Genomic DNA, 128,237 nt, shown 5'->3' with positions numbered 1-128,237 from the left:
AATGCCTCACATCTCTTGCAAAATGAAGCACTGCATTCAAAATATCACAAACACATCTCTAAAGCAAACATTTGTCTTACGCTGCAAACACCTTAGCCATAATATTATAGTTTTGGATATATCATTATACACACAGTTACTCAAAACCTAAAGCTCTTCTTTCATGAGCTCCTATGTAGGCCTACATTTATGTACAAGATTGAAAGTAGGCTAATTGGCAGAGAGATGTTGAAAAATTCATGGCAAACATGAAAGCAAAATTGAAACCAAACTATAATTTTTTTTACTGTAAGCATTTGAGGTTGTTAATTCAGTATTACTGTCTGAAAAACCAATAACTAGACCTTTGGCCAATTTATAGGCCTATTCTAAAGCCATGATTGGTTGGTGTTAGGTACTAAAGCAGTGAGTGTTTGCACCATAGACTGTAAAAAATGGTTTGCACATGTGAAGAGTTAGTGTGAGACACTGATGAATTAGTGTGGCATTTTGATAGGTTGTGTTTGAAAACGGAAATCAAGATAAAAAATTTTTGTGTAACATAGATTTTTGTGTGTTGTGGTTTGCAAAAAGTGCTTTATGAAGTTGAAAACTTAGCAGAAGGCATAACATGTTATATTTAAGTAATAAATTATGTAAATAGTCACAGTTAAAAGGTGCTACAAGGAACAGCATAAAATATTCACAGTAGCACAACCTTATTGGTGTTATAAAACCCAATTTATTTCCCCTAAAGTATTATTTTATAATCAAATTCTCTATGTATTTCATTCTCACACGATTTATTATTTTACAAGTAAACTAATTTTAATAGTCACTATGGCTATGGAAAGGTTTCCACTGCTGGATATGAGCAATTGCGCTTCTACTTACATGATGATGTTTAATCTTGAGCAAACATCTACAGTTGATCTATGTGTGAGATGGCTTTGTAGTGCTACAGAATGGGTCAACCTCTCTGTGTGTGTGTGTGTGGATATTATTCAGCCGTGTTTCCTTCTGTAGGCAGATTACAGGCACTTCTGGTCGTGGTGGAGAAACAGATGGCTGTGTTCCAATCTCTCAGGATCCCACACTTCTGTGCCAATTCAGAAGCAGGTGTTTCAGAAAGCAGGATATGGGCTATGTCAGAGGTCCTGGTGGCCACAGGAGAGCCCTGACCAGATGGATGGGATAAAGCTGAGGTGACTGTAGCCATCATACGAGACTGACAGTGCCATGTTTACAATCATTTCAAATGACTGATAGTGAAAAATTCATTAAACTATATAGAAGGCCTTTCAGGCGTTTGTCAAATTTAGCTTACGTTTATGCATTTGGCAGACACTTTTATCAAAGTAAATTACCTTGCGTTCAAGCCAAACATTTTATCAGTTCATGCATTTCCTTGGAATTGAGCCTGTGACCTTTTGCATTGCTAGCACCATGCTTTGAGCTACAGGAATGTTTATAGTGTTAACAAACCCTTTGACTCAAGGTTGACTTTATATTCTGAAGCACTGACAAAGCTTTGAATGTCTTGACAGTTTCTGTCATAATAGCCAAAGACATTTCGGTTTATTCATTTGTCAGATGCTTCACCCAAAGCAACATACAATTTAAGCCTTTTTTAAGGTTTATGCAATTAATATTAAAATTCCATCAAATTGAATTGAATAATCCTTTTTGAATAATTCTTTTTTTGATTGTACAAGCAATACAGTGACAGTATTTCAGTTGGGTACTAGAGTAAGTTAGCAGTGTTAAATACTTATGGAAGTAAAATAATGCCAAATGTTTTTGAAACAAAAAGCCTGTTGAATTGCACTACTTGAAAAAATATGCATTGCATTAACCATGCTTGTATTTTAATGCATTGTATTTTTAGGGCTTGCATTTTTATGGGCTGAAATTTAGCATGGTTGAATATTTAAGCTGTGAATATTTAAATTCAACACATTTTCATTAGAAAAAAATTCCAATCATCCATATTCAACTTTCATATTTCACTTCCAAAATATTCAAACTGGTTAAAAATACGACCTATAATATTCAACAGGCAGTTTCGGTCCATTTTGTTTCGCTTCGCAAATTCGCTTCCACAAATTTAGTCGTTTAAATTCGACAGTAAAATCAACATTGACATCCAGGAACTGCAGGAAAAGCAGTAGATTACCAAGCATAATCTCCATCTGCTGTTAGTTGACCTCACCAGCAGGGGGTGCAAGCACGTGTTGTTGACGAAGACTGAGCAACAGTTAGAGCAAGCCATTCATTCATAAAAATTCATTTACAACAATGTAAGTGTATTTGTGATTATTGTGACGTCTGTTTTATGTGAAATTCAGTGTCTTTTACGGTTACTTTTCCTGTGAAGCCTACATGCATCTTTCTCTACCGTTCAACGAGATTATAATGTTATTCCCTCGATGCGGATATACAGGTCCAATGTTACCAATGTTAATGTTGGTATTCACGTTTCTAACTTCAATAGCATTTCAAGAGAACGACTTACCATGTAGGTGTCAGGCATAATGCGCAATTTATTCAAATAAATTGAAGTTTGCTATTGAAGTTAGAAACGTGTAGGCCTATACCAATGTTGTATGCAACTTTAGAGACGAATGTGCGAATGTGCGAATGTTCAACGTCAAGCCAATAGACTTTATGCCCAGCTACACTACTTCCTGAACTTCAGCCAGCTCCTTTGTTTCCTGTCTTCCATTATTGGACAAACTGATTAATCCAGGTGTGCCTGACCTCAGTAACAATAATCAGACACACCTGGGTTAATCAGTTTGTTCAATAATGGCAGACAGGAAACAATGGAGCTGGCTGAAGTTCAGGAAGTAGTGCAGCTGGGCATAAAGCCAATTTTACATTTACATTTAGCAGACGCTTTTATCCGAAGCAACTTACAGTTAAACTAACAATAGGACAACAATATGCAAGTGCTATGACCCTTCCCAATATAATCTAATGCAGTACATGTATGTAGGCATACTTCCACAATAAGGTGCGAGTTTGGTCTTTTATATCACTGTATTAGTCCATTAAGCTACATCAAGCGTTTTGTCCCGACGGAAGGGAAATCCTTGAGTATGATGAGGTATTGAGGGGAACCGATTATAATCCCGATCATGGTAGAGAAAGCTAATAACATGTAAGGCTACACAGGGAAAGTAACAATGAAGTTAATCAATGAAACATAAACAGCTTTTGTGCCTTTATCATCTTTTCCGCATATATACTGACCTAGATAATCATCACAAAAACGTAATGCATGTTCAATTGCTGTAAATGAGTTTTATGAATGAATGGCTTGCTCTAACTGTTGCTCGGTCTTCGTCAAAAACGCGCTTGCACCCCTGCTGGTGAGGTAGACTAACAGCAGATGGAGATTATGCTCGGTAATCTATTGCTTTTCCTTCAGTTACTGGATGTCAATGTTGAATTTAATGTCGAATTTGAACCACTGAATTTGTGGAAGCGAATTTGCAAAGCGAAATAATATGGATGGAAAATTGCCTGTTGAATATTATAGGTTGTATTTTTAAACAGTTTGAATATTTTGGAAGTGAAATATGACAGGTGAATATGGATTATTTAATTTGTAATAATGAAAATGTGTTTGAAATGTTTTGAATTGAAATATTCACAGTTTAAATATTCAACCATGTTGAATTTCAGAACATCAACATGCAAGCCCTAAAAATACAAAACATTAAAATGCAAGCAGGGTTAATGTAATGCCCATTTTTTCCAAGTAGTGCAATTCAACAGGCTTTTTTGTTTCAAAAACATTTGGCATTGTTTTACTTCCATAGTAACTCATTACAAGCAACTTGTTACGTAATCCGATTACTTTTTCAAGTAACTAGTAAAGTAACGCATTACTTTTTTCATTAATCTAAGTTACTTTTTCAAATAAGTAACTCAAGTTTCTTTGTTTTTCCCAGTTATTGACTGACAGCTCTCTTTGTCCCCATGTTGAGACAAATCGAAGTGCAGAGATGTTGTGTGTAAACATGATGTCTGACAATTTGTGCTCGACTGGCTCTGAACTGGCAGGAGCGGGCTCAAAGTTCTAGACTAAATGTGAGCGTGCATTTACTTATCTCACTTGCACAAAAAAAAAAATCAATATTCATCAAAATGAATAAAATCAGTGAAATTCGGAATCAGAATACAATGCAACCTCCAATAACTAAATATGTTAAATAAAACATCATTTTTGATGCATTTAATCTCACTTTATTGACCAATGTACTTCATGTCCTTCGATGATTCAGTTAATCCATAAGCAAAAATGACTAGATCTTTTTGTTTTATTGGTAAAGTATGTGTTAAACTTTTTTCTCCTGCATCCTATTTTTGTATTCTTGTCACAATTCTGCAAGATATAGGACCCAGATGCAAATGAGAAGACAAGGGGTTTTTATTAACAAGACTGAAAACTTGAGACAGCAGGGAGAGTGAAGTGTGAACCACAGTTCAAACAGTAGGGCAGGGCAGACCACATAACGACAGGCAGGACGGATGTCCACTGAGACCGTCAGTAAGATGGCGATGACGTGAGTAAAACAGAGGTAACTCCAAAGGAAAGACCAGGCAGGAACACAAGGAACTCGTAGCTTGATGTAAATCTTAGATGTTGCACCAGTCTTGCCGCCAGGTAGAGGCTCACAGAACCAGAGACTTGAAACAGGAGTTGGATAGCTGCACCAGTCAGCCTGCCAGACAGTTAAGAGTCAGTGGCCAGGGAACTCAGTATACAGGGCATCGACACACAGAAGAACATACAAGACTTAAGACAAGATATAGCAACAATAAACCAAATTAAACTGATAAGATCAATGACTAGAGAAACAAAAAGTGGAGAAATAAATATAACTAAAGCAGACTAATGAAAAAAGTTTAAAAAACAAAACAAAATAACAACAACTAAGATCCCAGAAATAAAAAACTAGATTTGCAAAAGAAAACCAAGACATCCACTTGACAGGAAAATAAGAACTGAAGAAAATAACTAAAAATACAATTCTGAAACAAAAAGAGAACTCAAACTAGATTATAAAGCACAAGGGTAAAAGCTCTGGGACAGCTTCCTTGGCAGCAGGCTCTGGGACAGATGGAGTCTGGACTATCTGAATCAGGTCTTCCTTCACCACTAAGCTAGGTGCCTCTTGGCTCAGACCCTCCTGGGCCAATGGTTTAGGAACCTCATATCTTAGGTCGTCCTGGACCAATGACTTGGGAATCTCTGGACCTGGGCCCTCCTGAGCCAATGGGCAGGGGCCTCTAAAAGAAGGGTATTTGACTTGCCAACATGGGGCCTCCTCTTCCTCTGCTTCTGAGGGCATGACAATTTGTGCTCAACTGGCTCTGGACTGGCAGGAGTGGGTTCGACTGACTCTGTACTGGCAGGAGTGGGCTCGACTGGCTCAGGACTGACAGGAGCGGGCTCGACTTTTTCAGGACTGGCAGGAGTGGGCTCGACTGGCTCGGAGACTGATGCAGCCGTCTTGGTCGCTCTCTTCCTTCGTTTCTTTGGAGTCAGAAGAAAATCTGGAACTTGACTCGAAGGTGGGAGAGCAGGTTGGTCACTGCAAACAGATTCTGAAGATACTGGAGCAGACTTGACAGACTGAGGGATGACTGCAGAAAATTCAGCAGTCTCTGAGATGACTGCAGTGGTCTTGACTGACTTAGGAGAAACTGCAGGAATGGCTGACCAGGGGCCCGTCCACACGAAGACGCGTTTCGCTGTATACGTATAAATTTTTTATCGTATTGGCGTTTCGTCCACACAGATCCGGCGTTTAGGGAGAGTGAAACCGCTATTTTTTGAAACCGGGTCCCAAAGTGGATAAATCTGAAAACGACACCCTTGCGGTTTCGTGTGTACAGCCAATCCGTATATTTTGTGAAACGATGATATCATCACATCACGTGTCGGCGCATGCTCAAAGTCTTCTTCTCCGTGTATAGTGTATCTCTGTAGCACAATTACAGCGCCCCATACTGGTCTGACATATATACTACACCGTTTTCAGTCGGTTTCAGTGGTTTCGTGTGGACGCAGATATTTCTTGAGACAACGCCGTTTACGGAGGTTTTTTTTAGAACGAGGAAAAAAAATAATCGGATAGGGAACGCACCGGTTTCGTGTGGACGTGGCCTAGAACAGACTGACTGCATCTGACTTGACTGGAACAGTCATGGATGGCCCTGGGGTGACTAGACTTGACAGACTCGGGAGTGACTAGGATGGACGTGACAGACTCTGAGATAACTGTAAAGGACCTGGAATCTTCTGCAGTGTTTGCATTTACTATGACTCCAACTGACTCCGTGGACTCAGAGACAGTGGTCTGGGCTACCCTTCTCCTTTTCAGTCTAGGCTTTTATCCTGGAGTCAGAGAAAGATATTGAATTTGACTCGACGAAAGACTGAGAGCGGTATGGGGACTGCAAGCTGACTCTGGTGGTGTCAGTATCTGCCAGTCCTTGCAGTGATGCAGATAGTCAAGTCAAGTCAAGTCACTTTTATTTATATAGCGCTTTTTACAATGCAGATTGTTTCAAAGCAGCTTTACAGAGGTAACAGGAAAATAATGTTGTAATAATATTGTTAAATATAAAATTGAATGTCCCCAACTAAGCAAGCCAAAAGCCAATGGCGACAAAGACGAAGAAAGGCGAAAAAGTCAACAGTGGCAAGGAACCAAAACTCTATCAGGTGACAGAATGGAGAAAAAAAACCTTGGGAGAAACCAGGCTCAGTCGGGGGGCCAGTTCTCATCTGGCCAACGAACGAACAGTGTATGATTATGATTCAGACAGCATTACAGGTCAGAAGTTAGATTGGATCGGAACATTATATTATGCAGTTCATCTGGTTGAAGATCAGAGTCATCACGCGCGTATGGGGACGAGATTTTTGAGAATCAGTGCCGATGGCTGTCATGTTGATGAGGCCTTCACAGGGGAGAGTCTAGTTGACACAAGCTCTGCTGACACTTCAGGGATGCGTTGTGGTCATGTCTTGGCACGGGTCCTCCATCTGAGGCATAAAAAAAAAATATGTGGTTCGGGTTGGTTGTCAGTTTAGGTCATGGGTCGGTAGGGAATTTTTTTTTTCCTCCAGTGGCAGCAAGGGAAAGGAAGGAAATTATTATTATTATTTTTTATTTTAATTTACAGTAGCGATGGATAAGCTACTCTAATTTTTCATAACATAGCCTACCTGTACATGTGCATGTCCCAGCATGTTACACACACACACGCGCTGATTTTAAATGTGTGCGCGGGGGCAAACGGGGTTGCCTTATTGTGAAGTTTTACCGATTAGTTATACACCGATTCAGACGTCTCGTGAGTTCAGTGTTGGAAAGATCAGTTGTTTTAACCATTCATTAAAGCGAATTGGTTCAAATGAGTCATTAGTTCGCGTGTCATTATCGGACGTGTGCGCGTTGTGGGATTATCCCTGCAGTTAGGACATCCCACAAGATGTGTGTCATCACAGAAAATATTTCATGACTGGATAGTTTTTTTCGTTTATTTAAAGTGTGGAACGCTTTTCAGAGAAGATAAGGCATTGTATTTTAGCATAATTCCCACCCAGCGGTAATTCAGGAAAAAAAGAATCTCCGAATGCTCCACATGAAACTTTAGTCTTCCGACCTTGCCATCGTGCCGATTTATTTTGATTAATATGTGCGAGGGAGAGAGGGCAAGACAGTGCTTAGTTTTGAGACGGTGAAGCCTATACTTTCGCCTGGCTCCGCAGAGAGTGCGCGCGACCGGGGATCTCTCTCTATCTCTGCTCGTTCAGTTCATGCGCCCTGTCACAAACGCAGCAGTGCATCTACATGACAACAACGATGTGTGAACGCCCGTGGCTGCCTCGTTTGTTAGCATTGCTGGAGGACAACAGGCTATACAAATACGGTGCTGTACAAAAACATAAATTATAGTTCGCCTCAAAGTTTTTTATTTGTGTATTTATTTAATTTGTATTATTTCTTCCCCAAGCTCATAAAATAAATTTGGGTAGCACAGAAATTGACAGGGTCGGTCGGAAACCGGAACCAAACACATTTTTTTTTTAAATCATGCTTTTTGGTCTGTCTAGGTGCAGGTACACCATCTGATCTGGACACGGCTGGGATACAGCTGATTACAGTAACCCTTTGAAAAAACAGAAAAACTAAAATTAGCGTAGATGCCATTCTTTTTACGATGTTGCGAGTACATCAGGTGTTATAGGAAGTGTTCCCGGTTCCGGCTGACCTGATTTATGTAATTTATGGCCTAATAATTTAGTGGGTGAAGTTCTGAAAATCCACAATTCCTAGTTTTTCCCCAAAGGACCCTGTAAGATACTGGAGACAATAAAGACAGCGAATGTGGCTGAACGATAACTGCTTTTACTGAAGAACACGGAACTCAACCTGTGGCAGGTATCCACACAAAAAGGAACCGGCCCAGCCAACGTAACAGCACGCTCTAGCGGCAACACAATACATTACATCTCCCCTTCTTCAGCTTATTTGCGGAGATACATAGATAGCAGACTAAACAACTAAAGGTTTTTTAAGCAAATTTAAAGGCAACATAAACAATCCTCAAGGTACCTTTCAACTTATTAATGACATTATACAAAGGCACCACACTTGGCAAAATTCTTTAGCTATTCAGGAGCAACTTGAGATCATTACCAACTATTGAAAGCTATCAACAAACAGTTAGGCCTACTGGATTGTTTCACTACGGGACTCATCTGACTCCTGACAGGTAGCAACTACAAATTCAGTCTTTCAGGGGGTTTAACCACTCTGCCATGCTTAGTGGTGTAGGGCAGAGAGGGCTGTGGTTGACCCACATTCTGGGGTTCCTTGGCAGGTGATCCTAAAGTCCCAACTAGGGGAGGAATAAGTTCCTCTTCTTCTGGAAGGACATTAGGCAACTCCTCCCAAGGCTCATCTTGCATGAGGTGACGGGACTGATTAATTTTTACAGTGTTTTACGAAGGTGCTGACAGTTCCGGCGAAACTCCATGTCACTAGAGTTGACGATGTAAGAACTGGGTGTGCTGCTATGTTGCTGGATGACAACAGCTGGAGACCACTTGGAGTGGCCGGGATAGGGTTGCATTCTGACTTCCTCACCTGGCACCAGCGCACCTGTGCATCGTCCTGCCTTTGTTTTAGTAGTACTTCTGGGAAGCTTTGGACCTATTGAGCAGGTGTCTGACTTTCAAAGATTTGTAGGCCTTTGGGACAAGTAGTTGTTGAGCTGCTTTGTTTCTGGGTCTTATGCATATGAGCAGCTGCACTGGGGACAACTCTACTGTCTCTAGCGGGGTTGTTCTGTAGTCCAGCAATGCCAAATGTCTGTCTGGAGCTTTGTTCCAAAGTCTTTTCACTGTTTGTACTGCACGCTCTGCCTTTCCATTTGAGTGAGGTGTATGAGGTGATGATGTGAGATGTGATATGCCATAGCTCTCACAAAAGTCTCTGAACTCCCCTGACGTATACTAGGGCCCATTGTCTGTTCGTAGGACAGTAGGAATCCCATGACGACTGAACTGTGATTTCAGTATTTCAATCGCAGTACGTCTTCACTGATCTTTAAGCTCGTCCACCTCAATGTATTTTGAAAAGTAATTCACGTGAAGAATGAAGTGCTTGCCATCAAATTCAAAGATACCAGAGACCACTAGCTCAAATGGCAGTTCTGGGGTTTCAGTTTGCTTTAGAGGCAATCTTGGTAGTTTGTTTTGGAACTCGGCACATTTGCTGCAATTCTACACTACCTCCTCTATCTCTCCACTCATGCCTGGCCAGTAGAGCACTTCACGCGCTCTCTGCTTGCTTTTCACAATCCCTAAATGAGACTGGTGTATGAGTTTTAACATGTGCTGTCTCATAGTGGGTGGTATTACTATATATGCAGCCTTTTGTACACTACTCCATCACATATGGTCAGTTGACTTTTTGAGTACCAATATGGCTGAACAGTAGTTGGGGCATCTCTCCTGTGCTCCGGCCAACCTTGCTGGATGATGTGTTGTAAGGAGCTCAGTTCTTTTTTTTTGTGCTTTCCTGTAGCTCAGCGTACTCTTCACTTACAGCAACATAGCCTAGTTCAGTGTGTCAGGCAGCTCCATTTCCTTTCCTTCCCTGTACCTTACAGTCAAATCATACCATTGGATGCGCAGGCGCATCCTCTGAATGCGCACAGGGGTGATAAGCAGTGATTTCTGCTGATTTCTTCTGATTTCTGGACCTTGGCTGGGTCAGGCTTCAGGCCGTCTGCAGTCAGTAAATGACCAATATATGAGACTTGCCTCTGCCGAATGTGAAACTTATTGAAATTAAGCTTTAAGTTGTAGCTAGTTGCTCTCTCGAGCAACTTGTTAGCTAAACTTCATTTAGCCAAGGCTGCAAAACCGACTCCGTGTTACAAATATTTTAGACCTATCACTTTTGCCACTAAATATTGCTTTATTAATAATCTTCCTGATCAGTTTCATCATCTCAGCATCCAAGGTAGCTTAGAAGAACTCAAAATTGCAAAATAAACTTTTAACTCTCTCTTTTCCAGCACTTTAGACAAAGTTGCTCCTTTGCGCTTAAAGAAGATTAAAGAAAATAGTCCAATGACATGGTACAACGAGCACACTCAGACCCTTAAAAGAGCGGCCAGAAAAATGGAGCGAAACTGGAAGAAAGCAAAACTAGAGGCATTTTGCATTTTTGCATAGAGCACGATTGCGTACAGAGAGGCTTTAATAGCTGCTAGATCTGCTTATTTTTCAACCCTATTAGAAGAAATTAAACAAAACCCTAGGTATTTATTTGAAACAGTGGCTAAACTTACGAAAAGTAAAGCTTCAACCCCAGACGTTTCCAAGCAGCACAGCAGTAATGACTTTATGAACTTCTTCACTTACAAGATTGATAATATCAGGGAGAAATTATAACCATGCAACCATCTACTACGATATTGCATCAGGCAGTGCATTCTAGTCTCCCTGACGAAAAATTCCATTCATTCATTGCTATAGGAGAGGAAGAATTTTCTAAACTTGTTAAATCATCTAAATCGACAACATGTATGTTAGACCCTATACCGACTAAGCTACTGAAAGAGATGCTTCCAGAGGTCATAGATCCTAGATTCTCTTCTTAATATCATTAATTCATCTTTGTCATTAGGATACGTTCCAAAAACTTTTAAGAGGGCTATGATTAAACCGTTTGTTAAAAAAACGCAACTTGATCCTACAGAATTAGTCAATAAATGGATGTGCTCTTTAATACCAATCTTTCAATTGAAAGTCACGTGTTTAGTATCTGTAAAACCACATTTTCTTAAAAATATATCTAAATTACGTCATACGCTCTCAACGAAAAAATGCAGAAAAATTAGTTCATGCGTTCATGACATCAAGGCTAGATTATTGTAATGGGTGGTTGCCCTGCATGCTTAATAAACAAACTACAGCTGCTCCAAAACGCAGCAGCTAGAGTTCTTACCAGAACCAGGAAGTATGATCATATTAGCCCGGTTCTGTTAACACTACATTGGCTCCCTATTAAACATCATATAAATGTTAAAATATTGCTTATTACTTACAAAGCACTAAATGGTTTAGCTCCCCAGTACTTGAGTGAGCTCTTAACGCATTATAGTCCGTCACGTCTATTGCGATCTAAAAATTCCGGCCAGTTGATAATACCTAGAATATCAAAATCGACTGCTGGCGGTAGATCTTTTTCCTATTAGCACCAAAACTTTGGAATAATCTTCCTATTCCAAATAGGAAGGGTCGGACAACACCTTTAGCATTGGGCTATTTTGATTGTGTACCTCCCTGGTAGAGTCCCTGTGGTGCGTATTAGCTCAGGAAAGTCACAAAGGCCTTGAGGAACAATGACTTGTTCGAGAATGCCGTCCACAGGCGAGGCAGCCTCAGCTTCAGTAGCATTTTGTAAGGAGTTCAGCCTTGCTATCAAACCTATAGCTTCGCTGAGCACACTTTCCTGTGCAATATCCACAATTACAAACTCCGCATAGGTGGCACACTGTTTGTAGTGCACTGATTAATCTATAGCAGCGACTGGTTTGAGCTTATGATTAGATTATGGAGCACAACAGCTTGTTAGACCGTTTCAGTTCACCAGTGTGCAGGAGTTGCTGGTAGCTGTCAAGAGTCAAAGTGTTACCCCTAAAATCCACTGGATCCGTCTACGGCGCGGAACGTCAGCGCCACGTTTTGATGCATCCCTAGCTCGGCGTCAAAGTCCACTGGAAGCGTCTCAGATGTGTTTCAGCAGCGGAGCGTTGGTCTCCACAGGGTGTTTTATTTTGAAAATCGACCGGATCCTCTATGCCGTTCTGTGTCTGACTTCCTGCCCGGTATGATGTACTCTGTGCTGCTTGACGCGGCAAGCGGCGAAAATAGACCTGCTACCTATTCTCTGCGTAGCGGAGCGGAGAGACGCTTCTGGGACGCTTCTGAGACGCGCTGCGTCCGTAGCTGTTGGATTTAAGAGCATTGACTATAATGGCCGCGATTAGCTCCGGCATCCGCTGACATTCCGCGCCGTAGACGGATCCAGTGGATTTTAGGGGTTACACTTGGCACCAGTATCTATCTTGAACTGGACTCTCTGTGAAAGTATCATCAAATGCACAGACCATTTGTCCAGAGTTAATGCAGCTGCCGGAAGCACAATGTCAGTTAGGCTAATGTTCAGTATTTCATCATCAGTCTCCTCCAGCGCCTCTACATTCAGTGTGTGGACAGCACATTTACGGCACACTGCCATCCAGTGGTTGGGTCTGTGGCAGTAAGAGCACGTTGAGCCCTTGGCTTGGCACTTGCCCTCGTTCCATTTGTGATCGGGATGTTTACCGCAGCCAGCACAGAAAGCTGGGGGCTTTGACTGAGTGAACTTGCGATCTGGATCCTGCTTTGGCCAGAAGGCTTAGGTTGAACACTTTCTGCTACAGTGGACACCTGAGAGTATGTAACATCATCTCAGACTATATTCAATTGTTTCTGAGGACATCTCATATTGCTGAAGGATTTCAATGGCCTTGGCTAGCGTTAATTCCTCTCCTATGTCTAGTAGTCTTTCTTGCACTCGTTTTTCACGCACGCCCGCGATAATCGCGTCAATCAACATTTCGTCAGGGTCGTCATATGCGCAATCCATTAACGTAGCCGTAAATCTAACGAAATGGTCGAACCTCTCACTTACGTCTTGTTTCCTCTGCTTGAAACAATGGCGAGCTATCCTCTTGCTCTTCCTTGGTCTGATATATTTCTCCCATTTTTTTAATACTTTTTCGGGATCCTCTTTCTCTCCTTCAGCCCAGGTGAGCGTTTTGTAAATTTCTCTGCCTTGTCCGGCTATCCACATACCCAGCCAGCTGGCTTGCTGCTTTGCAGTTTCTTCAGATAGTGGTCCATCAAAAACGAACGTAATGTGGCTTTGAAACCGGTCAAATTCCTGATATAAATCCGCAGCCTCCAAGTCAATCTTTGGGTGCTCAAACTGCGGGGTAGCCATGCTACACCTCTGACACCATGTAAGATACTAGAGACAATAAAAACAGTGAGTGTGACTGCACGAATACTGCTTTTACTGAAGAACACGGAACTCGACCAGCTGGTATCCACACAAAAAGGAACATGCCCAGCCAACGTAACAGCGGCACGTTAATACATTACAGACCCCAAGGGATCATCCAGACAGAGGTTAAAAGTAACCTTGAGGGATGCATCATAGTACTCAAGGCCTTTAGCCATTGTCTAGAAGAACTGGGAAAAAGGCCGCACATCCCGGGCCTGCTGGCGAAGCGATAACAATCCTCGCTGTAGAGCCAGTCTTTCTTGGGCAGTTACTTGTGGAACTACACAGATGCTCATTGCTGGGTCCAGTGTTGGCTGGTACGTTTTGTCACAATTCTGCAAGAGATAGGACACAGATGCGAATGAGCAGACATGGGGTTTTCATTAACAAGTCAGTACATTCTTCTTTTCAAGAACATTTTCCCCTCACTGTATAGGGTTCTTGAGTTGCTAATATGGTTCTTTGGAGACTGACGACAGCCTTGATTTTAGATTCTCTATTAGTTCTTCTAAGAAAGGGTTTCAGACACCAGGAGGTGCTTGAGTTTCTGCAAAAAAATGTTTTACAAAATGCAGTTTTTAGGGCTGTCAAAGTTAGCATGTTAACTAAAGATATTCATTAAATATTTAACACATTGCTTTATATCATATAGTATGTATGATACAACATTTTATTGCTGTTATTTTATTTTATTGACAGCCTTTTTTAAAACAGTAAGACATAATTTTAATTGTTTCAATCAAAATATTTCTTATATAAGTTTTTATCTTTATAAATCTTTTTCCTTGTATTGTACATATTGTTCCAGGTCCCAGGCAGTCCAGAGCACTGAAAAACTTAGCAGCAGGGGAGAGTGGGGCACAAACTAATGCTTTTTGACTCTCAGTTTGTTTAAACCTATACTTACATTTTGTATCATTAATACAGTGTATACTTTTTTCTTAATTTAGCCCTAAATAATGGAAGTGAAATGTGACAACATGCCCCATAGTTAGGGCACATTGTAACATGATCATATGACAGATTAAAATGTTATCAAAATGTTATAAAAATTTCAGTTTGATATGAAATGTAATGATTTTAACTAACCTTAAGTTAGCAGTAAATGAGAGAGAGCCAAGAGTTAGTGGTTATGTAAACAGTCCTCTTTGTTGTCGTGCTGCAGTCGCCACGGTAACTCTCTCAACTGCCACCCAGAATTCAGAAAATACAGTTTGGTTAGGTGCAAACTCATTTTAATACATTCAAATAATTTAAATTAAAACTTATGTTTACTACTGTAAATAGAAATATATATGCAGATAAAAAATTATATATATACAAATAATTTAATATTTTTGTGACCCAAACTATATGTAGGGTGGTCACACTCACAATATGTTCAAGAAGGGTTTGTATTAAGTGCAGTGTAGTTTCTCCTAATCATAGTCACACTTTGGTTTGCTTTCTGGGAGCTTGAATGGCACTATGCTCTGTAAATCATTTTTATTGAAGAGAAAAAAACATGAAAAAAATCACTTTAATTTAAATGAAAATATGTTGGGAATAATGCTGTAAAATCTGTCAACATAATACAAGAACATATTTCAATAATTTGCTGTTAGAACTGTTGTAAACCTTTTTCTTCTTAAGTGTAGGAGACTTAGAAGCGAAAAACCAGGAGACGTTGGGATTGTATTTTTAAGCAGGATTGTTTAATTGCTGTAGTCTGCTTGGTCCAAAATCTTACCCAAGTCTAAAATCTTACCCAAGTCTAACTAAGGGAAAAGTTCCCTTGCAATTTATAAACATTTTAGGGGCAGGGCTTAACATTGTGATGAACAAAGCATTTAAATGATGTATACCGGTTTAGGAACCGGCCCTATACATGGAGTGTTACCAATTCCAATCCAATCAGCATAATTATTCAAACAGTGAGACTACCAAAGTTTCAGTAATCTGCTTACAATAGAGAGAAACAAGAATAGCAGGTTTGATAGCGAGCCGTAAAACAGGATTTGCTCTTTTGCTGGAAAACTGTTTCACAGCAAATATCATCACCATCATAACCTTAAATGCTAAATTCAGTATACGAAACTGTCTCAGTTTATATGCTATTGTATTGGAACCTCAATTAAACATTTAATACATTTGTAACACTACAGAACAATAACAATATACAAGCCCATTATTTAATTTTTGAGGGGTAAAAAAAACACATCACAGTATTTTTCTCACACAATAGGTCCTTTACTGAAAATGAATAGCTGCCTTTTATATTCCTTGGAATGGAATCCATATATTTGGGGGACCTTGGCATCAAAAAGTTTGAAACCCCCTGTTCTTTATAGCTCCAGCATTTAGATTGTTTAATAATAATAACTAAAAATAATAATTTAAGACATCAAACTGCCAAACCATTGAAAAAAAATCTAAATAGAATGTTTGTCAAGTCAAGTCACCTTCATTTATATAGCGCTTTTAACAATATAGTTTGTTTCAAAGCAGCTTCACAGTGATAATAGGAAATTAAAGTAACAGAGATTGTTTTGGCTTTACAGCAGCTCTAGAATAAAGTTATTGTTCAGCTAAATTAGTTTTGATTGATTAACTTCTGTCGCAACGATCATTAGTTATTAACTTAGGGGCCGCTATGATAATGAGTATCATAATGCGTTAAGAGCTTGCTCAAGTACTAGGGAGCTAAACCATTTAGTGCTTTGTAAGTAATCAGCAATATTTAAAAATGTATACAATGTTTAATAGGGAGCCAGTGTAGTGTTGACAGAACTGGGCTAATATGGTCATACTACATACCAGCTGTAGTTTGTTTATTAAGTGTGCAGGGCAACCACCCATAAGAGCATTACAATAATCAAGCCGTGATGTCATGAACGCATAAACTAACTGTTCCGCATTTGTCATTGAGAGCATATGACGTAATTTAGATATATTTCTAAGATGGAAAAATGCGGTTTTACGATACTAGACACGTGACTTTCAAATGAAAGATTGGTATCAAAGAGCACACCCAGATTCCTAACCGAGGGCGAAGACTTGACAGAGCAGCCATCAAGTGTTAGACAGTATTCTAGGTTATTACGTGAGGTAGTTTTTTGTCCAATAATTAGAATCTCTGTTTTTTCAGAAGTAGTAGGAAATTACTAGTCATCCAGTTTTTTATATCAGTGTAGCAATGTTCAGGGATAAAGGAGGTGGGAACTAGCGAACAATCAAAATATTTTATTAAAACAAAGCAAACAAACCAAAAATACGGCCAGCAGCCCCTCGCGGACGACTGCTGGCTACCGAAGATAAAACACAAATACAAAAACCAAACACAGCCCTGTTCCTCTCTCGATCATCAACGTCGTCGCTCCTCCTTTATGCTTTCGCTCCTCCGTGAGAGTTGCTCCTCTCAGTCGTTGCTCATTAGCAATCGCACCACCGGCCTTGCGCCGTTCTCTCACTGATATCTCCCAAGGCAGGCATATATAGGGTGAACAGCAAAGGTCCTAGTACTGAGCTTTGTGGTACGCCATACTGAACTTTAGATAGATAAGACATCTCTTCATTTACTGCTACAAACTCATAGCGGTCAGATAAGTATGATTTGAACCATGCTAATGCAATTCCACTAATGCCAACATCATTTTCGAGTCTATTTAAAAGAATGTTGTGGTCAATAGAATCAAATGCAGCACTAAGATCGAGTAACACTAATAGAGAGATACAACCAGGATCGGATTGATCAAAGCAAATCATTTGTGACTCTAATGAGAGCAGTCTCAGTACTATGGTACGGTCTAAATCCTGACTGGAAATCCTCCCAGATACCATTTCTTTCTAAAAAGGAACATAATTGTGAAGATACTGCCTTTTCTAGTATCTTTGACAGAAAAGGTAGATTCGAGATCTGCCTGTAATTAACTAATTCTGTAGGATCAAGCTGCATTTTTTTATCAAACGGTTTAATCATGGCAAGCTTAAAAGTTTTTGGTACGTATCCTAATGACAAGGATGAATTAATGATATTAAGAAGAGGATCTATCACCTCTGGAAGCATCTCTTTCAATAGTTTAGTCGGTATAGGGACTAACATACATGTCGATTTAGATGATTTAAAGAGTTTAGAAAATTCTTCCTATAGCAATGAATGAATCAATTTTTCCTCAGGGAGACTACAATGCACTACCTGACGCGATACTGTAGTAGATGGTAGTTATAATTGTCTCCCTGATATTATCAATCTTGAAAGTAAAGAAGTTCATAAAGTCATTACTGCTGTGCTGCTTGGGTCAATGTCTGGGGGTTGAAGCTTTATTTCTCATTAAGCCACTGTTTCAAATAAATACCTAGGGTTTTGTTTGTTTTCTTCTAATAGGGTTGAAAAATAAGCAGATCTAGCAGCTTTTAAGGCCTCTCTAAACGCAATTGTGTTCTCTTTCCCTGAAATGCGAGAAAAAACTCTAGTTTTGTTTTCTTCCAGTTTCGCTCCATTTTTCTGGCTGCTCTCTTTAGGCCCTGAGTGTGCTTGTTCTATCACAGCGTTGGAATATTTTCTTTAATCTTCTTTAAGCGCAGCGGAGCAACTGTGTCTAAAGTGCTGTAAAAGAGAGAGTAAAAAGTTTCTGTGGCAATATTGAGTTCTTCTAAGCTATCTGGGATGCTGAGAAGATGAAACTGATCAGGAAGATTATTAATAAAGCAATCTTTAGTGGCAGAAGTGATAGGTCTAACATATTTGTGACACAGAGTCGACTTTACAGCCTTGGCTAAATGAAATAAACACAAGACTAGATAATGATCTGAGATGTCGTCGCTCTGCTGCAGAATTTCAAAGGCATCAACATTGACTCCATGTGATAATATTAGATCTAGAGTATGATTACGACAATCAGTAGGTCCTGACACGTGTTGTCTAATTCCAATAGAGTTCAGAATGTCTTTAAATACCAATCCCAATGCATCTTTTTCATTATCTACATGTATTTTAAAATCACCAACAATTAGGACTTTATCTGCAGCCAATACTAACGTCTCAGGTTACGTATGTAACCCTGGTTCCCTGAGAGGGAACGAGACGCTGCGTTGAGACGCGGTGGGAACGCTCTGCGTGATGCCGTCGTGAAGCACGTGTATAATCAGTCCAATGGAAGAACGAGACGTCACCGGCGGTGACGTCATAGACCAGGAAGCTATAAAGCACACCAGAAATCAGACCGCGACAGCTTCTGAAAAGGCCTGAAGCAAGTCGATCAGGGCATGCAGGAAGTATGGCAGGAGAACGCAGCGTCTCGTTCCCTCTCAGGGAACCAGGGTTACATACGTAACCTGAGACGTTCCCTTTCAAGGGAACTCGAGCTGCGTTGAGACGCGGTGGGAACCCCATGTCCACTACGCCATAATGAGAAATGCCCGTTCTGTGTGGAGTCCTTGCGCACACTAAGAAACAAGCAGCCTAGCCCCGGGAGTGGAGAGGTCTAGGTCGTAGAATCTGACAAATGTATGCGGTGAGGACCAGCCTGCCGCATTACAAACGTCCTGCAGGGAAACCCCTGAAATTAAAGCCTTAGAGGCAGCCATACTCCTGGTAGAATGGGCGCGGACAGCCATAGGTGAGAGCTTTCCGGCCGCTTCATAAGCAAGTGAGATAGCCTCAACTACCCACTTGCTCATTACCTGTCTAGATGCAGGGCAACCTTTCTTGGTTGAACCGAAGCAGACAAATAACTGCTCTGATCTACGCCACAGGGCAGCTCTGTGAACGTAGGCATCCAAAGCCCTAACGGGACATAACAGATTGAGACCTTCCTGATCTGGGGTAACGAAAGGTGGAGGGCAAAAAGCCTGCAGCACAATAGGGCCCGCCACATTAGTGGGGACCTTAGGAATGTAGCCCGGCCTAGGGTGTAAAAATGCTTTCACCATACCAGGTGCAAATTCCAAACATGAAGGAGCCACCGACAGGGCTTGCAGATCTCCAATTCTCTTGATAGAAGAAATAGCGAGAAGAAATAGAGTTTTTAGTGTAAGGAACTTCTCTGAAACCTCTTCAATAGGCTCGAAGGGAGCCAGGGCCAGACCCTCAAGTACAATGGCCAAATCCCAAGCCGGTGCTCTAGAGTGCAATGCAGGCCTAAGCCTCAGTGTACCACGGAGAAAACGAGTAATAAGAGGATCTCTCCCAAGAGAAGAAGCCCCCAAAGGGGAGCGATAAGCAGATATAGCCGCTACGTACACCTTTAAGGTGGAGGGAGATAATCCAGCAGAGAAACGGTCTTGAAGGAAATCGAGAACTGTACCAACCGGGCAGTTAGCAGGATTTAAAAAACGTTCTCCACACCATGTAGAGAACAATTTCCATTTCAATGAATATAGTTTTCTCGTGGAAGGAGCTCTGGATTAAAGGATGGTCTCAACGACCTCAGTCGAGAGACCGGATTCTAAGAGCTGGGCCCCCTCAGAGGCCAAGCCCACAGTTTCCACAACTCCGGGCGAGGGTGAAATATCGTGAGATAACAAGTCCCCCCTGACAGGAATCTCCATGGGAGAGCCGTGCAGAAGGGACACTAGGTCCGAGAACCACACTCGGGTCGGCCAGTGCGGGGCTACTAATAATAGATGAGCCCCCTCCCGGCGAACCCTCTCCAGAACTCCCGGAAGCAATGATATCGGGGGGAATGCGTACAGGTGCAGCCTCGGCCACTCCTGTACCATAGCGTCCAGTCCGAGAGGAGCTGGATATGTGAGGGAGAACCAAAGCGGACAATGGGTTGTATCGTAAGATGCGAAAAGATCTATCTGAGCTTGACCATAGTTCTCCCATAGGAGCTCCACCACCTCGGGGTGAAGTCTCCACTCCCCGGGCCTCAGCCCCTGTCTTGACAGGATATCTGGTCCCACATTCAAATACCCTGGAATATAAACTGCCCTGAGTGACAGTAATTTTCCCTGGGCCCATAGGAGGATCTGATGAGCCAGTTTGCATAATAATAGGGACCTCAGACCCCCCTGATGGTTGATGTAAGAGACCACCGATGTGTTGTCTGTGCGGACGAGCACATGATGGCCTCTCAGGTCTGGCAGGAAGTATTTGAGAGCCTGAAATACCGCCATCATCTCTAGTCGGTTTATATGCCACGAAAGCTGATGGTCCTGCCAGACACCTGTCGCCGAGCGGCCACTCATGACCGCCCCCCAGCCTGTGAGGGAAGCATCCGTCGATAGCGTTACGCGTCGACAAGAAGCCCCCAATACTGGGCCTTGGGCGAGGAACCAAGGTTTCTTCCACATGACCAAGGCACGTAGGCATAGCCGCGTGACCTTGATCGTGCGAAACGGATTTCCCCTCGGAGAAAACCCCTTGGTCCTGAGCCACCACTGCAGGGGTCTCATGTGCAGAAGGCCAAAAGTAACTACGTTGGACGCAGCTGCCATGAGACCCACCAGTCTCTGGAACTGTTTCACAGTGAGTGACTGGCCTAGTTTTACCATATTTACGGCTGTGAGAATCGAAGAAATACGAGCTGGAGACAATCGTGCTTGCATAGTTGTCGAATCCCACATCACCCCTAAAAAAGTGGTCCTCTGGGCTGGGAGGAGCACACTCTTCTTGGTGTATAACCGCAACCCCAACCTTTTTAAGTGAGACAGAACGACATCTCGATGCCGAACTGCCAACTGCTCGGAACGAGCCAGGATCAACCAGTCGTCGATATAGTTTAATACGCGAATGCCCTGGAGTCTCAGAGGAGCCAGTGCTGCATCCACGCATTTCGTAAAGGTGCGGGGTGATAAACCTAGGCCGAATGGAAGGACCCGATATTGGTATGCTTCGTCCCCCAAAAGCAAACCTCAGGAACTTCCTGTGATGAGGATGAATGGATACATGAAAGTAAGCGTCCTTCAAGTCTATTGTGACAAACCAGTCCTCGGACTGAATCTGTGATACAATCTGTTTGAGTGTAAGCATCTTGAACTTGAGTTTCTGAACTCTGCTGTTTAACTGACGCAGATCTAGAATAGGACGCAACCCCCCATCCTTCTTGGGAACGATGAAGTAACGGCTGTAAAACCCTGACTCTCTGCTGGGAGGAGAAACCCTTTCTATAGCCCCTTTTTGCAGAAGCGTCAGTACTTCTAGTTCCATGACCCGAGCCTGCCTTGGGTCCACCACTGTGGGAAGGACCCCTTGAAATCTGGGCGGACGAGAACCGAACTGAATTCTGTAACCCTTTTCTATTATATGCAGGACCCACTGAGAAATATTTGGCAGTAGTTTCCACGCTGCCAGAAATTCTACTAAGGGGACCAGTCTCTCGAGACTGGCCTCGGGATTCGGTTGTACGGACATTTCGGTGCCCTGAAGCGGCGAACCGGCAGGGAACAACCGAACTGACCGTTCTACGATCCTCCTCGGAGAATCGTATGGGGACGCTGACACCTCGGTGCCCTGAAGCGGCGAACCGGCAGGGAACAACCGATGTGGCAGCGCTGCGACTCTCCTCAGAGAATCGCCCCCCAGAGGGTGCCGAGGATGAACGATTTCTCGAAATCGTCCCTCCTCGGAGGGGACCACCCTCAGAAGCCTGACGCCTTGGGCGTCAGGACTTCTTCTTAGCCCAAGCCTTCTTAGAGATGACAGTCCTCAGATCTTGCCTACCCCTAGCTGGCCTGGACTGCGACCGCCACCCAGATTCCCCAGATTGTGGAGGAGCCCGAGTGGCGACGCTCTGTTTTTGATGCACTCTGTGCTGTGAGGAGCTTGTACTCGGATGAGACTGCTCGGATTTAATAATCATTTTTCGCCCAGCAGTCTCAGGGATATTGAAACGTCGAGGAAGAAACCTCTGGAACGCAGCCGATTGTTTTTTCGTTTCTTGAAACCTATCGACGACACAGTTGATAGCGTCGCCGAACAAACTTGAAGGTGACAGTGGCGCGTCCAGAAGAACAGACCTATCTTTATCCTTTATATCAGACAGATTTAACCAAAGATGCCGCTCCGTGGCCACCAGGGCTGCCATAGAACGGCCCACTGATTTGGCCGTCTCCTTGGTGGCCCGGAGAGACAGGTCTGTTGCGCGACGCAATTCTCGAATTAGGTCAGCGCTGACTTCCTCACGTTCATCGATATCCTTCAGCAGATCAGCCTGGTATGCCTGCAGTATAGACATAGTGTGCAGACATGACGCAGCCTGACCTGCTGCCGAATAAGCTTTACCCACCAGCGAAGATGTAGATTTTAATGGCTTGGTGGGTAACGTCGGGGTTTTTAATGATGACGATGACTCAGGAGAGAGATAGCTCGCGAGCGTCTCTTCAGCCCGAGGCACCTTAACATAACCATAATCAGATGCACCCAAAACATTACTGTAACATGAAGTTTGTGGGTTAAAAACTCTGAATGACGCCGGTTTATTCCACGATCTCGAAACCTCATTGTGGAGATCGGGAAAAAACGGGAGTCCCCGACGTGGAGGCTGTGTTTTAGATGGTAAAAATCTTTCATCTAATAAACTTTTTCTAGTAACACTCAAAGAATCATCGGCTGGCCATTCAATATTTAATCTAGCTACAGCACGAGATAAAACCTCCATAAGCTCCTCATCATTATCGGAGGCATGAGCTGGCGAAAACTCAACATCCCCCATATCAACACTGACGACATCCAGATCCTCAGAACTGGATAGCCGCAACAATGGTGCCCCAACCTGGGAAGGAGAAGCCGCAGCGCGGGCTCCTTCCTGGGCAGAGGCACCGGATCCAGCAGGTAAGGGTTGAGAAAGGGCTGGGCCCGTCTCAAGCCCCGCTACTAGATCCATATGCGAACCCCAAGATGAAAGCCTTCGCTGTGCCTCGGCAGCAGCGGGACCCGCACCCCGGGGAGCGCGAACCGAACCGTCCTCCTCAAAGAACGCCCGGCGAGAGCGGAGCGTCCTCACGGACAGCTTCTCGCAATGCTCACAGTCAGCTCCCTCGAGAACTGACTGGGCATGCTCCACTCCCAAACAAGCAACACAAAGCTGATGTGTGTCCCCACCCGTGATGAAACGAGGGCAAGGGACAACACAACGCTTGAATTCTTGTTTCGCCATTATATATATATATATATAGATAGAAAATGTGCTTGTGACAGACAACAATAAATAGACAAGGACAGTATACAGAGAGCGCTTGCTGAAGGCAACAGAAGCTGTCGCGGTCTGATTTCTGGTGTGCTTTATAGCTTCCTGGTCTATGACGTCACCGCCGGTGACGTCTCGTTCTTCCATTGGACTGATTATACACGTGGTTCACGACGCAATCACGCAGAGCGTTCCCACCGCGTCTCAACGCAGCTCGAGTTCCCTTGAAAGGGAACTCTGATAGAAAATCAGAAAATTCTTTGTATTTAAAAAAGAAGAGTTAAATATAAGTAGGAGAACAGTCGAACACTCTTGATCCCTTTTTCTAGTTCCATCAACAGAAAGACGAAAATGTTTGTAAATCTGATGGGAATAAACTTCCAATATGCTCATTTATCTAGACCTTTGACTATTAGCATATGGTTGAGTCCATATTGCAGCTTATCCCAGCCAATATCCGCTCACTTAGACCTTTAATAATAGCAGAAAATCTGTAGATGCGTTCTGACTAGAAAAAAATCTGATTTTTCACCAATATGTGACTCAAAACGGTCACGGGTTCTCCTCACTAGTGTCTTAATGAAGTCATGTGGGCTGATTATCTTTTTTTTTTGCTGTATGCGTCTCTAATTGCTAATTTGTTCAGATGACATATTTAAATGTCAATCAGGCAGCACAGATCAGTGAAAGTCTAATTATGCAGATTTAGTTAACATGCTGTAATTATAGGAGTGAATGGACAAATTAAGAGGAAATTTAATTGGTTTCTCTTAATGGAACCATCTTGCATTATCTGCATGTCTTTAACCATATTTCAGCACCACAAAGCCACTGCGGTACAATCTTTTTAATCATTTAAATGAAAGTTGTCATCCAAAACAACCATTACATTAAAATAGCAAGAACACTTGCCTGTAGATGTGAAATCTGTAAGTGATTGTGATGGATATTAAAACTAAACAGGACTCAAAGTACACAATTGTATATTTACACCTATTAAATATTACAGTAGTGTTTACTGACTAGTGCAAGTACTTCTCTTTCAAATAATAAACAATACCTTATTGATTAAGAGCATTGTAGATACATTACTATTTTTAATGTTTTGAAAGAAGTCTCTTATGCTCATAAAGCCTGCATTTATTTGATCAAATATACAGAAAAAAAATGTAATATGGTGAAATATTGTTGCAATTTAAAATAAGGGTTTTCTATTTTAATATACTTTTAAAATAGAAATATTTTGTTACAATATAATACCGTTCAAAAGTTTGGGATCAGTATTTTTTTCTTAATTTTTTGGAAAGAAATTAATATTATTAAGTGATAGTAAATATTTATATTGTTAGAAAAGATTTCTATGTTGAATAAATGCTGTTCTTTTAAAAATTTTGTAATAATATTTCACAATATAAAAAAAAAATTCTGACCAAATACCTGCAGGTTTGATGAGCATAAAAAACTTCTTTCAAAAACATTAAAAACAGTAATGTTTCCAAACTTTTGAGTGGTTGAGCGTATATATATATATATATATATATATATATATATATATATATATATATATATATATACATATATATATATTAGCCCATTGAGTTAACCCAACAGTTAGCCAATTGAGTCAAACAATTATTCAGTATTGTCTAGGCAGTGTTTTTATGTTAGCAAAATGATATTAGCATATGTTATATATATATATATATAATATTCATAAAACCAGCCTGGCTCATGAATATTGACTAGGTGACATAACATTTGCAAGTCCTAATTGATTTGTTGATAAGTTAGATTAGCACTTATGATTGCATTTCTCTAAAAGAAAACTATACTTATTATTGCCTAAAATACGTGTGGTGTTAATACAGTACTTACAATATTGATGTATTTAAGGCATTGTATGTTTGTCATGTTTACCTGACTGGCACATGAGTTCATTCTTAAACTACTCCTAGTGCTGGTATGTGCAGATGAAGGTTACGGATCAGATCTCCTCTCTCTCAGCCGTGATGCTTACAGTAAGAGCTGAGCTCAAGTGACACACTCATCTATTCCAGGAAACTGTCTTATTAAAGTCAGAGTGTGGTTCAGGACATCAAAGATCTGATGTCATAACTATTCACATGTCTCAAAGAAATGGAAAACGGCTGGAATTAGTCACATTATGTGTCGTATTGCTAATGTAACGTTTGTTGTTTTACTGTTCCATGAGCAATTTAGTGTAATTTACTGTAAAAAATACAGTAGCAACATTTTAGGTTTAACAGACTTAACTTAAATGTACAATAAAATTCAGACCAAAAATTCATTAACTGATAATGTTAATTTACCGACTTATTGAAGTACTGATATCTGTTTTGTACCACTGTAATACACTGACAACTACCAATCACAGAGGTGATGAGAGTCACATGACGAATCTAAGCTCATCACAAGCAGCTTTTACACAAGAAAGTTAGTATTTGTATATAGAAGCTGTACAGTGTCATTCACACAAACACTAAACACAATCATTACAAAAACACACATGAAATTTAAAACAAGCAATAAACATTAATTTAACAACATTAAATGTAACATAAAACTCTAATGTATAGTACATAACTAATTAGAAAAAACTAAGAAAAACTATGAAGAAACAGTTATTTCAGCAAAAATACATCAAATGTGAAGTGTCACGCAGGGAATTGTGGGAATGTCAATTTACGTTTTTTTCACTGTAAATTGCACAAGCCTTCCAAAAACTGACATTTTACTGTTAAATTACATTAAATCTACAGTTAGAACTATCACAGTCAAAAAACTTCCACTGTAGCATTTTTACAGTCTGTTATCATTAAAATCATGATTTTTTTTATTTAATACATGTTGACCTAATTCTTCATTTCTAAATATATAAGCATTGTTATGTATTATGGTTAGTGTTCAGGGCCCCGTTCTTTTGTGTGTTAGGGTTAGACTGTTCTGTTCTCATCTTGTAGTTGTTGTCATGGTAATGTGAGCTCCAGAGAAGGTTTGTTTATAGTAGACAGGATTAGATCGTGGCTTTATTAGTATAGGTGATACTGGAAGTTTGTGTCAGATGCTGAATACATTTTATGAGAACAATTTGTTGCCAAGGAAAGTAATCATTTAAAATTATAATACATCTGTAGATGACACCATATCAAGCTGTATATTGACATTTCTACATACAAAGTTTGTGTAATGATCAATGTGATCAAATGAAATTTACCATGTTTTTTGGTGATATTTGCCATATTGGTCCAAGCACCGAAGGTGTTCGTACAGATTTTCTACTTCATTTTTTTTCTGTCCTAAAGGTGTATGGCTGTCAGAAACCATAAATCGCAGAGACCACATTCTCGGCAGGATGGATCACAATCGCACAACGTTACCGACATTAGGTGGCGCTATAATGAGGCAGTTTGCATGTTTGATCATACAAAATTATTGTTTCCGCTAAATCCTTGAGTCAAACCCTTCAAAACAAAGACATCATATAGAGACTAGATGCCCTATTGGCCCATAGACATCATATAGAAAGACGCCCTATCGACCGCTACTGCCTATTGGCGCGGACCAGCCGTGGGGCCACCATCTTAAACCGGTCACCCCTCCGCTCAGTGTAATCTGTTTGGCAGGTGCAATGAGCTGCCAGGGCATTTAAAGGTGCAATGTGTAAAAGTTTTGAGTATCTATTAACAGAAATGCAATATGACATCCATAACTATGTGTTCAGTGGTGTATAAAGAACTTACTTAATAAACCGTAATGTTTTTATTACCTTAGAATGAGGCATTTATATCATATAACATAGGCCCCTTCTATCCCCTTCTATGAAGGTCGACATATTGTGACGTCATGTTTCTACCGTAGCCGACAGCGAACAAACAGCGTTACAGAGCGCGTTTCGTCACTACCTTGAAAGAGAAGCCGCAGAAAGCTAGAAGCTAGCCATAAACACCGTGAGTAGTGACTTTTCCCTTGTCAGTGGTGTAAAATATGTAGTTGGATTGTTTCATGTAACTTAATTCTTCTCCCTCGCTGTGTTATGGCTTTGCTATGTGGGGATAAATGTGGTGGTTAAGTTCGTGAGACAGCTGATTAGCACTCTTGTCATTGACCGTAAAACAGTTACAGGAATCACCAACCCGTCGATCTTGGAAGCATTTTAAGTCGATTGAGTTTCCAAAATCAGAGAAAAAAAGCCTACTGTGTGAAGTAAAGGGTGTCTAGGGGATGCGTAGGCGCGCGCGCTGTTACAATCACGTTATTTTTGTCGCACGCACCTTTGGGCTCATGCGGACGCGTCCAGTATAAACAAGGCTTAACGCTTTAACCAGCTCAGCCACAGTAACAGCTCATATTAGCCAGCTAAACTTTTACTACCCTGTTAGAAAAAATATATAGTTGCATAGTTTCATGTGGTTCTTCTCCCTCGCTGTATTATGGGTTTTCTATGTGGGGAGAAATGTGCTGGTTAGGTTCGTGAGACAATCAAATAATTACTATTATTATATTACGTATTAAGACCCTTGATCCTCACTTGACTATGGCTTTGTAAACGTTATCCATGATGTGGTTTATAATGACTGTGGTACAGAAACTTTGTTTACTCTGGCTATTCTCTGCCGTCTCAGACAACGATGTTTGTCCCGTTTTAGCCACGGTAGCTTCTTCGAAAGGGAGGGCTGAGCGGTGGGCTGAGCCCTTAGTGTAAACTCGCAACCGAACCGCTAGATGTTGCTAAAAGTCACACACTGCACCTTTAATTAATCATATCTCACTGAATACCGAACTGATTTTTGTGTTGTAAGTGTTTGTTGCACATTTTGATGCCTTTTGTATGCCTAATGTAACTAAAAAGACTATTAATACAGTATAATATATAATTTAAAATACAATGAAGAAATACATCTTCATTCCTTCCCATTCGCACTGACATTTCCCTTGTCAGACTGTCAGATAACGTAAGCTAGTCAAACTGAGCCAAAGCTTCTGGCCTAGTTGCAAAGTAGTTGAAGAGTTTTTGACTGCATCAATAATAATGTATACGATGGGCTATATATTAAATGTTCTAGCCTAAAAATGTTAGACGAGCTTTCTTCCAACTTACCTTCTCCATCACGACCATAGATCACGACGTGTGTTCGCGCGATAATGTTGGTTGCCTAGTAACGAACGTACGGTGGCCGAGAATGTTCCATCAACTTCCGTGTGTTCGCGCATCTATGTTGCCTAGTAACGAACGCAATCTGGCCGACATACGTGCTGGCGGCAGGAAACTTCACTTTGTGTGCCTGCGCCTCATATACAACGTTATAAAAGCTTGCAGGACAACTTTGTTGGCATTGCCTTTTCAGCGTGAGAAATACACTGTGTGGCATGTGAGCGTTTGAAGTGGTTGAATTGCGTGTGTCTCACGGCCAATACGTGAGACTTGAGAACCCTGCACACAACAGCACACAAAATAGCCAAATATTTAAAATAAAAGCATTACAATGTAAAAATTATTATAAATAAATTAAGCAGATCCGTTTCCTCTCTGGAGGAGAGAACAATTTGACATTGTTCAGTCTTTCCGCTTGTAAATTCCGCCATGTAAATTGCAAATCTTTTTCTTTATCCACCACTCTAATTTGTGTAAAAAACAAAAATACTTTTTAAAAATCCTCCTAGGGTGTTTGTTAGGTATTCAAACTTCTCAAAACATCTATATGACATTTCTACTGAGATAAAGGCCGTGGAATTAATGCTATCCACTAGAGGGAGCCACATGATAAGAAATCTCTTTTTTTCAATCGGGTTTCATCCCTTTGAATGGAAATAAATGCATTGATCTAGTTTTTTTTTTTTTTAGTTTTTATTTCATGCATACATCTTTTAATTCAGCTCAACATATTTTACATTGGGTGTCTTTGCGACCTCCTGTGGAATTTTTTAAATATAATATATAACATGATATTTCATGACTCTAGCAACTGTTCCGCTGGGTCCTAAAATCAGTTTCTCTTTAGTGTGCATTCAGATACAGACATTGTATTTATAATGTAGACATTATAAAATATTTTTTTGGTAAAGTTTTAGCATTTTTTATTTTGAATTTTTAGCATTTGTAGTTTTTTTTATGTGTATTGAAACATTCCTCGCATTCCATTCATTCCTAAGGGGGTCAAATTGACATATTGATATATCAATTGATAATTGATATATTGAAATATATTTCATATTCATTAGGCGTGTTTAGACCTTTATTTTGAAATAGCAATAAACATGAAAAATCATGTAAGATTGGTAGAAACCTCAGTTTGTTTTCATGCCAAGAGTTCAAAAGATAACACCTATTCAATTTTATGAGGAAAAAAAGGTATGAAAATGTTGTAAATATAAAGAAAAATATTATGGATTCTCGATTTGTGATGCGACTGCGAGCTATAATGCACATATGTGCTCTTTTTATGCGTTTATTAGAGGTTGAATTCAAATCAAATACTGCCAAACCACTCATACTACTTCTGAATAGGATGTCTACTTCATAAATTGTATGAAATTTATGGAAATAGGCCTACATGGTTCAGATCACTCAAAACATATGAAAATGGAGGCGTTAGTAAGGAAGCTGGGCTGTTCATCTAGTGAAAAAGTTTGGTACTGCGCCCAAATAAAATCTTACTGAAAGCAATTTTTTTGAGATATTAACCTACAATTGTTCAGATTTTTGGGGTGACAGTTAATACACACCAATAAAACACACTTTTCAATTTACCAGAGATGATTAAATATATTGGGTGTCTTTGCGACCTCTTGTGGACTTTTTTTTAATATAATATACTATATATTATAAAATTTCTATAAAGACACTTCTTTACTGTTGTGGTATGAATAATAAAACAAGCTCTTATATGTTAAACTGCAAGCATAAGGATAGAAGGCAACACACATTACAGAAATAAATGATAAAAAATTAAAAGGGTTTGAGCTGCAAATCATGTCTTCACATTCATTTGAAATTGTCCTGTGACATTCTATGACATGTGAATGTTAAATATGAGTCCCCACATATTATGATCACATGGCACGCCTTACAGCTTTTTATACGGGGGTATTTTTTTAACTTCTCTTCTCACAGTAAGAGGGATTGATTTCCTTTAAAAGTCCGTTGCCCTTTTGACACCTGTGTTGCTGTAACCCGTTTCATCAAACCCTAAAAGATTCAAGATGGACTTTGCTATAAAAACCACATCATAAGGTATATTTTAATTGGATTGCTAATGATCCACATGGGCCATTGGTGCTTTGACCCCGATGATTGACTTTTATGACCATATTAAAACAGAGACCACATGAAATATTTGTCACAACCATTTGAAACGAAAGCAAAACAGTGATTAAAATGCTGGAAAATCTCAAAATATCCTCTGTTCAGAATGCTTTTTGACTTCCTTCATAAGCACACACATCAAGCAGAAGAGGGTTTCCAGTCAGTTGTAAGTAAATGCACTGAACTGCCCTTTCTGCATCACATTAACTTCCACATCACATTCCTCCTGTCTTGAAAGGCGATTGGCTCTCATCCCTTCTGTCTCGATGCATATGCCACAGCCGCAACTCCTGATTGGACGGCAGGGCAGAGCAGTGCGTGAGCACGGTGTAAAGCTCCAATGGCGTTGTGACTTGTGTTTAGAGGACCGAAGGGGGCGGAGGGCGCACCACTGGGAGGGTGGATGGGGGTTGGGACGAGGACAGGGTGGAGTAAAACTCAACTAGGATCAAAATGATCAGCTGTTAAATGCAAAACATATTAGTATGTATGCTCATTCTATAACTTTTGCTGTGAATGAGTAATAACATTAAAACATGGTCAGAGTTTTGCTTCATTATTGGAGCAGCTGAACCGAACTATTCATAGAAGTAAACAGTAGATTTATCTTTAGACGCCAGATTTCATGTAGCAAATTATGTTAGCAACAGAAATGTTTTATAACAAAGAGATACGTGAGATAATGCAGCACTATGTTACTGACTGCTAATAAAAGCAGAACAGAGGCCCATATTTGCATTTTAATAGCTGGAGGGATTTGTGTTCATATACGTGATGTGGGGGTTATACAGAGGTCTATGAGGGGGTTGTGTCTATACACCCCCCAAATCATGCATACAGATCACACTTAATCATAATACACACTCTCTTTGGTCTCCTTCATAATCAAATCAGATTATTTTAATTCAGCCGCAGTGTTTAATTTACATATCATTTATTGTTAGAATAACACATACTAATGCAGAATCTAATAAACTTTGCATTGTGGCTATGATTATTTTTGAGCATTTCATCATGGCAGTTCCTTACCAAAATGTCTGATTTTTTATTAAGTCTAGAAGTTTTCAACCTTTTTTGGTTTTGTAATTTTAAAATGAAAATAGTATTTAGCTAAGAAAAAGTTAGCACCAATCAATTCGATGCCTTTGTTTTCGTTTTCTCCATAGAATAAAATAACAGATGAAAAAAAACCACATTTTGCACAGTTTGAAACTAACTTTCACAGAAGAAATGCCATTAATTTGCCATCAAAACTCCATAATGAACTTTTTTCACTAAATGGTTCTTTAAAGGTTCTTTATATGTAGTAACAGTTTCATTTAGAATCGTATCTCCTGAAGAAACCTTTATATGCTGAAATGTTTTTTCGTGTTAAGAGTTTAGGGTTCTTTATTCTCGCCTTTTTGTTTTTCGAATCTATAACTGTCAAAGCCTCCTCATTAATGATTTTCTGGAGCTCAGCTTTAGAACTTCACAGACTGTCAACATACCCTCAACAGGTACATTATTTCTTTCTTAAAATGTGTAAAAAACAAACAAAAAAAAATAATTTTTTAAAAATAATTTCCTAACAATCATGTTTTTTTCTCTTTTTAGTATAACAGAACATGTGTGAGCAGCTCTGTTCAGTTAAGAATACTCATCTTCTCTTCGTCACAAAGTAAGTAACAGAGATATGGAATTTGACCCATATTGTTTGATTTTTATGATAATAGTTTTGGTGGTGCTATTGGTTTTTGTAGAGAACTGCGGGAGCGCGCATGACTCCATGACTGAGGGAGCGCGTGCACGCGACAGAGGAAGGGAGAGTTCTTCTTTCACTGCTCCATCCGGGAACTTTCCCGAATTAGCATTGACAACCGAATCGCAACTTTTTCCCCAGGCAAAGTGAAATCACGCCGCGCACTCGGACAAAATATAGTTCCACATTTTTCAACTCAAAGACTTAGAAATAAAGCCGTACGTTACGGATAGGTCGTTCAGGCGTTTGCCGTGTGGATTACGGAGTGAATTTACGTGACTGCTGGAACCTTTAGCTCGCTTTCTGAGCACTTTTGTTTATACTGGCGTAAAGTGGGTGATGAGTCTTACGGCCAGTAAAGAAGCGAGAACTTGCTGTGCAGCCCGAGTAGTTCTTGCGATTGTTATTGTTGCTTTTAAAATATTTGTATTACGCCACAAATAACGCGGATCGCGTCGAAAGTGGAGGAAAAGTGCTTCTGAAGTCGGAATATGGAGCTACAAGGCCTTCAAGAAGCACTCAAAGTAGAAGTCCAATGTCATCAGGTAAATAAAAATGGCATTTTGTTCAAGCTTTCCTTGGATTCTTACGAGAATAAAACGCTATAAGACGGACATCAGTCGTGTTCGAACGCTTTAATTCGGTTGGAATTAGTAGCCTTTTAGAGTCATACAACGGTAACATTCTTTCGCCTTTATGACGCCATAATCACTTTGAGCGCATATTGTTAAAACGTTCTTTGATGCACTTTCACGCGTGCGGCGTGTTTTTAGCGATTTGCACTAATAATGCGGCGGTTTTGTGTAGCGATCGGGACGAGACTTGAATATTTATGAGGTTCAAACGGACTCGCTGCTCGCCGCTTTGTTCCTCCCTCACATCCTAACTTGAAACACTTTCAACGAAACGCATCTTCGTTGTTTTACTTCGTTTAGAAACTAGTTGCACTGATGAAGCGGGACCCGCAGGTAATTCATATTATTTGAAGCGTTGAAGAGTGGGGCATTTAGCTACATTGGGGCGAGAAACTTTATCGGCATCACTAGTTCTTACGTACGTTCTCAACGCTTTGTCCTTTACGTGACTTTGCCAATAACACAAGGGGGGTTTGTGAAGTTCTCAAAACATTTAGGTTGTTTTGGGGGAAGAATCGTTTAGATTAAATGTGTTTAATATTATACTGGTGAGTTTAAGAAACAACTACATTAAAGGCAAAGCAGAATAACTGCTTTAAGTGGAAAAACAAGTTATAATTCATTTATTAGGGATTATATTTGGCCTCATGAATGCATTAAGCGACATTTTGGAAACATATCCCCCCTTTCATACAGGGAAAACACATTAAAATACTATAAATTAGCTGGGTTCAGTGAAATCATAATAAACAACTCCTTTATGTGCACATGAACATCGTCTTGATTCTTTAGTACATTGTAGCGTCCATTTTTAGTAGGTCGACATGTTTCTAGAGAGTTTGTGAAGGAAAGTTGCTCACTTCCTCGGCCATGTTGCATTAAAACATCGCTGTTCAGTGTGTACTTAACCTCAACGTACTTATTCGATACTTTATCGACAGTCTTCCCGGTGGGTTATATTTCGTGGTCACATGACGACGTGGTAGAATTTGATTCGATCTCTGCAGTTCACTTTCACTTTTTTTAATAATCGCGACTCAAAAAGCAAGGTCATCAATACGATAGCGTTCCGATAGCAATTATTCATGTGTTCAGGGGTAATTCGTCTGCTTGGCCTTGGTTTGTTGGTTTGTTAGACACAAGCTCTCAATCCTTCACTGAATTCGTCTGTCAGAATGACTGAATTCCGAGTCCGTTCGATTGTGACTTTCAGTTCGTAACGCAGTTTCAGCACCTCGGACAGCGGCGCGGTCCTGCATTTCAGCGTGTTTTAAATGTCAAATGTTGCCACTGTGTGAAATGTTTGTTGTGAGGCTTTTTTTGGTGTACCCCAGTTTGATAGTGGAAGCTTCCATTTTGTGCTGAAGGGGTGTTGGTTTCTTCCTAACATGGAGCAAAAGTCTGCAGAGTTTCTGGCTGGGGGGAGGGCTCATTCATGGCCATTCTGGAGAGGGGGAAGGGAGGAGAAAACACAAGTCAGCATCACACAAGACACTACACACAAGCCTCTGTAGGCCGTATAACACTCCTTAGGAGGTTCTCCTAATTAATAGTGTCTATCACAGTTAAAATGCTGAACAATACTAACTTATTCATGCTTAAGATTCAAATACTAGAGGAAAAGCATTAAAATACATGGAAATACACACATAATGGGCTACAAGTATGATATATTTGTTAGTGTGTAATTATATCAAAGGATATACTGTATTATAAGGCACTGATGTCTCTATAATGCAATAATCATACCCATATATTGCATTCAGAGATCTAATTCCAAGAGGTTTTAAAGTAAGGTGTCATAATTCACTGCTAAATGTAAACCTTTTAAAACATAAAACGTTGCTTTTCAACGCATTCTCATGTTTTGACTTTCACAACCCCAACAAAGGCTGTGACTTTGCAGTGCAATTTATAATTTATTTTACAGTTTTTTCCTGTTTACTATTAAAGTCTTTAAGAAGTGAATTCTAAATGTGTGGCATGCAGAAAATCCAGAATGCTGCAAACCTAACCACCACATTTATACGCGACTGCTGAGTGAATGCAGGTGTTTTGTCAGTATTAAAGCTTATTTATGCTAAATGTTGTATCCGTGAGTGTCTAGTCTAACTAGAAATATGTAACTGAACATGATATTGGACATTTTTTTTATCATCTGGGCCTGTACTACTGACCCATCCTCTTCATATTTCACCCGAACTTTCATTTGAAGGAGGCTTGTAAATGAATGGAGATGATGGGAGGAAGCAAACCCTCCAGCATTTATTAGCTGTGAACATCATAATTGTGTGAAGCCTTTGTAAGTACTTGTGTTCCCCACAGGGCAAACATCTTTCATCCATATATAAATATCTGTCTTAGCTTTGGAGTTTTTAACACATATTGTGCGAGAGGGTTTTGTATCGTTGTCTTCTTGCTAGTTGTTGCATCACTGATCCAGAAACACTCATAAACTTGCTGTAAGTCTTGAGCTTTGATTTGCTCAATTTTCGGTCTCTCTCAAGGCTCACAAATCCTTGCCAAACTGATCCCTGTGTGTGTCCCTCATGAATTTTTTCATCTTTTGCAATACAATAATGTTTTGATTCCTGCAAAAATCTCCCTGTTTTCCTTAATTTGCAGTCAAACATTTGCAATGTCTGTTTATTCAGATTCATAGAGATGTGACCCACATTTCCATGTCATAAATGAATAGTTCACCCCAAAATCTCATTTTATAGAGACAGAAGAAGTACGTTTACAGGTTGAATAAGTTTGATGCATTAGCACTTGTATCTCTTAGCTTGAAAGCAGTTCAGCGTTCTGTCCAGAGTGATTTATGTAGCTCTGTCCCGCAGACTGACAGCAGCTTTAATGTTCATATGTGAAAGCATTAGGGCTGGAACGACACTTCGGCGTGTTCGATTATGTAAATACGTCGAATTGCGCTGGATGCGTCTAACCGTTGTGCTGTTTATGGTCATCCAATGATGGTGGCTCTGAATCTTGGGCATGTTGAAAATCAGCCGTTATCACAGAAATATTGAGCCCGATCTTAAGGGCGGGATTTTTTTTTTAACAGAGACCAAATAAAATGGTGTAAAGCTGAAATGGCTCAGGCGTACCACAGCAGCACAACTTCTCAGGGCTTTCCTACCTCAAAACAACCAGACGGCAGTGTATGTATTTAGACTATTATAATGATTTTTTTTACACGGCACTAGAATACAGTTCTCAGTCCTGTATTTTTGCTTAAAGGGATAGTTCACCCAAAAATGAATATGAGCCCATGATTTACTCACCCTCAAGTCATTCTAGGTGTATATGACATTCTTCTTTCAGACGAATGCAATTATATAGTTATATTTAAAAATGTTCTGGCTCTTCCAAGCTTTATAATGGCAGTACATTGCTGTTTCTGTTTTGAAGTCCATAAAAGTGCATCTATCCATCATAAAAGTGTATCTATCCATTATAAAAGTGCATCTATCATCATAAAAGTGTATCTATCCATCATAAAAGTGTATCTATCCATCATAAAAGTGTATCTATCCATCATAAAAGTGTATCTATCCATTATAAAAGTGCATCTATCATCATAAAAGTGTATCTATCCATCATAAAAGTGCTCCAGGGGGTTAATAAAGGCCTTCTGAAGCGAAGTGATGCATTTGTGTAAGAAAAATATCCAAATTCAAAACTTTATAAAGTAAAATAACTAGCTTCCGGGCAGTTATACACCAAGGATGACTTGAGGGTGAGTAAATCATGGGCTAATATTCATTTTTGGGTGAACTAGCTATCCCTTTAATACGACTGTTCATACAGCATCTGGTTTTATACGGTGAGTGCGATGCCGTGAGACGCATGGCTCAAGCATACTCTCTGCAACCAGTTACAAAGCATTTAACGTGGTTGTATCTAATGGATGAACTTACGCCTTGATTGGACTAATTTATATAATAACTCACTGACAATCACTGTTAAACTTTATGAAAGTTTTATGAACACCTCCATGTTTAATACTGTCGCTATGGTTACTGCTATGGATGGTTAAAATTATTTATTGGTAAATGAACCAAATGATTAATCGACTATTCAGAAAATAAACAGTAGATTAACTAGGAAAAATAATCGTGGACTAATCTGAAAAATAATCAACAGATTAATCGATTGAAATAGAAAATCGTTAGTTTCAGCCCTAAAAAGAATCTAAGTGTAATTTTAAAAATCTATTATATGCATATTATGTAATTAAAGACATGAAAGTGTAAACACCAAAACCCATAAAAGAAAATGGTCACCATTTACTCACATTTTTGTCACTTCAAACCTTATCTGTCTTCCGTTGAACACAAAGTCGAATGGACACAAATATCATATTTTTCATATCCGTCTTGTGCTTTACAGTACCCATAGTTTCAAAGCCAAATATGGATTGAAATTGAATTATTGATGTTGTGTGGGTTTGATTTATTCTCGTCTGGAACAGGATGTTAAAACTCTGGCTTAGGGCTGGATTTGCCGAGGTACTTTACTCGAGGAAATCACAAACCATCAGTTGTGGAGATGTAGTGAGTTCTTCATTTGTTTTCCCCTTGAAGTCCCGGCCAGGACGTGAGTTCCTCGTTTTTTGTGTTGTGGTCGGGAAAGCCCTGCTAAATGATCCTGATGTTAATGAAGACACATGTACAGCTCCTCTTGGAGTGAGATTACTGACCTGCTTTGAAAGGAATACTTCATCCAAAATGACAATTACATAATATTTTTTCCATATAAAAAAGGACAAAAAATATCCATGACTTGTGCACTGTATTTCGGTTCAGGTTCTGAAGTCGTTTGCTAGCTAATAAACAACTCAAATAGAAGTTGTTTTTTACTCTGAATTTATTAAATAAAAAATATATCGCAGGTTTGAGGTCAAAATCAGTGCTTGACATCAACCTGGCATAGTCCAAATTAGGGCTGGGTTTTGACACAAATTACTGGCTGGATTTTTTTCTTTTCAAAGGCATTTTGTTTTCATAGTTAGACAGATATTGTGATGTATCATTATAGGATTGTCTAGCAATATATCGATTATCGCAGAATTGCTTTATTGTGATATTATCGATATCGTCAGTTGTGTATCGTATCTTGAGGTACCCTGTGATGCGGTATTTATTGTTTGAATTTCTGAATAAAATTGACGGGGGTTTGAAAGCGTTGTTTTGAGACAATGTTTCATATCAGAAGTAACAAAGCCTTAAGCTTATCGGGAGCCATGCTACCCAGTTTTGTTCATTCATCAGCTGAAAACAGCATAGACCAAAAGATAGATTCTTGGGATTTAAGAATTACTATTTTTTTATCAAAATAAAAATAGATTAAAATCGAGAAATCAATACTTTTTTACCCTGCCCTAGTCCATTGATGTATTTAGTCAATTTCAGAGCTTTGGTGGGTCATTATCCAACGAAAAGCTTTCAAATGGCTTTAGAACACTTGAAATAATAGCATGCAAGCTATGTTGGCTGACTGGTGCTTTAATGATGAGTTTTATGGTGTTTTACTATTCCACTATTTTATTATGGTCATAACTGACTATCATTTTATGGAAAAGAGGTTCATGAAGAATCTTCAATTGTTCTCCTTTTGTGTTTTTGCAGCATGTTTCTTGTACAGAACATTCAGATATGGGGATGAAAAAAGGCCTTTGGTTAAAACATGGTTTCGATTGCATCACCTCGGGATATGGAAAATGTTTTTTCTCAACATTATATAGAAGCAGAATATCAAAGTCACTAGAGGTTACAACATCATCTAAAGTACGCGCAATCCATTTTTATCGACAAGATTGATATTTTTGCAAAGTTCATCCAGATTTGATTAGGCAAACTGGTCGTATCCAATGGCAACACAGTCTGATACTAAGGACAACAGTAGTGCGAATCATTCATGTTCAGACATGATGTTTGAGCTCAGTGTGTGAGGTTATAAGACTTGTAGGAAAAAGAGCCCGTAGAAGCTTCATTTTAATGATTCTTGCAGTGTTTTTGATCTGTCCTTGTGTCTCATAGCAACACCGTCTGCGGTAAATCATTCATGCGGTTATTTTTGTTGATGTATTTCACTCTATTATTGCGAAACACGTCTAGAGCCATTCATACACAATCTCATAAGACATTAGATCATGTAAGTGATTTATGCCTTGCTTTATAATAGTTGTGAAGCATTAAAGCCTTTTAGACCAAAGTGATCAAGTTTGTCATCATCTCCATTGTCTTAAAGACCCCCTGTGTTGAAAATCAAGCTTTTAATGTTGTTTATGTCTATGTGGTATTTTTAATATGCTATAAGACATATAATATAAGACAAACCATGTGCAAATTCATAAGTCAACACCATTGTGTATTGAGTATTTTCTCCTTAAAACTGCAGAGAACCAAAGACAGTCTCAAAAACGCGGTTTGAAATCGCTGGTGTTTCTGACGTCACAAACTACCTTGTAACCAATCAGATCAACGTGTGAACGTCAATGAGTGGATCTCTGAGCTGGAGTGAGTGAGCGGAGGCGGGGCTCATTTGCATATATTTATAGAACTGCGTATACTAAATGAGGCACGGTTGTAGAGTTACATCCAAGCTATTTTAAGGCATGAAGAATATTTTTTCAAGGAAAAAAAAATTAAAAATGTAATTTTGGTGGTCAACGATGAGTTTTAATGGATAAACGATTAACTATAGAGGGACTTTAATATTCTTCTTGAGATAACAAGGCTTTTCAAAGACATCTGATCTGTTTGTCCAGTTGGAAATATCTCCAGATCCTATAAATTGAATTTAACTGTATTTTGTTTGATTCGCTATTTTTTAACCTTATTTTATGAGTTTTCTATTTAAATATCATTCCAAAAAAAGTATATGTTCTTATATACTATAACAACACACGCCATGCAGCCAATATTGTGTCTTGTTAATGTAAATGTCAGCATTTGTCATTCAAATGTTGTTCTAATCTTGTTCAACTTTCTTTTGTCTAAGGAACAAAAATGGAGATATTTAGTAAAACAACAAAGCTGCTCTTATCCACAACTATTTCCAATTTGTCCAAATTCATACCAATGATTTTTTGGGAGGAACGGACCCAAGTGGCATTTAATGAGAATGTTCTCTTCCGTTGTAGCTGTTGAATTTAAATAAGGAATGGGGGGGGGGGGGGGGGGGGGGGGCATTATCAGTGAATTAGGACTTATATTTATGTCTGTTCGTCACACAAAGCTATAATATAATATCAGAAGACATGGAATATAGTGCCCAAGTCATATGGACCATTTTTATGATGTTTCTTTAATCCTTTTTAGAGCGTGACAAATGTGCTCACTAAGAACTGTAGTAAATTTCTCTAGAGTGCATGAGGTCCATGCCGTCACTGATCTTGACATTTGCTTCAACGCTCTGGCTTTCTGTGCTGTGAGACTAATAAGGTAACGAGATTAGATCACGTTAGATGACCAATAGGATTACTTTGTTTGAACAAGTCAACGTGATGACTCTTGGCCCTGCTCCAAAACCTACTTACAGTGCCTTATAATATTTCGGCCAATTTTAAAGACGGCATTGTAATGAGCTTGTGAAAAAAGTATCTTGACGCAACAAGAGAAATTATGATTATAAATATTCTTAAAATTTAGTAACAAATAATATATCAATACGAATAGCTAAACTGAACTTATTTCATGGCATACATGTGTGTTTGTTATTTCAATGATAATGCTGTCTCAGAAGGCAACTGCCTATAGTATACAGTATTTAGTAGCTGTTTAGTATTTTGGAACAGAAACCAACTGTCTGTCAGATTTACCCCACAATTTTCTCAAAAGATGAAGTCTCAGCTTGCTGTACTGGTTTTGATGTTCCGGTCCATTTCCTGCGCAACTTAATATGATGGAATATGATGCCTGAATAGTTTTAAATGTGTTTGAGTCAGCGTTACTCTGGCCAGTGATTGGATAAAGCTCTTCATTTGATCAATAATTTATTGTTTCACAGATTCTGACCATCAGAAATATAGTAAGACATGTAATTTGCATGAACCCTGTTTATCTTTTACTTTTTTTATATATATATGATACATACTACAGTACGGTGGCCCAGTAGTGCACTACTCAACGAAATTTAAAAAGCTAACATAAGTTCACAACACAATGAAATCAACTCACAACAACTGTAGTAAGTCAGTTTTGTTGTGGCTTATTTCCGTTGTGAAGTGAACTTATGTTTTCTTTTTAAATTTCGTTGTGTTGTGCACTACTGGGCCACCATACTGCAGGCACCCTAGAAGTGTCTTGATCAATAATACAAAGGTAGTAGTTTATAAATTCACTAGTAATAAATAGTAAGTTATTTGAACTTACAACCTTACAGTTGACAACACAAATTTGCCAGTTATGGACCCAAAATATTATCTGTTTTAGGCTTGAAATAAACTTTAATAAATATTTAGGCCTAAATTTAAGATTTGTATATTTCAATTGCGTATTAAATTTCTGTCCATTTGGATGACACAATTTTAACCAAGTCATGGTAAATATATAAACCTGGTTGTTGTGTATTCAAAATGCATTCAGTTATTAGTACTATTACTGAAATCTTACCAGTTTTATTTATGTATGACTGACGAAAATGCATCACTTTAAGTTTATGTTAAAACAGTGTCATCCAAATGGATGCCAAGTTTATATGCAATTCAAATACAGAAATCTAGGTCTCAATGTTTTTGGAGTGTACCCAGCATACCATTTTGTAAGGCTAGAAGTAATTAGCATGCACTTGTGCTGTGATGTTGTTGTTTTTGTGCACTGTAGAGTCCAGGGGGCGTGTTCTTTCGGATGCCCCGCCCCCTTCTAATCTGTATGCTCTTCTAGGCCGTCAGTAGTTGATGCATTATTGAGGTACCCTTAAAATACATAAAGGCTGTTTAATGATTGATGATATGTGAGGTTGTGTCTTTACGCTTATGTATATATTTACTCTCTAGTGTTATTGGGGCGACAGAGCAGGGCTTTAATCGGTCACCAACGGTTGATACTGTTTTCCATGTGTGTGGGTGTTTATTACGACCCACATCCTTTTAAATATAAAACAACTGCATTTCCTGAAGCCTGACTCAGCTTTGGAAACATGTCATGAAAAACAGATTTTTCTTGATTATGATCAGATAAAACTGAACACATACAGTTACATTTAGCACTCAAAATGTAATTTCCAGTCCAAAAAATAGCCTTTATGAAATGAAAAGCACATATGACTGAATTTGTAGTATTTTACTAAGAATTTTTGATTGTGATGCACCAAAAATTTTTTTTTTTACTGTAACACTTAAACCGAAATTAAAGTTTTAATTTTGACAAAAACAGAAACCGAAAATAAAGTTGATAGAATAATCAATTAGGGCTGTGAAATGATTAATCACGATTTATCGCATCCAAAATAAAAGTTTGTGTTTACATAATATATGTGTGCGTTCTGTAATGACTTTGTGTATACAGTATAAATACACACACACATGCATACATGTATTTAAGAAATATTTGCATGTATATACTGTATATATTTATAATTTATATATATATATATATATATATATATATATATTTCTTAAATATATACATGAATGTGTGTGTATTTATATATACAAAATAATAATACACAGTACACACATATATTATGTAAACACAAACTTTTATTTTGGATGCGATTAATCATTTCACAGCCCTATAATCAATTAATTAATAAAATGTATATAATAATAAACTCAGAAAATATAGTCGTATATAAGCATTTAAATTGCACATAAGGCAGTTTTTATGTCATTATTTAATTGATATATTTATGTTTCTACTCCAATTTGTTGAAATATAAACATTTAAATGTGGGCTGTAATACAAACTTGTTTTCATAACAGATTTATTCAAGCATATTAAATAATGAAGACAACAATGAATGTATAGATGCTCCTCTCTAGTTTTTTTGTAGCTGACTAATGAGTTTTCCTGAGGTAAATAGAACATTACTTGACGCCACGTTAAAGAGCATCAAAATGACATTTATTATTAAAATAAAAATATAAAATTTGACAGAATTTAAAAGCTGAGACCTTTTTTTTATAACAAAAGTAACAAAGCATAAAACTCACTGCGGTAAGTAGTCACACTACAAATAATGTTTAGTGAAGTTTTGTTCATCCATCGAAAGAACACACCATAGACTAAAAGATCTTGGCTCATCAAATTGAAGGTTGAGGAAAAACAAGAATTCTCCCATTTCACCTAATATTGGGATAGTAGTATGAGTGTGTTCCCACCAAACCATAGTGAGCATCATAAACAACTGTATCCAAGTAGGAAAGAACAGTGACTTTGACCACTGAGCAGACACTGCATACCTTTCTTACCATGTCAAGGGTTCAGGAGCATTATGGGATTGAAACTCAACCTTTATGATGGCGCAGTCATACCTTAGTATTCAAATGCTCAGCTTGTGTTTCTACAGGAAACTGTTCTTATATAAAAACTCAGTTGAATGTGAATGAACAATAATGAAGGTTAATCTCTGTAGGAAACATGCAGCGTTGCATGGAACTGAGTGTTCAGAGAATTGATTTTGTTCTAGTAAAGTAAAGGCTTGACTGCTGATTCATATTTCACAATTCATGGGAAGTCAAACTAATTCTAATTCTAAGTAATGCTGCTTTACTGAACTCTCATGACTCAAGAACTCATTTACGCAGTTATTCACATGCAGAATTTGTAAGACGTTTATCATTTATTTTGAGAAAAACAGGAATCATAAAAATAACTGGATATATGTAAATATTGTATCTCTCTTAGTTAATTAAAATGCTAAACAGCTTACAGATTTAGCAGCTGTATATATGGACTGCATGTCTAAATACATGCATAACTAGAAGCAATAAGGCAAGTCATTTATAAGAACCACTGACCTATTTCTGTTATTGGTAGTTACATCACTCATGTAAAGAGTCTTGCTCATGCCTTTACAGAGGATTTTAACTGATGATGTCAGAGTGATGTGTGAGTCATATATCTTGTGTGAAACACAGCTCAATAAAAGGATCATAACAGGAGGAACAGCAGTTTGTTGCGTTATACGTACCAAGCTGGTCTGAATCAATCAGCACTTATATATGTTGTTAGAGAGAAACAGGACTGTCCTGTATGTTTCAATGGCTGGTGTGGTGGTGTAGTGGTTTAAGCACTTAAGACTCTTAAAAGTGTTAAAATTTGACCCCCCCCCCCCCCCCAACTGTTTATGTTAATTTTTCATGGGGTGTTCCCAATTTTAACCCTGCCAATTAACATTAATAGACAATTAGCCAATTAGACACAACATGTCTAAACAGATTTGTGTGATAGTAGTAATTTAACATCACAATTAAATGGACAAAATGTATGTCTATTTAAAATTGTATTTTACATAAGCAGTTTTGGTTTCAGGGTTGAAGGAAACAAAGGTGCAGATTTAGACTAAATGCTCTGTAAGGATTTAATTTGGGACCAAATGTTGGTTTGTTGGTATTGATAAACTTAAGTTTATCATAAATTAAAGATGTCAGATCCAGCGTGTCAGCAATTTTAAGGACAGACAATTTTTGCAATGTTTGGAAAATCAAGTGGTATCAGATTTGCACACAAAAAGTGGGACACACTAAATTAAATTAACATAATCAAATTAACTTTTCACTGCGACGAATTAAATATTAATTAAACAAATAGTTAAAATGATGACACTGTTGTACGATTGTTAGATACGGTTCAGACCTTTGAGGTGAGACAGGCAAAAATCACACTTTTTTTAACATTCGAAAACTAGGAACTTTTCCTACTTGGTTCATTTTAACAGTTTATCAAACCTATTGATTCTCACAACAAGAAAAGATGGGATTTTGGGCCTTAAATACTTTATATAAAGTCATGGGACAACAAAATGTACTGTGTCTCCAGTTATAAATGTTACTGTAGATAGAAGCATGTTTTAGTTTATTTATATACTTTATCCAATGTTATCTTGGCATTTCTAGCACATTGTGCTTCAGGATTCATGACATCTTTGTAAAGATGTTCTCCTGGCATCGTTGGCATTCAGCAGCCGGAAGGTGGCATGCTTCATATTCAGCATTCACAGATAATGCAGCGGAGCTATTAATAGCTTGAGGACAGTTTAAATACACACCGCCCGTCAGGAAAGAGTCGCGAGAGCGCTCGAGTGACTCACTGTAAATAAAGAGAGCCTCACAAACTCTCAAAGACACTTTACATCTCCTGCCCGCTGATCAAACTCCATTTTTTCATTTAGAACACCTCATGTGGGTTTAAGTGTGACTGAAGACCTTTAAATGAGCAGAATATCTTCATTACAGACACAAAAAAAGTATTCAGATCACAATATGATGGTGGAAACTGAAGTTCAGATCCATGCCATGTGATGCAGGATGAAAAATAAACCACTTTAAAACAGTACTACTGAAGGGTGACATGATCGTTTTCATTGATCAGCGTTGGTGGAAGTCGGTGTCTCATGTGGATGGTTATCGGACGACTTCTCAGATCCGTGGAGAATTCTCAGGAAGCATTGGAATCTGTAGGGAATCTTTAAACCATGGTAATCTGACCATGTTAACTGTGGTGATCAATAGTGACATCAGCTCGACCCATCAGATGCATTTTTCAAACAAACTCCTCCGAGAAAAGTAGCATTAGTTGAAGTACTTTAAATGAGGTGTAGCTTGTGTCTCAGAAGCTCCAGTTACATAGTCTGTCTTTGTTAGGGTGGCAGTAAAACAGAAGAGGACAGAAATAATTGAGGGAAAGAGAGGCCGTCCTTGTGCTGTCACTCAAAGACACGGGCAGAACAAAGAGTCACCCATCGTAATGAATGAGACTTTGATTTGTTTTTTCCTGACAAGGTCACTGCAAGCAAGTGAAAAAAAAGCACTTTGCCTGAACACATACGGGCAAGAAGACATAGATGCTGAAAAGAAAACGCCTAATGCTGGGTACACACCAAAAGATTTTTTACATATTATAAGATTTTCAAAATGTGATAGACCACAAACATGAGGACAAAAAAATCGTAGATTTAACCGTTTTGCTCCTATAGTGTGTGGTGTGCCATGATGTGACAAAGACAGCACACCACACACAAACAGATTTTCAACTAAAGTCTCGATTGTGAACACAGGAAATCTCTTAAAATCTCGCGAGACTTCAGAATAAGCGTAGCAAACGATATGCAGGAAGAAATTGTGATGATAGTGTTTGGAATGATTTTCATAGAAAATTCATGGAAAAAAAGTAAAGGGTTTGGGTGAAATCTCTCTCTCTCTCTCTCTCTCTCTCTCTCTCTCTCTCTCTCTCTCTCTCTCTCTCTTTCTCATACACACACATCATGTGTACTGGTACTATGCTTATATGGAATGGTTTTTATACTGAGCCAATAAAATTTTCTAAAAGAAGAGTCATTTAAAATTGCTCACAGAATATATCCTGTGAAAGACACATTAGAGCGTTTTCATCTGGATATTGATTACAATTGCTCTTTTATGTAATTGTGAAAGAGAGTCTATTGTGCACTAGTTTTTTTAATGTCTCATCAATCTGTTTTGGTATGAGATGTCTCAATTTCTAGGTGTTAAAATTAACTGCAACCCAGTCTTAAATTTGTCATCTGTCTTACTTCATACAAATGAATGTAACTTTTCCAAAAGAAAAATATGTTATCGATTTGTTTTTGTTATTAGGAAAATTTTATATTCATCAAACTAAACGGAGTAACTCAGAACCCAAGCTTGCTCATTTTAAAGCAGCCTTTAGAATCTGTAAAGTTTTTAAAATAATCGAAAAACCCAAAGATCTGTATCTCTGCTATATGAATTTAACATATTTTTGTGATGCCCTTTATTTTTAAGTTTTTTTTCTTTTTATTATTTAAATTGTTGTTGTTTCAAGTTATACTTACCAAATGTGTAAAAGAAATGTATCAAGAACTTGATATTGAATTCTGTAATTTTGTAAATTCAATAACTAAAAAAAAGACTGCGTTTGTTAAGCTTCCGTGTTCCATCATCTCGCTTTCTGATTGGATTTTGTTTTGTTTCACGCGATAATCTCCAGTGCTTGCGTTTGTCCTCGAGGTTCCCCTCACACATCAGGATTTCTAATTTCATGTTGAATATTTACGATTCTCGATCAGGGCGGCTCCGTCGTTCTTCCGATCAGGTTCGGACACTCTTTACACACCTCACACCACAGGAATATCTGATAAGATAATCTGTAGAACCATCAAGATAATCGGGACATAGCTAGGATTGTCCGAAGAGGAGAAATCGGCGCAAAATCAGCCCGATTGTCTTTTGGTGTGTACCCAGCATAAGCATTCTTTCTTCTACATTTGTAGAATTCTCCAAATGCACGTTTTCCTGACTTTTATTCTGTGCAAAAGCTGCATTTGTGAGATGAACAATGTTCTTGTGTTCACTACAGTGATGTTAAAAAGGATAGTTCACCCAAATTTTTTTTTGTCATCATTAAAGTAATATTCCAGATTCAATAGATCTGCAGCCTCCATTGACGGCTATGCAACTACCACTTTGTCTCTTCAAAAAGTTCAAAGAGGTTGTAAAACTATTCCATATGAATCGAGCGGTTTAAACTTTCTTAAGATACTGGACTGCTTTCTATGATGAACAGATTGAATTTAGGCTTTTATTCACATATTAACATTGATCAGCAAACATTAACAGAAGCTTAACCGAACCTGCTTGACGTGAACAAACCTCATTGGTTCTTGCAGAAGCTCAAACGTGTTGCCTAACACGAGAATGAACCTCATTTGCCCTTGTAGAAGCTCAAACATACTGCGTAACATGAGAATGAACCTCATTGGCTCTCGTATGTCAAGTGAACATAATTGAGCTTCCGTTTACCATATCTGATGTGTGAGTTGATGAATGTTTATACATGATTAAGAGCCTAAATTAAATCTAGTCAACGATTAAATCTATAAGATCTCTTTATGAACTTTTTTAAGCGTCAAAGTGGTAGTTGTGTAGCTGTCAACAGAGGGACGGAAAACTTTCAGATTTCATCAAAAATATCTTCATTTGTGTTCTGAAGATGAACGAAAGTCTTATGGGTTTGGAACGACATGAAGGTGAGTAATTAATGACAGAATTAAAATTTTTGGGTGAACTAATCATTTAAACTCAATCGACAGTATTTGAGGTATAATGTTTATTAATTAAAAAATAAGGACTCATCCCTTACTTTCTTTAAAAAAAAATCAGTAATTGAGGTTTTGATGAGGAACTCAGAATGGAATTAAATATGCATGTTATGTGGTGTTTACTGTGTAAAATTTAATTCAATTTTACAACTTCATAAGGCTTAATGTCTTGTAACTATATCTATTGAAACATTGAGTATTTTAACGTTTACAGTTTGCACCTATAAGTAGATCTAAAAAGCACCATAATAGCCATCCAGAAGACTGGTGCACTGTATTCCAAGTACACTGAAATCATAAAATAGCTTCATGTGAGAAACAGGCCTAAATTTCAGTTATTCATCGAAAATCTTCAGTAACCCTTTATTTTAATGTGCTGTATACATGTTACATGCATTTTCTAACAGTTAATTAAGCATAATTCTAAGCAAATAACACTAAACCAAACCTTGACCCTAAACCTATAGTAAGTCATGTTGCTAATATTACTCCATAATTGTGTAAGTACAAAGACATAAAAATAAAGTTTGATCAAATCTTTCCCTCGACTAACGCTCTTATCTTGCTATCTTGCAGTCTTGTTTTTCAAACTGGTTGCATTCATATATCTCATATACACCGTGGGCCTTAAAGGACAAAAGTACTTACTTTGTGACTGTTTGTGGTGGTATTCATAACGTATTAATGCCATTTTTTTTGTATGTTGTATGTTTTTGACACTTTAAGTGCAGAGACATGCTTCTTAAAAGAAAAGTAGAGCACAGACACATGAAGATCAGAGAGAATAATCTATAATGCAGCACAGAAAGCTTTGTCAGGCTTATGTTGTGTCCTGTGGATGTGCTGTCCTGTCATATCCTGATCCAGGTTCCATTAACCGTTTTTAACAGCAGAGCTAAAAACCAAAACAATCCAATTCAAGCTGAAAAGGTTATTATAAAGACTAAAGAACGTCACAGCGTTTTTAAAATGTCATGAAGCAGTCATGAGTTTGTCATAACAGATCTGAAACCTCAAAGTGTGGATTAATCACAAACAAAAGATCCGAGACGATCAATACATCTCTTCAGCATGATGCACTTGAGGTCTTTGAGTTTTGTTATTAACACTAATGTAAGAAAAGAAAATATATTTTTACTCAAAACATTTTTGAGTTAAATAAAATTCATAATTTTTTTTCTTTTATTTTTTCCTGGAAAAATGAGAGAGAATACAATTTTTACCTCATGATTTTTTAAAATTTCAATTCAGGGGGTCAAACTTTAATTCAAGAATCCTTCTCGATACATATTAAATACTGGGTAAAGATTAAGGGTAGATTTACACGACAACATGTGCATGATGTCATCATCTTCAGAGATTTTGCGTTTTTATTGTTTACACAGAGACCATTTTCAAAAACTTGCACTTTGAAACCCGTTTTCAAAAGTTTGTGTTTTCAGGCACCCAAAACACTGTTTTTGTGTAAACGAACGGCCAAAACGCATAACAAGTTTTACATTTTTAGTTGAAAACGGTGTCGTGTAAACAGCCCCTTAGTTGTATTCAGATATGTCTGTTTGCACCCATCAATGGAAATTGAGTATTAGCAGCTATAACCTTCAATCGTATGCAGTTTTTTTTGTAGAAATTTTGTTTTCTGTGGATGTGATTAAGAATTATTCACTTACAATTATACAAGTATAAGACATTGTGGGATAAATACATTTATTATTTTATAAAAATGTGAATTCGTTCATGATGCAGAATGAAGCAGAAATTTAAACTTTTTTCCCTGCTTGTTAAAATTATCGGAAAGCATATGACGGACAACTTTGTGCACTTTCATGGTGTATATGTATATACCACTGCATATGCACCTTATGTGTTGTTACCATAATTATTAATAATTACTTAAAATTCCAATTATTATTTTTTATGTTGATCAATCCAGAAATGTTTGAGAAACAATAAGGTTTTTTTCCCCCCTCACAGTATAGCAGACAGTTTTCCTAGGAGAGAAAATCCAATCAAGATTTCATGTACCCTTTCAGTGGAAATTAATTTTAACAAACGTAGAGGAAATGTTAAGCGTACGGCACATTTTCACCTGGAAAATAGTTCTGGAAATGATGCAAGCAGTTAACAGCAAACAAAAGAGTCGAACTTGAAAACTGAACTCAGTTTGCCGTCGTGCTCCACCACACACAATAAAAGAAACAAGATGTAGTTTCACTCGTCACGTTCACACGCGAACGCCTGCGCTAGTCCAGTAAAGATTGATTTCTCCAGCAGACATACAGCAGGAGCTCACATGTGGCATTTCATTTTGTGTGCGTGTAATGAAATAGTGATTCGCTCTGAGATGAAGTGCCATGTTGAATCTCACAGAAACACGGGCAGTGGTCTGAATATTGATTTGCATCTTTATTAAAGCAAGAAAATGATCAGTTTCTGAATACAATACAATACTCAAACTCAATTTCATTGTGCTGAAGAACAGAAGAGCTGTGCTTTCATCGATCAGGCGCATTATGAAAGCAATGAGTTTTTGGGATTTGAGATCATTGAGATGGAGGCAATAAACAGACTTTAACTTTGACTCTGATTTTGATTTGTTTATTGAATGTGTTCTTATGCTGTACTTACAAATCATGCTAAGGTGTCACCTGAATATTACTTTGTTACTTGGTGTTATGTATGAGATATTTTGGACTTAACAGCTGGGGAACTAGCGACTCAACAGTTTTTTTTCCTCTTCTTTACTTTACCTTCACACTGTTGATGTTTCTAAGGATCCCAACCAAAGCACCTAATTAATTTTAAATAATAATAATAATTGCTTTTGAATATTAGTTTTTATTTTACAGTACAGTAATACTATTACAATAGTAATATACTTTTCTCTTAATTTCTTCATTTTTTGCGTACAACATTACTTATGTTCTTCATGATAATTTGGGAATGAGGACGACACATAGTTTGATAAACAGCATGAACTTCTGAAGATGTAATAAATATATAATTACACTGACGCAGTAAAATAAAGTGTAACCCAAATTTTTAAAGTACTGAGTAATATTAAGTAATTATATGTACTTACTATAGGGTTAGGGTAGGATCTGGGTTTGGTTTAGGTTAGTTGCATGTAATTATGCCTAACTTATAGTTATTACTATGGTAAATACATGTAACGTGTAATAAAGAATAAAGTGTTACCAAGATTTAAAAAAGAAGAAAAATACAGCTTGTATACTCTCTAGCTACAATTGTGTTACTTGATATTATAAATGTCCTGGCAATAATGTTTTACTGTATAGAGGGAATGCGCGTGACGTCACCGTCAGCTGGAGTGATTGAGGCCACGCCACACTGAGTGGCAAAAAGACTGAGCGGCAGCATTGGTTTTCAGCGTGAATGCCGTGGAAAACCCAAAAAACACATCTAAAACGGGAACGAGCTTAGCGATTGACTGTACAACTACATTTGACAGGAAATCTGAGGTATATTTTTACAGACTGCCGAAAGATACAGAACAGAGAAGCAAATAGATCACTGCAATTCATAGAAACAACTGGACTCCAGGCAGCGAAAGGTGGATTTGCAGTTATCATTTTTGTGTCAATATGCTGAATTTAGTGGTAAAATCATTCTCTATATATTGTATTGTTATATATTGCAGTGACAACTCATCAATAAACCACTGTATTATTCTGTATAATTAGACATTTTTAAAGAAACACTGACAAAAAACGATACAAGTTTTAAGTCTAGACGATATGATAATATATATAACATTGATATAAGTGATCACCTGGATTTAGACCTGCCTATATTGTATTTATATAAAGCGTTCACAGGCAAATTTGCTGTATGTATTTCCCCGGTGTCAAAATCAGGCACATATAAATGTCAGGAAACACGATTCCTGGCTGCATGTCAATATCCATGGATCACTGGATCTTTAGTAAGTTGTAAGGAACACTATATTGAGTCCAATCTTTAGTTTAAACTGATAATCGTTTGTTTTACTTGCGTTTTCGCAGTTTCCCCTATTAAATCCAGTCACGCAGCTGTTCTTCTGCCACTCAGTCCGGCTGAGGGGGCGTGTTCCGGCGGGAAAGTGACGTTAATGCATTCCCTCTATTCTTGGATCATTTCTGAGTTTAAAACTATACAAAGAAACACACTTCTCAATAGTCGTATGTTAGAAACAGTTTTCAAACGCAACCATTCCAACAGTTGCTAAGATTGGATTGGTCAGTCAGGTTTTTAAGGCGGGCCTCACTGAAGGGCCCGGATGGGCAATAGACACACAATAAAACGGTTTTAAGGGGAAATTGGGAGTTTGCTTGCCAGGGTAGTCGATGTTATTGGTGTTACATGGTGTTTGGCCGTACACCGATTACATTACCTGGCAACTGCGGCACTGTAGTTTTGCTTTTTTAATTATAGGCCTATACATACAGAGAGTATGCGAGATCACAAATTCAAAAGCGAGAGTGAAAAGCATAAAAAGTAAAGTTATCGGTAAAACCAGTGTTGTCACAAGTTTATGTACTGGTGTGAAAATTCTTCATCATGACATCCGTAATCAGGAGTCAGGATTCAGTTTCATTCCTGTTGTGGAGTCACATCACTAAGTTTATTTGATGTTTACTAGATGAGAGATGTAGCTAAATTATACTTTATCTCTGATATCTTGATTATTGTTGTACAGACAATCAAAGAAATAATGCCTTAAGATATCTTGTCATAATTATCAAAGGGGTTCTAGTTTTAAATTATCAGATTAATATAGAGGGCTATGTGTTGTGAGTTCAGTTTCTCTCATATGGCAGATGTTTGTAAAGTTTTCAATAATTTAACCACCTTTTGTCATTAATTTTGGACATTTAGTTCTTGTAGTTCTTGTATTAATATGGTGCCTATTTCCATTTCAAATATCTGGAAGATTTACCTTCAACAAAATATAAAAACAGCAAACGGTGTATTTCCTGTCCAAATTGGCGCTTCACAGTCAGAATAACTTGCAATGTGGACCAATAGTCATTCGTCAGTCTTGAAGACCCGAGCAAAAATGAAATGAAATCTTAGAGCCCTCATGGGTTTGTGTCTGAAATGTTCCTTGATGTCCACACAGAGAGTTGAGAATTGGGCTCATGGCCTGTTGTTTGGCAGGAGATTATTGGTTCTGAGGCCAAAACACACAGCACAAGACAGTACCATATTATCCCGGGATCACCCAATGTGGTAGGACGAGGTCTGGTCATTTGGATGGAGGCTACTTCACATCTTCTGCAACTCTCTAGCTCTATAAGGGGTGAATAGGCTTCTACATAATTGCAGAATCCTGTCATAAAAAATGGAATTACTGTATAACATGGAATGTCACGGAATTTAGCCAAATTTGGATGAATAAATCAAAAGTTGAGCTGTACACGTGCTTTAAACCTCAAAAGACTGCGGTTTAAATATGAAGTCTGCATGTTCTGCATGTCTCAGACATCTAGAAAAACGGAAACATAAAACACAGAATTTGGGACAAATTTCATAGGACCCTAGGTGAACCGTGATCTTCTGAAAAGAGGATTTGATGGCCAGTTAAGGCATGCAATTTCCTCTAACGGGCTGCTGTAGCCTGTGGCCCAATCTGTGGCCATTTTGACCAACAGACTGGGGTCTTAAACCTGAAGGTCTTAACACTTAAGTAAAGATGTCATTGACATCAGAAAGGCACAAAGAGAAATCAGAAGATCAGAGTTTGCAGATTTTTGAGCACAGTTGGTTATTGTTGTTAATTTTTAGTTTGTCTGACAGAATCATGATGCTGTCAAAGAGAAGAGCGTTAAAATGACTCCCGAAAAGGCATCTGATATCCAAGAGCTTTCCCCCCCCCCGTTCCCTTTATCAGGCACAATGAAACCGGAATCTCAGTGTTGACACGAGACACGTGGCTGATTTGTTTAGCCCGAGGCGAGAGAGGTCCGAGCGGTTCATTACAGCACTGTAAAAGTCTTTGATGTGTGTTTGTGTCAGACCGTCAACTCACTGCTGCTGAGCATGCTGGGAAATAACCCTTGTTTATGAAATGTCACGCATACATGTCAATCACCTCACTGTGTGGATGAATATCAACGTCAGTTTTAAATATTAGGTCAAACATGGTAAATAAATTTAACGGATGGATTGAGACGCTAACTAACCTCCTGCAGATTTGCCTTAAGGAAGTGATGTCGCTCATATGACTGATAAAGTCAACCATTAGCGTGACAGTTGCTCAGCTGTTCTCAGAAATAGTGAAATGAACTACTTTTAAAAAAATATGTTGCAGTGTAGCGTGGCCAATTGGTACATTGGTTTCCAAACTCTATTATATGGAGTTATACCATATACCCATCTCCATACCGGCGTGATGAATACAATCTTCAACCAGATGGAACTGGATAATATTCTGAAAGTTCTGATCCCATCTGACCTCTGACCTGTAATGCTGCCTGAATCATAATTATACACTGTTCGTTCGTTAACCAGAGGAGAACTGGCCCCCCGACTGAGCCTGGGTTCTCCCAAGGTTTTTTCCCCATTCTGACACTGATGGAGTTTTGGTTCCTTGCCATTGTCGCCTTTTTCGCCTTTGGCTTTTGGCTTGCTTAGTTGGGGACACTTAATATTCAATAATATTATTGATCTGCCTGCATTGACACCATTATATGAGAACTGAGTTGGACGATGACATCACTGTTTTCTCCAGAGCGGCTATATATATATATATATATATATACATATATATGAACTAAATTAATAACTTTTTTACAACAAAAATGAATCATCACTGAACTTACTTAAGTTGGACTATGACACTATTTTCTTCTAGATCTCTCCTGTACAGCCGAAACAAACTTTGTTGCATTATATTCCTGTTATCTCTGTAAAGCTGCTTTGAAACAATCAGTATAGTAAAAAGCGCTATATAAATAAAGGTGACTTGACTTGAACACTGAGAAGTGAATCACTTTGTTTAAATGGTTCATTTGCATTTACTACCGTTTCCAAAAATGATTCAAAGATAAATCATTTACGTCTTTGTGGCATTAATTTGATAGGAGAATTTATTGGAATCATTTTACAACTTAATAAAGTTTCATTTGAAACCAGCAATTGCTAAAAAAACAGATCATCTTATGATAAAGCTATGATTTTGTTCCCATGTTGCCTTGCTCTGGTTTGGGGGTGGGGGTGGTTTGGTTCATACGGTGACCTTTGAGACAATCATCAGTGTCTTAAGGTGAACGGGGCAGCAGTGGAAGGTTGTGTCCAGATGCCGGTTGTGAGGTTTCCTGTGGATAACATTGATCTTTAGAAACAATAGAGCTTACCAAATGCATTGTGTGGGAATTAATGAATAACAGACGAATAATCTCTCTATTCACACCACAGTGGTGAGCAAGTGCAGTGATTTGAAATGGCTTTTGCTTCACCTGCTCTGGATTGGTGTTAATTCACAACTCATTCTCAGCAGATTTACTGTCGTAAATAAGGAAAGAGTTTTAAGAGTTTTTTAGTGAATGCTTAACTTCAGATAATTTTGTCCAGTAAAAATTAGAAACACAAAGCTGGTGACAGGTAATAGTGAGCAATTTTGAGTGCAAATAACTTTACCTTTAGTTCTGACTGCAACCTGAATGAAATCTCAGTGGTGTATCCAATGCAGTCAGAGCAATGCAAACATAAACCTGCAGAGTCAATGTGATTCTTCAGAGTCATAAACTGAAGCAGCATTATGAATATATGCATCTGCCTGTCAGGGTTTATTGGCTGTAGATGCTCACATGTGAAGTACATATTGAAAACGCTCCTTTACAGATACTGTAGATGGGCTTCTGAATATGAAAAGCTGAATATGAAAGACCTGTCTCTCTCTTTCTCTTGCTCCCTGCCCCCCTCTCAGTCTTCAGAAAACCATAAAAGCCGTTCAGAAATGAGAACAGGCCGCTGGAATGGAATATGAAATATTCAAACTGCTTATAGTGTGAACTGTGCTGATCTGAGCAGAGAAAGAGGAATGTGTGTGAAATTATTAGCGACACTTTTACGTGCACCATCAGACTCTAGAACCCCAGTGCAGAAGTGGATTTTGTCTTTTCGAATTTCCAGTCAAAATATTTAACCCTCTGGAGCTCTTCATAAAAAATGTTTATGTTTTTATTTATTTAATTTTGTTTAAAAGTTTTTTTACTTCATTGGAATTTACAAAACTTGGTAAAGGTTTTGGCACTTTCTATTTGAACACAAACAAATCATGGACATGATTCGAAAAGGTTAAATGGTCCTGGAAAAAAAAATCACACTTGTGATCCTTTGGAAATTGGAAATTACAAATTTTATCTAGTGAAAACTTTGGTACTGCAGCCAAACAAAATCTTACTGAAAGCTCAATTTTTTTGAGATATCAAGCTCAAATGTTGAACACAACTTGTTTAGATTTATAGATTTGATTTTCTTGCCGTTTTAGAGTAAGACATGATTTTGAAAATATATATTTCATATAAAAATTTAAAATAGTATTTCTGTGCATTTTTCATAAAAAAACACGTAAAATTTTTACTATTTTTAAGTTGACTTAAAACTTTTTTCACATCAGCAATAATCTGCCAATGTCGAGAGAATTTATTTTGAATTAAATGCAACACAGATATATATGAAGCAATTAAATATAACCCATTTTTCTTAGGTTTATGCATATAAAATGCCAAAAACTACAGAACAGATCCTTTTTAAATGAGTCTTAATATCTTACACAATTTTCAATTTAAATGTCATTTTAGCTTGTTTTAAGGATGCTTTTAGATATTTTTATTGGAAAACAATTAATTTTTTTGCAGTGTACAGAAGTCTACACCCCACACACATGAAAGTGAATGCTGCTCTACTTTCTGCTTTTAAAGACTGTTTGATCATCTCCTGTATTATTTCCCACGGTAAATGAGAGGAAATGGAAGAAGGCTTTGAAAAGCCAATAAACACACAGACATTAAAGTGCACTCTTAAATCTGAGTCCCTGAACTTGAGCTGATGCAAGAGCACGAACAAGTATCAAAGCAGCCCTTGCGCTCTCTTTATTATGTACGAGCTTCTGCATGCTGGAAATTGGGGAAATGCTTTGATTATTCATGATAATTACCATGCGTGTACACAACTGACATGAACTGTGCTGGTTCAAAAGGAAAACTCTGGAGACAAATGGCCATGTAAGATCTACCATTAAGGTTTTAATCCAGCGCAGAGGCCTGAAGGTTATCGGTGGTTTGAGGGTTAATGACCTGCTGTTTGTGTGTTTTGTGCGACAGAAGCTCGCTGTCAGAAGTTGTCCTGTGGGGACGGCCGCTAAACCCCTCGCCCTCATCAAGCCGCCCAGCCAGAGCATCGCCATCTCCGTGGTGCCAGCAAAGAGTCCCGTTTCCATGGTGACAGCACACATTAACGGACAAAAAGCGTTGAGTTCTGAGACGCTACAGACGTCCCCCATCAACCTCCAAACAACTGCCGGACACATTAACCGCTCACAGGTACAGTAACACAACTACACAACACACACTACACACATGAACCGTTCACAGGTACAGTAACACAACTACACAACACACACTACCCACACATCAGCCACTCACAGGTAAGGCAACACAACTACACTACACACACATCAACACCTTACCAGTACAGTAACACAACTACACAACACACACTATACACACATATCAACCGCTCACAGGTACATCTACAGAACAACACTACACAAACATCAGCCACTCACAGGTACAGCTACAGAACAACACTACACAAACATCAGCCGCTCACAGGTACATCTACAGAACAACACTACACAATCATCAGCCGCTCACAGGTACAACTACAGAACAACACTACAAAACATCAGCCACTCACAGGTACAACTACAGAACAACACTACAAAACATCAGCCACTCACAGGTACAGCTACAGAACAACACTACACAAACATCAGCCACTCACAGGTACAGCTACAGAACAACACTACACAAACATCAGCTGCTCACAGGTACATCTACAGAACAACACTACACAAACATCAGCCGCTCACAGGTACAGCTACAGAACAACCCAACACAAACATCAGCCGCTCACAGGTACATCTACAGAACAACACTACACAAACATTAGCTGCTCACAGGTACATCTACAGAACAACACTAAACAAACATCAGACGCTCACAGGTACAACCACAGAACAACACTAAACAAACATCAGCTGCTCACAGGTACATCTACAGAACAACACTACACAAACATCAGCCGCTCACAGGTACAACAACAGAACAACACTAAACAAAAATCAGTCGCTCATAGGTACATATACAGAACAACACTAAAAAAACATCAGCCGCTCACAGGTACAGCTACAGAACAACACTACACAAACATCAGCCGCTCACAGGTACATCTACAGAACAACACTACACAAACATCAGCTGCTGACAGGTACATCTACAGAACAACACTACACAAACATCAGCCGCTCACAGGTACAGCTACAGAACAACACTACACAACAGCACCACACAAACATCAGCCGCTCACAGGTACAACTACAGAACAACACTAAACAAAAATCATTCGGACACAGGTACAACTACACAACAACACTACACAAACATCAGCCACTCACAGGTACAACTACAGAACAACACTAAACAAACATCAGCCGCTCACAGGTACAACCACAGAACAACACTACATAAACATCAGCCACTCACAGGTACAACCAAAGAACAACAATACACAAACATCAGCCGCTCACAGGTACAACCACAGAACAACACTACACAAACATCGGCCGCTCACAGGTACAACCAAAGAACAACAATACACAAACATCAGCCGCTCACAGGTACAACCACAGAACAACACTACACAAACATCAGCCGCTCACAGGTACAACTACAGAAAAACACTACACAAACATCAGCCGCTCACAGGTACAAATACACAACAACACTACACAAACATCAGCCACTCACAGGTACAATTACACAACACTACTCAAAAATCAGTCACTCACAGGTACAACTACAGAACAACACTAAACAAACATCAGCCGCTCACAGGTACAACTACAGAACAACCCTACACAAACATCAGCCTCTCACAGGTACAACTACAGAACAACACCACACAAACATCAGCTGCTCACAGGTACAACTACAGAACAACACTACACAAACATCAGCCTTTTACAGGTACAACTACACAACAACACTACACAAAAATAAGCCGCTCACAGATACAACTACAGAACAAACAGCACACAAACATCAGCTGCTCACAGGTACAACTACAGAACAACACAAAACAAACATCAGCCGCTCACAGGTACATCTACAGAACAACACAACACAAACATCAGCTGCTGAGTGTTGGTAAGTAACGAAGTAGAAATACTTCGTTACTTTACTTAAGTATTTTTTTCGGGGATCTGTACTTTACTTGAGTATATTTTATTTGCATCTACTTTTACTCGTACTCCACTACAATATTAAAGACAAACTTTACTTTTTACTCCGTTACATTTCCCCATGCCCGCTCCAAGTATTTATTACACTGGCTTTCCAAACCAATGAAAAACTTGGTTTTATTTTGAAAAAAAGAACGCGCGAGCTCTTTGCAAGCATACACTCTCATAGCAGTCAGTTCGCCATTGTGGAAGATGACCGCAGAAACAGGTGAAGGTGCAGCTCTGCCCAGCAATGATCCCGAGATTCCCGCTTACACTGTATCTTGCACATCTTCTGTTTGATGCAGCTAATGTTATGGAACATGTTTGTTGCAGAGCTGCCAACTCTCACTCATTCAGTGTGAGACTCACGCAATTGACACTTTCCACACGCTCTCGCGACACACATCCATTTTCTCACGCAGAGAAAAATCGCGAAGCAAAGAGGACATTGACACCGACAGACAAGACAGAGTAGGTTACTTTTGATATGAAACAAATTCTCAGCTCTCAGATTCTGTCCATTTTATTACGAAATTCAAACAATAAATACCATTTTGGAGCTTTTAAATGTGACGTGACAGATAGCTAGTGCCTGCTATGGGGTGCCGTTAATCTCTTTACTACTAGTTAATTGTAAATACACACAAATGAACAATAATAGGTAGCCTATGTTGAAAGATACAGTACAACTTACCGAAATGTATATAGTACATTTTATATATATATATATATATATACACACATAATATCAATAAATCAGTGTTTTTCAACCGCGGAAAGAGGTCAATAAAACAGCTGGAGAACAATGTCACATAACGTTACATTTACCTCAGGGAAAAAAAAAAAACATTTAATGACCATAGCACGTTAGTTGGCTAGATTTTTTTTTATTTTTTAATATATTTAAAATTAGTATAAATTAGTATTTTGCTAAATATATGCACTATATATTTATTATATTTTTACTTATAAGCTATCATTAAAATATTATAAAGTTGTTATTATAATAAATATCACATGTATTTTTAACATGTAATAATACCAGCTGACAGGGCTCTCTGTAGCCTATGTTTACAGAATTAGGTGAGATTTTCTTAATTTAAAAATTAACATGCATCTACTGTACCAAATATTTATGAAAATGAATCTATATTGAATCAAGATCGGAATCAAACCACAATAATTGAATTGAAATTGTAAAATTTGTATCAAAGAATGGCCTACCAGTCATTGCACCATAATATGCTGTCACTAAACTTAATGAAATTGTTTAGAATTGATGCAAGGTGCTTCTTTGTCTCTCATGATTGCAAATCTAACAAATTCTTAATTGCAGTATCTAATAATTTGTTAAATTAAAACATTGCATATCACTCCCAAAACAAGTGATCTGTTTAATTATTGATATTTACAGTTTGAATATTTACTTTTTACTTTCGGTACTTAAGTACGTTTTAAATCGGATACTTTTGTACTTTTACTCAAGTGATGTTTGAATGGAGGACTTTCTACTTTTACTGGAGTCATTTTTTATTTAGGTATATATACTTTTACTCGAGTATAATTTTTGAGTACTTTTACCACCCCTGAGCTGCTCACAGGTACATCTACAGAACAACACTACACAAACATCAGCTGCTCACAGGTACAACTACAGAACAACTCTACACAAACATCTGCTGCTCACAGGTACAACTACAGAACAACACTAAACAAACATCAGCCGCTCACAGGTAAAACTACAGAACAACCCTACACAAACATCAGCCGCTCACGGGTACAACTACAGAACAACACCACACAAACATCAGCTGCTCAAAGGTACAACTACAGAACAACACTAAACAAACATCAGCTGCTCACAGGTACATCTACAGAACAACACTACACAAACATCAGCTGCTCACAGGTACAACTACAGAACAACACCACACAAACATCAGCCGCTCACAGGTACAACTACAGAACAACACTAAACAAACATCAGCCGCTCACACAGAACAACACTACACAAACATCAGCCGCTCACAGGTACAACTACAGAACAACACCACACAAACATCAGCCGCTCACAGGTACAACTGCAGAACAACACTAAACAAACATCAGACGCTCACAGGTACATCTACAGAACAACACGTCACAAACATCAGCCGCTCATAGGTACAACTACAGAACAACACTACACAAACATCAGCCGCTCACTGGTACAACTACAGAACAACCCAACACAAACATCAGCCGCTCACAGGTACAACTACAGAACAACACCACACAAACATCAGCTACTCACAGGTACAACTACAGAACAACACTACACAAACATCAGCCACTCACAGGTACAGCTACAGAACAACACTACACAAACATCAGCCGCTCACAGATACATCTAGAGAACAACACTACACAAACATCAGCCGCTCACAGGTACAACTACAGAACAACACTAAACAAAAATCAGTCGCTCACAGGCACAAATAAACAACAACACTAAAAAAACATCAGCCGCTCACAGGTACAGCTACAGAACAACACTAAACAAACATCAGCCGCTCACAGGTACAACCACAGAACAACACTACACAAACATCAGCCGCTCACAGGTACATCTACAGAACAACACTACACAAACACCATCCGCTCACAGGTACAACAACAGAACAACACTAAACAAAAATCAGTCGCCCACAGGTACAAATACACAACAACACTAAAAAAATATCAGCCGCTCACAGGTACAGCTACAGAACAACACTAAACAAACATCAGCCGCTCACAGGTACAACCACAGAACAACACTACACAAACATCAGCTGCTCACAGGTACATCTACAGAACAACACAACACAAACATCAGCCGCTCACAGGTACAACAACAGAACAACACTAAACAAAAATCAGTCGCTCACAGGTACAAATACACAACAACACTAAAAAAACATCAGCCGCTCACAGGTACAGCTACAGAACAACACTACACTACACAAACATTAGCCGCTCACAGGTACATCTACAGAACAACACTACACAAACATCAGCTGCTCACAGGTACAACAACAGAACAACACTAAACCAAAATCATTCGGACACAGGTACAACTACACAACAGCACCACACAAACATCAGCCGCTCACAGGTACAACTACAGAACAACACTAAACAAAAATCATTCGGACACAGGTACAACTACAGAACAACACTACACTACACAAACATCAGCTGCTCACAGGTACATCTACAGAACAACACTACACAAACATCAGCCGCTCACAGGTACAACAACAGAACAACACTAAACAAAAATCATTCGGACACAGGTACAACTACACAACAGCACCACACAAACATCAGCCGCTCACAGGTACAACTACAGAACAACACTAAACAAAAATCATTCGGACACAGGTACAACTACACAACAACACTACACAAACATCAGCCACTCACAGGTACAACTACAGAACAGCACTAAACAAACATCAGCCGCTCACAGGTACAACCACAGAACAACACTACACAAACATCAGCCGCTCACAGGTACATCTACAGAACAACACTACACAAACACCATCCGCTCACAGGTACAACAACAGAACAACACTAAACAAAAATCAGTCGCTCACAGGTACAAATACACAACAACACTAAAAAAATATCAGCCGCTCACAGGTACATCTACAGAACAACACTAAACAAACATCAGCCGCTCACAGGTACAACCACAGAACAACACTACACAAACATCAGCTGCTCACAGGTACATCTACAGAACAACACAACACAAACATCAGCCGCTCACAGGTACAACAACAGAACAACACTAAACAAAAATCAGTCGCTCACAGGTACAAATACACAACAACACTAAAAAAACATCAGCCGCTCACAGGTACAGCTACAGAACAACACTACACTACACAAACATCAGCCGCTCACAGGTACATCTACAGAACAACACTACACAAACATCAGCTGCTCACAGGTACAACAACAGAACAACACTAAACAAAAATCATTCGGACACAGGTACAACTACACAACAGCACCACACAAACATCAGCCGCTCACAGGTACAACTACAGAACAACACTAAACAAAAATCATTCGGACACAGGTACAACTACAGAACAACACTACACTACACAAACATCAGCTGCTCACAGGTACATCTACAGAACAACACTACACAAACATCAGCCGCTCACAGGTACAACAACAGAACAACACTAAACAAAAATCATTTGGACACAGGTACAACTACACAACAGCACCACACAAACATCAGCCGCTCACAGGTACAACTACAGAACAACACTACACAAACATCAGCCGCTCACAGGTACAACCACAGAACAACACCACACAAACATCAGCCGCTCACAGGTACAACTACACAACAACAGTAAACAAACATCAGCCGCTCACAGGTTCAACAGCAGAACAACACTACACAAACATCAGCCGCTCACAGGTACAAATACACAAACATACAAAACAAACATCAGCCGCTCACAGGTACATATGTGTTTATGTGTATTGATCATAGAGTAGTGCAGGTATGACATCCCTTTGTAGGGCCAAAATGCAGAAGCGAGTTGCATTTTAGCACTTAGCAAATTCAGTCGCTTTTACAGCATCGTTATGCTTATAATTGTGCTCTTATAAACTAGTCTAACTCAAACGTTCTTGGTAAATGAGTTGTCAGAAGATTAGTGATGTTTACGTTGAATCCGTGGGATCGTGTTGTAGTTTGTGTATAGTCTACCTTTAGCTTTTTATTTCCAGCTTTTTACTTCCAGCGACTGCATTTAGGCTTCAAAATTCATATAAGTTGTGTTTATCTGTGATAATTATCTTGATGGACAAAACGTGCAAGTATAAACTTTTGTTGATCACAGAGCTTGGTTTCAGCTATAATCCAAAAGCCTATGGGGAAATCCAATTGGGTTTTTGTCAAGGGATCCAGTGATGCAAACTGCCGGTTGGCCTACAAAGTGACATCATACAGGACCTGCACCACTCTATTCAGCCGCCAAAACTTATACAAAAAATAATCTCTCCACAAACTGCAAACAAAAAAACCCAGACTGTTTAGTAACAATTGTAGGACTGTATTATGGTATATTGATCTTCTCTAGCTCATAGTACTTTCTTGCCTTTTGCCTCCTGCTTGGCCAACAAAACATTGAAAATATGTTTGTCCACAAACATAAAAAAGATTCAGTGTGTTATTGGCTCAGAGATCATACAACACTCGACACACAAGGTACAACAGGATTGTGACTCTGTACTTTTGCTGCCCACACTACTACTGTACCTATGTGTTGATTGTTGTACCATCGCTCATCCAACAAATCACTGAAAATAAACTGTCCACAAACTTCTGTTATCAAAACAGTATTTTCATTGTTCAGCTGAACATGAAATTCCAACATATTTTACAGTCCCTAGATTGTTGTTTACATCAAATGAAAAATATGGTCTACTGTGGTTGTAGTGTGACCCAATGCAGGTCTTCATAAATAATAGTAAAGACCTCCCCAACAGAAAAGACTCTTCATTCGCATAGTAGTGGTAGTCACCCCCTCCACCGCATCTTTCACTTGTCCTCCCCCTTCTCTCTCCCTTCCCCCTCCTTCAGACTGGTACGCTGGGATTGTTTTACTGCCTTTTATGGCTGTATTGTTTGGTAGAGTGAAGCTGTTTTCAGCTCTCCCAGCTGCCCACTGATTCAAAACCCTAAAACACCCATCGCACTAGAGAAGGAGAACCAATCACTGGCTTTTTGTTTTGTTGATGAATGCGGGAGGGGGGAGAGATCTCAGACCACCTGGCCAGTCATTTGGAACTGGATAATAAGTGGATTGTGGTCCGGTGTGGATGCACATATTAAAAGCTTCATTTCAGCACATTTGCACCATATGAAGCAACCTCACAAGCTACACTGAACTGACAAGGACAAAACTGCAAATAATTGTAGTTTGTAGGGTTGTATTACAAGACTTTAGCCAAAACTATATAAAAGTTTGTATGATTGGACTTGTGCATCGCCAGTGGACAGCAAAGGTCAGGACTGTTGCATGTTTTCATGTCCACTCCTGACATAAATCGCTTTTTGATCATAATTGTTGAGATTTTTTTGGAACCTATTCACTTTTTCATTATGAAGTAAGTACAAGTAAAATTACAAGTACATTTTAAATTCTTATTTTTTTTAAATAAAGAAAATCAATTTTTTTTTGAAAATAACTTTAAATATCAGTGCTTGTTTGTTATAACATTCAAATTATATATAGTTTGTAGAACTGGTTGGTAACATGCAGGGAATGTAAAAAAAACGCTGTAACGCTTTGAGCGCTTTGAACAAATATTGATTTTAAATGTTAGAATGTTCAGATAATGTAGCTTGTCAAAAATAAAATTAAAATATATATGCTTGAAATTTAGATCTATCAAATGATGTGTAGTTTGACGATGTAAACAGTTAAAAAAATATATCACTATAACATTTTGAATTCAAACCATTTTTCATGTATCATCATGTTATAACTTTTAAATTATATATAGTTTTTTTTTAGATAAAACATGATTTTGAAAAAAGTTCTTCATTTTAAATGAATTTTAGAATTTGAGGGATTTATGGTTTCTGATTGTCATATTCGTTTCTAAAACAATGTAAGAATAATATCCATGTGTATTATTAAAATAGACATCAAATAATGCATGGATTTTCATGTGTCCAAATGAGATGAAAAATGTAAAAGGTCTACGAGACAACATGCATTTCAACACAGGAAACACAAAAGAGGAATATTAGGCAACAGATTGAGCTCAGGGTTTGGGTTCATTATTCACAGAGTCCATAAAAATGCTGAACAGCTGCATATCTTTCAGAAAGGCTATTTTTCTGTCCGTTTATTTAAATGCTCCCTCTGACCGTTCTTTTACAGATGTCTTTACTTTTGTTAAGCAACACTCAAAAGCATCTCCGTGTTGTTTCCCAGTAATGTCAATGCATAACAAAAGAGTCTTATTTTAGGTTCTTTATGTTGGTTTCCAGAAATCCGTTGAATAGATTTAATCACCATTGTTGAAACAAACAATTTTGTGACTAAAAAACTGCAAAAAATCGCTTTGTTCATTTGTATATTAGAGGCTTTTGAAGTCTGTCAGAGTAAGTGCTTAGATTGTTCAAACAGCAGAGCATATGCATATGACCCTACCACAGACTGACGGAGTAAATGAATTCTAGCCCTAAGTGTCTATGATGAAAGAGTAGAACAGCCCCCCCCCCACTGACTGAGCCTGGTTTCTCCCAAGGTTTTTTTCTCCATTCTGTCACCTGATGGAGTTTAGGTTCCTTGCCACTGTCGCCTTTTTCGGCTTTGTCATCTTTGGCTTTTGGCTTGCTTAGTCGGGGACATTTAATATTCAACAATATTATTGATCTGCCTGCATTGACACCATTATATGAGAACTGAACTGCGCTAGACGATGACATCACGGTTTTCTCCAGAGCGGCTATATATATAAATTAACCAAATTAATAACTTTTTTACAACAAAAATTAACCATCACTGAACTTACTTAAGCTGGACTGTGACGCTATTTTGTTCTAGAAACAAACTTTGTTGCATTATTTTCCTTTGTTCACTGTAAAGCTGCTTTGAAACAATCTATTGTAAAAAGCACTTTATAAATAAAAGGAAAAAAAGGGGAAAAAAAAGTGAGTGGCATGTTACAATGCGTCACAACTGCATCACACCCATTATAATCAGCGACACGGTCTACACTAAAAAAAAACCTGTACATTGCATCGCTTTGACACACCTTAAGTCAACGGATGCCTTGTTTTTGTTTCTACTTTCTGAGATTGTTTTCTTTGTATTTATATGGTTTTAAAAATAATTTTAAACATATCAGTAAGCTTTTGTTGAGTCAAACCACATTACATTTTAAAACCTGAACTAACCTTGCTTTGTCATAAAGTCAAAATGATCGAATTGACCTTGACACAGTCATGAGCGAGAGTGGGAAACTCTGGCCCACAAGGTCCTTTGTCCTGCAGTGTTTAGCTCCAACCCTAATCAAAAAACTTGAAAACAATCTAACCACAGTCTGCAGCTGGAGGGTTTTGTGATAACAGACATGGATGTAGACGTACAAGTTATGCGATTGAAAGAGTAAAAAGGAGAGCTAAGAGACGAGATCTACAACAGCTAGCAGTGCTACGTATAATTGTGGATGAGAAAAAACCCTGCCTTCTTCTCCATTCATCACTGTTAGTAAATATTTTGACTAGTGGTCTAACGATGCCCTCATGTCACGATTCGATAAATATCACGATACTGAACTCACGATACGATATTATTGCGATACTCCAAGACGTATGGTAGAAACAGAAAAATTCACTGATGATTAAAATGCTAAATTTGGTTTTCAATTGTGGGTGTACATGTATAGGCTTGGACTTAATGCTGGAAACCAAATGCACAGGACAGTGACACCAGAATCAAAATATTCATGATTCTGAAGCTGAAAATACAGAATCATTTTAAATGAATATGTTTGCACTCTGTCACTGACTAGATATTTTTAAAATAATGTAGGCCACTTTTTACTGGTAACAGAAGACATTTGGCATTATCAGGACCCACAAATATTGCCCCTATTGCATTATTATACATTATATTCAACTTCATAGTAGTTTAATGTAGTACTGGCACTAAAACTCTGAAAACTTAAATTTTTTCTCACAGTCATTTTTATTTTGGTTGAACTCTACACAATAGATATTGTCACTATCCACGATACATATTGTTTCATTTTTGTATTGTGATATATTGTGACATGGTATATTGTTACACCCCTAGTTTTGACATGATCTGCAGCTTTGACACTTCCAATGTAGACTGCCTCAAATTGTTCTCATCAGTTCGCTACCAGTGTAGACATGCGATTCGTCCCAAAATCGCTTACTGTATAATAGTAGGTACTACATTTGGTTTGAAACTTCACAACAGTTAAGTAACAGTATGTTCTATATAGTATGAATGTGTGTAGTATGAATAAAATTTGAACGTACCACAGTACATCCACCATGTCATGTGACCAACTGCGTCAGTTGTTGCTTCACCGTCATTCACAAATCCTTTCCCGTGGCGTCATGGGACAGTAAAGTGTCACAAAAGAAGGTTAGCAGGTAATCCGGGGACTTTTCGCCTGCCGTTTTTTAATACTATGTATTCAGACATGCTAGTCTGTTGGCGTACTGTTTTTCATTTGCTATATTATAGGGAAATTTTCGATTTTGGATGCAGCAATGGTGTAAGACAGTGGTTCCCAACCCTGGTTCTGGAGGACCCCAGCACTGCACAGTTTAGATGTCTCTCTAATCAAACGAACCTGATTCAACTCATCAGCTCATTAGGAAAGACTCCAAGACTTAGATAAGAAAGACATCAAAAATGTGCAGTGTTGGGGGTACGGGGTTGGGAACCACTGTCTGACAACATTGCTGCATCTGAAACCGAATACTTCCCTAGGACCAGGTTTGTGAACCACTCGTGTAAGGCCTTACAGAGGCACTTCAAACCACCTAAATAAAGAAGACGGGCTCTGTTCCGATGTTTATGCCCCGCTGATAAGTCAGAATTGGGGTGCTGTGCTACAAACACAGCCACAGTTGCACACGCCCGTCCAAAAGGCATCACTAATAACTCCCACACACCAATGACACGGCAAATGCCAAGTGTTAATTGAATTGCAGAGCGTCTACATGTGCAGAGTGAGAAGAGCAGTGGGGTGTTCTGATTATGTAATTTGAATGCTTCATTTCATTTCAAAAAAGATTATTAGCATGCTGGTTCAGCTAACGGGTCACATATCGTTTTTTTCTGGTGTGGTATGAGTTTTCAATTCTGTAAAATAATAGTTCCCTTTCAGTCGAGAACGTCAGATGTAGTCTACGTCGACTGAAATGGGATCACGCTAGGGAGCCTATCGTGATCCCATTTTAGTCGCCGTAGACTACGTCTTCCGTTCCCTCCTTCAGGGAACGGTGGGTTGCATACGTAACCAGGACGATGCTAGTAAAGCTAGCTTTTTAAGTTTTTTTTTCTGTCTCTGTGGCTGAAGGCAGTTGTCCTTTTCAGCAAAGAGCTGAATCTGTTCTGTGTGGAAAAACAAATTTAATATTTGTTTTATGACTGTTGTAGTGTATAGTTGTAATGTTTAACTCTTTTTTCTAGTTTAGAGCCTAATAACATCTGGCAAAGGGACTACCAATGAAAACTAGCCTTCTGGCTAATTTGGGTACATTTACATTTAAGAATGTTAATTAATGTACACTGTCCCTTTTCTAAAAAAAAATAAAAAAATATATATATGGTTGCATTTCAGCACTGCATGTATTGAGGTAAATGTCTGTATACCATGTATATATTCACTGTATATATTTCTATCTATAAAACACTCATCTGTGTGTCATCTTTCCTGTCCACCTGCTGAAGATAGATACTTTATGAACTGGTATTTTAACTGCTCACAGCGCCTCCATGTGGGGATTGCTGGTACTGAACTAGAGACAGGGAAAAGACAAGAGTTTAGCTTAATTATGCAAATGTATGCATATTTTATTTTGCTAGTGTAGTTTCACTCTTATTTAACTAAAGCCCTGGTTTAAAAATTTCAACAAGTTAAAAATTTGAAGGATGCATAAGATAAGGAGAATTACTGTCAGCAAACTTCATGTTATTGTTTCATAAAATACTTTAATATATGGTATTTTTAATGTGACGTTGATATCCGGTCACCCAATTTAATGACCAATATTACATGAAATATCTGGTTTCTCTGCTCAAATTTACACTCACTGCTCTCTCTGTCTGTAATTGTGCCATTTCTCCTTTCTTCTTCTTTTTGAATCAAACACTTTACTTTTAACTATTATTCTGCCGTAGAACTGTTACCTGTGAATATTTTAGCAGCATTTGATATTTTCATAATATTCAGTATATATCTTGATATTTCTGTATTTGCTTTAAAAATAAAGGATGTTGTTTAGAGGAACCATCATATAAAAATAAAGTAAAATGTTGAACACAAGGAAGAATATTTATATGTGGCAATATAACAATAAACAACATTTAGCTACATACAGTTTTTACTAAGGAAAAATGCATGCTAAGACAGATTTTTGACTGACTGAAGTAAATTAATTGTAGAATCAGCTAATTCAGTGATATTTTAAACCGATTCACTTGTTTTTAGTATTAATATAAAATAAGTTAACAAGACTTAATATCTTGCTTCACAAGTAGTGTTGCTTCACAAAACTTAATAGTGTTGCTTCACAAGTAAATTCATCTTGCTTTAAGGATTTTTGGATATTTTACTGGAAAACAAGTCAATTATGAATTCATTTGTTTTCATCACTGCCCTCACTGAGTGTCACATACTATAGAAATTTTGTCAGATTAGTGTGTCCGTAAGTACATTTTAAATGCTTATAAGATCTATGAAATGAAACACTCTCATAATTTGACTATTTTCTATTGTGGATCACAAAAATAGACAATTTTAATAAACAGCTTAAAATAGGTTCTTCAGTTTACAGTTACAAAGCGTATTGAGGCTCCAGGCCAGAATCAGATTTATAGCTTCTGATCTGTGACCATCCAGGCAAAAACAGAATTGTTAGCGTTCACCTGACATTTCTATCTTGCTGCAGGGGCTGATGGGTAATTCACTGCAGGCCTGCTGTTTAATTCAGTACTTTCACAAAATACAAGTTGAATGCCGCAACTCAAGGTTACAGCTCTCTCTCTCTCTCTCTCTCTCTCTCTCTGCTGGGATTCAGCAATTACTAAAATCACAGCCCTGACGGACCAAGACATTTCATTCGGACCGTTGTCATGGGAACAGGCCGCAGGCCGCCCCACCTCCTCATGTTGGTTCGCTAGCACACAATAGACAGAGATGAGTGACTGAGAGGGATTTTAAAGCAGTTAGAGCTCAAACTTTTGTCTTGTATTCTTCTGGTTATATAACCCCCCTGTTACAGCAGGACATAAAGTGCGGAATCGGTGCACACTGCGGCCGTGGAGCTACAGCAAAAAAAAAATCCAGCTTCCCTTTCAAGGGAACTCGAGCTGCGTTGAGACGCGGTGGGAACGCTCTGCGTGATTGCGTCGTGAAGCACGTGTATAATCAGTCCAATGGAAGAGCGAGACGTCATAGGCGGGTGACGTCATAGACCAGGAAGCTATAAAACACCCCTGAAAACAGACCGCGACAGCTTCTGTTGCCTTCAGCAAGCGCTCTCTGTATACTGTCCTTGTCTATTTACTGTTGTCTGTCACAAGCACATTATATCTATCTATATAAATATATATATATATATATATATATATATATATTATGCGAAACAAGAATTCAAGCGTTGTGTTGTCCCGTGCCCTCGTTTCATCACGGGTGGGGACACACATCAGCTTTGTGTTGCTTGTTTGGGAGTGGAGCATGCCCAGTCAGTTCTCGAGGGAGCTGACTGTGAGCATTGCGAGAAGCTGTCCGTGAGGACGCTCTGCTCTCTCCGGGCGTTCTTTGAGGAGGACGGTTCGGTTCGCGCTCCCCGAGGTGCGGGTCCCGCTGCTGCCGAGGCACTGCGAAGGCTTTCATCTTGGGGTTCGCATATGGATCTAGTAGCGGGGCTTGAGACGGGCCCAGCCCTTTCTCAACCCTTACATGCTGGGTCCGGTGCCTCTGCCCAGGAAGGAGCCCGCGCTGTGGCTTCTCCTTCCCAGGTCGGGGCACCATTGCTGAGGCTATCCAGTTCTGAGGATCTGGACGTCGTCAGTATTGATATGGGGGATTTTGAGTCTTCGCCATTTTGAGTCTTCGCCATTTTGAGTCTTGGCCCTTGTCCAATGTCATCTGTATTTTATCTTTTACTCTAAACTGTTTTAATTATTCTGATTTCTTTTGATTATTTTAATTTCTTCTATTTAAAGCACTTTGAATTACCATTGTGTATGAAATGTGCTATATAAATAAACTTGCTTGCCTTGCCAGCTCATATCCCCGGTAATGATGAGGAGCTTATGGAGGTTTTATCTCGTGCTGTAGCTAGATTAAATATTTAATGGCCAGCCGATGATTCTCAGAGTGTTACTAAGAAAAGTTTATTAGATGAAAGATTTCTACCATCTAAAACACAAGCCTCCATGTTGGGGACTCCCGTTTTTTCCCGATCTCCACAATGAGGTTTCGAGATCGTGGAATAAACCGGCGTCATTCAGAGTGTTTAACCCACAAACTTCCAACTACAGTAATGTTTTGGGTGCATCTGATTATGGTTATTTGACGGTGCCTCGGGCTGAAGAGACGCTCGCGAGCTATCTCTCTCCCGAGTCATCGTAATCATTAAAAGCCCCGACGTTACCCACCAAGCCATTAAAATCAACATCTTCGCTGGTGGGTAAAGCTTATTCGGCAGCAGGTCAGGCTGTGTCATGTCTGCACACTATGTCTATACTGCAGGCATACCAGGCTGATCTGCTGAAGGATATCGATGAACGTGAGGAAGTCAGCGCTGACGCAATTCGAGAATTGCGTCGCGCAACAGACCTGTCTCTCCGGGCCACCAAGGAGACGGCCAAATCAGTGGGCCGTTCTATGGCAGCCCTGGTGGCCACGGAGCGGCATCTTTGGTTAAATCTGTCTGATATAAAAGATAAAGATAGGTCTGTTCTTCTGGACGCACCACTGTCACCTTCAAGTTTGTTCGGCGACTCTATCAATTGTGTCGTCGAAAGATTTCAAGAATCGAAAAAACAATCTGCTGCGTTTCAGAGGTTTCTTCCTCGACGTTTCGATGTCCCCGAGACTGCTAGGCGGAAAGTGATTATTAAATCCGAGCAGTCTCATCCGAGTACAAGCTCCTCATAGCACCGAGTGCATCAAAAACAGAGCGTCGCCACTCGGGCTCCTCCACAATCTGGGGAACCTGGGTGGGGGTCGCAGTCCAGGCCAGCTAGGGGTAGGCAAGATCTGAGGACTGTCATCTCTAAGAAGGGTTGGGCTAAGAAGAAGTCCTGACGCCCAGGGTGTCAGGCTTCTGAGGGTGGTCCCCTCCGGGGAGGGACGATTTCGAGAAATCGTTCATCCTCGGCACCCTCTGGGGGGTGATTCTCTGAGGAGAGTCGCAGCGCTGCCACATCGGTTGTTCCCTGCCGGTTCGCCGCTTCAGGGCACCGAGGTGTCAGCGTCCCCATACGATTCTCCGAGGAGGGTCGTAGAACGGTCAGTTCGGTTGTTCCCTGCCGGTTCGCCGCTTTAGGGCACCGAAGTGTCCGTACATCGAATCCCGAGGCCAGTCTCGAGAGACTGGTCCCCTTAGTAGAATTTCTGGCAGCGTGGAAACTACTGCCAAATATTTCTCAGTGGGTCCTGCATATAATAGAAAAGGGTTACAGAAAAGGGTTCCGCCCAGATTTCAAGGGGTCCTTCCCACAGTGGTGGACCCAGAGCAGGCTCGGGTCATGGAGCTAGAAGTACTGACGCTTCTGCGAAAGGGGGCTATAGAAAGGGTTTCTCCTCCCAGCAGAGAGTCAGGGTTTTACAGCCGTTACTTCATCGTTCCCAAGAAGGATGGGGGGTTGCGTCCTATTCTAGATCTGCGTCAGTTAAACAGCAGAGTTCAGAAACTCAATTTCAAGATGCTTACACTCAAACAGATTGAATCACAGATTCAGTCCGAGGACTGGTTTGTCACAATAGACTTGAAGGACGCTTACTTTCATGTATCCATTCATCCTCATCACAGGAAGTTCCTGAGGTTTGCTTTCGGGGGCAAGGCATACCAATATCGGGTCCTTCCATCCGGCCTAGGTTTATCACCCCGCACCTTTACGAAATGCGCTGGGACTCTCCTCTGAGACTCCAGGGCATTCGCGTATAAACTATATCAACGACTGGTTGATCCTGGCTCGTTCCGAGCAGTTGGCAGTTCGGCATCGAGATGTCATTCTGTCTCACATAAAGAGGTTGGGGTTGCGGCTAAACACCAAGAAGAGTGTGCTCCTCCCAGCCCAGAGGACCACTTTTCTAGGGGTGATGTGGGATTCGACAACTATGCAAGCACGTTTGTCTCCAGCGCGTATTTCTGCGATTCTCACAGCCGTAAAGAGGGTAAAACTAGGCCAGTCACTCACTGTGAAACAGTTCCAGAGACTGGTGGGTCTCATGGCAGCTGCGTCCAACGTAATTACTTTTGGCCTTCTGTACATGAGACCCCTGCAGTGGTGGCTCAGGACCAAGGGGTTTTCTCCGAGGGGAAATCCGTTTCGCATGATCAAGTTCACGCGGCAATGCCTACGTGCCTTGGTCATATGGAAGAAACCTTGGTTCCTCGCCCAGGGCCCAGTATTGGGGTCTCCTTGTCGACGCGTAACGCTATCGACGGATGCTTCCCTCACAGGCTGGGGGGCGGTCATGAGTGGCCGCTCGGCGACAGGTGTCTGGCAGGACCATCAGCTTTCGTGGCATATAAACCGACTAGAGATGATGGCGGTATTTCATGCTCTCATTTACTTCCTGCCAGACCTGAGAGGCCATCATGTGCTTGTCCGCACAGACAACACATCGGTGGTCTCTTACATCAACCATCAGGGGGGTCTGAGGTCCCGATTATTATGCAAACTGGCTCATCAGATCCTCCTATGAGCCCTGGGGAAATTACTGTCACTCAGGGCAGTTTATATTCCAGGGTGTTTGAATTTGGGAGCAGATATCCTGTCAAGGCAGGGGCTGACGCCCGGGGAGTGGAGACTTCACCCCGAGGTGGTGGAGCTCCTATGGGAGAACTATGGTCAAGCTCAGGTTGATCTTTTCGCATCTTACGATACAACCCATTGTCCACTTTGGTTCTCCCTCACATATCCAGCTCCTCTCGGACTGGACGCTATGGTGCAGGTGTGGCCGAGGCTGCACCTTTACACATTCCCCCCTATATCATTGCTTCCGGGAGTTCTGGAGAGGGTTCGCCAAGAAGGGGCTCATCTATTATTAGTAGCCCCGCACTGGCCGACCCGAGTGTGGTTCTCGGACCTAGTGTCCCTTCTGTACGGCTCTCCCATGGAGATGCCTGTCAGAAGGGACTTGTCATCTCAACCAGGGGGCACGATATTTCACCCTCACCCGGAGTTGTGGAAACTGTGGGCTTGGCCTCTGAGGGGGCCCAGCTCTTAGAATCCGTTCTCTCGACTGAGGTCGTTGAGACCATCCTTCAATCCAGAGCTCCTTCCACAAGGAAACTATATTCATTGAAATGGAAACTGTTCTCTACATGGTGTGGAGAACGTTTTTTAAATCCTGTTAACTGCCCGGTTGGTACAGTCGTCGATTTCCTACAAGACCGTTTCTCTGCTGGATTATCTCCCTCCACCTTAAAGGTGTACGTAGCGGCTATATCTGCTTATCGCTCCCCTCTGGGGGCTTCTTCTCTTGGGAGAGATCCTCTTATTATTCGTTTCCTCTGTGGTACATTGAGGCTGAGGCCTGCACTGCACTCTAGAGCACCGGCTTGGGATTTGGCCATTGTACTTGAGGGTCTGGCCCTGGCTCCCTTCGAGCCTATTGAAGAGGTTTCAAAGAAGTTCCTTACACTAAAAACTCTTTTTCTTCTCGCTATTTCTTCTATCAAGAGAATTGGAGATCTGCCAGCCCTGTCGGTGGCTCCTTCATGTTTGGAATTTGCACCTGGTATGGTGAAAGCATTTTTACACCCTAGGCCGGGTTACATTCCTAAGGTTCCCACTAATGTGGCGGGCCCTATTGTGCTGCAGGCTTTTTGCCCTCCACGGTTCAATACCCCAGATCAGGAAAGTCTCAATCTGTTATGTCCCGTTAGGGCTTTGGATGCCTACGTTCACAGAGCTGCCCTGTGGCGTAGATCAGAGCAGTTATTTGTCTGCTTCGGTTCAACCAAGGAAGGTTGCCCTGCATCGAGACAGGTAATGAGCAAGTGGGTAGTTGAGGCTATCTCACTTGCTTATGAAGCGGCCGGACAGCCTTCACCTATGGCTGTCCGCGCCCATTCTACAAGGAGTATGGCTGCCTCTAAGGCTTTAATTTCAGGTGTTTCCCTTCAGGACATTTGTAATGCGGCAGGCTGGTCCTCACTGCATACATTTGTCAGATTTTACTCTCCACTCCCGGGGCTAGGCTGCTTGTTTCTTAGTGTGCGCAAGGACTCCACACAGAACGGGCATTTCTCATTATGGCGTAGTGGGTATGGGGTTCCCACCACTTCTCAACGCAGCTCGAGTTCCCTTGAAAGGGAACGTCTCAGGTTACGTATGTAACCCTGGTTCCCTGATAGGGAACGAGACACTGCGTTCTCCTGCCATACTTCCTGCATGCCCTGATCGACTTGCTTCAGGCCTTTTCAGAAGCTGTTGCGGTCTGTTTTCAGGGGTGTTTTATAGCTTCCTGGTCTATGACGTCACCCGCCTATGACGTCTCGCTCTTCCATTGGACTAATTATACACGTGCTTCACGACGCAATCACGCAGAGCGTTCCCACCGCGTCTCAACGCAGCGTCTCGTTCCCTATCAGGGAACCAGGGTTACATACGTAACCTGAGACGTTCTTGTATTTATGATGCAAACTCAGTTAAACATTCACATGATTCCTCATTTACAGCTACAGCACAGCCTCAATGTCTTACTGCTTTTATAAAAAAAAATATAGAAAATGAAACTACATTTTTTAAGAAGACCATCTTCTAATTTTTATATAATTTTATTGTTGTTGTAATAATTTGTAATACATTTGAGTGGATTACAAAATTATGGAAGCTTGTTTCCGCCAAAGAGTATACAAAAAGAGTTACTTTTTATCTCTCAATTCTGACTTTTTTCTCACATTTGCGAGTGATATAAATATAAATAATTGCGTGATATAAAGTCCCATTTGCGAGTAAAGTCAGAAATGTGAGATATAAACTTGCAATTCTGAGGAAAAGGTCTTTTTCCCCCTCAGAATTGGACTTTATATTTCACAATTCTGAGAAAGAAGTCAAAATTGTGAGATATAAACTCACAATTGCAAGAAAAAAGTCAGAATTGCAAGTTTACTGTTTATCTCACAATTCTGAGAAAAGAGTCAGAATTATGAGATAAAAAGTCACAATTATCTTTTAAATTGTTTTATTCAGTGGCGAAAACAATCAGATATTTTGTTTCAATGTAAGTTCATAGTACTTAAAGCCACTTAATATAACGTGGGACCACAGATTGTATCAAAGCAGCTTCACAGTGATAACATGAAAATAATACAACAAAGTTTGTTTCTAGAAGAAAATTGCGTCATCGTCCACCTTAAGGCAGATCAATAATATTGTTGAAGATTAAATGTCCCCAACTAAGCAAGCCAAAAGCAAAGGCAACAGTGGCAAGGAACCAAAACTCCATCAGTGACAGAATGGAGAAAAAACCTTGGGAGAAACAAGGTTTCTTGGGGGGCCAGTTCTCCTTTGGCCAACGAACGAACAGTATATGGTTATGATTCAGGCAGCATTACAGGTCAGAAATCAGATTGGATCAGAACATTCACAATATTATCCAGTTCCATCCATGCCGGTATGGAGACGAGTTTGTTGAGGATCAGTTAAGAGAAAAGAGTAGTATGTCTGAATTCACAGTATTCATAAAGCAGTAGGCAAAAAGTACCCGGATAACCTACTACTACTATTTTGATTGTTTAAGCCATTTTTTTGTTCTTGTTTATTTGCTCTATAACGGGCCAAATTGGCTTAAAAAACCATCTGTAGCCATTTAAAATGAGAGGCAACCACTGCGTTTTAATCACAATCCAAACTAAGATGCTACACATGTAGCATGAGCTGTTGTTTTTGATTTCAATTAGATTGATTAATTTCAAGACTTCGAGCAAATACAGAATGATCTGACTTTACCCATGTGAAATTGTTACATAAGACACACCTGCACCAAACAAAAACAGACGGACTGAATGAAAATGCAAATTTACTCTCTGACAGCAGGTGGCGCTTATGGAAAATAAGCGTTTCTTTGGAACTGCTGTAAACAAAGCAGCTGTGCTGATAAACACTACTTTATATGGAGGTAAAAGGAAAAGAAAATGCCATTAAAACTATTCTGAAGACAGTCAGTTCCCTTAAGAGATACATTCATGCACCGGTGCATCTCTAGAACAATTGTCGCACCACAACAATTATTTGCACTCCCACAAATGCTTCCAAATAAATTGAGGTCGCACACAGGGTTTGAAATTAACTTATTTACCCACCGGCCGATTTGGCTACTAATTTTTTAAGTTACCAGCCACTTAGAACTTCAGAACAAAATCCTGTCATGCTGGCATCTTTTATCCTCATCCTTTTCACCAAAAATGTGTTTTATGTGGACAGATCAATACAGTACAAAAGAGCATGTAATGTTGGAAAATAACAATGTCTTTTCTGTTAACCAAATGCTTTTTAACCTTCGATATAGCTTCAATGCAGATGAAAAAGCACGCCGTTATTTTTTGCGTATTCACGGGCATGTTCAAGAAAGCGCAATTTGCGCAATACAATGTATTTGATATATCATGATGACTCACGAGTTGAGTATTTGCGCTAAATCTGCACAGATTTGGCTTACACGAACTTCCCCAGCAAAGTTAGTAAATATAATAACACACCAAATTGGCTAGTGACTTGACAGCGTTACCTGCCACAGTTGATTTTTGCCCGCATTTGGCGGGTGTTAATTTCAAACCCTGGTCGCACAGATTCAATTTCAGGAGCATATCATGATAGTGTGATCATGAATTAGTCTGAATCAGTAGATGATTAATCCAAACTGTTATTTCTGTGATTTGTTTTGACCAATAATTGAGTTAACAAACTACCTCACTAAACCGAAAGTCATCACCTGAATCACCACGTCATGACTAACTCAAAAATTTGCCAAGAAATGAGTCCTACCGAAGAGCATGTGCATGAGCAATAGATGATGTAACTACACCATTACACATCTTTTCTCATCATCTGTCCCTCTAATGTCTGAAATGATTGCTTTGCCTGTTTCATTACATGTTTTATTTCTCTCTGCCAGATGTTGGGAGCCCTGACGGCGTTCCCGATAAAGGTGCCTCACATCAGCTCTCTGCAGCGACTGGCAGGACACTCACCCAGCATGCTACCTCAGGTACTGCATAACACTAAATGAACAATTCAGCATACCTTTTTACATTTACATGCCACAAAGTGCCTTATTAATTATTAATAATATTTCTATCAGACATGTTTAAAATATTTTAAAGAAATATAAGGGTAATCCGCTGTAGCGACCCCTAACAGGAGCAGCTGAAAGTGAGAGGGATTCATAGCAGTAACTCTTTTACAATTTGTTACAAGGCCTTGCCGCATTTGCGCGTGTAATTGAAAAAGTGCGCTATACAAGCACAGTGGCCTATAATAGCTGACAAGACTTGTTTGTTTTTCTGAGGTGAGAGACTTTTTATTTCATAACAAGTTAGGAAAATAACGTTGGAATAATGACACTGACACATAGCCTGACAACATCTCATCTGACCGCAGAGACTGAATCAGGAAAACTCGTTTTTCTCAGGCACTCTTGACTTAAAGCTTTCACTCACGTCTTTCAAAATAAAAGTCTTGCATCAGAAAAACAGAATTATGTCTGTTGTTGTTTCTTCAAACGGTCTTGCTACCCACTTTTGGGTCGTGACCCACCAGTTAAGAAACTGTTAATTTTTTTTAAGGGCATTGTTGTATGCATATGCATTGTTAGTAACTATTGAAATAACTGAATTAATAATTGTATAATTAATAAATAGAAAAACTAAAAGTTAATGCACAAATTAATGAATACAAAAATTAATACACAAATCATTATCCTTCTGTAATAGTCAAGTCATCCTCATTTATATAGCGCTTTTAACAATGTAGATTGTTTCAAAGCAGCTTTACAGAGATAAAGATATAATTTAAGGTAACAGAGATTGGTTTGGTTTTATAGTGGCTCTTGAAAAATGTTTTTTCCAGCTAAAGTTAGTTTTGATTGATTCACTTCCGTCTAAATGATCATTTGTTATTAAATTAGGGGCCGCTAAGACGACACCGTTCTCTCTAAACAGACTTTAAACGTGAACCTGAGATAGACGCTGATGGCGTTCACATGCGCATTAAGAATTGATTCTATAGTTATGTGCGTTTGAATATATGTGCGCAGGTTTATAATTCCTTACAAACCATGCCTAAACAAACTACTTGTCTATAAATTTTGATGCAGAATTTTTATTTTATCTTATCACTTTGGGTAGGTACGCGAACCGAAAAATTCCACAACGCTTTATCTGTAGAGTGGTTTAGGGATCCTCCATAGGGAGAGGCTAGTTGGCACTTCAGTAATAATAGCTGGGGCCTTCAAGGAGATTGTTTTGGGCCCCCTGTACTCAGTCCCATCTTTTCCCCAGCTAGTGACACCTACTAGAGGTCAAACTGATTAGTCAGCTGGTTGTTTAGATCTGCCACTAGTCAATACGTTGTGTTGGAGTTGACTCGTGCATCACATGATTTCAGTTGCACTTGATCTACACATGACGATGGCAGGAGAAAAATTCGTCTGTCATCAGCTTTATATAGAGATTGATTGATCACACATTTGCACACACATACACATTCATGTACACATATTTATTGTGAAAATAAGATGCAACATATGCATGTATAAATGTAAATATTATGTAATGCATTTGGATTGGATTGTGATTATTACAGTTTTGAGTGTTATAATCAGGGGCTGGAATGTAGTTGCTGGAAAGATTAGTCTTTTATTTTGAAATTGTGTCACTTCCACCTGTTACTCCACATCACATGGGCATACAAGGAGTGTATTTACTTGAGAGTTTTCCGGTTTAGAGTTATGAGAAGTTCGGGCGCTCATTTTCAGTTGACCGTTTTGTTTTGTTTTCATTTTAAGGCGTCCTTGTTACAGTGGAATTATACATTTAAGTACTGAGTAATATTAATTAACAGCATGTATTACTGCAGTCCGAAATTCTTGTCCGAAATTTTCGCACGTTAAAAAATAAATACGACCTCACATTGTGTCAAACACATTTACACACTGCCTCCAAATCTTTCATCCCTCATAAAGAAACTCGGATCGGGTTAGATTTTCTGCGTTTTTCGCATCCATAGCAAGCATTTTGAGAGGTGTTTCGACAATTTAGAGCCATCGAATGACAATTATGAAAAAACTGATACAAAAATGTCAGACTCAGTGTGCAAGGACCTTTACCCTAAACTCTGCAAGACTGTGGACCTCCAGGAACTAAGTTTAGCACTCCTGGTTTCATCTGAACCACCTTGAAACTAAGGGAACATTGCCCAAAAGCTAACAGAAACTAGAATTTAAAGATTGAACAATTTAATTTAAGAGATGAAAATATTTTAAGCCAAAGCCAATAACCATCTGCTGCTGGTGTCTGCTCAGGGGACTAAACGTTGTGCTCTGTGTTTCTTTAGGTTAGGCCAAAGACCCTCATTCCAGACAGCCTTCCCCACAGCCCATGCCGAGAGCAGCAGTCCAGTCAAACGCTGGTCGTGCCGCAGAGCATGTCTGTGGTCAGCCCAAAAAGCCAAGGCGCATCTTTGCCAACTGCCAACAGCACCTTCAGTCACGAGCGACTGTCCAGCGGGCAAGAACAGAGTTCCTCATCGTCCTTGTGTGTGCCGAGTGCGTCCACAGCCTCCGCCAGCCCAGGGGTGGCATATGCCATCATCTCTGCAGCCTCGCCGGCCGCCCATGGGGTGTCAGGAATAACTGAGGCCATCAAAGTGCAACCGTTGATTTTTAGCCCAGACAGCAAGGTCTGAAGATCTTTTATCACCTACTTGCCTAATAATGCTCGGGTTTGAACTTCCTTGATGCTGTTAGTGTCACTCTGTGGCAAATTATACATTTAGAAGCACAGAATACTGTTCAGTTGATTTGTCTAAGAGGTTTAATGTGTGTATACAGGTTATAATCATTCAGCCACAGATTCCCAGCTACTGCAAGAGTTCTCCAGCTTCACAAACTGACAGTCCTGTGAAGGAGCCAAGCCCTGACCCCTCGACCCCAGCCAAAAAGTTGGAGGATCCAGAGGTACACACACAACTTGTCTTGACTGTTAGCACAAAGTCTGGTCCACATTACAGGTAATTCTTGACAAGAAGAGATTGACCTGATTGGCATGGAAAACAACCAATAACATCAGTATTGTATTACTCAAGTCCAGACCTCAACTAAAGTCTGTGTGAAGTCCGAGTCCAAAACCATATTTTCTATGACTAGTTGAGACCAGGTTGTTCTAGTCCGAGTCCAGGCTGTCCAAATTCTACTGAAAGTAGGGTGTTGGTCTTGAACTTGAGTTAGAGTTTGGTTTTGTCTGGACTTGAGTGCAACAACACTGAATTAGGTGCCATTCATTTACCAAACTGCTAGTCCTATGCATGGCCAGTCTATCGCAGAATCACAGTTCATATATGTGGAATATACATTTGAGTATATCTTGTTACTTGCCTCAAGCAAAACTCCCTTGATTTCAAGATATGCTATTATCCTCAAAAACTTTTGTAAAATTGAGTGACTGGTTCCTAAAAACTGATCATTGTAGAATTTTAATACCTTGTAATTGTAAAGTTGCATGTGGCCAATCAGATTAGAGTTTGCAAGATCAAAAAAATGTCAGTTTTGAGTAGGGCTGCCCCTGACTAAAGATTTTCCTAGTCGACTATCAGTCGTGCTATAGCCTCAACATCGATTGAAAACTCTAAAAAGCTGATAAATAAAATATATAGCAGCAAACTGAAACACTACAACAATATGGACAATTAGGCTATACCTGACATCGCTGTTTTTGTCTTCCAATCTCAGTCTTCTCATATTATAAGAAAGTTACACTAGTTTGTCCACATTGTCAGAGAGAAGTGAGCTCTGTGTCTTGAGACACAGAGAACAGTGAGAAGATGCACTATGATGGCATAGACGTCGAAGTTAAAGACCCCCGTGGTGAAAATAAAGTTTATGTATGTTGTTTATATGTCTATGTGGTGTTTTTAATATGTTTTAAGACAAATTATGTGCAAATTCATAAGTCAACACCATTGCTGAGTATTTTCTCTCTAAAACTGCAGTGAAAAAAAGAGACTCAAAAACGGTTTTGAAATCGACGATGTTTCTTGCATCACAAACTACCTTCTAACCAATCCCGCCACATGGAGGGTGGGTTTTACTATATCGAAGCAGGGGGATCTCAAGAGAAGTCAGGGTATCCCAGTATATTTTACATATTTCCACATGAATTTGTAAATGCGTGACTTTGCCAATTCCTGTGGAGGTTTTTTTTCTTTTTGATTAATCGACTAATTAAAATTTAGTCTCTTCTCATTGACTAACATTTAGTCGACAATTAGGGGGGCAGCTCTAGTTTTGGGTGCAGTATGAATCAGACAGTCAGTGAAAGAACTGTTGCCAGTGTTCGGCAATGTTGGCAAGTGAAATTAGTCCAGAAGAGCAAGAATAAAGTTAACATGGAACATTGAATACTGTTTAATGTATTAACTTAACCTTCTGTCCTACAGAAAATTGCCTTCATGGTCGGGCTAGGCCTGGTCACTACAGAACACTTAGAGGGTGAGTTATGTGTAAAATGGAGCTACATATCAATATATCGTCAATAGACTGACATTTTGATGTCTTAATGTATTTTGTTGTTAAGGACATTTTGTGGTGCTGTCTGATAAAATTAAAAATAGTTTTTTAATTATGGTTAATTGTTTTGATAGTAGTTATCTTGGAGTAATATGTTTAGTTAATTGGAAAAAAATGCATTATTCATATCGGGGACAAAAAACCCAGAATCAGTCAATATTAGTGGTGTATGTTCATCTGCTGCATGACCGTGTTGAATTGGTTTGAAATACATACCAGTTCAAATTCCAGTTCCAACATGTTTGATCTTGCGAATTACCTTCAAATTCACGTTTGAAACAAGCCAGTTATTCTGAATTCCGCTGAACTCTGAATGAAACACAGAAGCAAACAGAAACTGAGATGTTGGGCTGTAAAGATTAATCATTGATTTTTTTGTTTTTTTAAGCAGAGATCCAGAGTAAACGGCAGGAAAGGAAAAGGCGAAGCACAGCTAACCCTGCATACAGTGGACTGTTTGAACCAGAGGTCTGTCTGCCAGTCATAATTCCTTTAAATAATCACTTCATTTTAGGACTGTTCATTTGTAAACGTCTTGTATCTTGCTTTTCAGCGCAAACGACTCGCATCGAATTACCTGAAAAGTGGCATGTTTCTGTCGGCGAGAGGTAAAATAGATTTCTGCTTCTGTCAAAAATGAGCTGAAAAATAATGCATGGAAAACAGAAACATGTTTGAACACAATGAATTAAATGCGCACATTCACCAAGTGCTGTGTTTTAATTAGTTGTTTAACCGGTTGTTAAACCAAACACTCTCTGCTTTAACTTGCTAAACACGTGCCAGCACCGCTGTTAAACTGGAATAACCCTAATAACACAGTCTTGTCAGTGTGACGCTACTAACCTGCTGTCTGCTTTCACATGCTAGACTCTGAGGAGCTTTGCTGGAAGGTACGTCTATACTCTAACATCACTCTGTGTGTGTAAATCTCATGTGGCAAGAAAATATATCATTTTTGATGTTTTTGACATGGTTTAAATATATACAAAAAATACCAAAATATATCAGGAAACTTTCATCATTTGGGCTGCGTTTACAATGCAAGTCTTAATGTACAGATTTGATCTTTTACCATATCAGATTTTTGTTTTGACCGTTTACATTCACTTAGACACGACTGGTATCCAATTTCTGTGTTTACATTAATCCCTCCCCAAAATGATTCCGTTGGTGATCACTTTACTTTGCGACATGGTTGACCCTCAACCATAGCATGCAGATTTTTGTGTTTACATGTGTGCAACATCTGTGTCAGATCAGTTGTGAGTAAAAATTTGGTGCCAGTGTAAACGCAGCCTTACTGCATTCATACCTGTATGACTTTTTTTGGTGGAAAACACACAAACAAATTTACTGTATGGGTTATTTATGCTTTAAATACAATTGAGGAAAATTGCAATATTCAGTTCCTGGGAAAAAAGTAAAACAAAAAACAATACAAGTAATTAAGTAAAATGACCACTGCATACCATTTAATACTATAAAGTCAATCCAATAAAGTCTTTATTTACATACTTTATTATGTTTTTATTTAAGTACTCTACAAGTCTAGTCAAAAATAATTTAGAGTTTGTTTCAGGCATTTAAATACACGTAAGTATTAATTAAAGGATTAGTTCACTTTTTAAAAAACTTTTGCTGATAATTTACTCACCCCCATGTCATCCAAGATGTACATGTCTTTCTTTCTTCAGTCGAAAAGAAATTAAGGTTTTATTTTAAAAATTTTTTTTTTTTAAGTAACAATTTACTTTAATTCATTTTAAATTATTTTTACAGCTTAAACATGACATAAACATGTTTTTTTTTTTTATAAAAATGTTTTAAAGGATTAGTTCACTTTTTAAAAAACTTTTGCTGATAATTTACTCACCCCCATGTAGTCCAAGATGTCCATGTCTTTCTTTCTTCAGTAAAAAAGAAATTAAGGTTTTTAAAGAAAACATTCTAGGATTTTTCTCCATATAATGGACTTCACTGGGTACCAAACGGTCCAAGGTCCAAATGACAGTTTCAGTGCAGCTTCAAATGGCTTTAAACGACACCCGACGATGCATAAGGGTCTTATCTTGCGAAACGATCGGTGATTTCAAAAATAAATAAAAAAGTTTAAGTTTTATAAGCACAAATGCTTGCCTTGCTCTGTTCTGTGATGCACGTTCGTGACTCTCCTGTTCAAACTCGTTCATCAAAATGAACAAATCTTTTTTCGAGTCATTTCGTTCATTCAACGAACAAAATAAACGAAATGACTGGAAAAAAATGTGTTCATTTTGATGAACGAGTTCGAACAGGAGAGTCGCGTACGTGCATCACAGAACAGAGCAAGGCGAGCATTTGTGCTTATAAAACTTAAACTTTTTTATTTTTGAAATGACCGATCGTTTCGCAAGATAAGACCCTTATGCATCGTCTGGTGTCGTTTAAAGCCATTTGAAGCTGCACTGAAACTGTCATTTGGACCTTGGACCGTTTGGTACCCAGTGAAGTCCATTATATGGAGAAAAATCTAGAATGTTTTCTTTAAAAACCTTAATTTCTTTTCGACTGAAGAAAGAAAGACATGGACATCTAGGACTACATGGGGGTGAGTAAATTATCAGCAAAAGTTTTTTAAAAAGTGAACTAATCCTTTAAAACATTTTTATAAAAAAAAAAACATGTTTATGTCATGTTTAAGCTGTAAAAATAATAAAAAATGAATTAAAGTAAATATTGTTACTTTTTAAAATAAAATGGACATTTTAAGAATGGCTGACAACTTGTGTGGTGTGTTTCTGTAAATGTGTGTGACGCAGGAGGAGCTGCAGCATGATGATCACTGTGCAGTGTGTAAACAGGAAGGAGATCTTCAGCCGTGCCACACCTGTACCCGCGCCTACCACCCCAACTGCCTCAACCCACCTCTCAAAACTGCCACCCGGGGCATCTGGATGTGCCCCAAGTGCCAGAAGAAAGTATGCTTCTTTTTTCTTCAAACACACGTTTTAAAGATCCCAACAGCACAGGGAAGTCAGCAAGACATCTATTGATCAAGTCAAGTCACCTTTATTTATATAGCGCTTTATACAATAAAGATTGTTTAAAAGCAGCTTTACAGAGATAACAGGAAAATAATGCTTTTCGCCTGTTGTTCAGCTGAAGTCAGTTCAGTGTTGTGTTCGATAAACTTGAGTACAACCTAAATCTCTATTTTAGTCTTATGTAGTAAGTAAATAGATTTTTGTTTTAAGGATATTTAGATATTTTTACTACAAGGTTGTTTAACCTAATAAGACAAAGACAATCTGCTCATATTCTCTGTTCTGTTTTCTTTTGAAGGTTTTGAACAAAGAGAACTTGTCTTGGCCACAGAACTTCATCCAGTCATATGTTACACATAAAACAGGTGAGCTGTCAAACACGTATAAATCACTAACTCTTCTGAGGACTCTGTTCTCATTGATGATGATGATGATGATGTGTGTTTTTGTGCAGTGAGAGAGGAGGAACGCAGGAAGCTAATGAGGAGAAACACTGAGCTGAAACTTGAGTGTGAACATCTGAGCGAAGAGGACCAGAGACTCTGCAGTTCTTTCTCTGTAAGTAACTGAGCTAAATGGGGCTGGGTTGCCATGTAGAGAACACAGTTTTAATCGATCTTCACTTTAACGATCCCAATTATGTTTCAACTTTGAAAGATGTCTGGTCAATAAAACAACAATCGATATTGCTTCTAATTGAGTGCTTTTGTGAATCAGTACTGATTCAAATCATGAAATCTGTGTCAATACCCAGCCCTGGTGCTAAACTTCTCAAATAAGTATTTAATGTTGTACTGGTTTACTTTTTTAATTAGTATGCTCTACTAGTTTTGTTTAGCGTAAATGTATGTGTTCATGTTGCTGCCACCCTAAATGTGCTACGTAACTTGGTCTTTTTCAAAACAACATTTCTTTTTGTAAAAAAGTACAAGATATGCAAGATAATCTTGCAAAGTTTGCAAGATTATAAACATTCTATCAGGTAAGAAATAATACATTATAATACCTTTTTCTATGTGATTTAAATATGATTTAGATATACCTTTAGAAATTTAACAGGGTTGATATTAAAAGTCTTGAAAAAACTACAGTGTGCTTCTTAGAAAAATAAATTGATCAATGATCAGTTACATCATTATGGTAACAGGGTTGACTTTTTTTAAAAGAAAAGACGAAGAGTGCATCTGAAATTGCGTACTGTATAATAGGTACTAGATATGATTTGAAACTTACTTTGAAATTCGGACGTACAACATCCACCATGTTGTCATTATCATGTTACCTACGGCATCAGTTAGGTTGCTTCACTGCCAATCACAAATCCTCTCCCGTGGCCTCATGGGATAGTAAAGTGTTCATCGTATGCACACTTCAGAATCTCGCCAGAAGTAGTAGTAGGTCATCCGGGTACTTTTCGCCTACTGCTTATTAACACTATGAATTCAGACATACTACTCTTGTCACATACTATTTTTCACCTACTATACCCAGATAGCCAATGACATTTGGCCCAGATGTGCCCACATCTCCCACATTCTTCTAGCCCACATACCGCATGGAATGACGGCAATGACTCAACCCGAGTGTGGCTGGCAATAGCATACATATCCGGGCCTCATCTGGGCCAACTATGGCACATATGGCTCAGTTCTGGTTGCGGCAAAGGTCCCATGGGCCAAATCTGGGACACACACAGCAAGCCACAATTCACACTAAAACCAGCTTGGTGTGTGTGGCCCAAATGGCCACCAGCAGAACTTAGCCATATGTGCCATAGTTGGCCCAGATGAGGCCCGGATATGTATGCTATCTGGGTCTAGTAGGTGTATGGAAGTAGCCATATTTGGACACAGCGTAACTACTTTTTTTTAGGAGTTCTTTTTCCAAAAGGACGATGTCATCAGTATGACCAGTTTTATTTATTTTTGGAATATATTTTTTACTTTTATTAGGGCAAAATATGGTAACAGAGTTGATGCATACCTGAAGCACCTCAAATGACGAACATAGAATAACATTAACTTATTATTATTTTCCTCAGATTAAAAGTTAGCAATTTCTGTACAACTAGCATCACCAAAGAGAATGACAAAGGGTTTTACGAATCTTCCATCAAACAGCTAGTCCTGCCCAAAACACGCGCCATTGATTGAAACGGTGGTGCTCAATGTTCCACACTTCTGATGCTGAGGCCGCACACTTCTATCACACTATAATAATATAATATGTAAACAAATTGAAGCATTTAAACTGATATATTATATTACTTCAAATACTTCAATTCATTTTTTTAATATTATATTATATTAGGCCTATATTTTATTAAATTATAAGCCTTAATAAAGAATCTCACAGGCTCATTGCCATTAAAAACTTTGAAACCCCCTGCTAAAGAAAATATTGGAAATTCATAAGAAATAAACAATCATTTAACTTTGATGGTTTAATGCTTCCTGTACACAATTAATTGACTGTACAAAAACACTTTATGTTTTTCCCAAACCATCTCAGTGTAACAGCTTACTTTTCTTTCATACTATATTCTATTATTGTAAAGAATTGAACTGTCCTGCAGAAGATTTTGTAAATTATTTTTCATAGGATTTCTTGGTAAAGACTGTACAGTTGACAGCACTGTGAAAAAAAATATCAGGTAACCTAAAATGTGCTTCATTTAGTGACTTCTTAATTAACTGCTTGTTTTTCAAAAATATGATTTAATACCAATAAGTTACATCAAGGGTCAAATAAATGCCACATTCAAGTTAAAAGTCACAACTGAATGGTGAAACCATTGTGTTTCTACGTATGCTGTACAGGTCAGGTACAAAGAATATTTTTGCTCAGGTGGCGAAATATGTCTGCCCAATAGAAAAATGTTTTGCTCAGCAAGAAAAACAATTAGAGGGAACATTGGTGGTGCTGTGTCAGCTGTTTTCAGCAAAATCAAAGTGAATGATTTTAATTTTGTGCTCAACAGAAATGCATTGAGCAGAAGGAGCGTCTCCTGGGTCAGCAGCAGGAGACTCAGGCATCCCTGGAGCGTCTCAAGACTCTGATTCGACTCATCCAGCGCGACCAGATGATTCAAGTGACTATGACGGCCACCACCACCACCGAAGCATCGCTGCTCTCGCTGCCTTGGATCAAAGCCGCGGACAGCAGCACAAGCACCACAGCGCCCACTACTGGCCCCTCCGCCATACTGCACAAAAGCGTGCTTCAGCCGCAAGGAAACAACTGACCCCGAACCTACACAAACACAAGATCACCACAGACGGTGATATCCAACCGATGTGCATTTTCTTCTGGTAATGTCTTACCAAAAAAAATAATGGGAAAATTTGAAAAAGAAAAAAAAAGAAATAAGCGTCACTCGATTCATAAGTATTTTTTAAAGCCAACACACACAGTGCTCCCAAGATTTTTTTTTACCCACTGTTTTTTAATGTATTATTTTTCTTTGCCTTAATGTATTTATGACTAGATTACAATGCTGTTGCAAATATATGAAATAAGTATTCTACATAGAAACATTTCTTATTATGCTTTGCGTTTTTTTTTACTGGGGTTTGGTGTGTGCGTTTCGGGGGGGAATAATCGTTCACATTTCGTTACTGAGATGGTTAGCATAGTTATAGTTGAAGACAAGCGACATGAAATGGAGAGCACTGTACATTGATATATCCAAATAGATGCTCGTTTGGATTTTTAGAAAGAACAATGTTTGCCATAATAATTCAGGTTAAAGCAAGACAGGGAAATGTTTTCATTTTGTTCATTTTGTGTGTACTTGCGAGCGTACAAACATAAAAAACAAACAAACAACAACAAGAAAAAATAATTTTTCAGTATTAATAGAGATAAAAGAACAAAGTATTTAAGATAACAACAGAATTTAGCCTTTTTAGTGACGAATTTAGTATTTTCATGCTGATGCCTGTTAATAATTTCAAACTAGTATTGGAGAGAGGGATCGTTGTACATATATGATTTTTTTTATTTTTTTTGGGCTGTCCAAACAATAGAAACGATAAAGGCCATTTGAGTTCTTTGAGTGCCTGATCCCGGAATCCAAAAACGTTTATTTTGTCTCCCCACCATATAAAATATGCCAAAAACCCAGAGTGTTTTTGTACCGTTAACTGTATAACGTTTCCATCTCATCTTACTATCTTGTCTGTTTTTACTTTTCACTGAAGTGTTGAATCACGTTTTCATTTACTTATCTCACGTCACTCCAAGGATACCACAAGTTGCATTATTAATATTTCTTTCAATTGTTAGAAGTGAACACTGCCTGATGAATAAAAATAAATAATTAATATCTAAAACACTCAATGGGGGGAAATAGGAGATCATTTAAATGGTACTTTTTTTTGGAGGGAAAGTTTAGCATGTTCATCTGAAAGGTTTGTCTTCCTGCGTGGTTCGAAAACAGACGCCACATCTTTGATGAAGTTACAACATTAACACAACGCAAAAGAGCGCAAATAACCAGTTGCACACATTTAACGACAGCACTATCAACCGCAGATCGCAGTAAAGAATTTATTTATTGTTAAATAATGCATAACACCATCTGTGTGTACATTTAAGGGCTAACAAACATGTATTTAACCACAGTCAGAATAATTTTCCCCCCTTGAGTTTGAAAGGAATATCTACTGAATTCATATGCAGCTAAATTATTGTTACACTTGGTAGTGTCTGTCTTTTGTGCAGCATTTCTATGAAGTCTGGATATGTAATGCAATATTGTGTTGTAACACTACAGTTCAGTTCTATATGTTAACATATGCATTAACCTTTATGAGCTTACAAATAATTGTATTTTTACAGCATTTATTAATCTTTGTTATTTATGTAATGTATAAATGTATACAATTGTTCTTTGTTACTTCCTACAATCTGGAATTAAACAAATTTGTTAACTTAACCATAGCCTTTTTTGCTGCAATTATAGGTTAAATCAAATTATATTTATGTAGAAATTAAATTCAACCAAGATTAATAAATGTTTTAAAAATGTTCATTGGTAATTCATGTTACCTAATGTTAAAATGTACAGCTTTACTGTAAAGTGTTACTTATGCATTCCACAAATTCTAATACTTATTAATGGTCACACGTACGATGCATTAAAACAAGATCAACACAAAATATTATGTTAAAGTATAACCATAAATGGGTATGTATTGTATATATGTATACAGACATCATAAAAAGTGCTGTTTGTTTTTGCTTTCTTGACAAACTTTAAATCTCATCCCACAGAATGTCTCATTCAGGACCTGTATTGTCATATTCAGAATGTAATCGAAATCATATCATCTGTTGGATTGTTTCGTAACAGTCGCTCCTGCTGAGTACAGACTTCAGACCTAATTATTTTCTTAACAAGCTTCTTTCATGTTTTCCAGTAAAATAGGTAAATTTCCCTAATTTACTTTATACTTGTTTTCAGAGAATAATTTCTAAAGATGTTTTTTTTGTCTTGCTCTACAGCTGTTTAAATGTTTTTTATTGGAAAACAAGACAACGCTGATTGAGAAAATGAGTTGGATTTGATGCTATCAGCCCTTTCCATGAATACATGAATTGTTTAAATGAAACTATATCAGTGCTCTGTTCTTCATATCACTTCCATCTACATTGCGACACGTCCCTGATTTCTGTTGACCCGTTGTGGCCCGTGTTCCTCAAATATCTTCAGATATCCTCTCCGGGAGAAACTGTGCAGTGCTTATACAGATCTATTTTACTACACTCAACACTGCGTTGAACAAAAAAAAAACAAATTATATTCTTTTATCAAGGAACAAATGAGGGAAGGCAAAAAATGACAATTTTTTTTATTGTTTGCTAATTATGCATTTTGACTTGGCTTGCAATATGTGATGTGTCCTTTTGGAGAAGGAAGCAAAGCGAAGGAGATAAGACAACACAGAGGTGTTTAGCTAGATGTCTTTGGACTGTGTTTTTCTTTGTCATTTTGAAGGGGACTGTCCAGTGGATAGTACAAATAGAAGAGTGTTTGTCTTACATATGCCAATGTAGTTTTTACATCATCTAATGATCTATTAAAGTTGATTGATGGAAGTTCATCAATTGTAAGAGTTGTCTTGCTTTTCTGTGCTTTGAAGAATTATGGAGAACTGAGGTACAATATTAAATGTGTGTTAAGGATTATTACAGATGTTAAGATGGTAACACTTTATTTTGATGGTCAGCTTTACACATTATACTGTACTCACTATAAGTAGGCTTAACTTTGCAACTACATCAGCTACCAGTCACGAAAGTATTAGTAGACTGTCTGCTTAACATCTGCTAACATTTTATTTTGATGCTCCTCCAACAGACATTCTACTTACTAAAGGTTACTTTACAAGTATCAACTAGTTCAACTAGTCAAGTCACCTTCATTTATATAACACTTTGTACAGCACAGATTGTTTCAAAGCAGCTGTCCTGGGATAATAGGAAATTAATGCAACAAAGATTGTTTTGGTTGTATAGCAACTCTTGAAGAAAGTCATTGTCCAGCTAAATTAAGTTTTTGATTGATTAATTTCCGTTGTAAAAATCATTAGTTATTAACTTAAAGGGATAGTTCACCCAAAAATGAAAATTCTGTCAGTATTTACTCACCCTCATGTTGTTCCAACCCCATAAGACCTTCGTTCATCTTCGGAACACGAATTAAGATATTTTTGATGAAATCTGAGAGCTGGATCACTCCTCCATAGGCTTCTTCAGGGATTGAACTTGCTGGCCCTGAAAAGTTATTAAAGACAAAATAGTCCATAAAATAGTCCAAGTGACTACAGTGGCTCAATATTTATCAAACGACGAGAATACTTTTTGTGCGGAAAAAAAACACTAAAATAACGACTTTATTTCAACTATTCATTTCCTTCTCTGTGGGGCTCGAGTCAGTTCACTAGTTTAACAGCGTAAGCTTCTGTTGTTGTACGCCACACACATCACACACATGACCAGCGTCGGCCAATAGTGAGCCTACGTGTGACGTATCTCTACAGAATCACACCAAGTTAACTGACTAGAGGCCCATAGAGAAGGAAATGAATAGTTGAAATAAAGTCGTTATTTTTGTTGGTTTTTGCGCACAAAATGTATTCTCGTCGCTTGATAAACTTAAGATTGAGTCACTGTAGTCACTTGGACTATTTTAACGATTTCTTTAATCACTTTTCGAGGCCGGCAAGTTTCAATCCCTGAAGAAGCCTATGGACTAGTATGGAGGAGTGATCAAGCTCTCAGATTTCATCAAAAATATCTTAATTCGTGTTCTGAAGATGAACGAAGGTGGGGTTGGAACAACATGAGGGTGAGTAATTACTAACAGAATTTTCATTTTCGGGTGAACTATCCCTTTAAGGGCTGCTTACATGACACCATTTTCAACTGAAAACTTTTATTCTCGCCGTTTATTTATCTGACAATTGTCATGGTCGTCAATATAGGACAGAAGCAATTGCAGGTAAAACTCAGTTCTTTATTGCTGGTCAGACAACACAAAGCAGGGACACGGGTGTGGACAGATGACGCAGGGACTTCGATGGTCGAAGACGAACTCGTGAAGTGTGGAGGAGGTCCAGGGCGTAGATCTCCCTCTGGACGCGGTCAGCCAACCCATGCAGGAACATGTCCCACTGCGCCGCCTCGTTCCATTGGCTTTCGGCCGCCAGGGTGCGGAACTCGATGGAAAAGTCCGAGACCGACCTGTCACCCTGACGGAGGTCGGCCAACACCCTGGCAGCCTCTCTCCCCGCGACGGCTCGATCGAAGACCCGTCTCATCTCTGAGGAGAGGGCCTGGAACGAGGCACAGCAAGGGTCTTGATTCTCCCACACCGCCGTCCCCCATAACGCCGTCTTCCCGGTCAACAGGGTTATAACAAACGCCACCTTGGCTGGTTCATTATTAAATGTTCTCGGTTGCAGTGCGAAATGCATGGCACATCGTGTCAGAAAGGCTCTGCAATAGGCAGACTCACCCGCGTACGACTCCGGAACAGGTAGGCGTGGTTCTGAGGCTGTAGCAATCTCTGGTGGTGTGGGGGGAACGGCTGGTGTGGGTGGCGCAGCGGGAGCACGAAGTAGTTGGATCTGTTGGGTGAGCTCGGACACCTGCGTCACCAAGGCTTGGACCGCACGACCCGTGTCACCTAGATTCCTTTCCTGTGAATCCATCCTTCTAGCGCTGTGTTGAAGAAACTCTTCCAATGTGGTCGGCGAACCACCTGCTGCTTCCATAGCGTGGTCAGATCGTTCTGTCATGGTCGTCAATATAGGACAGAAGCAATTGCAGGTAAAACTCAGTTCTTCATTGCTGGTCAGACAACACAAAGCAGGGACACGGGTGTGGACAGATGACGCAGGGACTTCGATGGTCGAAGACGAACTCGTGAAGTGAAGTGGAGACCCAAACGACAATCCAACACCGAGACAATGAACCCACGGGAACGGGAACACGAACACAGGAACAGGCAAGGGAACTGGACTGGAACACCACACGGGGAAACATCAACCAACGATCTGACAACGGGGATGAGAAAACTGTGAGAATATGTAGTGTGATGAGATCGGCTGCAGCTGGTGATGAAATGATGATCAGCTGGAGCGGATCAAGGAATGACACACATTCACGCCCACTAAACACGTGCTCTCATACAACAACATAAACACGAGACGAGAAGGAAGCAATGAACTTGTATACCGTGACAACAATAGGATTTTGGTGGCCTGAGAATGCAAAAAAAAAAGATTTTTAAAAGTGATACCGTTATCATCTCCTTGATGAAAAAACATAAACCGAGTAGCATGTACATGCGTATTACGTGTTGAGTCTATAGACATGCGCGTTTAAATGTGTCTGTGCATGGGTGCATAATCTTTCTTTACAAAGTGGCATCACCAAATACTTGTCTGGCATGCATAATACTGCATTTTTAGTCGTTTCCGTGGATCCATGTGAACAGGAATCATTTTGATAATGTTTTCATCTCTACAGAGAAAAACTACTGACTACGGTAAACCTCGGGATAAAGAGAGAGACCAATATTAGCGAAGATGACATTCTTCTTATGATGTAACGAGTACATCAGGTGTTTTGGGAAGTTTTCCCGGTTCGTCTGACCTAAATTATGCAGCCTTACATGATTTGAATTATAAAAACGTATAATGTGTTTTGCATGCCAGGTTAAAGAGGTGTGTTTTTAGTCTAGTTTTAAACTGAAAGAGTGTCTGTTTCTTGAACAATGCTAGGAAGACTGTTCCAGAGTTTATGTGCTAAATAGGAAAAGAATCTACCACCAGCAGTTGATTTTGATATTCTAGGTATCATCAACTGGCCATAAATTTGATATCGCAATAGACGTAATGGACTATAATGCGTGAAGAGCTTGCTCAAGTACTGGGGAGCACCATTTAATTTGTAAGTAATTAGCAAGATTTTGAAATGTATGCGATGTTTAATAGAGAGTCAATGCAGTGGAGACAGAACTGGGCTAATATGGTTATACTTCCTGGTGCTGGTAAGAACTCTAGCTTCTGCGTTTTGCATTTGGATTACGTTTTGTAATTTTTTAAGATTGAAGAATGCGGTTTTACAGATGCTAGGAACTTGGCTTTCAAAGGAAAGATTGGTATCAAAGAGCACACCCAGGTTCTTAACTGATTACGAAGACTTGACAGAACATCCATCAAGTGTTAGGCAGTATTCCAATAATTAGAATCTCTGTTTTTTCAGAATTAAGTAGTAGGAAATTACTATTCATCCCATTTGTTTATATCAGCTATGCATTCCATTAATTTTGTGAATTGGTAAGTTTTGTTGGTGCTCAAAGATATATAGAGCTGAGTATCATCAGTGTAACAGTGAAAGCTAATGCCATGCTTTCTAATAACATTTCCCAAGGGTAGCATGTACAGGGTGAAAAGTAACGGTCCTAGTACTGAGCCTTGAGGTACTCCACACACCTCTTCCTTTTACTGCTACAAACTGATAAGGGTCAGATAAGTAGGTCATGCCAATGAAATTCCACTACTGCCAACATAATTTCCGAGTCTATTTAAAAGAATGTTGTGGTCGAAAGTATCAAATGCATCACTAAGATCCCGTAACACTAATAGAGAGATACAACCACGATTGGATGATAAGAGCAAATCATTTGTGACTCTAATGAGAGCTGTCTCAGTACTATGATACGGCCTAAATCCTGACTGAAAATCCTTGCAGATACCATTTCGTTCTAAAAAGGAACATAGTTGTGAGGATACTGCCTTTTCTAGTATCTTTGACAGAAAAGGTAGATTCGAGATCGGCCTGTAATTGACTAATTCTGTAGGATCAAGTTGCGTTTTTTTAACAAGTGATTTAATCATAGCCATCTTAAAAGTTTTCGGTACGTATCCTAGTGACAAGGATGGATTAATTATATTGAGAAGAGGATCTATGACCTCTGGAAGCATCTATTTCAATAGTTTAGTCGGTATAGGGTCTAACATACATGTTGTCAATTTAGATGATTTAACGAGTTTAGAAAATTCTTCCTCTCCTATAGCAATGAATTCATCAGTGAGACTACAATGCACAGTCTAATGTGATACTGTAGTAGACGGTTGCATATGTAACCTTGGTGATTTTTCCCTAAAAGTTAAGTGGGAGTTTAAGACCCTTTTTAATGATGTTTCTTGGGTACTAAGTTCTTATTTCTTTACAGTGTGTATATGGGAACTGCCCCTTTAAGAGCATCGTTCTGGGGTAGAGTTTGGTTGAAATTTACATGTGCAAAACGTGGGTTTTACAAGCAAGTTAGTGTTTGTCCGTTTTTCATTGGATTATAATTGATCAAGCCCGCCTGATACCTAGGTAATGATGTATGATTGGTTCTGGGTATGGGGAAAAAGCTGGAAAAAAGGGGAAAGAGAGAGAGAAGGCGAATGAAAGTGGGGGAGTTGAAGTGCACCGTTCTGTGAGACAATCGTGATTAATCCGACTAGGATTGGTTGATTTTATTTGTTTGGATTAACAGAAAGTGTTGAAATAGTTTATTCAGCAGAACTAATTTGTTTCGCAAGGATTCACTGGCTGTAAGCGGAGAGCTGAGTCATCTTTAAGTTTGTTTCCTAACTCGGGAGGACTCATCACTACGGAGTTAAGGTATCCCATTGTATGTTTATTTGGCTCTTCGGAGTGAAGCGGCCAATTATCCTTTTGTTTTGTGGCCACACCGCACGCGAGCAACGTTACAGGCCTGCAACAAGGGGGGTTGTGCGTGCGTGTGTGTGTGTGTGTGTGTGAGTGGGCCCACGTGAGTTAATGTGTTTACCTGTCATTTTATAACCGCCATAGCATTTTTCTAAGAGGGGTTCGATTTATTTTATTCCTTTCTGTTAAAGGGCAGTTCATTCACATGTAAATAGATTTTATGGTGCATTTAAAGGTGTTAAACCCATAGTGAAAGGCATTTGATTTACCATTTTCATTTAAATTCATATTTGTTTAAATAAACACTGTAATTGTTTACTTGAAGTGATTTTGTCAAGTTTACTAATTGGTTTGGTTGAACATTAAACTGAATATTTCTTTGTGTTAATTCAAATTCAAATACTGTGTTATAGTTAAACAGAGGAAATTGTATATTGTGTTAAAGGGTGTTAAGAGAGTTCCCTTATAATTAGTCGAGAGACTGCAAAGTTCGAACCCGAGTACCTGCCCTAAGAGCTCAGATACATCATTCTTGAGAGGGTAGAGGGTGCTACACCTAGTTATAATTTTTTCCCTGATATTATCAATCTTATAAGTGAAGAAGTTCATAAAGTCGATACTGTTGTGCTGCTTGAAAACTTCTCGTCTTGAAACTTTATTTTTCATCAGTTTAGCAACTGTTTCAAATAAATACCTAAGATTTGGTTTATTTTCTTCTAATAGGGTTGAAAAATAACCAGATCTAGCTGTTTTTAAGGCCTCTCTGTATGCAATCGAGCTCTCCTTCCATGAAATGCTAAATACCTCTATATTTGTTCTTTTTCTTAGTTTTTCTTCCAGTTTCGCTCCATTTTTCTGGCTGCTCTCTTTAGGCCCTGAGTGTGCTCGTTGTACCACGGCGTTGGACTATTTTCTTTGATCTTCTTTAAGCGCAATGGAGCAACTGTGTCTAAAGTGCTGGAAGAGAGAGAGTTAAAGGTTTCTGTCGCAATATCGAGTTCTTCTAAGCTATTTGGGATGCTGACATGATGAAACTGATCAGGAAGATTATTAATAAAGCAAGTTTTAGTGGCAGAAGTGATTGGTCTAACATATTTGTAACACGGAGTCGGCTTTGCAGCCTTGGCTAAATTCAGTTTACACAAGACTAGATAATGATCTGAGATGTCGTCGCTCTGCTGCAGAATTTCAACAGCATCAACATTGATTCCATGTGATCATATTAGATCTAGAGTAGGATTACGACAATGAGTAGGTCCTGACACATGTTGTCTAACTCCAATAGAGTTAAGAATGTCTTTAAATGCCAATCCCAATGCATCTTTTTCATTATCTACATGTATATTAAAATCACCAACAATTAGGACTTTATCTGCAGCCAGTACTAACTCTGATAGAAAATCAGCAAATTCTTTGATAAAATCTTTATGGTGCCCTGGTGGCCTGTATACAGTTGCCAGCACAAATCTTAAACTTGATTTATCATTTGCACTATATATTGTTACATTAAGCTCCAACACTTCAAAATAATTATATTTGAAACTAGACTTCTTAGTCATTTTGAAAATATTACTATAAATTAAAGCAACACCTCCCCCTTTGCCTTTCAGACGAGGTTCATGTTTATAACAGTAATCTTGCGGGGTGCACTCATTTAAAGTAATGTAATCGTTTGGTTTTAGCCAGGTTTCTGTCATACACAGCACATCTAGGTTATAGTCTGTAATCATATCATTAACAATAAGTGCTTTTGAAGTAAGGGATCGAATATTCAGCAACCCAGGCTTTATCGTTTGTTCATTTGTATTATTTCTGTATTTTATTTGTTGAACATCAATTCAATTTTTACCCTTAGATGGGTTTGGAAGTTTTTTGTATTTCCTAATTCAGGGAACAGACAGTCTCTATATGATATCTAGGTGAAAGAGCCTCTATGTGATGGGATTTATTTGACCTCAGTGACGTGAGACAGCTGGCAGACGATCGATTTAGCCAGTTTGTCTGCTTCCTGACCCGAGCCCCAGATTTTCATCTTTGAGCTCTAAGACTATGTGCCATATTACTAGAGAGAAGAGCAGCACCATCCCAGGAAGAATGAATACCATCTATTTTCATCAGGTTAGGTCTGCCCCAAAAACTTTTCCAATTGTCTATGAATTCTATATTATTTTGCGGACACCATTTAGACAACCAGCCATTGAGTGAGGACAGTCTACTAACTATCTCATCACTCCTGCGAACAGGAAGGGGGCCAGAGCAAATTACAGTGCCTTACATCGCACTTGCGAGTTCACACACCTCTTTAACATTAATTTTAGTGATCTCCGACTGGCGAAGTCGAACATCATTAGTGCCGACGTGAATAATAATCTTAGAGAATTTACGATTAGTATTAGCCAGCACTTTTAAATTTGCTTTGATGTCAGGCGCTCTGGCTCCCGGCAAACGTGACTATGGTGGCTGGTGTCTCTATTTTCACGTTCCGTGTAATAGAATCGCCAATAACTAGGAAATACAAAAAACTTCCAAACCCATCTAAGGGTAAAAACAAAACAACAACAGCAAAGCTAACTAATGCAATTGCTAAATGGATCGCCACAGACTGCAGGCCCATCAACATAGTTCAAGACCGGGGGCTTCAAGACATCATTCAGATCGCCACAGGCGACCCTTCATACAAGCTACCTTCAAGGGGAACTATTGTTACGAGAATACATGAACTGTACGCAGCTGAAAAGCTACCAAAGTGAGGCAGTTGGCAGAAGGTACTTTTATTGCACTTACTGGAGACCACTGGACATCAATAAGTAACCATAACTACCTTGGTGTAACAGCAAACCTAAATGATGACAAATGGCAGCTGCACTCATTCACTTTAGGCGTGTTAAAAATAGAAGAAAGACATTTTGCCGAAGCATGCGCTTGCCAGTTTCTCAAAGTTGCAAATGAGTGGGAAATAACGGGCAAGGTCACTACTATAGGAACAGACAGTGATCGCAATATGATTGCCACTGCAAGGAGTCTACCATTCAAGCATGTGCCGTGTGTGGCGCACATGATACAAAGGGTGATCACCGTGGCTTTACGGACAGTGGATTTGACAGCATTTTAGCCAAATGCCGTAAAATAGTCGGACAACTGATTGAAAGAAGAGTAGACTACATGATTAGTTGACAGGAGGCATGTTGCACAGATGCACACTGTTTGAAATAATTATCTTTAACCAAGAATGTAGAGACTGTTCACTCTGTCTCTTCACAGACATTATGGCATTTTTTATTTCTAAAATAGGCCTACTTATTGTTGCCTTCTTTTGAGTTGATGTTACTATGCAAAATATTTACAGGTAAGCTATTTGTGTCTTTGTAGCAGATGTTACTTTGTAACAGTTGTTGGTTTCTGCTAAATATGTCTGCAGTACATATGGATGCCACAACAAATTAAGAGATTGTTATTGAACATTTGTTAAATAAATGTTAATGGTTGAGATAATAAAACTGAAGAATCTGTTTCCTTAAACCAGTTTGTCATGCATTTATTTATTTCAACACTGCACTTTTACAAGTAAATCCTAGTATTTTAAATTTGTAATTAATCATAATTTATCACAGCCCATGGCTGTGATTAACTCGATTAAAAATGTTAATCGATTGACAGCACTAGAAAAGATTAGTATGTCTGAAATCATAGTATTTATTAGCTAAAGGGAATACTTCCGGCAAGATTCTGGAGTGCGCATCTGTGAATTTGAAATTATACATAACTAACATTTATTTTTCTTTACAGGCCAAATATTTAACCTTTGATTTGTCTTTACAGGCCTAACATTTAACATTTGAGAATAATAATGTATCAGCAGTTTTTTTTAGCAAGGTTGTTGTTTCAAAAGAGTGGAAAATCTGAAGATATCCTGGCTAGACAGTTATTCTAAATTGAATAGTCCCATGATATAGTGAGTAATCAATGATGAACAAACAATGAAATACCAACCACATGATTTTGATGATTCTGACGATTCTAGTATCTAAATCTGCTAAAGCTGCTGCGTTCATGACCTTAAGGATAGATTATTGTAATGCTCTACGGGGTGGTTGCCCTGCACGCTTAATAAACAATGTCCAGTTGGTCCAAAACGCAGCAGCTAGAGTTCTTACTAGAACCAGAAAGTTTGACCATATTAGCCCGGTTCTGTCAACTCTGACTTGGCTCCCTATTAAACATTGTATACATTTTTAAAAATTGCTGACTACTTACAAAACACTAAATGGTTTAGCTCCCCAGTACTTGAGCGAGCTCTTAACGCATTATAGTCCTTCACGTCTACTGCGATTTCAAAATTCTGTCCAGTGGATAAGCTGCAGACAGTAGGTGCCACAGTCACCCCTAGTCACATGTCTTCCTTTGTTCTGTTTGTCTCTATGGTTACTGTCATTTAGTTCATCATCTGTTCCACCTGTGTCTAGTTAATTATCATCTGTGTCTGTCACCTGGTTTCTGTTAATCTGTGTTCATCACTGTCTGTATTTAGTTGCTTTCAGTTCAGCCAGTCTTTGTCCGTTCTCAGTCTTATTTAGCGTGTGTGTTCATCCTCCCTGTCTGTACCCATTGTAGTTATATTACAGTATACAGTAAAAGTTTGTCTTGGAGCCTTTTGCCTCTTCGTCGTCTTCTGCCTGCACCACACCATGACAGAAGAACGGACCACAAAAAAAAAAGAACATAGGATGGGCATCCTTCTCACCCCGGTGAACCCAGGTCAATCTCTCCTCACCCACTTCCAAGATGGTCGGCCGATCGAGGACTACGTAGAGGAGTTTCTCGATCTGGCGCATAAGGTACCGTGGAAAGAGGACACCTTAAAGACCGTCTTTTGGTGTGGGTTGGACGAGTTCCTCTACCAACAAGTTCCTGCGGCAGCTATCACATGTTCACTGGCTCTTCACGTCATGTCTACCGAGCCTGAGTTCCTTCACGTCATGTCTGCCATTTTGGTTGGGGGCTATACGTCCTCGGCTTTAGTGGCCAGACACTGCCCACATGAATGGCCACGAAGGGTCGTCCCTGCCATGGCCGTCCGAAGGGTCTTCTCCGCCATGGCCGTCCGAAGGGTCGTCCCCGCCATGGCCGTCCGAAGGGTCGTCTCCGCCATGGCCGTCCGCCATGGTCGAACTGCCGGTCCCGTCCTTCAGTCTTCAATCCCTGTGGACCCTGCTGACCCTCCTGAGGAAGACTCCAGGACGCCCAGTACTGTCACAGTCACCCCTAGTCACATGTTTTCCTTTGTTCTGTTTTCCCACCACTCATCTGTCTCTATGGTTACAGTCATTTAGCTCATCATCTGTTCCACCTGTGTCTAGTCAATTATCATCTGTGTCACCTGGTTTATGTTAGTCTGTGTTCATTAGTGTCTGTAATGTATTTAGTTCCTTTCCGTTCAGCCAGTCTCTGTCCGTTCTCAGTCTTATTTAGCGTGTGTGTCCATCCTGCCTGTCTGTACCTGTGGTAGTTATATTATATAGTAAAAGTTTGTCTTGGAGCCTTTTGCCTCTTTGTCTACTTCTGCCTGCACCACACACTGACAGTAGATCTTGCTCCAATTTAGCACCTATACTTTGGAACAGTCTTCCTAACACCGGATGTACTCGTTACATCATAAGAAGAATGGCATCTACGCTAATGTTACTCTTTCTGTTTATTCCAAGGTTTACTGAAGTCAGCCGGATCCGGGCCGTATCCAGATCAGATGGGTGCTATATTGCACAAATTGAACCGATCATATACAAGAGAAATTATACAATGATCACGAGTGGTATGTCATGTTATTTTGCTGTGTAGCCTATTATTGATGGATCTGGTGTCATGGATTATTTAATGTTGTCTTTACTGCCTTTCTGGGGCTTAAAAGGTGGTAGTTGCGTAGCTGTCAATGGAGTGACAGAAAGCTCTCAGATTTCATCAAAAAGATCTTCATGTGTGTTCCCAAGATGAAGGAAAGACTTACAGGTTTGGAACGACATGAGAGTGAGAGATTAATGACAGAATTTTCATTTTTGGGTGAAATAACCCTTTAAGATGTTTATTATTATTAGACATTAAGTTTTAATGTCAAATAATACAGATGACTGATAAAAAACGAGTTCATTATCTGAACCTGATACTGTTTCACCCATGATGCTGCCGATAATGGTACTACATCTCTTTGGAGAGTACGGCACCTGCTGGCTGAGGAAAAAACTGTCGTCATAGCACAAAATTATCCCCACGAAATTATTCAAATTATCCCCCACTGGGGTAAGAATTACATTAACACATATACACAAAAGCCTATGATATTCAACAGAACGCCTTAGATCACCATTTTCCAGGGACACAAAATAAGATCAGTTAAGCTAAAAACTGACACGACTGAGTAAATTTTACGAATGTGCCATCTATGATCAAGAGAAAAAAGTAAGGTGTAGGGTCAACATAAATAAGTCAAGTCACCTTTATTTATATAGCACTTTTACAATACAAATTGTTTCAAAGCAGCTTTACAGAGATAACAGGAAAGTAAAGTTGTAATAGTATTGTTAAATTCAAAATTAAATATTAAATGTCCCCAACTAAGCAAGCCAAAAGCCAATGGCGAATGAAGGTGAAAAAAAGGCGACAGTGGCAAGGAACCAAAACTCCATCAGGTGACAGTATGGAGAAAAAAACCCAGGCTCAGTCAGTCCTCCTTAGGCCAACAAACAAACAGTGTATGATTATTATTTAGGCGGCATAATAGGTCAGAAGTCAGATTGGATCAGAACTTTCACAATATTTATCCAGTTCATCTGGTTAGGGGTCGGAGTCATCACGCTGGTATGGAGATGAGTTGAGATGTTGAGTTGTCCATGAGGCCTTCACAGTGTTGATGAGGCTGGCACTTCAGGGATGCGTTGTCGTCGTGTCCATGTGATGGTCCTTCATCAGATCTGAATATGGCCTGGATCCGGCAGTTTGCGGTAAACCTCGGGATAAACAGAGAGACTAATATTAGCGTAGATGACATCCTTCTTATGATGTACAAAGTACATAAGGATTTATGGGAAGTGTTCCCGGTTCCGGCTGATCTAAACTATGCAGCCTAACATTGAATTATAGCAATCTATAATGTGTTATGTGTATGCTAAGCCAAAGAGATGTGTTTTTAGTCTAGATTTGAACTGACAGACTGCGTCTGCTTCCCGGACAATGTTAGGAAGATTGTTCCAAAGTTTTGGTGCTTAATAGGAAAAGGATCTGCCGCCAGCAGTTGATTTTGATATTCTAGGTATTATCAACTGGACAGAATTTTGAGATCGCAATAGACGTGAAGGACTATAATGGGTTAAGAGCTTGCTCAAGTACTACGGAGCTAAACCATTTAGTGCTTTGTAAGTAATCAGCAATATTTTAAAATGTATACGATGTTTAATAGGGAGCCAAGTCAGAGTTGACAGAACCGGGCTAATATGGTCAAACTTCCTGGTTCTTGTAAGAACTCTAGCGGCTGAGTTTTGGACCAGCTGTAGTTTGTTTATTAAGCGTGCAGGGCAACCACCCAGTAGAGCAATACAATAATCTAGCCTTGAGGTCATGAACGCATGAACTAATTGTTCCGCATTTGTCAATGAGAGCATATGACGTAATTTATATATATTTTTAAGATGGAAAAATGCGCTTTTACAGATACTAGACACGTGACTTTCAAATGAGAGATTGGTATCAAAGCTCTTAATTCTTAAGCTGTTAATTATTAATTTTATAAATTATTAATCTTAAGCTCATAATTATTACATTTCTTCATATTTTCAGAACATTTAAAAAAATTCTCAGAAGCAAGACTGCATCTTGAATATGTTTGCTCTTATTTTTTTATCTAATTTTTGTACACTTGTCACTTATCTTGCATTATTAATTTCCAAGATTTCACAAAAACAATACACATTCTTTGCACAAATAAACAAATAAAACTATAAGTTTTATTTGATAAAACTATAAGACAACAAGCCTACTACACTGTGACAACCCAAAATGAACAACTATCTCCCAGCAACACCCGAACACTCCTGCTCCACGGCCTGAGGGTGACCGATGCAACATCCCCTCTCACAGCCAATAATACTAATAATAATAATAATTTGTTACATTTATATAGCGCTTTTCTAGGTACTCAAGGCATTTTACATATGGAAGGGGGAATCTCCTCAACCACCACCAATGTGCAGCATCCACTTGCATATTGCACCGTTGCATATTGGAAGCTTGTTTCCGCCACATAATAAAACATTTTAAAAGATAATTGCAACTTTTTATCTCACAATTGTGAGTTTACATCTCACAATTCTGACTTTATTTCTTTGAAATGCAAGATATAAAGTTAGAATTGCAAGATATAAAGTCAGAATTGCGTGATGTCGCAATTGCGTGTTATAGAGTCAGAATTGCGAGATATAAACTCAGAATTGCGTGTTATAGTCAGAATTTCGAGATATAAACTCACAATTGCAAGAAATAAACTCTCAATTCTGACTTTTCTTGCAATTGCGACTATATCTAGAAATTCTGGCTTTATAACACGCAATTGCGACTTTATAACTTGCAATTCTGACATCTTTTTTTTCAGAATTGTGAGATATAAACGCACAATTGCGAGTTATAAAGTCCAATTCTCAGGAAAAAAAGACTCACAATTTATATTTATATCTAACAAAATTGTGACCTTTATCTATTCGTTTCAATTGCAATTCTGACTTTATATCTACCAATTGTGTTATAAAGTCAGAATTGTGAGATATAGACATACAAATCTGAGAAAAAAAGTCAGAATTTCGAGTTTATTGGCACTTTGGAGTGGACCAACATTCCACAGGCCACAATCAACAACCTGATCAACTCTATGCGAAGGAGATGTGTTGCACTGCGTGAGGCAAATGGTGGTCACACCAGATACTGACTGGTTTTCCGACCCAGTAAAACTGCACATAGAGTGGCCTTTTATTGTGGCCAGCCTAAGGCACACCTGTGCAATAATCATGCTGTCTAATCAGCATCTTGATATGCCTAACACAGATTTAGACAGATTTGTGAAAAATATTTGAGAGAAATAGGCCTGTTGTGTACATAGAATTAGTCTAAGATCTTTGAGTTCGCTCGTGAAAAATGGGGGCAAAAACAAAAGTGTTTCGTTTATAATTTTGTTCAGTGTGTGTATATATATATATATATATATATATATATATATATATATATATACACACAGTATATTGAGCATTGATACTGTATTACCCTAATGTGAATAATAAAAAAGTAAAATTTTGATACATTCTGGCTATGAAAATAAGATTCTTTTTGCATTACAAATAATTTAATAAAAAATAAAAAAGTACATTCATTTGAAAACTTTACTAAATAAAAGTAAAATAATTTAACAAAAGTTGAAGAATTTTAAAGTGAATGGAAAAGAATCATGATTAATTTTGGTACAGTGTTGCTCATGTAAACAGAATCAGTTATTATTCGTCACACGGATCTAGCGCGACTCGGATATAAATAATCGAGTTATAATAAGCACAGACACAAGGCTAGGCAATTCCTCATGTATATTTAGCGCACCGTGGGAATACAGACAGGCTGCTTTGAGCACTCACAGAGACCTTGTTCAAATAGTTGCTGTTTATAAAAGAGTAAAGCAAATGGAAGACGCTTATAGACACTGGAATAAAAAGAAGTGAATATACCCTTTTTTTCATCACAGTAGTGTTTGGTTTAGGGGTTTATATGCTGATCTGAAAGCAGTTTTGGAGATATCTTTTACAGCACAGTTTCTGCACAACATCTGCCCAAACTCATTTAAACGAACACTCATTTACATTTCACATTTTGCATGTATTTATTAGATGTCCAAAGTGTCCTACAGTCACTTTATTATGTCAAAGCAAAATGATCCTGGCCTAAAAATATCACATTGGTGAATTCCCAAATGTGAAGTGTCACATAGGCCTACATTGGGGGTAAACTGCCAGTGGCTCAACAAAAAGTAAGAATCCCACCTTTCAAAAAACTCATAGAGGATTTTTCTCACAAAGTTATGTTAGTGTAATGAAGAAGCTAATAATGTCTGGGTTTGTTTTCATTCAATGATCTTTTACATTTTTTACATTTATTTTTTTAAACATTAATGTTTCTAAAAATGAAAGAATCAGAATATTGCTTCACTTCATTTAAAAACTCTAAATTTCTGGTTTAAATAAAGCATATAAGTTGAGTCACTGGACCTTTTTCTTTATTTTTGTATGAATATGATTTCGTTCTAATGGGTTTTGATAAATACATAAATGCGAAATGTGAAACGTGTGAGTGTGCGTTTAAATGAGTTTGGGCAGATGTCGTGCCGAAACGTCTCGGTTACATATGGTAACCCTCGTTCCCTGAGGGAGGGAACGGAGACGTAGGTCATGACTGACCAACAGGAATCTCGCTAGAGAGGCCAATCTACTTCGAGTGAAACTAAAACAAGCCAATACACATTGGCGTGCAATCATTTGCAACAGCTGTGCAGCCTCGTATTTAACAAGCAGCTGGTGCGATTGCACACTAGTTTTTTGCTGAGGAGCCAAGCCTGAAAAAGGCAGATGTGGCAGATGTGGCGACGGGACCTACGTCTCCGTTCCCTCCCTCAGGGAACGAGGGTTACCATATGTAACCGAGACGTTCCCTATCGGTCAGTCACTGCAACGTAGGTCATGACTGACCTATAGGAATCCCTACCAAAGCGCCACAGCTGCTGCACCCCATCCAGCGCCCCCATGCAAGCCTCTACACCTTCTTGCCTGGAAGGACGATAGGCGGAGGCTTACACAGAGTGAGTCTGACACTGTTGTTCCGTGATAACCCATACAGTGAGATATTGGATAACACTGGGAAAGCGTGCCCTTTCTGTTTAGGAAGGAACGCTGCGGAAGCCACTTCTTCAAAGAGTTATGTGGAAATGCATATGGACTGGCCCGAAGGCTGTACTGCATATGAAATAATGGGTGACTTAGCCCAAGGGAAAGACACGGGCTTCCGATAGGAGCAGCCGTGGAATATACACATATGGGATCCCCGTAGGGTCACACATATGGAACCCAGCCCAGATCCGATTCTCAAGGATTCAGCGGATAAGGGCCTGGCGCCGGACGCTCCGCCAAGTCCGGGCCGAGGGGTTATGGAGGACTCGACAGGTTTTACTCTGGAGCAATAAGGGTGCACAGTAGGGTGCAGCAAGCCGACAGAGCCAGACCTCTCAGTGCTTCTACCCGTCTAGGGTGAGAACACGGGAGGAGACCGGCTCTACACGTAGGCTATAGTATCTAGCGAACGTGTTAGGTGTCGCCCAGCCCGCAGCTCTACAGATATCTGTTAGCGAGGAGCCACGTGCCAGTGCCCAGGAGGATGCAACGCCTCTCGTGGAGTGTGCATGCAACCTGAGCGGGCAGGGCACGCGTTGTGCTTGGTAAGCCAAGGCGATGGCATCCACTATCCAGTGGGCCATCCTCTGCTTGGAGACAGCCTTTCCCTTCTGCTGGCCTCCGTAACAGACAAAGAGCTGGTCTGAGGTCCTGACGCTTTGAGTTCTGTCCACGCACATGTGCAGAGCGCGAACGGGACAGAGCAAAGCCAGGGCTGGGTCTGCCTCCTCCAAAGGCAGCGCTTGCAGGTTCACTACCTGGTCTTTGAAGGGAGTGGTAGGAACCTTGGGCACATAGCCAGGCCGGGGTCTTAGTACCACGTGGCTGTCACCCGGCCCGAACTCTAGGCACGATTCGTCGACCGAAAATGCGTGCAGGTCTCCTACCCTCTTGACAGAGTCCAGTGCAACCAGCAGCAAAGTCTTCATGGAAAGAAGCTTTAAGTCTACTGACTGCAGAGGCTCAAAGGGAACATCCTGAAGTGCTCGAAGCACCAGGGAAAGATCCCAAGAGGGTATGGAGGGGGGTCGAGGAGGATTAAGAAACCTGACGACCAGGTCGTGCTTTCCAACTGCTTTGCCATCTATGTGGTCGTGATAAGCTGAAATAGCGTGACTGACCAAGTCACGTGACTGACGTGACTGCAGTGACTGACCAAGACGGCCTGGGGAGTGCTAACCAGGCTCGCAGAGACCGTACAAGTGGGACCAAACGAACCGTAGGCGTACCCGGAGTGGGGCAACGAGGTGGAACACAGGGACGCGGCTCGGGAGGCTCTCTCTGGGAGGCGGCCCGTAGCGGGGTCTGAGTGTGCTGTGCAGCTGGTTCCACGGGGCAGGAGGTGCGGGAGGTGGCTCGGTGGAGTTCTCGGACCGTACGCAGCTGCCGGCTGGCGATAGAAGAGGCGGATGAGAGTGCTAAGGATTCCGACCCCCCATTGCTCTCCGGGCCCTCTTCGGACCCAGAGATGATAGAAACTGCTCTTTTATTGAAAATTTGGGTACCGCTGGTTTTAAGGCCAGCGGCGGTACACAAACAAAATGAAACAAAGGATTTTCCACCCGGCCCTCTTCCGGGGGAGGGAGCGATGCAGTCATCGTCTCCTGGAGAGCAGTCCCTTCCACCTCTGGGTCGCCCGTCCTAAGGCCGCTTACCTTTGGCTTTGCCGCCCCTCTTGGCGGGGGCCTGGACGGGCGGGGCGCCCTGCCTGCGACTGGCTCCACGGTGCCGCCTGGATGGAGGCTGCTGCTGCGGCGTGGGAGCAGGGGCAGACGCAGGCGGACGCCCACGGCGACGAGCAGACCGAGAAGCCGCGGGCGTTGGGGTGGAGGCAGCAGCTGACCGCCGCGGCAGGATGTGTTTAATGGCCTCAGTCTGCTTCTGTACAGCCGAGAACTGCTGGGCGAAGTTCTCGACCGCGTCACCGAAGAGGCCGGTCTGGGACACGGGGGAGTTAAGGAACCTGATCTTGTCGGTCTCCCGCATGTCAGCCAGACACAGCCAGAGGTGGCATTCCTGGACCACTAGTGCGGACATCGCACGACCCACTGACCGCGCAGTGACCTTCGTCGCACGAAGCACGAGGTCAGTTGCGGTACGAAGTTCTTGGAGAACTTGTGAATCATGACCACCCTCGTGCAGGTCCTTCAGTGCCTTGGCCTGATGAACCTGCAACAACGCCATAGCGTGCATGGCAGAGGCAGCTTCCCCACAGGCCTTGTAAGCCTTGCCGGTCAGGTCCGACGAGTACTTACAGGCCCGGGAAGGAAGACACGGTTCTCCACGCCAAGTGGAGTCAGGGCACAGTTGCATAGCAACGGCCCGTTCCACTGGCGGGATACACGCGTATCCCTTAGCTGCCCCGCCATCAAGGGTGGTGAGGGAGGAGGAGCCACCGAGACGGTTTCTGGCAGTAAAAGGTGCCGTCCACGTCCCTGTGAGCTCCTCATGCACTTCCGGGAAGAAAGGCACTGGGGTGGGTTGCTGAGAACCAGCGCGCGCCACCCCGTGATACCAATCGTCCAACCTCGAGGGCTCGGGACACGGTGGAGGGTTCCACACGAGCCCGATCCTGTTGGCGGCCCGGGAAAGCATGGCCATCATCTCCGGGTCCGACTCGGGCACCGCTGACACACCTGAAGGAGGCAGCGGCTCCGAGCCGTCGTCCGCAGAGAGGTCTGACCCACCCTCCGATGCAGCGATCGACATCTGGTCGTCGCTGGGAGCGCCGAACGAAACGACTGGTACACATCTCGAGGATGGTCCAGAACGTTCCGTTGGCAGCTCAACTGGTTGCGGAGCATGAGAGGAGTGAGGGTTCCTAGGGGGTTGGTTCCCCGAAGGAAGCGCGCTCACTGTAATCCTCAGGTCACCCGTGTCACTGCCCGTAGCAACCCGCGAAGGGGGGTTGGAACGAGGTGCAGGCACAGGGACTCCGCCCCTTTGCAGGAACGTGAGTCTCGACCTCAGCTCCGAGATGGTCATCTTCCCACAATGGGTACATGACTCATCCACGAACGCTGCCTGTGCGTGTTCGAGGCCCAGACACACAAGGCAGCGATCGTGACCATCCCGCGACCCCAGGTAACGACCGCATCCAGAAACACACAGATAGAATGTCATCTTGAAAAAGACGCAAACTATCTGTGTAAGCTCTTTTAGAGACTGCTCTCCTTGGTGCTGAAGCACGCAGGGGAACGGTCACGGCGAACACAGACAGGAATGTGCACCTGTCTGTGCGCGATTCTCTCTCGCTGGTCTTACCAGCCGTGAAAACGGCCGTTGAGCGCTTTAACCGCGCACCTTACCAGCCGTGAAAACAGCTTTTTTGTTTGCTCAGTTTTAAAACAACAAACAAAGAATAGAGAGAGAGAAGAGAAAAAGACCGCTCGCGCTGCTGTGCTGTCACGCCAGCACCAAAGTGGAGAGATCCAGAAGAGGCTTGCTTTCAAATTCACTCTGTTCAGCATACGAAGTGCTTGGCTCCGAAGTAAAAAGCTAGTGTGCAATCGCACCAGCTGCTTGTTAAATACCCGCGCTGCGAGGCTGCACAGCTGTTGCAAATGATTGCACGCCAATGTGTATTGGCTTGTTTTAGTTTCACTCGAAGTAGATTGGCCTCTCTAGCGAGATTCCTATTGGTCAGTCATGACCTACGTCATGACCTACGTTGTAGTGACTGACCGATAGGGAACTGCTGTTAAAAGACGTCTCCCAAACTGCTTTCAGATCAGCATATATGACCCTAATGGCTCTTTGGGTTTTGCTTGCTTAGTTTGGGGATATTTAATTTAACATTTAATTTAATATTCAACAATATTATTGATCTGCCTGCAGAACCATTATATGAGAACTGAACTGAGCTGGATGACGACATCACGGTTTTCTTCAGAGCGGCTATATATATATAAATTAAATTGATAACTTTTTTACAACCAAAATGAACCATCACGGAACTTAAGCTAGACTGTGATGCTATTTTCTTCTGGAAACAAACTTTGTTTCATTAGTTTCTTATTATCACTGTAAAGCTGCTTTGAAACAATCTATATTGTAAAAACCACTATATAAATAAAGGTGACTTGACTTTACTTGACTAATTTTAGTTGATAGCAGACATCCTGAAATACATTTAAAGCATAAAATGTAATAGTTTTTCCAGATGTCTTGATGTCTTGTTGCAATCAAATTGCAGGCTAGTTCTTAAAGTCTAACCATTCAAATCTCAGGGTGTCCAGCAGGTGGCAGTATTGCAGTTTACTGTATTAAATGCTCATAAAGCATTGTTTGGCCTCATATGTAAAGCGAAACAATGTTTGTTATACCCTTTTTCGGGTTCATTATCATTTTGTTGTGTATGTGTTACAGCCGTTCATCTATTGGGAGACATTGAGGGACCATCTACTTTCGAATCCTCTGTGTACGGTGTATATAATAGGCTGTGGTGGTCTATTACACACGCCATGGCTCACAGATAGTTAACACAGGTGATGGGGTTTTGAAGACACGCCAGGCCTGTCACGTCCTCTGTGTGAGCAGTTCCTCATCCAGCGTAATCCTGCTTGAGCCACATCTGATCTCCTGTGATAGCACACAGTCCCCAACAACAACACTGGCCTAGATGCCGCGCACATTGACAGATCACAGCACTGATAGTGTGTCCTTGTGTTTGTGGTTTGAATGGGCTAATGAAAGCGCTGACCTCTATTGGGAGACATCAGTACTACTGAAAGTCAAGCGGCCACCCCGTTTGTCCACCACCGACGCCCTGCGTGGACACCAGGACCATTGATTTTCCACAAGGACCTGATCTGATAACCTTTTTGCCGTTTACAGCTTTAACTCGCCACCCTGTTTGTAAATTATGGTTTATAGCCTATTTACCACTACAACACATACATATAGAGGTGATCTATGGGTGGTTAAGTTAGCGAAAAAACGTTCTTATTATCCCAGTTATAAATAAAAAAAAACCTGTAAATAGGTGCCATCCATCAATTTGGTGCACTGAGATTTTGACATTGGCTGTTTAAAACAATTAGTCCTGAGAAATATCTGAACAGTGTTTCATGACAAACACATTATTAAGACGCTCATGAAGGGCGAAGGTTCACATTAAAGAGAAAAGCGATTTGTGTTTTCCTCACTTATTGTACTACACTACTACCCTAGTGTGGTGTAACCTGTCTGACCGCGTTCCCAATTCATAGCCTGTCTGATTTCATAAAGGGACGCACAGTATTAAAAAATGTTTCAAGCCCAAAAATGACAAAAGAGAGGGGCGGAGGTTCACATTGTGTCAAGAGAAAAGAGATTTGAGTTTTCCTCGCTTACCCTTGTGAGGTGTAACCTGTCTGATTGCATTCTGAGTTCATAACCTGTCTGATTTCATAAAGGGACACAATAGTTGAGCCCTAAATGGAATGATAAATCTCTGCTTCTTTGGCCTTTCAAAAAAAAAAAAGTCAAAATGGAGTGTTAATGCCATCTGACATCAAAAGCCATTGGTTCTTGTGACCAAATCATTGGCACCACTGTCACGATCCATGTACTGTGTCTTGTAGGACTTTTATGTTAAAATTTATTTTTAATTCCCAGTTGTTTCAATGTTCACTTCCTGTGTTTGGTTCCTGTTTTGTCTTGTACCTTGTTTGTCACCATAGTTACCCTCATTAGTTCCTATGACATCAATAAACAACACCTGTCCTTCATCATCCCCTTGTATTTAAACTTCTGTGCTTCAGTTGTTGTTTGTCATCATTGTTCCTGTATTTGTTCTCCTGCATTTGTTCTCCTGCATTTGTTGTTCTCCTGCATTTGTTGTTGTCCTGCCTTCTCTTTGTGGATTTTACTAGTGAAGTGAAGTGAAAGTGAGAGAAGGCGCTGTGTCGCAAAATCTTTCCTAACCAACGCATTAACCAAAATTAATGAAGCAAAAGTTAATGAATGCATAGATGAATAAAGTAACAAATCAATACATGACAATAATCTGTTCCATTGCATACTAGTAACTCAAAACAATAAAGAAAACATTTTGAAATCATGTTGATGTGTTTCTCATTACTATCATTTTGATGTGTTTATCATTATTAGCATTTGAAATGTATGTTTAATCCTTTTCTTTTATTAATCTTTATGCCTCAAATGTAGCTGATTGACTTAGGGTGAACTTGCTGTTAGAAGTGTACTTGCTGTTAGATATGTTTCCAAGACAGACCACAAATGCTCGAATGTCTCAGAATAAAGTGGTAAAAAATTTTTATCTTAGCTAAACATCTTGCTGAAGGGACATGTTTTGCAGTAGTTCTGTATTGTGTATTATAAGATTAACAACTTTCTGACACATTTGGGGTACAAAAAAAAAAATTATTATCCACTGCACCATCACCACCCACCTTTTAATACATTCCTAACTAATCCTCATTAATTTAAGATATTGCAGAGTAGAATGCCACGTGTGAGCCAATGGAATAAAAGTCCTTGCCCAATAGAAAGGCAGGTCCCTTCTTGTTTCAAGGAAAACAACTTTTAAATTGGCTTTGATTAAACTGCTTGTTAAAAAAAACGCAACTCGATCCTACAGACTAAGTCAATTACAGGCCGGTCTCGAATCTACCTTTTCTGTCAAAGATACTAGAAAAGGCAGTATCCTCACAACTATGTTCCTTTTTTTAGAAAGAAATGGTATCTGGAAGGATTTTCAGTCAGGATTTAGACCGTACCATAGTACTGAGACTGCTCTCATTAGAGTCACAAATGATTTGCTCTTATCATCCGATCATTGTTGTATCTTTCTGTTAGTGTTACTCGATCTTAGTGCTGCATTTGATACTATTGACCACAACATTCTTTTAAATAGACTTGAAAATTATGTTTATTTACTGAAGGGACAGAATAACGTTAGCTGATAATCCATGGAGATTGCGATCTTGTATAAATTAAAGTACCAAATTAAAGTACCAGTGTATGCTAACGTTACATTTACATTTACATTTAGTCATTTAGCAGACGCTTTTATCCAAAGCGACTTACATCTGAGGACTAAAGCAAGCGAGTCATCGTGAAGAGGGAAGAACGACGCAAGAAGTGCTCAAAATACAAGGTTCAGGCATTGTTCAGAGTAGAAAAAGCCAGACAAGGGAAGATTTAAAAGGGAAGGAATCGAAAACAACCTTACCTTGTGGTAGATACTACACTGAAACAACAGGAGAACTGGATATTCAGAAAAACGACTTGCGCGCTCTTGTCTTGTTCACGGACTGACCGCTTGTCCTGTCAGTACGTTAGCCATATTTATTTTAGTATTCAGATATCCTTTAATCCTTAAAGTTAAGAAAAAGTGTTGAACATCTTCTGGTCAGGTATGACAAATATTTTAAATTTATGCCAAAAGTTTTAAGCCATAATGAAGCCAAAATGATGAGTAATTGACATTTCAGCACTCTTTGAACAGAAAGCGACTTAAGAGCGTACTTGTTCAACGTTAATATTTTTTCCTTTTTTGGAAACACACAAAAAAATTGTAACCGCTCGTACACCTGTTTATTTTTTCCTTTGATTTTTCTGCTATTTAGTCTCATTCGTTTCTTTTCTAGATTTTCTCATGTCTGCTCATGCTAGTTAGCATTAGTCACTCCCTGTATTGTCCTGTCATGTGAAGCTCCATTTTGCTTTGTTCCCTTTCAGTTGCTCACGTTCGACGTAGAGAGTCTGCCATCTTCGAGTACTGTTAAAACGAGTTACATGTTATTGATAAAAATGCATATTGGTCTGCGTGAAATGTATCATACACTCTGCCCCTGCGGCGCGGGTATAAATACGGAAGTGGATGCATAAACTAGTTGTCTTTCGCTTCGGAGCCGATCTGTCTTCATGTCGATGTCTCTGAAGAGTGTTGTGATATTACAACGAGCAAGTGTGTCGTTGTTCTTCTGGAAGACTCTCCCAGAACTGGTGGTTCTACAGCGCGAGTGCAGTGGTGATCGTGAGCTTCTGAGCTCTCAACTGCTGTTTAAACAACATACTTTTTGTGTGTTTGTTGATGGTTGGTTAGAGGGCAAAGAAGTGAGTGCTTCACTGTTTCAGTTCACTGTTCAGTGTTGCCGCGGTCACTTCCCTGTGTGCTCCGGCACTGGTGACAGGTCTCATTTCCTGAAAGAGCAACACGGGTGCGTTTGCGTCTTTTTCAAGATCTTATTCCATCCGTGCGTTTCTGGATGCGATCGTTCCCTGTCCACTTCTGACGGTCACAATGGTTGCATTATGTGTTTAAAAAAAAAGATGAAAAAATGATGACTCGTCTGCGTTATCTCCTCATGGGAGTGTAACGTTGCCCGAGCTAGATCCAGAAATGTCAGCTATGCTGAAATGGGCCGCCGAGGCTGTCGGGCCTCAGTGGAATCCTCCACCGCGTCCCGACCAGTCTCGGTTGGATGATTAATATCTCGGAGCGGGCCGCGCTGGTTCTCAGCTACCCGCCCCAGTGCCTTTCTTTCCCAAAGTGCATGGAGAACTTACCAGGTCGTGGACGGCACCTTTCTCTGCCTCACTATCCTTGACGGAGGAGCGGTGGTGGGTTACAAGGCTGTCCCTCCAGTGGAGCAGTCTGTCGCGACAAAGGTGCACCTGTGTCCGGCGGCCACTGCCTTTTGGATCCTCCTCTCCCCCCTAGGGCCTGTAAGTTCTCTTCTGTTCCGACGGCCAGAGCTTACAAAGCCTGTGGGTAAGCCGCCTCCTCTTTACATGCCATGGCGTTGCTACAGGTTTATCAGGCAAAGGCACTCATGGACATGCACAAGGGTAGCCCAGACCGTGCGCTCTTAGGAAAAGGTGGTGAGCCTGCAAGCGCTCCCCCGGAGGAGGCAGACCCAGCCATGGCTTTTCTCTGTCCGTCCGCTCCATTGCGGTTATACGTGCTTAGAATGCAAAGCCTAGACCTCAGACCAGCTCGTGTCTGTTACGGAGACCAGCAGAAATGAAGGCTGTTTCCAAGCAGAGGTTAGCCCACTACATGTGGTTGCCTTCATCTTGGTGTTTTCCCAAGATGCAAGTGCCCACCTAGGTGGTGAGCTCCTCCTAAGTGAGAGTATTGCTCCCTCCTAGGCGTTGACGTTGAGTGCCTCGCTGAACAGATGTTAATAGAGTTGGGGGCTGGGCGACACCTATCACGTTTGCTAGACAATTAGCCTATGTGTCGAACCACTGCTTCCCGTAGGATCCCTTCACATGAAGCCAGTTTCACTGTAAGCCCGGTTCGAAGTGTCGGCTTGCTGCCACATTCCCCTCCTATGGAGTGGATACGTGTTCAATTATTGCTCCAGTAGAGTTCCCCTTATCAGCCGAACTCTGTCGAGTTCCTCCATACCCTTCGGCAACAGACGTGGCGGAATGTCCGAAGCCGGTTCTATCACTCGCATGCACTGGTGGAACCTGTGTTAGGCTGGGTCCATATGTTGTGAACCCTACGGCGATCCCATATGTGTATTCTTCCACGGTACGGCTCCCTGCTGCGAGCCCGTGTCTTCCCTCTCTGCCGTCACTGTCCGCCTGATTCTCCCCCATGTCATAGGCTGGAGCCACCCCAGTGACATTCCATATGATGTACTGTCCGGTCATCTGCCGAGTCCATATGTGTATTCTCCATACGTTACCTCCCTTCGGGCAGGATGTGGCTTCCGTAGCGTATTCCTTTCCAACGAAAGAGAACGCTTTACCAGTGGTCTTGTGGAACAGCAGTGACTTCTCTGGCCTAGTCCCTGTCCCATCTCCGCCTCAAATAATGCAGGAGGATCAGAAGGCTTTTGTCTAGGCACTGGAAGGTGGCAGCACTAGTGGCTAGTGGCATTTTAATTGAGATCCCAATCAGTCGACACGTCGACTACGTCGATCGTGAGCGACTGAAAAGCAATGTCTCGGTAACTTATGTAACCCTCGTTCCCTGAAGGAGGGAACAGAGACGTACTCCCGTCGCCACTATTGCTGGACCACCGCTGACTTTGAGTTACGCTCGGCTCCTCAGCGAAAAACAACTAGTGCATGCATCCACTTCCGTATTTATACCTACGCCGCGGGGTTGGAGTGTGTGATGCATTTGTCCCACGCCAATGTGCATTGGCTCGTTTTAACAGTACTCGAAGACAGGCTCCCTAAGCGTGATCTCAATCAGTCGACACGTCGACTACGTCTCCGTTCCCTCCTTCAGGGAACAAGGGTTACATACGTAACCAAGGCTTGTACCTTGGAACCTATTTCATGGTTTGAGTTCTCGAGCCACCAGGCACTGTTTTGTGCAAATGAGCGGCCGGATCACATTAAGGGTTTTCTGTTAGAACGGTGTTGTGATAGCGGCCCCTAAGTTAATAACTAATGATCGTTGCGACAGAAGTGAATCAATTAAAACTAACTTTAGCTAGACAATAACTTCATTCTAGAGCTGCTGTAAAGCCAAAAATATCTCTGTTACTTTAATTTCCTATTATCCCTCTAAAGCTGCTTTGAAACAATCTATATCCAGGCATTATCCAGATCTGGTGAAGGACCTGCGCCTGGACACAACGAAAACACAGTCCTGAAGTGTCTACTAGTCTCTCCCTAGTGAAGGCCTCCTTCCCGTTACCTCTGTACTGATAAAACGTTGTCGGGATAATTCCGATTCACGTGGCTACGCTGAAGCGATAAAAAAAAATTCTCAGAGCCACCAGGCACTGTTTAATGCAAATGAGCGGCCGGATTGCATTAAAGAATTTTTCTGTTAGAACGGTGTCGTGTTAAAGTTAATAACTAATGATCATTGCGACGGAAGTGAATCAATCAAAACTAACTTTAGCTGGACAATAACTTTATTCTAGAGCTGCTGTAAAGAAAGCCAAAACAATATCTGTTACTTTAATTTCCTATTATCACTGTAAAGCTGCTTTGAAACAGTCCATATTGTTAAAAGCGCTATATAAATGAAGGTGACTTGACTTGACTCAGTATGGAAAGCAAGCAATATGTTCTGCAATACGTTCAGGCAAAACATTGAGGACAACCTAGACAGAACTCTATCCCTACAGTGAATTTTGGTGGTGACAGCATTGTCTTTTGGGGATTCTTCTGGAAATTAAAAAAAAAGAGAAGGAGCTGAAACCCTGGAGGAAAGCGTGCTGTAATTCATGAGTGCACTGAGACAATGATCCAAAACATACAGCAAAAAACCCCTAGGGTAACATCACACCAGAGAGGTTAATGTCCTTGAGTGACTCTGACAGAACCAAGAACCACATCCAACTGAGAATCTCATTTACCTCAAAACTGTTTTAAAATATGAAATACGTCAGTTTATTTGCCTATGTTATTTCACATAATATCATAGTTTGTCCTTAGGGAAGGCCACAAGCCTGAACATTTTATATCACAGGATTGATTTTATTGCTTTCCCTTTACCCTTGAAATATAAAAACATTTAAATTCGCTAACTTTAATATACTGTATGTTGTAGGTATATATATATATATATATATATACAGTATATATATACATATAAGTGTTGACTGAGATATATAAACAAACATACAGTATATATATATATATACTGTATGTTTGTTTTTTCCCCTCAGATATTCCACATGGATACTTTTTTGTTGGTTTGACATGTGTTTTCAGATATTTTGAGTCATGAAATCCGGGGCACAGAATGGATGCATGGAAACTCGGGTCTGAAGACTACAACAGGAGTTTAGCTTTGGGAAATTATACCTACAACATCTACCATACAACTGAACTGACTAAATAAAATAAAATAATAATTGACTCATTTCAAATATTGACTATTAAACTCTTGACTATTTGGAGGGATTATTTGTGAGGTGAATTGCGTTCAAATGAAATTGTATCACCGAATAAAAGCTTTCTTTATGAATGAGTGTATGAGCAAATTAAAATGAGTGCGAGTATCTCTCCATGAGCAAAATAACGATTTTTGTCCAATTTTTGCCCACAGCATGATTTTTGCCCAGTGTTTGCTCACAGCCATATCACCCTGTAGCCAAAGACTGGTTTCCCAGTGAGGCTAAGCAGGGTTGAGCCTGGTCAGCACCTGGATGGGAGACCTTCTGGGAAAACCAGGTTGCTGCTGGTAGAGGTGTTAGTGAGGCCAGCAGGGGGTGCTCAACCTGTGGTTTGTGTGAGTCCTAGTCTCGCAAAGCCACTTCACAAGGTCTGGGGCCTCATTTATAACCATTGCGTACGCACAAAACAGGCCGTGAAAGAGGCGTATGCCACTTCCGTCGCATAAGTTGTGATTTATAAATACAAACTTGACGGGAAAATGTGCACACCTGCAAACAAACTCTGAACCCATGCATACGAGCAGTTTGGCGACACTGGTGATAAGCTGAGGGACTGATGGCAGATGTAGGAAAACCACTTTAAATCTTTATTATGAGTCCTAATCATAAATAGAGAGAATTTTCACAATAACAGTTTAAATAAATAAAAGAATGTTTTAAACTATGTTTTACATCTGATATACACATTTAGATTAAATTTGCCATTCTCATTAATAGAGGAAAGCACTTAAAGCTGCTGTAGGTAACTTTGGTAAAAAAACATTTTTTACATATATGTTAAAACGGTCATTATGTCCTGACAGTAGAATATGAGACAGCTAATCTGTGAAAAAATCAAGCTCCTCTGGCTCCTCCCAGTGGTCCTATTGCCATTTGCAGAAATACACAGCTCCCTGTCAGAAACAACCAATCAGAGCCAGGAGAAATGTCTTAGCAGTGTCAATCACGCTCGTGTACGCGCTGATCACACCCCTCTCTTGCACAGCGCGTACCGTCATTCAAACTCAAGATTGCCGGTGTGCTGCAGCTGTGCTAATGGCGGAGAAACAACCTAAACTGCCAGTTTCTCGAGTGGCACCTGCTTATAAAACAAAGAGGTAAAAGGAAAAAGACCGACACGATAAACAAGCGAAAAAGAAAGAATTAGTCACGCACTGTGCTAAGCAACAATTGAAACCTGCTAATTCACTGGCTTGTCATGTTACTGAAATAATGTACTAGCAAACCATATCTAGCATTACATATCGCTAGAATAATTACTTACATACTGTAAAGTTAGTTACTGTTATATTAATGTTATCTTACTAGCTATTTATAATTTATAGAAAGAGTGCAACGCTATAAAGTTACATGTATTGCAAAATACCTAATGTTTTGAAGTCCAAGTTTGTAGTCAAAGTATGGGCAGGCCATAGTCAATGTAAAGCATGTTGTTGATCTTTTGTCCTTATTAGTGAATGTGCAATAACTGTTTATAATCCGCCGTCATCGGTGGTCCTGCTTACTAGCCTGCGCGTTCACGGCAGGCTCCGCTGTGGGGGGAGGAGCTGTGGAGGCAGGACTGTAGCGCAGCAGAGAGAATATATGCGAAAATAATGATCAATAATGCACAATAAGGCCTATCTGTTTCCATTAAAAAAATTAAGCAATTAAAAATATTATTTGGCCAGTGGAAAAGATTGAGAAAAACTTTCTCAGAAATGTATTTTATACTATTTGATTTATTTATTCAAAAACAAGGCAAGGATAGGCTACTAAATGATTTTTAGCAACGTAATGTGACGGCACATCCGTATCTCATACTTTTCTTATCTCTTGTACCATTAAACATGGTATCACGTGGATGAATATGCATATGCAAATAATATGCAGATGAGGATATGCATAGTAAAACTAGGCATTGTAAGTTCCATATATGGTTATTTCGGGGAGGAGACGGGGTGGAGACATATGTGCGCACAAACTTCCGCTGACTGAGATTTATAAAGGGAATTTTGCTCAGGTTCTGGCACGGTTTTATAAGTCTGAATATTTTTTGGTGTACGCCATTTTTGACTTTCGGGTGCATTTAGTAAGGATCCTACGCACAGTTTTATAATTGAGACCCCTGGACTACAGTATATCGCAGCTTACATTGGTCAAAGACCCCGTGAACGTTTGACTGACATGTAATGTAATCAATCACAGTTCGTTTTGTTCTGCGACATGTTTAGGGGCGTGAAAATGTAAAGTTGCATCTATAAATTATTCATTCAAGAACGTTGTGCAAGTTTACTGCAACAACTAAGCCACGAATTTCACATACTTATGAAAATCCAGCGTTAAGTTGATCCTCGTAAGCGCTTATTGTCACAGTTGACGTCATTCTTCTTCCATTAGGGAGTTTGGTGTCACAACATTTGTTTCCAGGCGGACCGTTAAAGAATGCAACACACACGTTTCCCAGACATCCTGTAGAATTCATCCATTCAGATGACGACTTCAAACTCCTAAGGTGTTTCCAGATAAGTGTGCCATTTACATCAGACGTTCAGCCAACGGTCCAATGGGACATCTGAGGCTCAGACTATGTGGGTCCTAACGCCCCACTATTGTAACGGGGACACTATACTGTAACAAAAACTGTGCTTCAAATGAGACGTTAAACCAAGGTCCTGACTCTCTGTGGTCGTTAAAAATCCCATGGCACTTCTTGTAAAGAGTAGGGGTGTAACTCTGGTCCTGGTAAAATTTCCTTCATTGACCTTTATTAACCATGGCCTCCTTATAATAATCCCCATGCTTTGAATTGGCTCTATCACTCTCTCTCCTCTCCACCTATAGCTGGTGTTTCATTGATCTGTGGCTGCCGTAGCATCATCCAAGTAGATGCACAGTGGTGGTGGTTGAGAAGAGACCCCCTGATATGATTGTGAAGCACTTTGGTTGTAAAGTAGTACATAGGAAATGTGCTATATATATAATAATTCATTCCAATGACCGTAGTGTTGAACCGCAGTAATGATTTCTAGTTTAAAAGTTTTTTTTTTGTTGGTATAAATCTGTGCTGCTATGTGCTGCAATGACTATGGCATATTTTGTACAAAAATTACAATTATAAATGTATACACAGTATACAGTATTTAGTGACTTCTGACTTTTAATTTTGCAGTCTAATTGGAGGTGGCGTAAATGCAATTTAACAATTGGCCTCAACTGTATATTAAACATACTGTATGTTATTATTTAAATTGGGGTGCAGAAACAGTCTGCCACTATTTGCCTTAAATAAATCAATAAGCGAGTCTTACAGAGGGCTAAATGTAAGAATTTTCATGTATTAATTGCTTTTTTTATTCCCAGATTTTGAACAGCTTGTTACTAAACTTAAAAAAAATGATACCTTGCCCGACTTCCAATGTTCAGGATAATGCTGAAAGAGCCATTCTGTAATGTAATGTCAATGTGTCATGCAAAGAAGGGATTCATTCAAACTATAGTCTCACATAGCCAAATCTATATAGTCTATAGTCTTAAATACACTTAATAATAGAGCTATCATAACAGTATAATTTTAATTACCTCATCTGTCAACATGATGTCTGTAAATTGCAGAGTTGGTGCAAACATTTCCACACCGCTATGATCAGATGCTTTCTTAAGCTGCTGTTTTTTCACTGCTTTCATTTTTGTTATATGTTTATTTTCCTAAGCGGCGGTGAACAGCCTGGCAAAAGCCAGAGCTTACAAAAGCTATAGTGAAAAACACTATATCAACACTAATGTTGGCGAGCGTAGCAACAACATACAACTTATAATTAGGGGTTCAAGTGCATATCACTGAAACCTTATTGTAATTGATAAATTTAACAAGGATCAGCATTCACCCCTAAAAGTGATCGGACAGACAAAACCGTACGTCTATGGTTTTAAGGGCTGGTACTATTCACACATAGACAGTATAAGAAGTGGACAGAGCCATCTCATTGGAACTCTGTTGAGACAGTTGAAGCCCATTTTTAGCGATTTTTGAGCACTTCCGTTCCTGACGCGCAGACTCAAACTAAGCTTGATGACGTGAGCAACCTGTCTGACAAGACGTAAATCTTCTAGTAGCTGGATGATGGTTTACTTATAGCATTTTACAGAAAATGAACACGATTGAAATCAGATAATCTAACTGTACTTTTACCTAAGTATGGGTTTCAGGTAACGTTACTCTATACACCTCTGCTTAGGCCTATATAATGATGATTAAAAAAATCATAATCTTGCATTATACAGATGGAGACAGTGTACTTACCTGAAAAAGCTTAACTCGGAAGAAGAGACTTGCCTCTTAGAACACATGTATACAACAGAGCAAGACATTTTCGCACGAGGGACACTATGCTAGCAACAAGTAAATTGAAGTAAATGGGAAGATGAAATCACAAAAAAAGGCAACAAACAGTTAACACACCGAATCAACAATATACCACCTATAACACAATACTTAGATGTCTTGAATGATGATCAGAAGTTTCCAAGGTCGAAGTATCACGGCTCTCCAGAAATAAGGGCGACTAGCCAGGTGTATACGTTAAGTGCAATCAAGCTGAACTTGAACGCTCAATGACGCATCAGAGTAAACTCATATGTCTGTGTGGGTGTTTTGGAAATCAAATCGTATAGTATAGTCTATACTATACGATTTGATTTCCAAAGTATAGTAATAACATATATATATACATCTTACGCTATATATAATTACAAAATTACATCTTACATTAAAACGATATAGGCCCGACAAAAGAAGTTGCTCAAATCGACTTTAATTATTATCGACTCTTAAATTATAGCCTACTTTTGGATTGTAATCGTTTGCCTTTCTGCAGTATGCCTAGTTATTTTAGTTAGTTAGTTTAGTTAGCTTATTTTTAACACACACGCACACACACACACACACACACACACACACACACACACACACACACACACACACACACACACACACACACACACACACACACACACACACACACACACACACACACACACACACACACACACACACACACACACATAATCATCCAAAATTATTAAAAGTGATTCAAATAGCACATGCACACATAAATGCATTATTAAAAAAACGTACTTCTTCGTTTCCTTCGATCAAGACATATATAAGCCCAGGAACCATACTGTCAGTATACAATATCCCCGAGTCATTTTCGTATCCATTCAATATAGGCTATTCATTTATAGTCTCTTAAAATTGCTTATTGTTCTACATGTTTTCATCTCTTCACGTAAAACATTTGCCCATAGGCTAATATTCAAATATACAAATAATTGTGAGCTAGGTGTTAAATCATGCAGTTTTGGCTAATAAATCATGGTCAAAAATACTTGAACAAAAAACTTTTTTCTTTATTTCACATTATAGGCTATGACATTTTGTAGATGGTTTCCAGGATGAAAGGGATCACATTCATCTTCAAGCGTAGATCTGTAAATAAATAAAGGAAAGTTAACCACGATTGGCATTCAGATTGTTTTCTTTTCTTACATTGCCTGTATAATTTCCTGATAATTTCTCCATCCCTCGTCAATATACCAGCCGTTATCCATGCTTCATTATTTAATGAAGTGGATAAATTATTAAAGTTCATGGATAAATGTCACTTCATATGTATTCACTTGCCACCTACCGAATTATTTCCAATTCCCCAAAAACGTTGTTGAAATATTTTGTCTCGTTGCTTTTATGGACTCATCATTATCTATGGGCTTCTCCCTTGACGGGACGTCCCCCCGATTGCCTGCGAGCTTCTCCTCCTGTCTATATGGTAATTTCTCTATTGTGCGACAGAAAGTCGCGTGGTTATGACGCAATCGTTAGCCTGTTTTTAACAAAAACGGCTTCTACGGGGCCATAACGTAAGATACAGAGTAATGGAGCCTTTTATACATGTTTGTGTTTATTTAGAAATAAATAATGGACAAATTAAGTATTTGGACCCCTCAGATGTAAAGTTATTCCCTGTCAAAGTGACGCCAAAATGAATGGGAGTCAATGGAATGCTAACAGCAGGTGAAGTTCTGCTACAATGGCGGCTCCCGCGAGGCTTCAACTCCCGGCTGATGGATTACCCCCTTGTATTCACACTACCTGCAATGTCACCAAGGGT

The 128,237-nt window shown here is 39.6% G+C and overlaps 1 protein-coding gene across 4 annotated transcripts; it reads left to right on the top strand.

The window, feature by feature from the left end:
- Positions 1 to 32,889: 32,889 nt before the first annotated feature.
- Positions 32,890 to 94,175, top strand: phf21b (PHD finger protein 21B). Of its 4 annotated transcripts, none has more exons than XM_077235315.1 (13): positions 32,890 to 33,353; positions 58,040 to 58,258; positions 80,365 to 80,457; positions 82,803 to 83,147; positions 83,299 to 83,424; positions 84,903 to 84,954; positions 85,424 to 85,500; positions 85,586 to 85,640; positions 85,903 to 85,925; positions 87,834 to 87,992; positions 88,357 to 88,423; positions 88,513 to 88,616; positions 91,039 to 94,175. In XM_077235315.1, exons 1-13 carry the CDS (start codon positions 33,300 to 33,302, stop codon positions 91,300 to 91,302), a joined length of 1,638 nt encoding a protein of 545 aa, XP_077091430.1. In that variant the 5' UTR covers positions 32,890 to 33,299; the 3' UTR covers positions 91,303 to 94,175. The 4 variants fall into 4 exon arrangements, with proteins under 4 accessions (XP_077091430.1, XP_077091429.1, XP_077091432.1 ...); XM_077235314.1 differs by having other exon boundaries at positions 33,025 to 33,353; positions 85,421 to 85,500; XM_077235317.1 differs by lacking the exons at positions 32,890 to 33,353; positions 58,040 to 58,258 and adding an exon at positions 58,449 to 58,461 and having other exon boundaries at positions 85,421 to 85,500.
- The last annotated feature ends 34,062 nt before the right edge of the window (positions 94,176 to 128,237 follow it).

This window comes from Siphateles boraxobius, unplaced genomic scaffold, assembly GCF_051911475.1.
Source record: "Siphateles boraxobius isolate OS27281-9 unplaced genomic scaffold, OSU_SipBor_1 19, whole genome shotgun sequence".
NCBI classification, from domain to species: Eukaryota; Metazoa; Chordata; class Actinopteri; order Cypriniformes; family Leuciscidae; genus Siphateles; species Siphateles boraxobius.
Note: the sequence above shows the minus strand (reverse complement) of the source record. Positions and strands in the feature narration are given on the sequence as shown.

Coding starts and splice junctions, on each gene's coding strand:
- phf21b (XM_077235314.1), top strand. CDS start 33,300: ATGGAGCTACAAGGCCTTCAAGAAGCACTCAAAGTAGAAGTCCAATGT. Junction 83,148..83,298: donor TTTTTAGCCCAGACAGCAAG/GTCTGAAGATCT, acceptor GTGTGTATACAG/GTTATAATCATTCAGCCACA. Junction 85,926..87,833: donor CTGAGGAGCTTTGCTGGAAG/GTACGTCTATAC, acceptor TGTGTGACGCAG/GAGGAGCTGCAGCATGATGA.